Source organism: Patiria miniata, unplaced genomic scaffold, assembly GCF_015706575.1.
Source record: "Patiria miniata isolate m_02_andy unplaced genomic scaffold, ASM1570657v1 HiC_scaffold_17, whole genome shotgun sequence".
Lineage (NCBI taxonomy): Eukaryota > Metazoa > Echinodermata > Asteroidea > Valvatida > Asterinidae > Patiria > Patiria miniata.
The window spans coordinates 5,582,544-5,688,372 of NW_024037055.1; the positions used below are offsets into that span (position 1 = coordinate 5,582,544).

Here is a 105,829-nt window from a genome sequence, read left to right on the forward strand (position 1 = left end):
ACCAGCGGCGTTCCTCCCGCATCGCCCGTGTCATCTGCTCCTCTTGTGCCGTTGGGTCTAGAATCATTAGAGGAAGGAACTGCATCATTTGTCACCATGGTAACTGCATCCTTCACGGTTGCCATGTCTTTCTTGGCATCTTCCAATCTCTTGTATAAATGCTCGGGTCCTCGTTGGCTCAGATGTCTTGCGAGGGTTCCGTACTGAGCGCGTTTCGTGTCCGGGTCTTGACGGTTGACTGTGTCATATTCACCGTACCACATTGCGCTTGTGACTCGCCGAGATTTCGAGTTCTCGTCAGTAGTCGACATTCGATTCACGAATTAAAAAAAAAAAATCTATAAATAGTGTTTGTTTGGTAATTTATTTGTCCTGCAAGCTCATGTGGATGAATTTTTTCATAAAAAATTTCTTGTCATTTGATCAGCGAACTAGATGGTTTTGCCTCGAATATCCAAAGCCATTTGAAGAGATTCCTATTAACCGTTCACAGATCGCATCGTCAGAAAACACCACAAACCAATTTTAACGCCAGTAATTTGCTCTATCGATCGGTAGGCCTGCAAAGAAAACAAAAAGAACAGAAAAGTGAAATGAAAATGTTTAACTACGCACGTCCTCTTTTAAAACAAATGTTACTGTGCACCTTATAATAACATAGTTGTTGGGGGAGAACACACCCCTTTAAAAATGCCAACGAACTCCAAGCGTGCAATGCATCAAAAGGATTCCTTTGTAGCGCAGAATGTTGAAGGCGAAAAACATAAAGAGAAAGACTGTTTCACAAAGAGTTCGATGTGTTTCTTCTCAATGTTCCAGATTCTTAATCAAGGGCGGATCCAGGGGGGCCAACGGGGGCCATGCCCCCCCCCCCCCCTCCAAAAAAAACCCCACGAAACCATTTTTTTTTAAAAGTGGCGTCGCAATAAAGGCAGGCACTGCGTACACCACCATCTTTTTCTCCAAAAGATTTGGTAAAAGTGGTCAAAAATAGCCTCAGATTGCACTACAGAACATCGAGAATAAAGAAAAAAAATCGGACCTTTGAGCGGGCCGAACCACACGCCGTCATTTTTGGGACCCAAATTTGTTTGGCCCCCAAAAAATTGTGTTTTGGATCCGCCCTTGTTCCCAATCCATTCACAACACATTATGAATATAGGTCATTCATGCTCCAATCTCATATCAAAACATGAACTACACTCATGAGTCATGATGCGGGAATATGCTCAATAAAATCTGCACGACTACAAAAAATAAGGAAGCCTTCTTTTTCAACTTACCAGATTCGAAAAACCGGATCCCCCGGCTGCTGCCGAGTAAAACACAGCTACTGCACTGATTGGGTTCGTTATATATGGGTAATTATTCCGTATCAATGACAAGTTTTATTTATAGCCAAGTATAATCACGATGCAATCGAGATGGCCTTAAGTAAACACGCACCACCAATAGCACGGAGCTCCACGATAAGCAAGACAGGCTTAACAGCTAAGCGACAACAATAAACAGAACAGGGTAGCAAAAAGCGATAAGCGCTTTTAGTATAGCAGGAACAGTTTTAACAAACTTACTTTTGATTTTCACCCTAAGTCTTGCTTCCTGAATTACACTGCACAATTTTTAATCTCTCATTAAAACATTTGTGAAGAAAAACAATATTATTTCATCATCGTCGCCCTGAGTCTTAATTTAAATTTCATCTTATACCTGTCTCTTTATTTTTTTTTAGTATTGATTATAACCATAGAGCAAGGAACAGTACCTATCTTGAAATCGTCATTAAAATCACACAGCAACACCAAATACGTTGATAACAGCTGTTAGCAGTAGCCAGCAAACTGTGGCTAAATTTACCTTTCATCAACGTTTCTGCTAAGCAAATTAATTAAATAACCATTTGAAATAAATGCAAGCGACCATTGTACCTTGTACAGAAATTCCTCAGGCACCTAACAACGCAATGGTACTTTTTTTTACCAGCGTGTCAATGCAACCACGTGCCGAAGCAATACTTGCATTGTGCAAACACTTCTAGATATGAATTGGGGAGCTGAACGGGTGCATAGTAAACAAACAAGGGTCATAGGTCACGGAGAGAAAAAGAAGAAACGAAGGATATAGCGCTTTTATTAAACAACATTCATCTCTTGCAATATAATGAACGAACGTAACTTCGCAGTAGTAAGATTCATTGCACACGCAGTGTCTTATTGCGATGTTTTATTTTGACTTGGTATGCATGCCATATTAAAGTGGAATCATTTTCGTGTCTCATTTAACATTCTCAAGAATGCATTCTCAGTGCAAACAAAAACATATATTTTCTGTTCATTTAACTACTCTTATGTTTTGTAAACAGCCTTTCAAATTTTCTGTTTTAAACATGGTCATCTTAAACCGTACAGCGGACACTTTTTTTCCAGGCAGGGAAATAATAAGGGAATAAATGTGTGCTTGGCCGGTTTTATACAATCTGTTTGAGACCGGTTGGAGTCTGGATGCTGATAATTACCCGAGCCGAAAAACGTACCGGATTTTCAAAGGAGTCAAACTTTCATGTGACACTGGAAAAGTGTTTAAGACCGGCCAGCCGGTCTTTATCAACCGTTTAAAACCGGCCACGTGACGGTCTCTCGACCAATAGGAATGGGTAAACTGTCTTAGGTATATATGAATTAACAGATAAAACCTTTTTTTTTTAATTTTTCAAATGCCTTCACTGTCTGTTAATTGAGGCACTGGTTTTGGTGATTTGTAAAAAAATATATCAATAAGTCCAAACTTTAAGATAAATTATTATTTACGTGTGTTCGTCTCGATGGGAATATCTCCTCATCGATTTATTGATTTTATTCCGTCCTTTCTGGCCAATCAGCTGCCATCTTCTGACAGCCTCGATCTCAGGGAAGCTGCCATTTTTGTTTGTCGGACGGGCGTTACCATGGTGACGGATATCGCCATGTTTGTTTCCTTCCTCCTCATGAATGTTATCGGTGTTTGCAGTCAAGTCACTTTCATCGGGGATATTTGCGCAACCATTAGCCCGGTTCATCTTTCTGAGATGTTTCCGGTGAGATTCCTTCCTCCTCTGCTTCCTTCGATCGTCATCATCCGGCTTCCATTTCCGTCTTGCCTCATCTGGAGATTTCCATTTAGATGGAGCACCGTCCTCCTCCATGGGGAATGATTCCTTAGGAATCAGGCGGTCGCTATACTCGATCACCATGTCTGGTTCAGAGGCGTTGCTCCGTCTTTGTCTTGATTCAGGTCCATCTCTAGTCTTAAACGAAGATGCGCTGCCTGGACTTATTTCAGACTCAAAGTATCTCTCAGCCTGAAGACTGACGTCACGTGGCGATTTCGAGATTCTACCGGGATCAGCGAGATTTCTCTCCAAACTGGAACTGCCGTTGAGGGCGGGGTTAGACTCAACAGTGGGAGGATCGTCAGGGGAGTGACGGCTGTCACTGAAATCGAATCGTGGGTGCCGATGGAGAGGAATTTCAATGGTTTCTGGTGATGAGTAAGGTTCTGTTTCCATGGCAGCATGGTCTGACTTCGGTAACTTTCCGGAATGTTCGGGGCTCTTTTGTAATCCATTGCGGGAGGATTTGGTCTCGACAAACGGGCCGCGTCTTGGAATGTTTGAACCGTCCCCTTGGATGTTGTCAGGTTCTAGGTAGTACTCCATGAGAGTCAGCGGCAAAGGAATGTCATCATCATCAGTCGTGGTCTCAGCAACCGTTACCATGTCAACAGGTGATGAGGCAGGACCTCTCAGCATCCCTCTCATGCGTGCATCTCGTCTTGCCTCTGCCTCGGCTCTCACCACCAGTTCCTGCACGCAGAACGTCGGATACTGCGGAGATGGGGTTCTCGCCTTCTTCCTTTTCTTAACGTTCCTTCTCCTATGACGGGTGATTTCCAGCGAGTTCCCCGTCCCCTCGACCGGCGCAGCTTGGCCCTGCTGAGGCCGCAATAACGGTAACCGCTTCGGCACAACTTTGTTGGCCACAGGTACCGACCTACTGGGTTGATTCCTGGGTGACTGGTCCCCCATCACGGGTCGCACCGTGTGCTTCCCAGCCAGGACGAACTCCCGGACTCGATCCGAGGCCTGATCCAAGTACCTCTGCTCCTCAGAGATGAGCCGATATCGGAGATCGTGAACTCTTTCCCGACATCTTAGCTGATTGTTGAAGGCCAGGAGGTACCGGGCGTACCATGAGGGGTACATACCGATCCCTGCTGGTTGAGAAGAAGTAGACATCGTACTTTTCTTCCCCTAACACTGCCGCGGATATTCATATATGCATTGCTGAGCCATGTCACACCGGTATCAATAAATAACACCCGACATTTCTCACATTTCAAGTGTGTTTTGTCGGTTTGTTGACAGTGTTTTGATCAAGATCAGAGCAGTGCCATGTTTCACTTTGTCCTGCCAGGGTCGTGTTACTATGAGTGGATTAAGTGGACGCCATGTGTGGCTGCCATGGCAACATAACTCACGTACAAGCTTTAGTGACACACAAGAGGGTTATGTCATGGGTTAGGACTTTTAGACGTGGTAACCAGTCGTCGAAGTCTACTTTGTTATCTGATGTAGAAGGTTGAAAGAAAAAAACTACTTCACAACGCGGTGAAAAATCGGTACTTAGGCCAAAAAAAAAAGTCTCCGGTTTCTGGTATGGAGCTTGCCCCAAAAGTGGTGCGGCGACGCGGCTTTTTTTTTTTTTTTACCTGTTTTTTTTTTTTTTTTGCTTCAAATGTCGGCTGATGACTGCAAATGGTGCCCGACTAAACTTAGTGCAAATATATGGGAGTCCAGAGAGGCCACATAAAGCTTATTCTCGACCATAACCCCATCTAAAAACACATTAAAATTGTGCAGCAGCAGGATTCCAGTCAAACCAGTGAGTTTGGCGGTTTTGAGACATCATCTTGTATTGAAAAAAAAACTTTTTCATTTTGCCGACGCGCATGGCTACGGCGACGCGCGCGCATACCAGAAACCGGAGACTTTTTTTTTGGGCCTTAGCCTGTTTTTTTTTGAAAAGGGAAGTTGATAAAAGAGTGAATATCTCTGAAATAAAAAAGACCCTAGCTACAGCCAAATATCTTAACATCTTAACATCAGTATCCCTTCTGTGCATCCCAACAAAATTTCTTTTTAGATAAACAAACGGCTGCATCTGGAGACTACACCCTGGCAATAACACGGTAGTAAACGTAATGGGTTTGAAAGATCATCCATGTCCAAAGGTCAATTAACGGCGAACACTGAATCATCTAGCCGCGCCCGGCTAAATTAGTTTTCCAATCAACCTGAACATCTCTCGTCATTATGAGAGAGGCTACTAGGTTTGCAGTGACATTGGAGATAATAGGTATACACCCTCCTGACAGGTGTAATAACTAATTAGGCCGCGGCCGAATTGCCTGGCTATGCTTGAAATTACACACGAGTCTATGGGATGTTCAAGCTGTAGCTAAGTAATTCGGACACGGCCTATGACTGCTGAAGCTTCAATATGACAACACCTGTCTAAATGCTGAATATTGATTGATTGATTGATCAATCGAATAGACTAATCGACAACGAATCGCTTGATCGGCAGGAGAACTAAACAAGGGTCCCCTTAACGGAAGAGTATCTTATTTCCTCTAATTCGTAGCTTTTCCTTACTAACAAGCAGCGTTACCATGGCAACGACTTGATGTTCTTTGGACGACACCAAAAAACCCAGAAACTATATAAATGTGTACGTCTTAGCTAATAAAAGTCACGGACCTGTCACAGTATTTTTTGGGGGGAGGGGGGGGGTTGTTACCCAAGACAGAACAGACTGTTTGATTTATTCGTGGACTCCACAATGATTGTCCGTATGTCAAAGAATTAATTCGTATTGATCAGAATAAATTAGGTTCATCCGCATGCACAGTTAGATACTGCATCAACTATGCGTTTAGCAACATATTAAGGGTCTTATGTCGAGCTTCATAGCAAAAAGAAAAAAAAATGCTTAGACAATTAAAGTGCTCCGCCAAAAATTAGCTGAGAATCATTCGTAATTAATGTAAATTACATGACATCTGGTCTTGTAACCTGTTTCCCTCTCTAGCAACAGTTGTTGTTTTTCTGTGAAACCCAGAGTTTTGGGGTGCAGACCAGTAAATAGGCCCGAAATTGCCTACGCCGGACAAAATCACGATTTGTATGCCATCAATTCTCTGGTATTAGAGCATTTTGTGGGCCAGGTTGGAAGCCGTGAATAGGACTAGACTAATTCCAGTTCGTATTTCTGTGAAATTCGGATGAAATTGGTCCCCAAGATTGCTCAGTCTATTTTGCAATGGAGCGCAGGCATCATTTTCAAAATGGCGATGGGCTACAGGACTTCTTTTAGGGGTGAATATCTTTGGACGGAATTTTCTCCCAAAAGTAATTAATTTAAGCCCCAAACATTGAACAGAAAATGCAAGATGATGAATGATGTGTGTCTCAAACACTTTGGAGAGTTGCAAGTATTTTGTTTCTGTATTTCGGAAGTGGCCTTATTTACCACTCGGGTCCATTGCAGTTTATTTACTGGTCTGCAACCTTAATATAGGCCTACTCAGCATTTCCATGAAATTTGCCAGCATGGAGTTCTCGTTCCATTATGAAATAGTCGGGGAAGCATCATAACATCACGTCATCAAAATCGCTGGAAGCCTGCCAAACAACCAATTAAGCTGGCTTAATGAGAGGCCGCAAAAACTGGCGGGAAAACGAACCCATGTCGCACTCTCCGGATGCATTTATAAATGGTTGCATTCACTTTGCGCAGTTTTTCTGAGATGGAAACCGGTAGGCCTAATTGATGTATAAGAGAAGCAGATGCGAAGATTCAAAGATGAAAACGGCCTAAAAGGATGCCGGGCATGGCGACGTAGACCGACTGAAGCAGAACGTCTCCCTCTATCAAGTCAACGCGAGTATACGAGATTCAATTCCAGCTGCATCAGGTCAGCGATCAACGTGGTCAAAAAAGCACAGCTCTTCAGTTGTTTATAACCAATCACCGGGGCTGACATCACCCCGACTCTAATAATCTCTTCAGGTCGTGTACGGGATTCGGATGTCACGATATCAATTCTGTTTAATATCTCGTTCTTGTGTTTGTCAGAGAGGCAGGTAATGGCTCTGAGGGGAGTGACAGAGGGCTGAGTACGTGGATGTTGAAGGATCGCATCAGCTAGGTAGAACGAAACAGGCCATCACGCAGCACATACAGTGCTCATGTTGCATCCAGACTGCGTAAGTACCAAACATCATGAGTTGTGCTGTTGGATGTAGGCTATATTCGGTCGTTCGTCTTTCAACTCCGTGTATTCTGACAGGTTTAAATTGATGCGATGCATCTGTTAGGAAAAATGAACCAATGTCGTCTTTTATTGTGTATGGTTTAATAGTTGCTAATAGTCACTACACATGCTGAACACATTAGGTAAAGATACGGCCATGTTTTATTCTAAACAATTTACCTATGAATAATAGATACATGTTGTAATCACGATTGTCGCAGAAAATACACCTCAATGCTCCCCATCATAATATACTTCACTTATCGAGATGGCGTTCGTTGTCATTATGACAAAGTGATACCTGTACATGCTGGAGGTGGCCTATAGTGGTTAGGGTTCGCGACTCATGATCAGAGGGTCAGGGGTTCGAATCCAGCTGCTGGGCGTATGTTGTGTCCATGGGCAAAGCACTTCACCCCCACTTGCCTCTCTCCACCCAGGAGTATAAATGGGTACCGGCATTAGAAGGGGAAGTAACCTGCGATGGACCAGCATCCCGTCCAGGGGGAATGGGAATATTCTCAGTCGTTTCATGCTACTGAAACCGGAGATAAACACCGGCCTGATTGGCCAAATTGGCCTTGTGACAGATTTTACTCTGGAGATGGAGTTCGTTGTCATTAAGGCAAAGTAAAACACACGACGCTACAGAATGAACATGAAAGGTATGAATTAATACGAGGGTCGAGAATCCAAATTGATTATGTTTATAGTCATTTCAGTTTGCCCTCGGCGTATATTTTTTACACTTGACGAACACAGGTAGCCTTCGAGTTATTACAAAATTTCAGAGCATGTACTGCTTAGCAAGCATAGGTTACCAGTGAAAACGCCATTCGCGGGTGTATAGTGCTAGTGCTGGTTCTCTGCTGATATTTGTTTACTCACATTGAGATTAGCTAAGCCCACATTACGGCTTCAGGCTGCACCCCTGTATAAACATTCCCATTAGACACCAGTGATAAATCCCCATATTCTCAAACTCTGTTAAAAATACTCAAAACCCTCACGGGTGTTCTGGCTGCACAGAAAACTGATGATCAACATGTCATCTGTCTCATCTTTTCAATTTTCGGTGGGTGACCATTGGTTATTCGAGAAATCCTCACCCTACGAAGACCACCCCTAATTAAATTAAAAACGAACGATGTTTCCAAAAGTGGAATAGCAGCCTTTTGGAAAAGGATCCCACCACAACATGGCTAAATAGCGCCACTTTCGGACCCTATTGCATCCAAAATGCTCAGAAGTGGAAGCCCCAAGTCCAGGCCAGAGATGCAGTGCCATAATGTCTTCAATTCCCCGATTCCATGGCTCTCAGAACTCTCTAATATCGAATAAATTGAGCCTGTGTAACTTTTATTCATGAGCTCGGCGGACGTTTTTTTGGCCAATATAGGGGTTTACCCAATAAGAACCTTTTACATTTGGTCCTGTGTAGTACTAGCCTTTAATTAGTCAAGTCCCACGCGCTTACCCGGACACGTAACGCATCCCGGATGCTGACACGTAAAAAGACTAGCACGAGCGGCGAAGCCGCGAGGGCCTTTACTATCTCGTGGAACTAATCACTTATTCATTTATTCACGCAATATAAATCAAGCAATATAAACCAATCATCTAACGGTGGTTTGCGGTTACCATTTACAGCATATAAGGCGTATATAAGGCGGGTATATAGGCGCGAGGGACTTGACTAAAGGCTAGTGTAGTACGTGCAGTCTAAACGATAAGATTTGCTATGACCTTTAAGCGTACAGCTAGATTACAATCGCAGACTGACACTCAGCGTCAGAAATTAGGCATAGCCGCGGCCTATACGCGGCTGTCCCAAGTCCCTCAAGATATTGGTCACAGCACAGGGAAACTCCTGTTTAAATTTTATCACACTTTGCAAAGCAGACTAGACATTTGAAATAATAATAATAATTTGACGGATCTCATTATGATATAGCATGTTTGCGACGGGACTATGACGTGCGTAAACTAATATCTGCGACATCTATATCACAGAGTGTCATATTTTATGCCGATATAAAGGTAGCCGACCAGTAAATAAACTTCCATAGACCCCAATGGTAAATGCTCCCACTTCAGAAATTTGGGGAAAATACTCACAACTCTCCATGGTGTTTGAGACACACATCAAATTAAAGCTTATTTCATCATCTTTCATATTCTTTTCAATTTTCGGGGGTCAACTGATGACTTTTAGGAGAAATTTCCATCTGAAGATGATCACCCCTGAAAATAGTCCTGAAGCCCATCGCCATTTTGGAAAACGATGCCTACACTCCAGTGCAAAATAGAGCGCTTTTAGGGTCCAAATTACATCCAAATTACACAGAACTGCAAGCTCCCAGTCCTGTGCACGGCTTCCACCCATATTTTTTACAAACCCTCAAGTTCGGGCCCACAGCATGCTCCAATACTGACGATTTTGAGGGCATGCAAATCGTGATTTGGCCGGCGTAGGCAATTTCGGACCCATTTGGTCTGCACCCATAAACACTCTTTAGGCGTGTTTGATACGAGCGTGATTCTGGGTTTCACATCTCAATGGCGAAATCGTCATGCGTAACATTTTCAAATTGCGTTTCGTGAACGTTAGACATCGAGATAACTGATAAACTAAAGCCAAACGTTCACCCGAAACCTGCTTGTACTTGTGGTGCATATACGAGTCGGTTTGATCGACGAGTGGTGATGTGTTGCCATGACAACCTCACGACCCAAGGAAGCTACAGAGATTGCAAGTGATGTGTAGCGCGCAACATCGTTTTGCTCTGATATCGAAATCTCCGGGGATGAATTCTCACATGAGGACATGTATGGATAGGCTACGAGAAGATGTAGATGGTTTCACAATCTTGGTTTCTATGATCAGAGCAAAAATGGGAGATGGGTGGGTTGTCTAAGAATGTACACTGATGAGGACAGAATTTGCCACAGCTGGAAATTCACGATTTACAAAATGGCATGATGGCAAAGTCCATATTCAATCCCAAAAGAAAGGTACAAGAAAAAGGCACTGAAGTGAAATGTCGAGTTCAATGTACAACTTTTGAAGTCACGTTTGCAGGTCTGCGCAAACAAGAGGTGGAAAATTATCCACAAACAAATTAAACAAATTACAAGGGGCTAAAATGGAAAAAAAAAGAAAAAGAAATCCCAATTGCAAAATAAATCTCACGAAATGTGGAAATACAAATACGCGAACGTGCGGCCAACACGAAAGTTTGGCCGATGGTGCCACCTCATTTATGCCTTTAAGTTCGAATTGTGGTAATCGGATTGTGTAACTTTCTAAAAAGCATTTGTATATAGCAACAGAAATTTCAGGTACACAAGCCCAACAGACGTCTTTACTGATATATGACTGCGTCATACGTGCAGTCTGCAGGCGATGTGGATTGTATCGGGGGAAATCTCGGGGGAAATCAATTTTTATCTTTTACCTCCTGTTAGCTTGAAAAGACATGTCGTCTGTTTGAGAGTCGGCATGTATGTTTAGACACTCAAGTGCACTTTACAGCATGCTGGCGATCGGCCACGAATCCCAGTGGGAATAAATTATGCAGAATGATCAGTTTTTAAATCATCAACAATTGACGCACACTTTTCTAATAAGGCGTCATATCTAGAAAATTAAAGGTCCGATTTTGTTGCAACTTGGTATGTATCTAAACCGGGACTATATGTGTTACTGTTGAAATTGAATGATGTCATGACGATGTCACCACATATTACAGTCTTTCCAAACAGCCAAAACAGCTGTGGTTGTTCACGTGACAAACACATTTCTAGGTCTTCATTCAAGTTATTAATAAGAGTGATTAAGACTTCAAATATTTTTGATTTTATTAGAGGATTCGATTAAAAGACCTACAAAGTCAGTCAAAGATTTTCTTTGGATTATAACGATAACTGTCCACAATAAATTGTCGGTCCAGACAAATAGTCTATTGCATTTGACGTCACATTGCGGGCAATAATTTTCTTTGCTCCTATATCAACCATTAATAAACATATTGTGCCTTATTGTCACTGAATTTTAATGACAGAACTGCCCATAATGGGGGCGCACTGATGTGCAAGAGCCCTATAGCCTCAAAATGATACATTTTCCTCGTAGTTTTACTTTATGTTAATTCGCCCTTCCTTTAACTCAGCTACGTTAGAATCCACCCCCTCTGCCTTTCACCGTTGATCGATTAGGCCAACCTTCATTATCCCTGACCAGAAAAAAAAAAAGCCTGCTCGCAAAACCTAACCTGGCAGTGATCAGAAACTACGCAGGCATTACGCATCAGTGTAGGGGCTGAGAGAAACACACAGGCATGCCCAGGCTAGAATATGACGCAATTGTCGCAACTGCTATGTGGAAAACAAATATTATTTCGAACAGAAAGCGTGTGTACAATGTCCACAGAAAGCATCAGTGCCTGTAGCGGATTATTCTGTATCAAAACCACGCTGATGCATATTCTCCGGATATTACGTGTTGATGCAACGGGCTCGCGAGAGGATGCTTGTAACCATGACGACGCGATAACTCCGAGATGGATTTTCATCCTGTGTGACTCTCAGATGCCGTGCATAACATCTTATATAAGAGAGGTCAGTTCTGATTTACCAGAGAGCAGTGAGCACTGGACTCGTTCGGACACAATAATCTTTGAGTCTTTTCATCTGTGATTTACATCTTCGTGCAGAACTTGAGCTCGGCCCTCAAGACTTCATCCCAGTAAATGCATCTTGCTTCCTTGACCATTAGCTTAACGAGATGATGTCTGCAAACAAGACCTCATCCGGAGAGCAACCATAACGATCCCAATAACATCAATGGACTGAGTTTTTTTCCAACACCATCAGTAAATGACAGCAAGCAGTCTTTAAGTGTGGACGGCGTCGCGCTGTCTCAGTTGCTGCAATCTCATTTGTGGTTCTCACTTTTATTGCCGCATCGAGATTATGACGTTGCTTTCCGAGTGCAAAGCATTAGAATTTAAACAATCTCCTCACGATGTTATCTTATTGCATGTTCATGTACTTGGAATCAGCATCCGTCTCGTAACATTCCAATTTGGCCCGACTGTCCGAGTCACTGTTCATAAATATCCTAAACTGAGACATTCGTGTCCAGCTCAGAAGCAAGCATATTCTTGTCGCCCTATTTCGAATTACATTTAGATCTGCATTGTAATCATCTTCCGTGTTTTTTTTTACCCACCTCACAGACCCGATTGCGAATGCTGCCGATTCGGAGACGACTGCACCATCATGGGATGTGGCTCGAGCCGTGTTGAGAGCTCTCGATTCCGTCAGACCTACGGCGAACCTAGCGAGTTCGACACCTGTTCGTCTGTAGTGTCAGCTGTGCGAGACACCAGAGGGGAACCTGACGGTAGGGAGGTTCTCTCTTCACCTGGTGAGATTTGAGCTGTTTGTCTGTCCGTCTCTTTGTCGTCCCTTCTGAGGGATACCAGAGGGGAACCTGGCAGTAGGGAGGTTCTCGTCTCACCTGGTGGGATTTGAGCTGTTTGTCTGTACGTCTCTTTGTCTGCTTTGTCGTCCCTTTTGAGGGATACCAGAGGGAAACCTGACGGTCACAGTACGGGAGTTTTGTCTGTCCGTCTGATTGTTTGTTTGTCTCACCCACGGAGAGACACGATACAAATGAAATTGAACCGTTTTCATTAAGGATAGTAGCCATATTTGTTACCCATCTTTATTTTTTCTATCTCACAACAGCACCCAAGGATGTCCTGAACGATTACAACAACCGCATCTCCAACTTTCCCACCCGGGAGCGGCTCAGCTCTCTACCCCGTCGAAAATCAGCCCCTCGTTCCGCTGTCTCCAAGACCCGGTCCAACCCCATCCGAACCGACTCGGACTTCAACGAGTTGACCGAGCCCGCGGACAACGACGATGGGTCGCTGGGAGGCGTGGACGAGGCGAAGGGAACGCAGATCGCCGAGCCGATCGGAGACTCCGGGGACTTTCTGACGGCTAGCTAGCTAGCCTCTTTTAAATTTCATCTTGATAAAGATATAGATGAAATTTGGTCCAGAAAGTTAATTCAGACCGTGCCACTTTTCATACTAAATCAATGAACCATGTGCCACTGGTTTCCAGACAATTTGCCTTCGACTGATAGTTTCGATCGTACAAAAAGTGAGGCGTCAAAACTTCAACAACCTCTCGAACCCAGACGAACTGAAAATCACAGAAAGTTAACAGCTCACTTTCTTTGCACTGAGGACAAAATGCTACGACTGCCAAAGAGTATGAAAGGTCATAATTCTTCGAGGCTATGTAATTTTCGTAGCGGTGATGGCTGTCGACGTTTCAAGAAGCATATACTATGGTAATCTTCAGCAGAAATCTGCTATACTCTGGAATACGCCATAATCACGGTGAAAAAAAAAACAATAAAAGTAGATAGGTGCCCATGAAAGTAGAAGACTGAACGGCGTGCCTAAAACAACGAAAAGCCTCAAAACCCTCTTCCTTTGCTCACAAGTTACAGCCCCCTTGTTAACTATTTTTATACCCGCTTTTAACATCGGTCGCTTTTACTATAGTGCGTTTCGTGTTTGGCGCCCTCAATATGTCATGCATGGAGCGTATAGTGCTGATGCACCTGATGAAACATTAAAGACTCGTGACATGGCGTCAGTGAACACAATCAATGAATGTTTACAGTCGTGATGAGAGAACTGATGAAACGACCAAAAAAACTGTTCAGAATACGTGCGCTGCGCCGTGTGCATACATGGCGTCTAACTTGAAAAAATTGTGCATTACAGCATCGGCAGAACATATTGCTTTTATATTCAATGTTGTAATACATGTATATTTATACCAATAACATATTGTGTACCTTTTGTCTCGTATTTCGTCGATGTTAACACAATGCACAAAGAGTTTTTTTGTTTAAGTCGATTGATGTGCAATGAAATATTTATCAAATGTCGTGCCTTTGTTCGTGATGGGTCGCAGACGTCTTTCAGTGACAGCATGTCTGTATGTTGACCATAAAGATAATCTCTATTAAAATGAATTATTTTGATAATACATGTACATAATCCCACCTACACACTTCAGCTGGCGGTGCAGTCCAGCTATAAATAAAATAAAAACCTAAGATGGCCTAACAATGCACTAAATTCGCGAAGATTACAATATATTTTTTTTTATCATTTTTTCATTCACCTGAAGTCGATACTCTGATCATCAACATTCATAATTAGTTGCCAAAAATGCAAACATTCCAAGCAAAGCGTACAACTAAACAATCTGTTTAAAATATTTCTGAAAATTGACTGGCTTTAGGCCTGTTGATTTCAAGGACGGATCCAGAACACATTTTTTTTGGGAGACCAAAAAATGTGGTCCCCCAAAAAGTGGGTCCCAAAAAATACGGCAAGGGGTTCGGGGCCCGCTTAAGAGCCCCGATTATTGTTTGGATTTTAGATGTTCTGTGGTGCGATCCGAGGCAATTTCGGACCACTTTAACCAATTTTTTTTTTGAGGAAAAGATGGTGGTGTACGCAGTGCCTGCCTTTATTGCGACGTCACTTGAAAATAAAATAATTGAACCCCCGGATCCGTCCTTGATTCATTTCGTTGAATAAAGTAAAAAAAAAAGTTAAGTATGTCACATCCTGATGCCACTTTTTTCATCGTTTATTATTTCAGCTCGTACAGTTTGTAATACTATAATATTACACGGTGGTATTATTATTATAATTATTCACTGTATATTTCTGCACTTCACTCTCTTAAGGGGAAAAGAAGATTTTCAGAAATGAATTGGGACGCAACACTTTCAAATATCGTTATCTTGACCATGGGCGTCGCGAGGGGGGGGGGGCAAGGGGGGGGCACTTGCCCACCCCCCCCCCCCTGGAAAAGCAACCAAAAAAAAAAAAAAAAAAAGGAAAAAAAAAAAAAAAAAAAGAACAGAAAAAGAGGCGCGAAGACAAAGTGGTGTAAATTTAATGAGTTGGGGGGGGGGGGGGGGGAATGTCCCTGCCCCCCTCTAAAACTGATAAATCGAGAATGTGTTGAGAAATACAAGCCTTTTTTGGCAAAAAAAAATTTTTGCCCCCCTCTAGAAAAAATCCTGGCGACGCCCATGATCTTGACGTACTTCGAACTGACAACCAAAACTGTTGAAATTGGCGTCCATTTATAAGATTACAAACGACTAGTTGAAACCTGTGCACACATGGCATTCAATTTACTCTCTCGACAAAACAAACTCGCCTCCTGCAGCCTTTAAGGCGTTGCCATAGTAACGGTTTACTTAGACAAAAAAGGGTCGGAGTGCAGTCAGGATTGTTTCTGAAGATTAAGGGACTATGCTGCAATCTGGCAGTACGACTGTTGCCACGGTAACACGGGCAAAAGATAATTGAATTTTGTCAAAAAAAGGAATTTGTGACGGGATAATGATCCAGAGAATCTGTAATTGAAGAGATTTTGAGAGAAACAGGCATCGATTTCAAGAGCAAAGAAAGAAAAAGAAGATACAAGGAGGTGTGCAAAATGCAATGTCCAGAATATTAACAGAAAAATTGAGGTCAAAATGGCCTAAATGAAATACCATATGTACAGAATTTATATTGTAATGCCTCCAGCATTATTTATTTAACCTGACCGAAATTCATCAATTTGTCAGTTTGTAACCCATTTTCCACAAAAATCATTTGATAACAGAGAGGAAGTCATACAATATAGTCTTTCTGAATTATTTATGTAATTTGCTGTAATTTTCAGAAATGCATGAATTTGGGGGTTAGTATTTCATAGCAAATATTGTTACACTGACCTGTTTTAAAGTTTTGTGTTAATAGATGCGGGAAAACCAAGAAAGAAAAATGTTGTAGTCTGGTTCCCTGACAAAACAGAACAATTTATAGACATCTGGGAATTGTCAGGTCCGGGAACCAGACTAGCTGGCTTGCACCCGTTCACGGATGTGTAACCGATTGCAAACAAAATGTGGACTGACTAAATTTGGTAAACTGGGGGCAGTATCTGGAAAAAAAGTGCTCTTTTTTTTTCCAATGATGGTCAGGCGACCATCGTTGGAAATTGATACAAAAATTCCACTTTTCTTGAAAATGACAGCACACCAGTTGCCATGATTTCACAGGATGCTTGAGACTATTATTCACTTACAGTCAAGTAAGGTATTTCATAATAATTTGGTAATTTTGTTTTTTTTGACGTTTGTAATTGTTGTAAATGACCTTTAAGGCATGACACAAGTTGGTTACACGGGAGACGACTAAAGAAGGGTCGTGACGACATTTTTCATTTTACGGAATATTTATTTCATGCAGTACCTCTGTGTACATTTTTATATATATACACATGTATTGTTAATCTGTGAGATATCGGATATGCCAGGCGGAAAGTCTTTTGCTCCACAGTAAAAAAAGGAAAATGTTAAAATTCAATTTTGTCCGCTACTTGTCAGTTGAATAAATATTTATATATTTTTTAATCTAAAGAAATAAATCTTATATGTGGAATTATAGTCTATGCTTAGTTGGAGATTGTTAATTTGAGTCCATGAATACAACACTATAAAAAAAGCCCAGGTGTTAGCAATTAAATGGAATATTGAACCCCCCCCCCTCCCCCAACCAATCAAACAAGGATTTAAAGATATCTCATATTGGATAAAGTGGATCAAAGCAAATTAAATTAATATTATTACCCCTGATCAGCAGGCTTATTCATTCTTGAATCCATCTTAACTCCATTTGAGCAAAACGACTATGCTATCCACACCCAGAAACTTATGAAAATGATATCATCTATCATTTTGCCTTCAATATGTTTTTAAGGTTAGCAGAAGCACTAAAAAGAACTCCTGCATCAGATGATGTTTGTTGCTTTGATGAAAGCCTGATACATTTTGTTGATGATGATGAATCAAAATCTTCAAGATGTTTTCAACTGGAGTCAATTTCCCGCATCAATCATTATCCTCCATCTCCACCTCGATGTCAAGACTTGACGACGTATCGTCCTTCATCAGTATCATCACGTCATCCTTGGGAGCAGCAGGCGACGTCAGCTCAGATATGTCCACGCTACCTCCTATAAACCACAGCAAATGAGGTCAAGACAAGTGCGCTAACAACTGGTTCCCTCCTTATTTTGATGGTTGGAATACAGTAAAGAGACTGGGAACCAATGATCATTTCTTGACTGGCTCCCACCTCATATTAAGAATATGTAAAGAGATTGGGAACCAATTATCATTTCTTGACTGGCTCCCACCTCATTTTCATGTCTATGATACAGTACACTGAGTGGGAACCGATGATCATTTCTTGACTGGTTCCCACCTCATATTAAGAATATGTAAAGAGATTGGGGACCAATTATCATTTTTTGACTGGCTCCCACCTCATTTTCATGTCTATGACACAGTACACAGACTGTGAACCGATGATCATTTCTTGACTGGCTCCCACCTCATATTAAAATCAAGAACATGTTAAAGAGATTGGGAACCAATGATTAGTTTTTAAATGGTTCCCACCTTATTTTGCTGGCTAGATTATAGCAAAGAGACTGGGAACCAATGATTAGTTCTTGACCGATTCCAAGCTCAGTTTGCTGACTAGAATATAGTAAAGGGACCGGGAACCTGTGATCATTTATTGACTGGCTCCCATCTCATTTTCATGTCTGTGATACGGTACACAGACTGGGAGCCAATGATCATTTCTTGACTGGTTCCCACTTTATCTGGATGTTTAGAATATAGTAAAGAGATTGGGAACCGATGATCATTTCTTGACTGGTTCCCACCTCATTTCGGTGTTTAGAGTAATCATAGTAAAGACACAGTACTAATGACAAATGTCCAAAAAATTGCCAGCACAAGTTTTAGGTTCAATCAGGTGTTCGTGTGACAAACAAATTTCAACAATTATATAAACAGTGGACTTACCGTCACTTGGAGAGGTTTCTAAGATGAACTGCTCAATCACACGAGCTAGCATGGTCTCTGAAAACACATAGCGTCTACCGAGACCCAACGCCTGCAAAAAAGTCAATCAAAGTCTTCATGAATACTCACAGGACATAACCAATAGTTAAATGGTTAACCAAGTTAACCCTGGTTAAACATATCAAACCCAGTTGACTAAGCCTCATCTTGTGGAAGTAGTCATAGCCATAGCAAAGTCTCCCATCAGTAAATAGACATAGCCAAAAGTTAACTGGTTAACCAAGTTAACCCTGGTTAGACATATCAACCCCAGTTGACTAAACATCGCCCTGTGGAAGTAGTCAATAGCCAGGTCTCCCATCAGTGAGTAGATAGCCAACAGTTAACTGGTTAACCAAGTTAACCCTGGTTATAAATATCAACCCTAGTTGACTAAACCTCACCTTGTGGAAGTAGTCAATAGCCATAGCAAAGTCTCCCATCAGGGAATAGACATAGCCAATAGCTGAATATGACGACGGACTATGTGGGCATAAAACTAACGCCTGCCGATGGAATTCCAAAGCTTCTTCATACTTCCTAATGAAAAAGATGGTCAAAAGGCAGTTTTAAAAATTATCTTTAGATGTAGCTTTTGACGATTAGAGAGATCGAGGGACAAACAGACAGACTCTACTTACTTCAATTTCCTGCTGACGTGGCCCAGATTGTTGAGTAACGGTTCCCATTTCTCCGGTACGTCCTGAGTTCCCATGCTCTGTACGATGGCCAGGGCTTTCACAAAGTACTTCTCTGCTTCATCCCAGCTGGAACAAATCACACGGAACACATTAACTTCAGCGCAGATTTATCTTGCAAACATTAATATCCGAGATTCTTCATCTTTGGAAAAGGGTTGCAAGAATCAATCAATCAACAGGTGTACTCAATCAATTAATCAACAGGTGCAATCCATCAACTAACAGGGACAATCAATTAATCAATCAATCAATTAACAGGTGCAATCAAATCAATCAACAAGACAAGTTAACTTAAAGCAGGACTGTTCTTATTAGGCCCCCCCAAAAAGTCTCTGGTTTCTGGTATGGAGATTGCCCCAAAAGTGGTGTGGCGATGCAGCTTTTTTTTTTTTTTTTTTTTTTTTCTTCTTCTTCAAATGTCGGCTGATGACTGCAAATGGTGCCAGACTAAATTTAGTGCAAAATATATGGGAGTCCAGAGAGGCCACATAAAGCTTATACTCGATCGTAACCCCATCTAAAAACATGTTAAAATTGTGCAGCAGCAGGATTCCAGTCAAACCAGTGAGTTTGGCAGTTTTGAGACATCATCTTACATTGAAAAAAAATTTTTCATTTTGCCGACGCGCATGGCTACAGCGACGCGCGCGCATACTAGAAACTGGATCCTTCTTTTTTTGGCCTTATCATTTGGCCTTATCAGAACTAAAACTATTTAGCGAAAGTTGATAACAAACAGGACAAGTTCTTATCAGAACTAAATATCTACTGAGCAACAGTAGTTATTACCACATGGAGTTGCCGCAAACCGAAACAACAGGTGCAATCAATCAATCAACAGGTGTAATCAATTAATATAACAGGTGTACTCAGTGTACTCACTCTCCATTGTGGAACTCCACCACGCCCATCTCATGCAAGACAAAGGGATCACTAGGAGCTATGGCTAAGGCCTGGTCAAAGAACTTCTCTGCTAGCTTGAAGTTCTTGGTGAGTCCGTACTCCAGACCAACAAAAAGGAGTGGCAAGTGACATCTGACGATCAAACAAAGAAGAGTTAAAAAGTACATAAACACAGGTGACAAATACTAACGAGTGATCATTGTAGTCGAGTCAATCACAGGTCCTGTCACAAGTAAATCACAAATCAGATTAAGTTTAAACACAAATGACAATGGAAGAATGACAACAAAGGAATGCCTAGTAAGCAGGAGGTCATGGGTTCGAGTCCCACCCAAGTGATTTTTTCTCACAATCACTCGGGGGCAACACTGAGTATACAGTGTTTATAAAATACGTCTGTGAAGGGCAAAACCAAATATTGAGCATGTAACTTGACTTGGGACTGGAGGACTTCTGCTGGACTTGTGACAGACTGAACTCCAAAACTGCAAGTGACATAAACACAAAAATACGAAAGCATTACAAAAAGACGATCGATGATGGCACAGTGAGGGCCTGCAAGAGTCATTATGACATCACACAGATGGACAGACAGACAGACAGACTGACCAACCTACCCCTTCATGAGCTGCGAGGCAGTGAAGTACGCAGCCATGGCCTGGTCGTGTTCCCCCTCAGCAGCGAAGGAGTGACCGAAGGCTAGCCAGGCCGGACCATACAACCTGTCCAGCGTCGTTGCTTTGCTGGAAAACAAAAGAGATAATAGAAGTCAATTACTACAAAGCTGAAAACGACTCAAGGTGAAGGTCTATTAAAGTACGGAACAGAGATGGGCACATGGGTCGCTTGCCCCTGTACCTCAAAAGTACACTTGAGGGGTGCCGCAGGAGTACATGCTGTAAATGACCTAATCTGAAAGCATCCATAAGGGACTCATAACTAATGTTGTCCGAAACTGACCCGACCTGATACCGACCTCTGATCAGGTCAGGTTGGCTTTTCCATCATTTCAGTTGGGTCGGGTCGGTTTCGGTTTTGCATTTTCGATTTTCGGGTCGGGTCGGGTCGGTTTAGGTCATCTAGTGAAAAACCCGATATAAACCCCCCCCCCCCAAACTGTTCGGATATTCACGCAGTCCAATATACATGTAATTGCAGTAACTGTGCCTGGTACGACCAACATCAACCCACTGCGCGAATGTGCTTTGCAGTCTATCACGCACAGTCCATAACGATAGGCCCACCAGTAGGCATTACGTTATGAGTCTTTGACGTAGCGTGCGGTATGATTCGTAACTGAGAGAGAACGATTTTCACGCGACGCGAGTAAAGTCAGGCACAAAAAGCGGACACAGTTGGCCAAGCCAGATATTCAGGGTTTTTTTTCGGGTCGGTTCGGTTCGAGTCGGTTTGGGTCAGTTTTTACTTGAAATTTTGTCGGGTCGGGTCGGATTTGGGAAGCTCAGATCGGTTTCGGTTTGGATTTAGTTTATATCAATAATGTTTCGGGTCGGCAATGCACAACATTAGCCATAACAGATTGTGTTCAATGAAGAACCACTTGGTTAAGGACAGCATGATCAACACATATGATTAAAAACTAGGGTATATTTCATACCCTCGTTTTTTCAAATTGGATTGCCTAAGAAACCAAATTGCAAATTGAAATAAAGTTGATTCAACCGAGCTTCAAATTACCTGAAGAAGCGCCTTGCGGAGTCGTTCTTGCCGACTAAGTAGTAGTAACACCCCACCGCAAACCACGATATGGGCTTGCCAGGGTACAAGTCAACCAGTTTATGTGCAAGGTAGAATAAATCTGTCACGGTTAGATGGAAAAACAATTCTGATTATTGCTAAAAATAATATGTAAACAAAGACTTACTATATGTATACAACTACAAAAAACATTTAATGTATCACTGGGCAGGATGCTTCAAATTATGTATATATGGGATACTTTGTTCCAATAACTATCCATGTCGAAGCTTGTGGAATAGATTAATATTGGTATCTTTCCCTTTCTCTGTTCCGCCCATCAATTTGCTCCCTTTTTCCTCCTAGTACTCATTATTCCTTACCTTCCCAAATCCTCCAAAATCCTCTCTGCAGGATTGAGGCGACATATTGCAAAAAATGTATGGCTGATTTTGGATGATGCACTGTGTCAAGGTCTTAGGCCGAACCGTGTGTTGCTCAGCCGTGCATAAATTTAGGCCTAGATTATACATTTGTACTTGAAATCCTCTGCACTGCTCCAGGATGTCACTGGCTCTGCTTCAACATATTGACAGTGATTGCTGGAGGATTTTGCAGGATTCAGGCAGTGGTCACCCCTCCACGGACCACATTCAAGAAATAACGGAAGATTTTGAAGGATTGAGGCTGTATGCAATCTTTACATGGAGGCAGTTGGATTATGCAGGATTGAGGTTGCCTCCTAGCAAAAATATCTAGGGGTTAGGGTTATTATGTAAATCGGTGACCCCTGTTGTCTGTATATTCGTCAGTGTGTCCTTGGTTGTTTGTGTTTCATTTGTACTCGTCTATTGCTTTGTCTGTTTTTCTTTAAATTCTTTGAAATCTTTGTTACGGTTTTCCATTTAAGTATAGGCATACCCCTATAAGCTTCGGCTTTATAAAATCATGCTTCCATCTTAATATAACTACTTTTTTGTTCTCATGATGATTTTACTTTGCTTTTGATGGAAATAAATGTTCTTGAAAGTAAAGGACAATAAATTGAAATGTCTTAGGATTTATCAACAAACCAAACTGATCATTATATATCCCTTACCATTTGATTTTCTTAGTTCCACCAGTGTAGCTATATGTAGCGGCAGACACGTTCCGTGGTAGGGATCTTTGTTCAACACTCTGTAACAAAGAAAGAAACCAAATACTATCGCTTGTGAAAACAACTTGCTCCTGGACTACCTGAAAAATGCAGCCCTTAATCTTTATCTGATTCACAGTATTCCAAAATACTGTAGGCTGGTGTGAATTTACTATCTGTTAGGTGGGGTGCAAGATCTGTAAAGCTCCAACTCAAAAGAGTAAGAGCGGCCTTAGCAAGAAGAACCAAATGACAGGGGGAACAAGAAATAAACATGTAGGGGACACACAAGCAGGCAGGGCTTGTTTGTTTGTTTGTTTGTTTGTTTATTTCTTGGTCCGCTGTCATTTGCCTCTGAAGAAGGCCTAGCTGAGGCTGAAATATCAGGCCACTCTAACTTTTTTATTTGTATATTCCAGGTTAATCCCGTCAGCGAGCAGTTTGCAGCAGTTCCCTTCATTTTCAAGTTCCAACTTTAAGACAAAAAGAAATTGAGGTCTCAAGTGTTGGATACTTTGTTTATATAAACACCCTTTAAAAAAAATATATAATTCATTAACTACAAATTCCATCACAACTGGATTAACCCTAACAGATGTCAACCCATCAAACCCCAATGGCATGTTTTGTTGGAATCTGTCAAGATGGGTACAGTACCCCTAAACTGACAGTCATTTTACATTGGGTTGCCACACCTCCAGAGTCAGAAATATGTGTGTGCAGTTTCCCATATGGTGTTGGAATTTGCCGGGATGGGTATGGTTCCTAGTAAATCATGCTAGGGAGTTAGGGTTACTTGTTTCTATTGACAAAGAGGTTTCAGTGACTCTTTATAGTTCTCGTTCAAATGACGTCATTTCCTACAGACCATCCTCATGCATCGGCATTTTGAGCGTCAACTTGCATAACGCGCATCGAACACATATCCAGCAGCAAGCACGCGTGTTTGGAACATTTTCAACACTGCGCAATGCGTTCTTGATTGCGTAAAATACGCAGTTGCAGTTCTCCTACAGAGATGGCCGTCACTGAGCGAGCCCTATTTGTCTAAGAGGCAAGTTTAAGACTCACTCTGACGTGATCTTGTGACAAGTCCTGAAGTCACAGTTGTAGTAATGTCTCTCGGCTAGACACGTCACGACGTCTGAGTTGTCCTTGAGTGGTTCCAGGCAGGACGGTAAACTTGAGAGCGACGGCTTGTCATACTGAATCGACAAAGCAGAAAAAACAATCCAATACGGGAATGGTTCACTCACGTTAGAGTCAATACATTTACAGGCAAGAAATGTAGCACTGGAGTCAGAAAAATGTAGCCATAAGAATTTGAGTACAAGGGTATGACAATTCTTGTGAGAATGAAGGAGTGCTTAAAAGTTCTTGAGTAAGAGAACTAGTTGCTTATGAGTACAATAGAAAGGTTTACAATACTAGACTAGATCCATAGCAAAATGACATGAATTTGAGTAGTCTTCGGCAAAAAAATTAGTCAAGCATGAAAGTACAAGAAGTACAAGTAAAAAATAATGATAAATGCAAAATAAGGATAGCAAAGATGAAAAAATTCAACCATTAATGTTGGACACAAGTCAGAGGCAAAGGAAAAACAGCAGTAAGAAAATTTAGATTTTGTTTTTAGGAACTCACTTTCTTGAGGATGGTTTCATAAACGCTTTTAACAACCTCCATCTCTGCTAAGCGGCAATTCTTGGTCAACGGAAGAGAGTCTAACAAGGTTCTCTCTGCAAAAACAACGAGCCAATTGGAAATTTATGTAATAAAACTAAACTGACAGAGAGGGCCAAAATAGGCTACCAATTTAGGCTCTATTGAAAAAGTAATGAAGGAGCAAGCTAGGATATAGACAATGTGTAACGGAGTCAGGTTGGCGTAGCGGTACTTTCCTCGCCTTCCACTGCTGTGGCCCAGGTTCGAATCCCGCCTGGGCCAACATGTGGATTGGGTTTTCAGTCCCTACCTGATTCCCCCAGAATATTATTTCTGGGTTCTTCCGCCCACCTCTTAATAATAATAATAATAATTTGGGAGGCTAATCATCCTTACTCGCAGCTGGTATGCTGAATTGCGAAGGACGCGGCTACAACGACCCATATAAGACCACGAAGCACAGCCTGAGATCAAAAGGGTTTGATTTTTCCGGAGGGAGGAAAACCGGAGGGCCCGGAGAAAAACCCACGTGGCACAGGAGAGAACCAACGCACAACTCTACTCACATGCGATCCGCGGCCAGGATTCGAACCGTAGTCACCTTGGTGAGAGGCGAGCGCTTTACGCACAAGCCACCCATGCCACCCTCAAACTGTAATTTCTTCTCATTGTCTTCTCTCTACAGGTTTCTTCAGACTTGCGAGCTACAGGGCACTTTTGAGGTATCCTTGGTTTCATTACCAGAAATGAATAATAATAGTAATAATAATATAAATTACCTTCGTTCGCCGTAAGCATCTGATGTTTGACCAGTAACTCAAACGCTTCAAAGCAGTAAGGATCTTGCTGTAACGCTAGACGATAATTCTCAGCTGCCAGGACCCTGTTCTCCATGGCTTCGTACACCTGGCCTCGCAGTAAACAAATCGAACTCTCCACCTGTAACTCAGATCAATATTGTAATCAATATTAAACCTAACCGCCCTGAATCCTGAATTGGAGGAATTTGCAGGATCGAGGTTACATTACAAAAGTGCGTTGCTGATTTCGGAGTACGCACTGTGTCAAGGTCTTGGGCCGGACCTTGAGTTGTTTATGCTCAGCCGTGCATAAATTTAGTCCTTGATTATACTTGACATCCTCCGCACTGCTCCAGGATGTCACTGCCTCTGCCTCAGCCTATTGACAATCATAGCCGGAGGATTTTGCAGGATTCAGGCAGTGGTCACCCCTCCATGGACCATATTCAAAAAATAACGGAGGAATTTGCAGGATTGAGGCTATATTTTTTTTTTCCATGAGGCCAGTTGGAGGATTTTGCAGGATTGAGGCTACATCCTAGCAAAAAGGCCTAGGGAGTTAGGGTTAAAATTGACAGGTTGTAATTTATCTTCGAAAAGGAAGGTTGAATTGTCAAATTGCATTTATAGAAACCGTTACAATTTTAGAGGCTTTCAGGATGTCGTCTATCCTTTCTTATTTACATGCATGAGGTCCTATCTCCAAGGGTCCATGCGATGTATTTTTCTTAGGTACATATTTTGTGCAACTTTCAACTCCTCTCCGATGTATGAAAACTATTTGACATCCCTTTTTAGGTTAATTATATTGAAAAGTGCAATTCTTTAAACATTAACAAATTTCCATGTTTTTCCGAACAACTGAGGTTGCTGTTGTTGTGATGTTATTTCAGGAAGACACCGTTCAGTTTAGGGGTTTTCTGTTCAAATTCTGAACCCGAAATTTGCTAATTGAAAACTTTTGTGAGAAAGGGTTTCTCAATACTGCCATGTACTTACACAACAACGAAAAGTTGAGAACATTTATGATGGCAAAATATCCAAAATTCTAGCAACTTTTTGCGCTGAAATAAATGCAACATAGAGATTTCTGGCCACAATTACATCACACTTTTGCTCATGAATATGGAGATTCGCATTAGCATAAAAACCAAAAAGGCACAAAAATACCCTCGAAAATGGCAAAATGAAACTTGAAAATAGGGTTGAATGGGACACAAAAAGGTGCATTTCCAAAGATTAGATTAGAAAAAAATTACATTGCATGGGACTAATCGTTCCATAATAAAATCGAGATTTGGCCTCACATTTTGGAGAGGAATGTCTTGGATGTCCACCCCTGGTGAAGTCAAGTCCTCTTCCTTGACTTTGCCGGGCGTCTTGATTGAACTCTCCGAGGCATCTAAGACATTTAAAGCCTCCTCCCATTCCTTGACTGCCGCCTGCGAAGTATAAAACACAATCCAAATAGTCTAACTATAATTTTATAAGATGGAATTTTTTTTTTTTTTGGGCGCCGGGGTGATATAAATCAAATTAGGTTTTGCCGTCGGTGAAGGGCAAAACCTAATTTGATTTATATCACCCCGGCGCAAAAATTCCATCTTATAATAGTTTATGCGGTACCCGCTGCTATGTACATCAGATTCGAACCAGCCAACCGATCCCGTTAGCTCGGTGGTCGAGTGGTAAGACATCTGCACTAGAAAGCAGGAGGTCGTGGGTTCGAGTCCCACCCGAGTGATTTTTTCCAACTTTCACTCGGGAGGAAACACACCGAGTATACAGTGTTTAAAACGTCGGTGAAGGGCAAAACCTAATTTGAACTATAATTTTGTAAAGGCTTTCATTAACCTGGTGCTTCTGGTAAAATTCACTTCAAAATTGAGAATTTCAACTGCAAGTGCATCTTACAAAGGACGATACTCCAGACTGCTCCAAATACCAGATTACAATTGAAAAAAGGATAACATTGCTGTGTCTGTCACTAAACTCTGCCAATTTTGTTAACTACAAAAATAAGATCCCACGCCCCTCCCCCCCCCCCCAAAAAAAATAACTGCTTATTGCAATTTTTGAAAGAGCTAATTTCCATCCAAATTGCAAGGCGTTCTGGCAAAATAAGACGGAACTGGGCACAGGCCATAGAGGAGAAAAATGCAAGAAAACAAATGGTGGGGATTTTTTTTTCTCCAATTTTCAGATTTATTGAAATTTGTAATCTCCGACACCTTTACTACATATTTTAAAAGAAATAGTATTAACATCGGGGAGTAAAAGTGTTTGTAGGGGAAAACAAGGCATCTTTCATTTTCACGACTACAAAACAGTCAAAATGTGAAGGCCTTTTTTCTCAGTGTTTTACATTTTTGACATGTTGATAAATGCAAACTTTAAATGATAAATGCAAACTTTAAATAGCCACGATTTGCCAACGGAATGCCCGATTTGAGTGCAACAAACAGCATTCTAAGGAGAATTTTATTCTCTTTCCCAACAATAACAAACTCTCATTTTGACCTCTGCCCAGTTGTGTCTCATTTTGCCTGAACGCTTCACACTTTTCATTTTAGAACTCTTAAAAACTTACGTGACACTTGGCAGTGAGATACTGGCATGCCTTGTTGGCCTATAAAGAAAAGATAAGAAAAGAAAAGACACATAGACTCACAAATGAATCAAGAAACAACACAAACAACCTCTCATAGCAAATGTCACCAAACGTACTGCTGCAAGTTTTAAAACACAACAAGACTGACAAAGAAAATCAGACAAGTTTGCATGAGAACTTGAGATGTTAAAATACATGAGCCTTAAAGGGAATGTACATCATTGGCTTTTGCTGTAATTTTCAGAAATGAACTATTTGAGGGGATAGTATATTATATCAAATATTATTACACTGACATGTTTGAAGTTTTGCATTCGAAAATGCTGGAAAAACCAAGAAAAACAAAAATGTTCAAGTAGTCTGGTTCCCTGACTCCACTTAAGATAAAATTGATCAATTTATAGATGCCGGAAAATTGTAAGGTAAGGGAACCAGTCGAGCTGGCCTGCGCCCGTTAATGAACATGTAACCAATAGCAAACAAAATTTGGTCTGAAAAAAAAGGTAAATTTGGAGCAGTAGTTGAAAAATAGTTAGGTTTTTCCAACGGTGGTCGGCCGACCACCGTTGGAAATGTATACAAAAATACCATTTTCTTGAAAATGATTTCACACCAGGTGCCATAATTTTACAGGATGCTTTAGACTGTCATTTACCAACATCCTAGTAAGGTATTTCGTAAAAACTTGGTGGTTTTATTTATCGATGTTTGCAAATGTTGTATTTTCCCTTTAAGGGTTTGTATGGTGGACATGATCAATGAATGGGAGGTTTGCGGTAACACCATGTGAATGACATCTCCTAGTGAGTTGTGTGGTTCTTGGTTTAACTCGGCATTTCGAACAGTATGCTCTGTTCATTATCTCCTGATGACAGGCAGAGCATACTGTTCAAAACGCCGAATTAAACCAACTGGTTCTTCGCAGAACCACACAACTCACTAAGCGATATCGGAAAGAGTTCCATACCTGGACATCACTTGTCACCCTGTGCACAAACCCTATGAGACTGGTCTGAAAAATCAGTGTTTTCTCAGTAAATGCTTCAAAATTGTCCCTGCTTAAGGTGACTTTTTAGGACATGTTATCGCTTTCTGATGGCCGATAGGTCACTGCAGGAAAAAAATTAGTGATGGCCAGATATGGAATTCTTATTCTTCCCGAAATATCATTCTCGTGGTGTCACCGCAAACCTCCCATTCATTGAAGTTTAAAATACTTTTCTTTCTTTTTTCTTCAACTTACCTTGTTCAGTTTTTTACTCTGCAATAAATGTGCCGCTCTGTGGTACTGACCGGTGAGGTACAGGGTCTGCGCTAACCAGTAAATGTCCGCAATTTCATCTAATAAAGGAAAAAAAGTCAACATCAGAGCATTGCAGCTTGCAGTACAGCGGATACAGTAATGGCATGAATGGAGAAGAATAGAAACAAAGCAGAAATAGTTTCCATAAAAAAATTAATAACGGTAGTCATTGATCTTTTTACTTGCTGGGTACTGAACTGTTTACAAATTTATTTTTTGAATAAGTGTTTTCTTCCAACAAGTTAAAATGGTCGTGTTAATAAAAAAAAATTACCTACCATCTGATAAAGACACAAGTTTGTCCGCCCAGAAATGTGCACTTTCGTACTGATGCTGTCAGAGAAATATAAACCAATAAAGGTTATAGTTTTAAACATTCGTTTTTCAAAATCAACAAAGTTTCGTGAAGTTTCATTATAAAATGGGATGAAAATGTTGCAACCTGACGCCACTTCTTTCTTCATATATATATATCAATTATCTCAATGACGGTCATTCATTGTAAAAATGATGATAAGACATGAATCCGGGACTGAGAAGCATTTCCAATTTTGTTAGGAAATACTTTTAAAAAAATTGTTGACTCTCCATAGACTTTGTACACAATCACCGAAGTGGCGTCAACATTTTTTTCCTAAAATGGACCATATATTTGTTTTCTAGGCCAAAGAAATACTATCCTTAACTCATTTTTAAAACAACAGATATTCTAGCCCAATGAATCTAGTACAGTACTGTTGATAGGACCTAGTCTTTGAAAAAGTTAAAAATGGCACAGAATAATCAGGCCCCTAAAAAAAGGCCCTATTTCTTTTTCAAATTTTAAGTGTTAATTTATCAAACAAATTGACCAAAAAGAATCCATTATCCAAAACAACTAGACTAGGCCTATTCCTTTTATATACATAAAAGACTTGTTTTGATATTAAGTCTTAAATGCTTTGAAAATTTGTGATATTTTTCTTAAAACCCAGTTTAGATTTTTTTTACTTTCATCAATTAGAAAGAGCGCCCTCTGTGGCTTCAATTATTAAACTGGCGCCATTGATGCCGCATTGATTTATCGCTCAACTTCACTTTGGAGATGGGAACCAGACCAAAACACAATTTTGCCGATAAAAAGAACTCGGCACGAAATTCAACCTAGTATTTCACACCTTTCATATTTACTAAGTAATACTTACACATATCAATATCATAAATGAGTAATAAATATTACTTTGAACTGACCTTATCGATGTACAACCTTACAAGAGACTGTAATTTGCAAACTTCGAGTCCCTCCGAACTCTTTCTGTCATTCATTTTGCTCATTCTAGCCCGCCATTGCTAAATAACCTTTGACATTTTATTCAGCCAATAAAACTGAACGTACTATTCGCGTCTAGAGAACTTTTTAAAACAAGCCCTCTGAATGGCTGCTCTGCGGCGACTATCTGCTCAGTGACATGCGCAATGTTGTCAACAGCAACCATCAACAATTTTGCGGAACTGAGTTTGTGATCGTCTAAGTTTGAACATTTTTTCGACCAGGTAACTCAAATAATGATGAATTAAATTATAAAAATTGGCATTAAGAAACAATTTGAATACCCAACGAAACGAACAGCCCTGACTGTTTGGCTCCAACTTCAAGTGGAATCTGGGAATAGTTGGAATAAAATTGGGATCGTTTTTGTAACTTGATTTTAGTTTTTACCTTTTTTTCCTTCCCTTCTGCCTGCTGAGTGCTGTTCACGTGTCTAGAATTATGGTAATTGTGTAGTTACGGACATAATCCACTTTTTTTTAGTAAGTGGACTAACGAAACAAGTTAGCAAACACTAAACCAAAAAACCAACAGGAGTGTTGTGGCTAAACGGTAGGGGTTTGATTTTTGAGGGAAATTTTGTGGTAAAACGACGACGAAGATGACAAAATGCAATTCATGAAAATAGCGAGCACCCCAAATTGCGCAATTACGCATCTTGAGTGTGCGGAATCGCCTTGATTTGCATGGTTTCAACTGTAAAATGCGTTCGAAATTTGTTTTTCTACTGAAGGATACCTAGGCCTACTCTAGCTTGAGTAACTCCAGCTGACATGCTCCATCTTCATTCACATGAATATGGAACATGTCAGCTGGAGTTACTCAAGCTAGGCCTACTCTTCAAAATTACAAAAAAGGTCATTAAGAAAGAACCTTCCTAAGCCAAGTTACAGAAATCATTTGGAATGATAAAAACACATAAGGACTAAAAGTAACAAAAGAGGGGCCCATAGGCATAACTACTAATTGCTTAGTATAATTATACACGTGTACAATTTCTCCATTTTACAGATTCTGCGGACGCCACCAACACGGGATGACAGATCTCGCAGGTTTAGAACGCCAGGCTCATAACCTAGTGGACTTGGTCATTGATAACTCCATCAAACGAGTCATAACCGATCTTCACAGCGGCGACGAGTCTGATCTGGGTCGGCCAGTGTCGTCCCTGAAGGACTATGACAGTTTACTGTTCCGAGAAATCGAAGAGCACGAAGTACAGAACATTGAATGGATGACCATTGATGAATTTACGGTAGAGAAGGGAGAGGCGAAAATCAACGCATTTGTCAAGGTTGGTAAAATTGTGATTTTGTCTGCGTTTTTGTTCAAATTTGTATCATTCACACACAGCCCTATGTGATTTGTTTTCATTTTGCTGAAAGAACACTTACCTTTTTGTGATCCATGGACAGAACTTTAAAATGGTGGTTGTGTTTAAAATTCCGTAACTTGAAAAGTACATGCGTGATTTGAATGATTCTTTTACAGCAGTCAGGTTGGCATGGCAGTACTTTCCTTGCCTTCCACTGCTGTGAGCTGGGTTGGAATCCCGCCCGGGCCAATAATTTGGATTGGGTTTTCAGTCCCTGCCAGATTCCATGGGTTTTTGCCAGAATATTCTTCTGGGCTTTTCGTCCCACTTCTCAAACTGTAATTTCTTCTCATTGTATCTCTACGGGTTTCTTCAGGCTTTCAAGCTACAGTACCCAGGGTACTTTCGAGGAATCCTTGGTTTTATTACCAGAAAGAAATAAGATAAAATTCTAAAAGAAAGCTTATGCATGTAAATTGGGCTTTCATTTCCTATATTTTGAAAGAGCTGCATGCAGAACTTCGCTGAAACAATGGTCCCGACATTTTTTTTTTTTTTTTTTTTTTACTCACCCTCTAGACTGGAAAGACAGCACCTCAAAATTGTAATAATCGGCGAACTTGTTGAATTGAACAAAGCATTGCTTTGGATAGTTTAAATAACCTTTCATTTTTGTTCTTCCATTAGACGTGGGAATATCAGGCCAGCTGGCTGTACTGTATTGATTTCCTGAGAGAAGAGGACGACAAATACAGCAAGAAGTATCGTTACCAGGTCCGATGGAGCATTCCAACCAGAAGGAAACCCATCCCCAGGGCAACGGCCTGTGTCTACTTCACCATTGAGGTCTCCAAGATCAAACCCGGGGTATGAAAGTCATCAGATTATCTCAACCTATAAAGTCTTTAAGAATCATGTCCATCACTTGGTCAAGCGCAATGGTGATGAAGCAAGCACACGACGTAAACCATATACATTGTACACTGTAAATGTATTCCATTTCAGAGGTAGTCATATTTCTCTCAGATACTAATTATTATTATTATTTGTCATTATTTAAGTCACAACACTTGTTGGGACATTTGAAACAATAGGCTGCTGCAAAAGTAATTAGGATAATTACCTTTTGATCCTTGCCAAATATAAATCTATCTCTGCCGCATTTGTGAACAATTCTGCTGATATTTATGTGTCGGGTTCTCCAAATTGAGAGCCTTCAGAAATATACTTTCCTCGCATCTATTCTTGCAATTTCTCTTTCCATTACTCTGTTTGTCATGTTGTTTTTATGTTTATTCTCATCAGCATCACCCGGTTGAAGTCTACTATGTCTTCGAAACCAACCAGCTCGTCCACAAACCTGGTCTATCTCGCTTCAGAGAGCGTTGGCTTAAAGACATCATTGAGAGCAAGATTATGATGATGGAGGCCGTCCAGTTCTGAGGAGGGGTTGATCTGAAGTCGCTTTCATTTCCTTTTTATAAGAATCAATTCCCCGAAATCCTTTTCAAGTTGGAAGTTTTAGCTGAGGAGTCTCATTGAGATGAAAACAATGCTTCCGGCTTACTGTGTCTAAGATTATAATTACACTGGCATGTCGTTTCTGATGCCAATCCACAAGATAACCTATATTCAGGCTTTTTAACCAATCTTCCCTTCATATATCCAAAGAGATTATTCAAATTTATCCCCAAGCCCATACAAATATTTTCAAGAAATGGGAAGACTAGAGTAAGATGTCCAATTCGTTTTTGATCTATTAGGTAACAATTGTTCCTGTGTTTGTGTCGACTGTGAATAAAACGTGTGGCATGTCAGTCAGTGATATTTTTGTAATGTATTAATAATCCAATAAAGAGGGATATATCTAAACATTGTGGGCGGGACCAAGCATTTTTTTCTCAATACTTCATTAATTTATTTACAGATGGTGAGTTATGTACTCATTATGTTATTTACATGCGTACTGTAAATGCTGTAAAATATCAATTGTTATTTGGTTGAAGATTTCTGTTCATTTCCAACTATCACACCAAATAAAGTCTCTCAAACGTACACAGACAGGTGTTTGTGAAACTAAAGCTTAAATGTACATATTTTTTGTGTATATATTCAGATTAATGTTTTTTTATCAATAAAGTTGTGTACATGTACAGTGTTAACATACAACGGTACTGAGCAATTTTGGTATTCTTGGACGATTTGAGTAACTACTAACAATTAACACAAAAGTAATTGTGCTAGATTTGATACTTTGTGCACTTCTCGGAGCAGTACTGTTTCCCCACTGATTGTTTTATAACTTCTTTCCACTGTCTTGCCGTTTTCTTAACCAGCGGTACATGTACTCCCCTAACCTCCAAGGATGATGCCACTTTCCTACACAAGTGCAATATAAAGTTCGGCCTGTAGTCACCGTACATATTAATGTCCGCTTATAAATACCTTGACATCGAACAAAAACTAGTGTTGACTGTTAAAATCACGGTACGAAATTGTTGAGAGAAAAAAATATTCTCATGTTCAAATGCTACTTGTTCGCATTTATCATTATCAGAAGTCTAACTTCGGCTTCAAGAAAGTGTGAAAACGTTGAAGACTATTTTCCATGAATACTGTACATGCAAACATATTGTGTAATGGCTATTACTATAATGTGATTGTAAATTTTTTCTGCTGCTTGTATACTGCACACAACGTCCTGTTGGATTATCTCGGTACAGTGGTACCCAGCTAGTGGTACCGCTGAAGATCATTCATACTGCGTACCATACCGTCGTTGGATGGTTCCGGATTTTGTTATTGAATACAAAAACTAAGAAACTTTATATTGTACAACCGGTTAATAAAGTTTACTAGAAAGCTCGCTAGAAAAAAATGCCGGCAAACGAAACTTCGAACTCTAGGCTATCAAAGTAAACACAGTTATCGTTCCCACAACTCGAAATATTATGGGCACAATGCTGAACACTCGACCCGCTTCGACCGATAAGGTTTTCCGTCGTTGTTACAATAAAATTGTTTACAAGTTTAAAATTAGTAGCAGTAACTGATATAGGTTGTTTACGAAATTTGTTACAAATCGTTCCTTTTCGCATTGTCACTGCATCTACAACGGAAAGAAAATGTCCTATTAAACAGAAAGAACAAAGAAAGAACACGACTGTACAAAATGCAACCCGTGAAGGCCTACCCTTCTTTCCCATACCAAACACTTCGTTTAAGCTTAATTTTTCCAGCTTATTTAACGGCCAATTCTCTTTCTAATGGTTATAGTCAGCTACATGTACAGGGCTTTAAGGTTATATTTTCACTGAGAAAAACGAAAGACACATTTCAGTCCATTTCAGCATGCATTGATCGACCAGGTTTAACTTCTCGAAAGCGCCTCTCGATACCAAGTCGTTACGGTACTGAATGCTTGGTTGCTCGCGCTTTTTATGGTCATAAAAACTGCATTTTGTAGGCCCTCAATTACCAATATAAATTGCATTGATCAGTGTGCATTGAAAGCTTTTGACTTTTGTACACTCTCAAAAACATTTTCAACCTTTATGCAAGCCAAAAGCTGTGTATTTGCGGCTTCACTCTTCTTCAAAAAAGTTTTACGTCAGTTTTATTCCGAAAGTGAAACTGTACGTAGGCCTATACACGCCACCTGAAAGGTGATTTTTGTTTTTATTAAACAGTGAACCATAAGTCACTTCCTTTATTTTCAGACGATTTCTAAGCGTTGCTCTGGCGACACGCCATGTTTAGTCTTGTGAGTCTCAAACAGCTCGGTCAACTTCTTGAGGTAGAGGGCGTGCATGCTTTCCACCTGGTCACGTGACGGGTTGGGTGTTTTCTCCACCGTGATTGGTTGTCCCACTGAACACAATTCAAACAGAGAAAATAAGGTAAATCAAATTTTGAAGACATAGAAGTAAAGAAAGTTTGGTTTCCTTGGACGTAGGCATATAAGAAAATCAATCGACAGCCGAAACAAGTCTTGAACTGCAGAACTTATTCGGACGAAGGAACAGCTAAAGTCCCTTACCAAGATATGTTACGGCAGCGGTATCATTCGTCGTTTGTGCATTTTTTTCTTTTCGTTTGAAGCAACAAAAGTGCTCAAATCTAAAGAAGGGCGCTTAACAACTAACCTGATGAACTTTTAGCTCAGAAAATGCTGTACATTCCGAGAAAAACAATTATCTAGGATCTCGATTTCAATTCAAAAGTTGTCGAGTCATGTTTTAAATTAATTGCACCCGAAATCAGCGTCCAGGACACGTTCTCATTCAGCCGATTGCAGCTACGCGATGTGGCGCGCTGAACCGACGAATAAAAGCAACCGTGCGCGCGTGTGCGTCGTGTCAACGCTTACGCGCACCCATTCTCAAATTGAAAACGGGAATTTCCAAAAATGCGTCTTCTGACGCATCGTTGGAAATGGCCTTCTTTTATTGTTTTCTTCAAAATGAGAGAAAGAATAATTTCACAGAAAGTTTAGTGCCATTACTGTCTTTAAATCAAGTATGCTTTTCAACAAGAATATCGTCAGTTACTTTTTGGATAGCTGCAAACACCAACGAAACTTGGGTTTATTTCTAAGCTAGCTTTTCATCATTATAACGATCGTTTCCTTACCGACTGTCGTTATGGGCGTTCTGTACGGCAGTATGGAGAAACCTCGTCCGTAGAAGAGCGGCGGACTGAAGCCACAAATCTGCGTCATGAAATTCTGAAAGCGTCTCAACCTCGTCCCCGGAGCATTGGCGATTTGGTCGTAGGCGTTGTTTTCACCAAACGTGTAGGCAGGGACCAAATCGGCGCTGTCAGAACAGAAAATAATTGAATGAAAATAATGTTATTTTCTCACCTCGTGCTATTTTTTTTTTGTGGGGGGGGGGGGGATAGTAGCATCCATCATTCAAAATAACCTTTATTAGTTAACAAGCTGTTTTAGTTTTCAAAACTTTATTTAGAAAAAAAAATGTTCAAATTCGTATTGGTTTAGGGGCCTGTATTATATTTAAAGGTAAGTACACGTACATCATTTTGCAGCTATCCAAAAAGTAACTGACGAAATTATGATTGGAAAGCACACGGTGTGACATCGCGTAGCTGTCGACTGACTGAGAACCTGTCCCGGACGCTGATTTCGGGCGCAACTTTCAAAGCATGACTCGGCAACTTTCGAATTGAAAACGAGATCCTAGAATATTGTCTTCTCCGAATATACAGCATTCACTGAGCTGAAACTTCATCAGGTTAGTTGTTAAGCACCCTTCTTTAGATTTTGAGCACTTTTGTTGCTTCAAACCAAAAAAAAAAAAATTGGCACAAATGACAAATGGTCTACTCTACCTTTAAAGTAAACTAACAATTTATTTTGACAAGATCTAATCTCTGTTTAAGTCACCGATTATAATAACGACTGTTTTATGAATGATTTTTTTTTAAATTTAATTAATTTTAATTTTAATTACCCGTGTACGAGAGCCAACTTGACGAATCCTTTCCTGGCTTGGATGCTGAGACGATGCACTCCCGGATGCGCGTCCAGTGCTTCTTGAGCGCCCCCAACGACCACAACGCCGACGTTCCCCACGCCATTCTGGCTCAGAAGCCACTCAATGCTGTCCTTACGGACACTCGTTGAACCTGAATATTCATAAGTGAAAGAGGAACGTCATAATTAAAATTCAAAATGTTAAGGATCGAGTTGTCTACAGGGTGAGTAACAAAACGAAACCAAAATCACAGGACCCAGATTTGAACGAAGTGTTGCTTGTAGCAAAATCTAGGATATGAAAGCCCAGTCATTAAGCTTTCTTTTAGTATGAGAATCATTCAAATCACTCATGTAACTAAAAAATAATTGTTCTTTCAGCAAAACGAAAACAAATCAAATAGGGATGTGTTTGAATTGTTTTCGTTTTGCTGAAAGAACTCACACTTTTTTGTGATCCGTGGACAGAACTTTAAAACGGTGGTTGTGTTTAAAATTCCGTAACTTGAAAAATACATAAGCGATTTGAATGATTCTTGTACTGAAAGAAAGCTCATTGATTGGGCTTTCATGTCCTAGATTTTGGAAGTGATACAGGAAAAACTTCATTCAAAAATTTATTCCGCCATTTGGGTTTCGTTTTATTTTTTTCTCACCCTGTATTTCACAGTCTGCATGTCTGCATAAACCAAATAGATATATGGTATCAATTTGCAAAATAAATTACCTTTAAATTTTTTAACCCCTTCATCTATTCTTTCCACGGACAACACTACAACATTTGAATTTTGTTTCATTTCCATTTGCGCGGTAAACACGTTTCTCAGGATCAAAAACTGAAGCAAACAAATTGGAGCGACCTGTCAGTTACACAAATCGAGAAAGTTACAGATACGGTTTTATTTTGGCAAAATGTTTCTTAAATGCAACAAAAAGGACAAATCTGTAAGACGTAAGGTGAACACAGAAAGACAAAAATGTTCTACCTGAGAGCATGAAGTAATCCCTGAAGACGGGCATCTTGAACATCTGATGCAACGTCATAAGGAACACCTTCATCCCCGGAAACACGGTGCTCAGGCCAGTCGCATCAGTGGCGAAGTTAAAGAAACCTCCGAAGACAAGGACGCCGTGAGGGTGGCATCCCATGAGGTAGTTCTTGGCTGGATCCAACTCGGCCGTCTTGACCAAGTTGACGGGAAAGTAATCTCGGCCTCGCTTCCAGATCTCCCATCGGCGGACCCACATCCACAACCTCGATCCTCTACAAGGGGTGTTCCAATCGTACGCCAGCCAGGCTATGTAGATCAGAGACACCCAGTAGAAATCGGTGAAGAGGAGGTAGACGATGATAGCGAGGCTGACATGGCCGACGAAGATGAAGGTGGTGACGTAATGGAGGCAGGAGAGCGCCTCCAAGAGGCGTGTCCAGGATTCTAAGAAGTTGACTTGGAAGGTGACGGAGGCGGAGTCGACTCGAGATCGGAGTTTCTTCAACTCCTTGGAATATTCCACCATTAGAGCCGTATCCATGGTAACGGTGGCTTCAACCTCACAGAAAATCAGCTGAATATATCAATATTTCGCTGTAAAAAAAGAAAAATTGGGAGTTTTTGGTTTTAGAAGTGCATTTACGTCAAGATGCATGTGTTACTCTAATCATGATGGAACAATTAAGTACTTGTTTACAAAGGGACCATACACTCCTTCAGTTTCACATGGCACTGCAATGTGACAGGAGATAACAGAGAGAAACTGATATTTGACAAAGCATTGAAATCCACTCAGTGAGCCAATAAAGAAGATAATGTAGGTTTACATTGATTTCACACGCAGTGTTGATAACGTTGATTTCCCAATAGTTGTAGTCCGTTAATTGAAATCAATACAAAAACGCGCCAACAGACTCATGCCGGAACAATATTGAAATGCCTACGAATTTGATACAAAAGTTTAACTTAAACAACTGGGATCTGTCAACAAAATTGGCTAAACATGCATTTTCATAGAGAAAATAATTGAGAAAAAATACAATAAAAATTCGTTGTTTTTATAAATACCAGCATGAAAACACGTTTACTTACCTTAACCTTTACGCGACACCTCGACCTGCAGAAATGCAAGGTTTTTCCTAGTTCTCCTTCTTTATACACAAACTTAAACTCGACATATAACTGTCATCAGCTGCAGTTCTTTGTCACGTTTCACTGCTTTTTACCACAATTATAAGTAGCACGGCATTTTCAGAGTTTTAACAGGTCATTCCAAGCGTGCGTCTGAAGCCGTAGAAATTCGATGTTGAAGAGTTGCACAAAACCAGCTGAATTTGCGAAATTCAACTTGACAAATATAGGAAATAACTGAATCGAAACTCTCCTGTGCAACTTCTATATCAAAACAGATTGCAACACACAGCTACAGCTGTTGAAAATCCGAGCAATAACAAAGATAACATCTCGAAACCAAAGATTGCGCAAACATCGTGTTGACCACAAAATTTTGACATCAACAATGTTAAAGTTCGCGGCTTAGTACCCGACGGCTGTTTTCCATTGTTCAACTCTCGGAAACAATCAACATTTCCAAAGTCCCTGGACCACCGCGCAAGCCCTGCTCATTTGTATACAAACGAAACGACAGGTCGATCGAGATAACGTGTACCAGACGGCTGTTGCGTGTTTTGATGACTGTAATATCACTCGACATTGTAAATTTCCCCTTGTCAGTACTGTTATTGCAAAATTATGGGTGCTGATTGTTCAAAGTACGAGGTATTATTAGCTAGGTTATCAGTTAGACTAAAGAAGTCAAACTCTGACAAACTGAAGTCAACTTCCCTCCTTTCAGGTAGATCGCGAAGCAGTCCCATATTGTACACGATGGAAAAACTTAAGAATATAGGGCAACAATTTATTCATGGATGTAGGTTTTGAATACGAAAAATTATTTAAACTGTTCGTGAAGTTTTGACTTCAACGTAATACATGTAAGCTATTTATTCAATGAACAATCGTGTAAGGACAAACAAACTCTGCTAAGGGCGTTTTTGTTTTTTAATGCGAATGACGTCACCGTGACATCACAACGATTCTCCCTTCTTTTTATTTATTATTGTTTTCTCGAAAGCAATGTTATCCCGATGCTATGCAGTATAGCATTGATTCGTACAAAAGCACAAAAAGCGAATATGGTTATCGGTAAAAAAATATCTAAGAGATCTGCCAACTATGAAACTTAGAAGTTTACCAGATATTTTTTAAGTGTTGTGTTCATCTAATCGTAAGTGTAAAAAAGTAAGAAAAACTTGGTAACAAAATCTTGCTCTTTTACGTATACGTTAGGAACCTATCATTATAAAGTAAATTATACCTGAACTCAAAATTCAATTTTCATCTACGAACTCATCATTATTCTCATTATAAACTAGAGTGATTTAGAAGTCTCTAGATTTTGCATATTTGTGTTGTTTTCATCTTAGGTTTACACAAAGAAAGAAAAATATCAGTTGTCTGGAATAGTAGACCGTTAATTCCACTCTGTAATACTAATGCAATACTAATCTAAATTATATCAGAATTCAAACTTTTATCTAGCAGTTGTATGAAACACTGGAATTTGATTGCACACTTGAAAAAGTTATTGATCTTTGGTTAGGAGCTATCGGGAGCTAGTACTATGGCAAGCAAGATTATTCGTCTGCAGTAAAAGCCTCGAACGTAAAATTTAATTTCAGGAAAAATATTCACTATCTTTGGTAACAGAAGATCATTTTAAAAATTATTTTTGATATGATATTTGGTAAATAATGTTTGTATAAAAATATCACCTTGTTTGCATTTCTGGGCAAATTAAAAAATGTACATACATATGGACAAGATTTTATACAATTTGCAATGATAATTATGCATATCATTAAATACACAATGGTGCACAGGAAACAACATTTACATCAATTGCGTTATTCATTAACCATGATATCATTACAGCACACGTACTAGCAATATATTAATATAATGTCACATATTAGAAAATACTCTCTCTGATACAACAAATATTAAAATTTCCACACTGTGATTTCCATATAATTTTTCATCCACGGGCTTCCAAAATCACATCTAAATCTCTAAGTTTAAGTTCGTCCTGCTACTTTTTGTTTAAAAAACTATGACAATGTATAGATGAAACTTGATTTTAAATCTCAATTTAAAAAATAATTCATCTCTTTACCCATTCTGAACAGGAAATCACATCTCGTTTGGAACGTTAACATTAATAATTTTGTTTAATTACATCATGACTTTTCTTACTCTGGGAGTCCTTAAAATCTTTCAATTTCTTCAAATGATCACCAACTTTTCGTGAGGCTCAACGCCGTACTTGGTTTTGTTTTCTTCAAACAGTTCCTTCAGAGAGTCAATGTACATTTGGTGAACTTTGTCAATCTCTTCTTGTGATGGAGTCGGTGACTTCTCGACCGGAATTGGCTTTCCAACTAAACATAAACAAACAAAACGAAAGAAAAATGCACAGCTTATCGGACTGAAATGGTGTTTAATACGGTGACAAGTAAGCTATGGTAATATGATAAAGGATAAATTCTTTCCATGATCATCTAGGTTTAAAGTTCTATTTTTAACATGGCAAGTTTCCCGCTACCATGGAAACCTTATCTCGTGATTTCTAATCAATGAATCACATCACAAGACAAATTGTAAGTCGATCAAAATCAATCACAAGGCAATCTCAAGGAATCACAAGTCAAATCACATGTCGATCACAAGTCAAATCACATGTCGATCACAAGTAGATCACAAGTCAATCACAAGTCAATCACAATTCCAATCACAAGTCAAATCACAGGTCAAATCACAAGTCAATCACAAGTCAAATCACAAGTTGATCAGATATCAATCACAAGTCAGTATCAAGTCAATCACAAGTGAAATTACACGTCAAATCAAGTCGATTACAAGTCAAATCGCAAGTCAATGACAAGTCAAATCACAATTCGATCGGAAATCAATCACAAGTCAGTATCAAGTCAATCACAAGTCAATCACAAGTCGAATCACAATTCAAATCACAAGTAGATCACAAGTCAATCACAACTCAAATCACAATAAACAATGACACTGGAATGCTCTAGTCATAGTAAATTTTACGACTTGCGATGACTTTGATCCCAACTTTGCTGTAGTCTCTCTTACGGTACTTACCGACAGTGTATATGGGTCTGCGATAAGGCAGGAACCCAACGCTATAATTGAAGATGCCTCGCCCGTGGAACATGGGAGGCGCAAAGCCAATCATCTTGGTCAAGCGAGTCTGCAAGTTCCTGAGAAAGGATCCCTCTGGATTGGCGACTTGCTCAAAGATGTCCGTCTCTCCAAAGGAGTAAACGGGAACCAGACAAGCGCTGAATAAAGAAATAATATCCAAGTGATCTTCCTGAAGTGATCTTTTTAAACATGTTTGGGAATTTCTGAATATTTTTGTGAACTTTCCATTTGGTGATAAATGTAACAAAACATACAAATATTAGGTTGAGCAAAACAATTACAGGAAAAGCAATAAAACCTAAAATGACAAATTTTGACAAGTTGAGCGGAGAAATTGACTGGAGTGGGGCTTGAACTTGTGACCTCCGGATTACCGTTCTGTGCTCTACCAACTGAGCTATCCAGCCAGCCCTATGTTGGCAGTTCCCAAAATCGTCCATGTCTTTGTTCAAGGAGGGCTAGTCAGAAGCCACAAACCCGTATGACCCTAACAGGGTTTGAACCTATGTGAATTCCGGATTATCGTTCCGGTGCTCTACCAACTGAGCTATCCAGCCCTATGTTGGCGGTTCCCCAATTCGTTAAAACTTTGTTCAAGGGGCGCTAGTCAAAAGCCATCAACCCATATATATGCCATGCAACCAGGGATCACGCCCAAAGTCACGATGCAGACCTGGGAAATAGCAAACGGAGATTGCTTGGAGAGAATACGGCTTTTTATTACGAATTTTCAAATGAACCACAAAGGGATAACAATCTTTGAAAAGTTGAACAAAGAAATTGACTGGAGCAAAGCTTGAACCTCGCTATAACAGCTAAAATTAAAATTTAATCAAACTTTGTAAATTTCTCCAGAGTTGAAGTAATTAATAATGTTTATGGGGTCGATTTTAAACTTCTCCTCACCCATGTTGGATAGCCTTTTTGATAAAGCCTTTCCTTTTTGTCAAGTAGATAGCGTAATTATGCGGGTGCGCCTCCAAAGATTCTGTAGCTCCGCCCACAACGATGATAACGGCGTTACCAGGTCCTGACTGACCGAGCAGATAATCTATACTGTCCCTGCTGACATCACAAAGGCCTGGAATTAAAAAAAAAAAACCTAAACAAATGGGCGATTAAAATTATCCTCTTCTTCTTTTCTTTCAGGAGTTCTCACCAATTTCTCATAGTTTAAAATAGAATATACAATTAAATTAACCAACAAGTATCAATTCAATTTAAGCTATTTTTTAACTGATGATCAAGAAATATGACAATATGGTGTAACAATGACATTAACATAAAACAAATTAAAACGACTCAAATTGTTGAAGGAATGTGACCACTTTTGCCCATCTAGAAAAAAAAAACCTTGTATGATGGGTTTTTGCGAAGAACTTAAAAATGCTGCAAGTAAAACTTGCACTATCCCCTGGCATCCATGCAGTTTGTGTACATGTACATACAGGCAGTTAGTACAATTTTCAGTGAGGGCCTTGATTGTCCACCCGGCAGGTACCAGTTCTCAGTTGAATGGGGTGTTTGGGTTGAATGGGGAGTTTGGGTGAGACACCGGACTAGAATATATTAAAGTCATAAGTAATACTGAGCTGAGCTCTCCAGAGACCTCGTAAATATCCATATTGGAAAGGATTTTTTTTTACGTCGGCCTTCTCTCCACAGACCACCTTTCAAGTTGGGTTAAGATCGATGACTGAACTTACAGTGACATGGAACACCCAGACACACAGAAGGAATATACCATCGCAATATCCCCTTGTCTGGCTTGAAAGCCCGGGGGAAAAAAAAAGAAATTCTATAATATGAAACCTTCACCTACCTGACATCATAATGTAGTCCCTCGTCACTGGGAAATTGAACCAACCGCTCAGCGTCAGAAGATACGGCGTAATTCCCGTGTATCTCTCGCTGAAACCAGTCGCCTCGGTGCTGAAATTCACGAATGCCCCGACACCCATAATGCCGTGGGGGTGAAACCCAAGCAGGTAATTCTTCTTAGGATCCAAGTCGGCGGTTTTGACGAGCTGAATCGGGAAGAAGTTCCTCATGTGGACCCAGATTTTCCATCTGCGTAGCCAGCCGCTGCGTCGGCCGCCACGGCTCGGGGTCTTATGATCGTAGATTACCCACAAGATGGCCAACAGGGTGACCCAGTAGTAGGACGTAAAGAGGAACAGATACGCGAAGATAATACACGACGTCAAACCAAGGAAGAGGAAGGTGAACCACCACTGGATGACGGCTAGAGTCTCCAGACGACGATGGAAGGGGATGTTGAGAGGGGCGAACTCCAATGCCATCTTGATTCAAGTCAATCTAGAAAAAAAAATCACCAAAAGTCTGTGAAATAATACCACTGAATAAGCCCCTGTACAGATTACGTCCACCTTTGTTTACATGTGCACTTTCCTATAGAGCCAGTGGGGGCCCACAGTCCACAGAGCAGTGTGTAAACAAAGTGTGACGTCATCAAATCCTCAGAGTAACAGATCATACTGCAGATGTTTCTGCTACATTTCATCGTGCTTTAGTATTCATTTGGATATAGCACGATTTATACAAAACAGGGGTTACTGACTGTAGCTCGGGATACCCATTCCCAATGCTGCAACCTGACGCTGCTTTTTTTCTTCAGGTTCAATGAAGGTCAGTCTTTGCAAAAATGATGATAAGACATGAATCTGGGACTGAGAAACATTTCCAGTTAGGAAATACTTTCTTGACTCTCCATAACTTTGTACACAACTGCTGAAGTAGCGTCAGGTTGCAACATTCTTTCCAGAAATGGTTTTGTCTGCATGTAGTCATTTTTTTTTTCAGTGAACAGTGAATTAGAAATCTGATGTCAATTGTCAATGCTAAAACTCACCGTAAATGTTTAAATTAATTTTCCCAGGTCATAGACTCAATTTCTTTGCTCGTTCTTTGAAAATTTCTGCTGCAAGTGCAACAACACAGCAACAGACAATGGAACTCGGACAATACAGATCCAAGATCTTGTCACCATGGTCAATGGTCGCCACTCTCTAGGAAGTTTACACTTGTTTTTTGCACAAACTTGAAACTTGCCTTTAAAAATATTTCAGATTTCATCATTATCATGATTATGAAAGACAGAAAACTAAGCACACTACTTACACACAAGAAATGCAAAAGGTTCCTTCAAAATTACAACAAAACAACTGAAAAATGTTCATAAGTTTTCTTACCGAAATCACTTGTCTGATTTCCAAATTAAATCGTCTGCACAGCTGGATGGTACATCGTCTCCTCACACCTACTACTCACAATGACACATGAAGAGCCCGACTACATTCTCAACAGCAGACATCATGATCAACGAATTACCAGCACAGTAGTTTTTTTATTATTTTAATCTGTTATCCCAGCAATTATACACGCCCACCCCATAGACTGCTTCGATAATGCTATCACTACCGCAGGTGTCATCAGCAAACGATCTTTGTACCTTAGGTAAACTAGAAAATAAAACTATAGAGATTGCACACAACAACCGTGCGCCCAGGTCAACCCTAGCCCCTAGACGCGACGAAGTACTAGCGCGCACGTGTGGTAGATAGACTGTTCAAATTAAAATGGGGGCGTGGCTAGTGATATCAATAACAGCGTTTGCAAAATTAAAACTTAAATTCTTTTCAACTGGCTAGTGGATTTTTCCCCTTCAAATGGGAAGATTGCGCTGAAGAGTTAAATAAGTAAGGCCAGGGGCCTTATTCCTCCAAATCAATTTATGAACTACCAAATAAGATAAAATGTAATCAATGAAAATATTCAATTATTTTCGTCCGTTTTTGGTTTATTACTAGTTTTCCAACTTGTTTTTTTTACAACAATTATTATTATTATTTCAACCAAGTATTAACATGGATACGTCACAAGGCTCTGTTACATTGTAAAGATTAAATACGACTTTTTAACTTGCAAATCAAAAATGTACAAGTTCTGAGAAAGGTTTGCAATATAAGCAAGAAAATCAGTTTCTACCGTCTGAGAACAACAAAGTTGAGGATTGAAGGGATGAATTATACAAAAACCTTTTTCGATTTTCTTTGGCTTTATTTTCTGCACATAACGCCATGAGAGCATAATAGCACACTCAATTCTGGGGTTTTTTAATGGTTAAGGGGAGGGGGGGGGGGAGTAAAATTCCCTGAAAAAAAGGAACAACAATGATAAATTTCAAAAGTGTCTCTAGACAACCATGGAGCTATGAGACAAGTTAGCTGATTTCTTTTTCAATCGAACTTGTAGTCTGAAACTAAAAGTAGTGTAATCTCAATTTCTCGGATACGACTGAAAAAATAAAGACAAAGTACACCCTGCTCTAAAACTAAAAGCACCGTGGAAACAAGCAAAACACACTGCAAACAAAGCGGCGAAAGACAATGCGAAGTTATTGCAAGAAAATACAACAGGCTCTACAGAAAACTATCGTTCTATACAAGTGATAGAATATTACAGGTCTATCAGAATTCTGTATATTATTTTCTTCATTTACTTTTTAATTTTTTTTTTATAGAAAACTGCATTGAAGGCTTCTTTTTTTTGTTGCTCAAACCCTGCTACATGTTTAAAAAACCAAACAAACAAATGTACAGTAAATGGGCTTTGCAGTGACTAAAATTCTTAAGTTTTCAACTTTTTAAAAAAAAAGTTGAACAAAGAAATTGACTGGAGCGGGGCTTGAACCTGCAACCTCCGGATTGCCGTTCCAACTGAGCTATCCAGCCCTATGTTGGTGGTTCCCCAAATTGTCAGTATCTTTTGCAGCCGGTACGTGCTTTTCACGCTTAAAACGCTTGTAAACGCATTATTGCATTTAAAAAATATTAACATATAAATTGATATCATAATTGCATTATTAAATTTTCTTATTTCAGCCTTCTCGTAAAATTTTCTCCTTTTTTTTAAATTCGTCTAAATTTTGAAAAAAAAAAAAAAAAATTTGAATCAACGATAAGAAATTGATAAATTAATACTTTGCACTTAAAAAAAAACCAAATTGTAATTATTTGCAAATATAATATGATTTAAAGTTATTTTCTTTCATATTTAAAGTTAATTTGTTATAAAATATTATTTGCAGTAGATGGTTCTGTGATGAAAAATAATTGCTACAAAGCTTGGCACAATGATCTTCCAACTAGGCATGCATGGGATTTAGTACATGTACATATACACACAACTTATATTCTTCGTTTTAACTACGCTGCTAATATTTTAGAATATGTATAACAAAAAAAATCTGTATCACTTCTTTAAATCACTCAAATACAAACATTATTTCAGAATATTATTTTTTACTTCACATGATATAAATATCTTAGGATTTCAATGGTTGTGATTTGTAACTATGATTCTGTTATACTAATTAAATGCACAGAGTTTTTCTTTTTATTCATCGGGTTAATTATTTAAATCGTACAGCGTCTCGGTTTCCGTTGGTTTCCGTTTCGTTCCTGGTTCTTGGCTTTAAAGGTTAAAGAGTCAAGCCTACCACAACCGCTGTTTGTCTCCGACTGTTGGTTGGTCTCACTCTCTATATCACGTTCAGCGTTTCCTTCTCCTCGATGCCATATTTGGTCTTGTGCTCATCGAACAGCGCCACCAAGGATGCGACGTATTCCGCATGAATTTTGTCGATCTCTTCTTGGGTCGGGCTCGGGTTCTTCTCAAGGGGAATCGGCTTACCAACTGAAAAAAAGTAAACAAACAAACAAATACACATAGACAATGCAAATAACTCTTTATAAATATAAACATTTGTAATTTAAAGGTTATGTTCAACATTTGCTTTTGCTGTAATTTTCAGAAATGGATGGATTTTGGGGTGGGGTTAGTATGTTATAGCAAATATTGTCACACTGACCTGTTTAGAGTTTTGTGGTCATAGATGCTGGACAAACCATGACAAAAAAACTGTTCTTGTAGTCTTGACCCTACTTCAGATGAAGTGGAGTAATTTATAGACGTTGGGGAATTGTCGGGTAAGGGAACCAGTTTAGCTGGTTCAGTATTTTACATTTTTCTCCACAACGGCTTGTGCCCAGCTACGTCTCATTTTACCAGAATGCCTCTCATTGGCTGAGCTGCTATCTACGTCGCCACGAATACTAACGGCTCCCTCTATTGGCCAGACATGGTTTATCTTAACGACTTTTGTCGCCTCCTTATTAATAATTACCGAAAGGTCAAACGAACACGTCTGTAATCTCAGCCACAGAAGGACCACTGCTTGCTATCACAGCAGTGTAAATGATCCAAAGTCTAAGAGGTCGTTATGTATGTTTGTCTGTCTGCAGGTAGGCAATTTGACGGTGATTAATTTATGGCATGGGATGTTTCTAAACGTCGGCTGCTCTTCAGTTTTGGCTACAGGGGATTTATTAGTGTCGGACTTGGGGAAATTCAGCTCAAAGAGACAAATCTGCTACAAGAACGTCTACATGTGGTAGTGAAGTGCATTTGCGGGTAGTACGGGAACCGGGGAACCCTATTGTGATAAAACACAGGTGCACGGGCACCGGTGAAAGAAACCCCTTACCCAACCCAAAGATTCAATTCCCGGCGGTTGTCTGAAGGGCTTTATAGCTTTACAGTGTAAAGTGCAACTTTTGCGAGCGTCATCTGTCGCACCTTAAATTAAACACATAAACGTGGAATCTGTTTTGGTTTTCCATGCAGACTGGTTTTCATTTTTGAAAATTCCCCACAAATGACATTCAAAACCTTTCTTTTTTTATTGTTTTAAAAGTTACTAAAAGTAATTTGTATGGTTGGTTATGGGTACCCGATCCCATAAGCTGGAACTGTTTCCTGACATCAGCGGTCGGGTACTCAGGTATCCGATGGAAACCCCTAATATGTAGTAACAAGGTCAACAAATACATGATTGGTCTTTCAATGAACAAATGTCACATGCGTGAAGCCAGTTTGTAGGAAATTTCAATGCCCAATCATTTCTCCAATAATAATTTGTATGGGGGTGTGGCCTAGTGGTTAGGGTTCGTGACTCATGATCAGAGGGTCAGGGGTTCAAATCCAGCTGCTGGTCATATGCTTTTGTCCTTGGGCAAGCCACTTCACCCTACTTGCCTCTCTCTACCCAGAAGTGTAAATGGGTACCGGCATTAGCTGGGGAGTAACCTGCGATGGACTAGCATCCCATCCAGGGGGAATAGAAATATTCTCAGTCATTTCATGCTACTGAAATCGGACATAAACGTCGGCCTAATAGGCCACATTTGCTCGTGACAGACTTTACAACTACTACCAATCATTTCTCCAGCCAGCAACAGACAAACAAATAGATGAACAAACAGACAAGACGACTACAGCCTTCCATTCGAACAACCAGACACCCAGCAACTTACCCACGGTGTATATGGGTTTCCTGTAGGGCAACAGTCCCATGGAGTAGTTGAAGATTCCACGGCCGTGGAATATCGGCGGAGCGAACCCAATCGCTTTGGTCAGTCTGGTTTGGAGTTTCCTCAAGAATGAACCCTGTGGGTTGGGAAGCTGCACGTAGACATCAGTTTCCCCAAAGGAGTACACCGGCACCAGACTAGCACTGAAAATGACAAAAACGTGTACAAAATATTTCAAAGCTGCAATAACGAAAAAAAAGAAGTTAGGCTACTTCATTTTGGATGAAAATTTAAAAGTTTGATTATAAACGATGCATATTTTTAACTGAATGTATGAATTTACATCCCAATAATTGAAGCAGGGACAACCTTTCAAATTCTACATGTATGGTAGATATCAAGTTTTTTGGACAAGGAAATTTGCGTTATCAATAAATCAGGAAGCATCTCATAATTTGAACACTATTTGGAACAAAACCCGTTCTACATATTGACACACCTACATTGTAGTGTAAAGTTCCCATTGTTTTCCAGCTTAAATTTGCTGTCGGAAACACGGAAAGAAAAAATGGGAAGTATCAAGTTTGAGACTGTCCCTTAACCCTAACTCCCTATGCCTTTTTGCTAGGATGTAGCCTCAATCCTGCAAAATCCACCAATTGGCCTCATGGAAAAATAGCATATAGCCTCAATCCTGCAAATTCCTCCGTTGTCTCTTGAATATGGTCCATGGAGGGGTGACTACTGCCTGAATCCTACAAAATCCTCTGGCTATGACTGTCAATAGGCTGAGGCAGAGGCAGTGACATCCTGGAGCAGTGCGGAGGATGTCAAGTATAATCAAGGACTAAATTTATGCACGGCTGAGCATAAACAACACAAGGTCCGGCCCAAGACCTTGACACAGTGCGTACTCCGAAATCAGCAACGAACTCCTCTTCCAAGCCGGGAGTCTACCGCATTCCATGCGAATGCGGCAAAGTCTACATCGGCGAAACCGGTCGGAACCTTCCCACTAGGCTCAAGGAACACAGAGCACATGGACGGCGAGGGGATTTTGACAAATCGGCCATTGTCAAACATTCCCACATCAACGACCACAAAGTTGATTGGGATGCGGCCAAACTCATCGCATCGATCCAGTTCTGGCATCCAAGACGTATACGGGAAGCCATCGAGATCCGCAAGCACAACACAGTTCCGCAAGACATCGGGTTTCATCTCAACGACATCTGGCTCCCACTTCTCCAGACTGATGGGTCTCCTATACCCTAGGTCCTCAGCTACTACCTTAGACTGATGGGTCTCCTATACCCTAGGTCCTCCCTCCACTGACACTGCAACCCTACTGTTCCACTTCAGTGGGCACTAAGCTTGCTCAGGGATCCTGTCTACTTGGCATCCTCACAGGATGCAACTTCACACTCCATTGATTTCACCTTTTGCTACTTAAGTATTCACTTTCTTAGAGTTTAGGCACTCTCCTGAAGACGGTCAGAGCATACTGACCGGAACGTCGAGTTTATACCTCTGGTTCTTTTCAGAACCATTCTCTTAGTTGAGAAATTATTCGCACATGGTGTTTCCGCAAACCTTTCATTATTTGGCCATGTAACCTCAATCCTGCAAATTCCTCCAATTTGCAAAAAGGATTTTGGAGGATTCAGGGCGGTTAGGGTTAAACCCTAACCATCCCAACCCTTCAATATCCAACTATTTTGTTTGATTCTGTTGGAGTGAGTATTGCACTAGTAAACCATGGGGTCAGGCATACCACCATAATCAGAGGCCAAGAGTTTGGGTGTTGAGTTTACCATATAGTGTTGGATTTTGCAAGAGTGAAGAAGGTTCCTAGAAAATTCATCAAGGGGATAAGAGTTAAACCTAACCTTCACAAATCCTCTTTGCAAAATGGAGGATTTTGCAGGATTAAGGCTATATGGCAAAACTGTGCGGCTGATTTTGGAGGATGCACGGTGTCAAGGTCTTGGGCCGGACCTTGTGCTGTTTATGCTCAGCCGTGCATAAATTTGGGCCTAGATTATACTTGAAATCCTCCGCACTGCTCCAGGCTGTCACTGGCTCTGCCTCAACATTCTGACAGTGATTGCCGGAGGATTTTGCAGGATTGAGGCAGTGGTCACCCCTCCAAGGACCACATTCAAGAAAAACGGAGGATTTCGGATGACTAAGGCTGTATGCAATTTTCACATGCAGGCAATTGGAGGATTTTGCACTGAGGATTGAGGTTGCATCCTAGCAAAAATGCCTAGGGGGTTAGGATTAAGGCGACCAAAACCTACCCATGTTGAAGAGCTTTTCTGATGAACCCCTTCCGTCTGTTCAAGTAAACCACGTATCTATGAGGTTGGGCCTCCAGCGACTCAGTGGCCCCGCCCACCACGATGACGACAGCGTTGCCGGGGCCAGATTGCCCTAGCAACCAATCAAGACTCTCCCTGCTCACATCGCATCCTCCTAAAAAACAGTTAAATTGGAGCAAAACAAAAAAATTAACATTAACATAAAAAAACTTGAGTTTTGACTTTATTCAAATGTGTCAAATGATCAAAACAATATCAAACTTTTTAGTAACACCCCTCCAAAACTGTCAATTTTGTATAAAAAGATTGAAGAAAAAACAGTTATGGGGAAAGGGAATATTCTCGTCTCTACCAATCCACTCAAAATCTTTCATGACAACATTTTCAAAGATAATTCAATAAATTAAGTTAAATATTATATTAAAAGCAAATTTAAGGCCGATTACTTGGGTCCAAATGGTCGTTATAAAAGTAACAAATTTAAATGCTTCACTACGCACTAAAAAAATGATCACAGATTCTATGAACAGAATATTGAACTGTACAATTAACAAAAAAATAATAATGAATCTCATTACCGCCCATCATAATGTATTCTCTCGCCAAGGGTAACTTGAACCATCCTGTCAGGGTCAGGACGAACGGCTTGATTGCCGGAAACTTCTCAGCGAACCCGTTAGCCTCCGTGCCAAAGTTGACGAAAGCCCCCATGCTCATGATCCCGTGCGGATGAAACCCAAGCAAGTGGTTCTTGCCCGGATCCAAATCGGCCGTTTTGATCAGGTGAATCGGGAAGAAATTCCTCATGTGGACCCAGACCCGCCAGCGTCGGATCCACTCGTAGCGACGTCCGCCTCTACGCGGCGTCTCGCGATCGTAGTAAACCCAGAGATAAGCCAGGAGAACCACAGGGTAGTACTGTGTGAAGAGGAAGAAGATTGACGCCAAGACAACGACGACGCCTAGCAAGAGGAATGTCAGCTCCCACTGTAAGACGGCGAGAGTTTCAAGACGTCGATGGAGGGGGATATGGAGAGGTGCTAGCTCCATTCCCATCACCTTGACATGACTCTCTGACATGTCTGAACTAGTCTCCTCGCTGATGAAAAAAGGGAACAAAAAAGGAACTCTGACGGTTTCTCATTTTAGGTTGGGCACAACTCGAATATATATAGCATGGGGTGGGGAATGCAACTTTAGGTTCATTCTTCATTTGATTTTGAGTATTAAACGTAGCCTAGCAATAAATAAGTTTTTCTAAAAAAAAAAAACCAAGAAAATACAATGACTTGTATCTTAAACTTGCCATGATTGCACAGAGACGAACAAAACAAATTTAACCGAATACTGAAACAATTTTATAGCCCTACATGGACATAACTAAATTTTCCCTGCAGTGATCTATCACATCAGTCATCAGCCATCAGAAAGCGATAACATGTCCTAAACTAAAGTAAAGTCAAATTTAGCACTAGCAGGTTAAATATTGAAGCATTTACTGGGGAAAAAAGTTGAAACCTGACGCCACTTCAGCGGTTGTGTACTACAAATATTAAGTCTATAGTAGGCCTATAGGCCTACGGACTGATGGAGAGTCAAGATTTTTTTGAAGTATTTCCTAACAAAATCGGAAATGTTTCTCAGTCCCAGATTCAGGTCTTATCATTTTTGCAATGACTGACCTTCATTGAGATGATATATAAAGAAAAAAGTGGCGTCAGGTTGCAACATTTCTTTCCATAAGTTGACCTATTTCTAAACTAAATGACAAATTTATTTGACTCTGCTGAGAGTGCTGGGCATGGCTGGGGCGCCTACCTTTTCATCTTTTGCGTTCCTGCCTCGGGCTCAGCCATTCTGTGCACACGCCCATCACACCAACACCTCAAAATATCGACACTTCCTTGGCCAAGACCAAACCAGAATTTTCCCGGCACCTACTTTTTACGGACTGGCTTCTTAATATCAGGAAATTATTGCTCTTACATGCTTTTATTCCAACAAGTTTCATTAAACTTCACACGCAAGTTCATCCTTCATAATCATATTCACATCGATGGATCGACCGTAAGTGCGCCCTCTATTGAACACATTTGACAAAATCCCACCCACTGTATGATGTACGAGCAAGTTAATTAAAAATACGAATTATGAACATATTTTTTAGCTTTAAGAAGAGGCCTAAGTAACACACCCTGTCGCCTTTTCAAACGCGTGTTTAAAAAGACCCCAAAATATTCGGAAAAAAAGGTACTCACAGTTTAAAAGTGGTAAAAAATATTCAAACCAATCTTTCAAACTTGAAGTTTGAAAGGGGAGGGGGGAATGGGCGTGGTTAGAAAAAGTGCGCCAATGTCAATTGGAAAATGCTGCAGAGTTTGAAAAAATTGTCTCAAACTTGGACCTATTTCGAGTTCTGTCCAAGAATTTTGGAAAAATATTAAAATTCGTTCCCATCATCTTTAATGAAATAATGAACGATAAAAATAACAATTTTAATGAAAGTCAACTTTCAATATTTATTTGCAATGAAAGCAGTTCATAAATTGAATTGTGTTATTTTGTAAAAAAACAACCAAAATACCGATCAGTTCAAAATTTAGACTTGGAGGCAACGGACATATCAGTCTGAATTATCAGTTACATGAAACAATGTATTCTTTTTGAAAAAAAACCAAATCATGTACTAAATCTGGATGGAACTTTAAAAAAAAGAAAAAAAAAGAAAGAAGTTTGAATCAAACTACTTTATTTACTGGCACGTCTTGTAAGTATTAAAACAAATCACAAAACCATTCAAAGCCTAATTCTGAGATTAAATAACACTTTTTAAAGAAGATATTAATTTTGTTTTGTTCAAACGTTTTGTTGCTTATGCTTGAAAATGAAAAACCACAAAAGAATGAAAAGGACAAAATTATCTCAAGCTGGACGGGAAAAAACTTCAAGAATTATAGTAGTAAATATTTTCAATAAATTTTAATAATTTCAATACCACAGCACTGGGCAAGAATTGGTCCTTGAGTATTTAACATTGTTTTTTTCAAATTTTCAGTTTTCCTTCAGCCAATGAGAAAGGCACTTATCCATCCTGCAATTTGATTGGCTCATGGGTCACAGTCACAGGGCAGCCATATTTTCTTCAAATGTGACTGGGAAAAAAAATTATTTTGCGTGTTACGGCCAACAATATTATACAATTGCTCTAAATAATGGAAACCGAAAGTTACTTTGCAAACTAGACTAGCACTCATTACATGAATACAAATACAATGTAAATGAATACACCCTGTATTACATAAAAGCTATTTACATAGAACTGAATAAATTAAGTACTTATACATTAAATAATTAACTTATAATTTTTTTAATGGACAATTTTTGATGGCCGAAACAAACTTTGTTATGGAGGGAATATTTGAAAGATTTTATGAATACAATACGAGTCCTGTGTCTGTTTAAACCTCAACAATCAAATTGAAATTCAAATTATTTTTTTTTATGTACAAACGACAGCCTCAAATGTCACAAAAACAAAGAATTATGTGAAAGCACACAAAAAATATTATTAAGTTCTAATGAAGTACTGTCCAGTTTAAATCATCCTAGCATGTGTTTTAGCTCAAAGTAGAAATGTTACAAATTTCAGTATCACAAGGAAGCAATGTTACATTTGCCCAAATATTCATGGAAATAATTTACAAAACTTATATACAAAAAGTGCAGTAGTTTTATGAAATATCTGTCTGAACATTTGGTTTTTTTTTAAAGAGTTCACAGTGGAAGTTTAGTGCAATTGTTATGTGCCTACATGACTTATGTTCCAACAATCATTTGTTGCTGTACTAGCAAAATTTATGGTAAAACTTCAAAGGCCCAAGTTGAGCTCGGGAAAAAAAACTTCCAAGACAAGGCCTGAACATTTTGTCTTTGATTTGGGTCAATGCCACTCTATCATTAGTCTATGGAATATCCCCTTGCACAGCAAGGGTCTATGATACGCGAGCAGATTCGGCGATTAATTACGCACAAGACTGCGTCTTAACCTCGAGTTTCTGACCAGAGTCAGCGGGCGCCTTGTATCAGGTCTTCGGTAACCCGTTGTTGTATTACAAAAACAGGTCATCCAAGGTGACCAATCAATAGCTCAGTCCACATTTCTGATCGAAATGACGTCACACTTCAAAGTCGACTCCGACTGGCTGGCGCCGAGTTTGCATAAAATTTGCATGTTAGGATATATCAGACATTAGACCGTGGCTCTGCACACATGAATGTCTGATCCTCGGACTAGTCTCAGGGGTGAGATTGGGAGAAATTGAAATATCCACGAAATAATCCCTAAAGCATTTGAGGGTCGCCGAGGGCCCAGAGCAACGAAGGGTCCATGGAATATGCTTGTACAACTTTGCCTTAAGGCACCCCTAAAAACAATTTCTTTTGTTCTATATACCTTGATAGGTAAAAACAGGCTTACAGAAAAACTTTGCAATTCCAAAGGGATTCTTTAAAAAGTCCTGAAATCACAAAAACTTACTACAAAAAGTCTTGAAATCGGGATAAATCCTGACAAAATGTCCACAAATCAGGAAAAATCCCGACAAGAAAATCCTGAAATCAGAAAAAATCCTGACAAATCTCACCCCTGTAGTCTATCATAGAAAAACGAATCAAATTAGATTTTTAGGGACACCAAGGCGATGATGAGCAGGGCATGCGTAAACTGCCTGCTAAGTGTGCAATTTTCTGCTAACAGAGACTTTGTTCTTTAGGTAAATAAGCAGCAAGCGCAACAAAGAGCATGCTTAGTACAGAGGACAAAAAATGCTAAGATTACTGAAATGTGTACACATTTGTACAGCTTTTTTCTTATTGTTAAGAAGCACCGTGAGATTAGAAAACCTCGAAAATCTAACTACATTTGCATTGTTTCTTTCACTGACAATGCAGTAAAAAAAAAAAGGCAGAATCAAACTAATCAAAAGCAAAATTCCTCTGAACTTTTCCTGGATAAGTATTTGGAACAGATTAAAAACATATCTCGATTCAGGCCAAAAAAAAAAAGTCTTTGGTTTCTGGTATGGAGCTTGCCCCAAAAGTGGTGCGGCGACGCGGCTTTTATTTTTTTTTTACCTGTTTTTTTTTTTTTTTTTGGCTTCAAATGTCGGCTGATGACTGCAAATGGTGCCCGACTAAACTTAGTGCATATATATGGGAGTCCAGAGAGGCCACTTAAAGCTTATTCTCGATCATAACCCCATCTAAAAACACGTTAAAATTGTGCAGCAGCAGGATTCCAGTCAAACCAGTGAGTTTGGCAGTTTTGAGACATCATCTTGTATTGAAAAAAAACTTTTTAATTTTGCCGACGCGCATGGCTACGGCGACGCACGCGCATACCAGAAACCGGAGACTTTTTTTTTTTGGCCTAATCAACAGCAAAATTCCTCTGAACTTTTCCTGGATAAGTATTTGGCACAGATTCAAAACATATCTCCATTTAGATAACCAAGAACTCACTAGACACTAAATTTGCATTCAGTCTCTGACCATCTGACCGAAATTCAAATAAGTCATGTGACTCACAGCACTCATTTCATTGGCTAACTGTCTCAACTGGGGGACCCATTTAACTCACGGTGCAACAACCATAGAATCACTTTATATATGTAATCTTGTCACGCAAATAAAATAGCAACTTAACACCAAGTTATAAAAGATTTAAGATGAAATAAAGTTGAATACTTGGACATTGTAAATTTTTTGGCCTGGATTCATATAAACTGGCAACGAATAAAGTTTGGACGGAGTAAGCGATATAGTCCTGCTGAAAAAAAAGAAGAATACATTTGAGGTAAGTGGGGCCATTTTTGAAACTCTGGTTTTGCCTCAGACTTTGGCTACATGAGAATAGATCCTAGGTCCCTGCCTTGGGGGACTCTGTCTCAATATGGGTCCCTGTTCTCCTTCAGAAATATCAAATGAACAAGAGAGGGAGCCCTTTTACCACTTTCAAAAGTCCCAGTGGAGGGAAATACGCAGCTTGCGCACACAGCCTTACAAACGTATACTTGTGGGGGGAGGGGGGCTCTCAAAAATTCTCATAGCTGATTGGTCGTGTCAAAGGTCACTGAGATCCAGATCATCATCGTCGTCAAAGTCAGTGACTGAGACCAAGGAACTCTTGGCTGTTCCTGATTCTCCTTGACCTGAATAAAAAAAAAAAATCAGGAAAATATCACAAATTGAAGATTGGGAAAAATGGACAAACAAATGGACAAACAAACAGACAGAGACTGATTCCAAGAGTATGCGGATGATGGACCATGAGGAAAAGAACACACAACCATAGAAAATTGTGACTATTCTTGGGACTGATGAAAAGAGACAGTAACAGAGACTGATGGATGATAAGCCAGGACGAGACATACAATGACAAAAAGACCCTCCCTAGGTTTGACGAAGAGAGACAGACTGACAAACAGACCGAGACAAAGATAAACACACTGAAACAGAGTACAGTGAAATACAAAGCAAATTGATCAGAAAAGTTATTGAAAAAACAAGCATCAAATATGGAGACTAAAGGAAGAGGCACAAGGGAATTGACAATTGAAGAAATAACAAAATAATCAAAGATGCAAATAAATATTTGTTTACCTTTTGACGATCCCCACATGCTGGTGCCATAGGTATTGGACATATCTGTGTCCGACTTTCGACTGCCTGTTGTCGGAGGTCTAGAACCCTGCCTCGGTCTGCATTGTTATAAGGGGGAAAAGGGATTACCATGTCAAAGTGAGTGAAGTTTACAAATACATTGATATTCATTAAGCATTGGACATTTTGATTAAGAAATGAGGCTCCGACCAAAAGTGGTTTTTCAGCTTATTTATGCTCAAAAGCATAATATTTTTATTTTCCATTTTGCAGCTCAATGAGAGTTGGGCCCTGTTTAGATTGCTAATCATGAGCGCAACATTACGCCAAAGATTGGGGAGACGGAATTGACACGAAGGAAATTGAACATTTTTTTTTTGAAAAACACTTGAATATGCTTAAAAAGAAACTTGGCATCGAAAAAAAGAATGAAACATAGTCGTGGTTGTTATGTAACAGCAACTTACGCAGGTACCGGCCCAGAGGGTGCTTTCGTGCGAGGCACGGAGTAGTTGCTTCCATCTAGAGACGAGACGGCAAAGCTATCGTCGTCATCTTCATCGCTTGCATCAGGTAAAGTCTTGGAGGAAAAAACAAAAAGTGAGTGCTGCATGTTTTTTTTTGCATTCTTCTAGGATAAGTGATATCAAGTCTGATCTCTATCCATTAAAAAAAAAAAAAAAATCTACCGGAACCTTTTGAAATATGACGAAAAAAAAAATCTGAATTGGAGAAAACATCTAGAACAAAACAACGAGTATGGATTTTTGAGTGGACATTTTATGTTTTGCTCTCAGCTTACCGGTATCCGTGGCGATGGTGATCGTACATCATCCCGCGAATCAGGTCGGAGGTTACTTGACTGACCTTTGACCCCGAGGTCGACCCCGCCCACTGGTTTGTGGTCTGAGCGACGCGAAGACAGCAACTGCTCAATTTGTTCAGCCTTTTTGGCAATCGCTGGACTCTGAAAAGTGAATGATAAAGAAAAAAGTCGTTTCAACTGCATTTTTGTTTAACCCTCCTATGCAAACATACATTCTGTGCAAAGTTGTCCTTTCAGTCAAAATCAGTCAAGTGACTGTTTTCAACAGTAAAGAGCTCCCAGCCTACACAAACCAGGATTGACTGGATGTGACTGTTTATGATTCAGCTATGCTTGGACTGTAGGTGATTGATAAGCCAGCTGTGCCTGCCAATTGCCTGCTTTTGTCGGTTGTCTGAATTTGACTAGTCACAGTGCTTGCTTGAAACATGATCTGACTGTTGCAGGCAGGGGAAGAGGATTGATTTTTGTGACTGTCTGTGACTCTTCGGACAGCAGGAGCATTACTGAAAAATGGAAAAATGACTCTCATACATCTACTAAAGCTTCTATAATTTTTCTTCAAAAGGTCTGCTAAATATATGGTTCATGACAATGGTTTCCAATTCATCTGAAGTATCAACCTGGTAAAATTAGGAGAAAAATCTAATTAAAACCACAATTTTGTAACAAAATTTAGCATTTCTACAATAGTAATATGCAAGTACAAACAACATTATTGGAAACAGGATCAAATAGTTCCCAAAAATTAATGCATGGACAAAAATTAAAAAGCGATGGGACCTGGAATAAAAACTGATCCAAACATGAGTCTGGCTCTCTCTCATTCTAAGGGTGTGCGTATGCAGCTTTTGTTGGGACCGGGTACACGATTCCCGTAAGGGAAAAACCTGGAAGTAAAGTCATTATTGTGGCAAAGTTAGTGATGTTCACCGATGTTTACATGAAGTCGGTTGAGCAGCCATCAGTCAGTGAATAGCCTACACAGTGTGTACACGCATCACGGCTAACAATGGTGCGTGCGTAAAGCTGGGAGCAAGCATAGCTAGCTCAGCAAGTAATCAATAGAAAAGGGCGCTTGCCTTTCTGAAATGCTGTCAAAATTTACAAAGGCGGTTTCGGGTCATAAAATCGATCAAATGGACTCAGGTACCCGTAATCAGCGGTCGGGTTACGGGGGTACCCGGGTACCCGTCACGGCTGTATCTCATTCCTATTATTCCTGCTGCTGCCGCTAATGTTGGAGTTACTTCTGAAATGTTGTGTCAAAATTTACAAAGGCGGTTTCGGGTCATAAAATCGATAAAATGGACGCAGGTACCCATAATCAGCGGTCGGGTTACGGGGGTACCCGGGTACCCGTCACGGCTGTATCTCATTCCTACGATTCCTGCTGCTGCCACTACTGTTGGAGATACTTTTGTTGTTGCTGTTGTTGCTGCTGCTGTAGGTATTACACCTGCTGCTTCTGCTTTGTCAGTGTTTTTGACAAGTGAATACGTTTATCAAACTAACCTTTGGTCTACCAGCCGGTATGGGCCTCGCCTTCCTTTCTTGCTGCTGTTGCCATTCCTGCTCCTCCTTCTGCTGACGTTGACTTCCTCTTCCGTTCTCCTCACGACTCATCTCTTCCAGCTCGCTGATGTCTTCCGAGTCCCACTCGCTGTCATCGTCCATTCCCTCGGCTGTGCCCCTAGCGCTAGGCTGAGTAGGGAGGGACGAGGCAGGGATGGATACAGGCGGACGTCGATTGATGTCCGCGTCGGGACTGTCTTCATCCAGAGAAAAATCACTATCGTCTTCTTCTTCTTCATCTTCCGAAGTGTCATCATCCTCATCCTCAGCGTCGGAATCAAAATCAGCCTCGCCATTGACATCGAAAGATCTGAATGAACACAAGAAATATACTGCAAGTAAAACTTGCGGGATCCCCCTGGCATCCTAGCAGTTTGTATTCATGTGCATGTACAGGCAGTTATAAGGACAATTTTCAGTGACGGCCTTGATTGTCCACCCGGCAGGTACCAGTTCTCAGTTGAATGGGGAGTTTGGGTTGAATGGAGAGTTTGGGTGAGACACCGGACTAACATATGTTAGAGTCATTAGTAATACTGAGGTGAGCTCTCCAGAGACCTCGTAAATATCCACATTGGAAAGGATTTTTTTGACGTCGGCCTTCTCTCCACAGACCACCTTTAAAGTTTGGTTGAGATTGATGACTGAACTTTCAGTGAACTGGAACACACACACGTGGACAGACACAAGTTTACGTTACATACCAAGTGTGGACATTCCCTTGGTTTCATGTAGTTAAGAAAAACCAGTGAACAAAATCATTTTTCTCAAACTGTGAAAACTCTTTCAACACAATCTTTTTTCTATGATCCCCTTTAGTGTTTCTCTTCATTTTGCCACAGATAAACCTAACCCCCAAATGCCTCTAAACCTGTTTTTCAGAAATGGAAGAACACTGTGTGGACTTGCCCAAGTCCACACAATGGCTCCTCTACCTGGTTTATGTAGACCTCTTTTGTTCGGAAGTCCACACAGTGAATGTAATGCCTACCCACGGACACAACGAAGGAATATGCGATTGCAATATCCCCCTGTTTGGTTTGAAAGCCAGGGGGATAAAAAAAAAAAAAAATGAGAGAAATTACAACAAATCGTGAACTCTCCTCCTTTTAGAAGTGTTGTTGATGAAATCTCACAGGGAAAAACAAATCTATTATTATGAAAACTTCTTAAAAACTTAGAGATATGAAATACTCAATAAATTGTTTGAAAAAGGAAGTTGACTCAGTTAGGAATTTCTGTTGACTCACACTCTAGCAGGCGATCCTGGTGGCTTGCTGCCTGATTTCAGTGAGGATGACTTGGGCAACTCTGAGCTCCTAGGAGCCACGGGTGGAGGCACCTGTCTCGCTGGTTCCTTAATTGATTGCTGGGCGTGGCCGACGCCCGACCGTTTGACCCCAGATGATGAGGTTGATGGTTTGGCGGTCTTTGCTTGGGACTGATGAGGGGTTTTGGAAGCTGGATGTTTGCCTTTAGAGAGCTTAGCAGTTGGTTTAGGCTTGGGCGAAGCTGTGGTAAAGTAATCAAATCGACTACAATCAATCCAAAAGTATTTCATTGATTTTATTTGATTTGTTTCGAATAGTTGAGATCAAGAATTCATCTTCAGCAAAATTAGAAATAAAACAAAAAATGTAAACGTGATATCGAACCAAAAAATGATGACAATTATAGAGGATTTATTTTTACAGGATAAAAAATGACCAAAAGTATATTGGATAAATTGTGCGGTTTTGAAATGTGATGATTTAGAGTGCGCACTTGGTTGTATAGAAACAGACAATTTGATGGCAAAATAATGAAAGATAAGACAGACAACTACCTAAACTCAACTGACCTGGGGCCAATTTCACGGCGCTGCTAAGCACAAAAATTTGCTTAGCACAAAAAAAGTCAGGCTTATAAAAGTAGGTTACTGGCCAAAACCCCATGCGATTTTCAATGCTAAGCAAACAACAGCTGAATACCAATCACAAGCAATATACATCGCGTGGAGTTTTGGCTGGTAACCTGCTTTTATATTAAACCAGCCTTTTTTTGTGCTAAGCAAATTTTTGTGCCGAGCAGCACCGCGAAATTTGCCCCAGGTTACCAGCCAAAACTCCATGTGATTTTTGTGCTAAGCAAACAACAGCTGAATACCAATCACAAGCAATATACATCACATGGACATTTGGCTGGTAACCTGCTTTTTTATTAAACCAGCCTTTTTTTGTGCTAAGCAAATTTTTGTGCTGAGCAGCACCGTGAAATTCGCCCCAGGTTACCAGCCAAAACTCCATGTGATTTTTGTGCTAAGCAAACAACAGCTGAATACCAATCACGAGCAATATACATCACGTGGAGTTTTGGCTGGTAACCTGCTTTTATATTAAACCAGCCTTTTTTTGTGCTAAGCAAATTTTTGTGCTGAGCAGCACCGTGAAATTCGCCCCAGGTTACCAGCCAAAACTCCATGTGATTTTTGTGCTAAGCAAACAACAGCTGAATACCAATCACAAGCAATATACATCACATGGAAATTTGGCTGGTAACCTGCTTTTACAAGCCAGACCTTTTTTGTGCTAAGCAAATTTTTGTGCTTAGCAGCGCCGTGAAATTGGCCCCAGGGCCTAATTTCATGGCTCTGCTTACCACAGAATTCCACACTTGCGATCACCATTCTGTGCTAACCACGATAGCAGAAAAATTCTGCGCTAACCCTGTAGGCACAGAATCCTTAGTTACAAGATGTATGCATGCGCCAGATTCCTTGCTTACCCGTGAAACACGCCTACCGTAAAGCACAGAATTTGTACAGTAAGCAGGGACTTTTCACTGACAGTAAGTACAGCCATGAAATTAGGCCCAGGTGATACTTGAAAACTCAGAGTTTGAACATTAAAACACATTTGCAATAAGATACGCTTGATCTTGGGTTCGAATTTGTCATGAGAGATACATTATTTTCAAAGCTATTGAAAAGCACTACGCATACACACTTATAGTGCTGCAACTGATCCTCAAAGTTCGGTTCTTTAAGTGTGCAGCACTACACACTTATAACACGGAGGGCAAAGCCAGATTTAAAAAAAAAAAAAAAAAAAATCAAACAATGTTAAGATTCCAAGACAAATAGAAGGTTCACTTTTAAGTAGTTGTTATTTCAAGGCAAGTATCATTCTCACTTGACTTGGGACGTTTACTGGCCGCCATCTTCTTGGCGCCTCGTCGTTTCCCAGCCACCATCTTCTCCACGTCTTCCTTCAATCTCTTCCTGATGTCATAGAAGGTAGGATGGGCCCTGGCCAACACCTGTCGTTGCTCCTTGAGTCGTCTCAACTTGTTGTCGAGGGAGTTGGAGGTGATGCCCTTCACACCCTGGAAACAAGGCAGAAAGGATATTCTCTTGTCACCATGGTAACACAGTTCTAGCAACATTTCAGCATTGTAAAAAGAGCCCAACAAAAATTCAAAATTTGTAAATACAGTGTACATATGTTGCCTTTTTTCTGCCGTCGATCCATATATTCTGTGTTGTAAAGAAAGGTACTAGTAATTGTGTGCATTTTTGATCACGTTTGACCCTCACCCAAGGATCACTCCATGCAAGTGACATTAGCATTCATCAAATTCTGTAGAAAAAAAAATATATTTGAGGTATAACAATGACCTCTAGTGACTCTAGTGACCTTTGAAATCCGATGAAGAATTGTGTCTTCCTACCCAAGGGTTACTGCATCCAAGTTTCATCAAAATCCATGAAAGCATGTACAATATGTTGTAAAGGTTACCCCAAAACGGTGAATTATTTCATTATTAACCTCAGTTGACCTCTGACCTATCACCTTTGACTTGAAATATATTCCACATTATCTTTGCTATTCAATGACCCCTGTGTCCTAATTTTATGGAATTCTGGTGAATGTTTAGGAAACGAGAGAAATTTCAAAAATTTAACATTATACGGTCATACGGTGATATGGGCATACGGTCACACTGGCATAAAGAATTTAGGAATGGTTATTGTCTCCCAAAACTTTGATTAGACGACACAATACAAATACAGTAACATAAAAATTTCATTTGCATAAAACGCAGAAAAAATGCCAGACGAAGGAGTATCCACTGACACACTACCAGAAAAAAACCACAGTATACATTGTCAAAGGCATAGAAAAGGGATCAATAAGATTACAAGAGTTTTGCCGTCACCATGAGCTGTGTACAGAAACCGTGAGCTGTGTATAAATATAAGCGAGTGTATGCACTACATAGTTTGATTCTCCTCCCCCCCCCCTTCTACTATAAAGCACTAGAAAACCGTGCCCCTGTATCCAGAGCTGGTGTATTTATCTTAAAACCTGATAAAAAAATTCAAATTAGGTTTTGCCCTTCAGTTTTGCCCTGGAAAAAAATCATCAATTGCAATGGCAGCAAATGTGCTGCCGCCTCCTGTACTTATGAATAACACAGCCCTGCCTACTGATGTTCTTTCTACAGCCTGTCTAAAAAAAATGGTACAATCAGAAAAAAAATTGGTTAAATATGAAATTTCAAAATAAGTCATTCTTACTTGGCATAATATTAAAGAACAAAGACTGGGCTTTCCAATAGTGTTTGTTTGATCTTATTTGCTTTTGTCAATTCAGAGATCTATTTAGTGCGATACACCAAAATCGATTTTGTGCCACTTTTATGCATGGGCAGAGTTGTTTCGAGTACTGTGGCACAAACTCGATTTTTGTGTTCCGCAGTAAACTGGAGTTATCTCTGGATTGACAAAAGCAAATGAGATGAAACAAAAAGTATTGGAAAGCCTGGTCTTTTTTCTTTAATGTGACGCTCAAAACGACTTACTTATGTTGAGATTTAATATTGAAAAAAATTGTTTTCGATTGTACCATTTTTTTGGAGACAGGCTGTATAATCATTTGAAGGAAGGCAAAACCATTTGACTGGTACCAATGTATAGGCCTATTGCATTGTCTGCTGCAGACATTGTACATGTACTTAATGCAGGATAAAAAAGGGCATGGAGGTCACATGCTATGGCTTGGTAGGCACATTCAGAGTGTCTGGGTACACATACAGCTTGTGTAAATAGCAAGTTGCACTTTTCCGAACTCCCTCTGCAGCGTGAGGGGAAAGTGTCCAATAGAATGCAAGCAGGAAAAACCCAGATTTATTTTTAGCTGTTAACATTCAGAAATAGTTGTGTTGGGTTTTTTTTTTATTGAAGGCGCCATTTTGATCACATGCAAGTGAAGCAACCGCACCTAAAATTTGGCTGTTCAGTCATGATGATTTTTGCCACAACAAAGATTATCAGATTTTTTTCTTTTCATTAAAGTGAATTTTCTGAAAATACAAAGTAGACTCTGCCAGGAATAATCTGTATTTTCTAGAGGCTTTAGAGTACATTTGAAGGTAAGAAATTATTTGTGGGTAAAAGTTGTTTCATTTTCGTAAACAAATTGTAGCTCGCACAGTTTGAGAAAACAAGTTTTGTTACAAACCATACCATTTCTGTTGTTGAAAACCCACAATGAAATCACAAGGCAAAGATATAATGAATCCCTATTTTTAATTTTTGAAATGGGCATTGCTTCTATGCAGAAGTTGCGAGCGAACATCACAATTAAACACAAATATTGAATTCGTAAAACCTGCATTGGTTACAGAGTTTGAGCATTTGGGTACAAAAATAGCAATATTTTTCTCATTGTTTTATTGCTGTTAATTCGGTGTTTTTTTGTACATTTATGCCTTAAAAAAATTTCACGGAAAGACTCGCCTGGTGATTATATTTTTATAAATACAATAGTTTGCATTTTTGAAATTGCAAATTAACCATTTTGAATTCATGCCATTATTCATCAATGTTTGTCCCCAGATTAAAATGGCTGCAGCTCTAGAGAAGATTAGTGACCATCTTGAATGTAACATATGCCAAGACAGATATGAACAGCCCAAGATACTGGATTGCCTCCACAGTTTCTGCGAAAAATGTCTGGAGAAATACTACACTAGCAGGTATGGAGGTGAACCAAAGATTCCGTGCCCAGTATGTCGACGAGAGACAGTACTTCCAGAGACACTCATTCAAGGCCTGAAAACAAATTTCCATTTGATGGGAATAGTGGAGGAGGTCTCTTTACAGGAAAAGGTGTCTTGTTCAGAAAACGCCAAGGCCATCTGTGAGATATGTGATGAGAAAAATGAGGCTTTGCATCGTTGTCTGGAATGTGCACAGAATGTCTGCCCAAACTGTCACAAGACACACTTGCGATTTTCTGCTAATTCAAACCACACAGTGGCTACTTTGGAGGACATTCGTCAGGGGAAGGTAACAGTGAAAAAAACATCAGAAGATGCGCCTAAATGCCAGAAACACAAGGGGGAAGTGAGGCGGTTTTACTGTAAGACATGTGAGGAGTTAATCTGCAGGGATTGTACTGTTGTGGACCACTGTAAACCTGACCATTGCTACATTGACTCTGGAGAGGCTTCTTTCAAATACAAAGAGACACTGAAGGATGTGTTTACCAATTTTGAAAAAGGAATCGACGGACTCCAACTACGTTTGTTTGCTTCATCTCGAGCTAAGCAGAAGCTGGCACAGAACATCACAACTACCTTGGAAACAGTACAGAACAGAGCAGCTAAGATGATGGATCATGTAAAATCTCAAGAAAAAAAAATCAGTGATGAACTCAAACAACTTCAAGAGGATCGCAACCGTGTATACGATGAACATGACAAAACAGTGAACATGATGCTAAAAGCAAGGCAACATTCACTGCTGACATCAAAAGAAGTCACCAACACAGCATCAGACGGTGATTTTCTTTCCCTCCATCCTATCATCTGCAAAGAATTGAAATCACTGAAGGGTCAAAATCCTCCCCAGATTGATCCCAAGCTTTCATATCTGAGTTTCACCAAAGGTCAGAAGATTGGTAACATCAATCTGGGCACGCTGGAGGTTCAAGCATGCAAGTGGGAGATGTGCCACGAGTTTAGAAATCAAGTAAGAGGTGCAGGAGATTTCACTGATATAACTGCTACTCAGTCTGGCAAAATGGCTGTGACAGACTTTTCTAACAATCACGTTGTTATCTGCAGCACTGAGGGAAAACACCGGGAAAATATTGGGCTTAATGCACGTAAGTTTCTTTTCATGTTTATATACAAGCACAATCTACAATGTACTTCCATTACCATTACTTTAAGTTTGCACCGCAACTAATGAAAACACATGTTTGTCCGCGTTCACAAGTTGATAGTGCATGTCTATGCACAGGGCCGACAGTGGTCATGTGTGCAAGGTGTATGTACGCACCGTCGATATCAGAATTGTCAATAATCAATATATCGATTATCCCATGTAAAAATTAAAGAAAATGTGGATAAATATAGACAATGAAACTTCTTCAAGCAAAACAAAAAGTCCCAATTTTCCAACAGCTTGGCATTTCCTAATGTTTTTATAATTTCCAGTCACAAGCACAAGTTGCCAACAAGTTTTATTACAATACAGTCGACTCCCGTTATAATGAGGTCCGATGGACTTTAACAATACTGTCGTTATAGCCGGAACCTCGCTAAAACCGGAGCGCAGTTTTCCCCATTCGTTGTGCACAAGGTACGGTACATGTGCGCGCGTGTTTAAATCGTGTTACGCACGTCCGAAGACATGAAAAGATGGTCATTTGTTGGTATGTACATCTGCATGTTATTAATGTATATTAAATATTTAACTAATGGTGATGAATAAATGAAATGAATAAAATACCTTTAAGGGAACATTGTTTAATATTTGAGGACCTGAATCCGGAGGAAAAGGCATCATTGCTGAGAAGAATCGCTGAGAAGAATCAGGCAAATGTCACTCCCACAAATCGTGCCGAGTGAAATTTTGCTTTCATTTTGCATTTGCTGGAATCGGGCAAGAGAGGGCGCCAATACTATTACTTCCGGGTTTTAGTGACTCCTGATCCTTAGATGTAGAACTTTACTTTTTGTTTTTGACTTATTGGAGCAGTTGGGTATTATTGTTTCTGAAGGGATTCTTTGAAATTGTAATTATTTCGGTTAACTATGGCACACATTCGTGTGAAGTGACATTTTGCTTTCATTTTGCATTTGCTGGAATCGGCCAAGAGAGGGCGCTAATATTACTTCCGGGTTTAAGTGTCTCCATGTGTAATTGAACTTTGACTTTTCGCAGCAATTGGTGATTATTGTTTCTCTGGAGGAATTTTTTTAAGTTAATGATAATAAATAAACAAAAGTAATAATTTCGGATTAATATTTGTACAATGTATATGTCAAAGTTTGACGTGATGTTTTCTCGGTTCTTCATGATGGTTGCCAGGGTACTTGAAACGAACATCAGCCTTCTTGCGTCCGGCATCGACGGCCCTGATGATTTCCATCTTGGTCTCGATGGAATGTCCCTTTCGCTTGTTCTTGATTGAAGCCATTGCAGTAAAAATCTTGACAGTTGTCTCGATGGAGTACGATGTGCTATTCTTTCTTTTACGTATTTTTTAATAGCCACAAGCCAACAATAGGGAGCAATTACGCACCCGGTGTTCGGGCGGCAGTACTAAAGGCTATTCCTTACAATGTTAACACTTATCTCCTGAGCGCACCCTATTGTCCGTTTGTAATAATCTAGAAACGTGGTACCGCAGTCGTAAGCAAACTTCAAAGCCTGGTCACGCTAAGGGAAACCGCAGCAGGGGATTAGCAACTAGACCAACGGTCCACTGCGCCGATTATCACAGTCCCATTGAATTTATTTATAAAGATTGGCGAGATGAAATAACGTTGGATTGAAGTCTTTACAAACGTACATTGTTGGGCTCGATACCCGGGACAAAAGGTCTGTCGTTGACAAGCTGCAATGCCCGTAGTTTTGAAAAGATGTCGTTGTAAATGGGTTGAGAACAATGCTTTTCCTCGTATTGGGTCGGCCAAAATCGTCGTAATAGCCGAAGTCTCGTTATGTCCGTGCACGTAATAACCAAATATTTCCCCATAGTAATGTACACAAATTGATCGGGACTGGGAGAATGTGCTCGTTACATTCGGGATATCGTTATGACCGAGCTCGTTATAACGGGAGTCGACTGTATACAGCAAACGTTCAACACAGAGTAAAAACACAAACCGATGATTTATTTTGACGATAATCTGTTCAAGCATTTTCGATACTTTCGATATCATATCACACAGTTGCAGTTTTCGATATTTCAATTTGATTAAAAAATTGCTATCGACGATATTGATACCAAAATAATATCAAATATTTGAGTAATATTGATATTTCGACAGTACTTTGTGGAAATAATGATTGCATAAAACGGTACATGACGTGTTTAGCCTTTTGGAAGAATTTTGTAGGGATCAAGACAAAACAACAGATCATCTGATAATCTTTACTTTTTTCACATAAGGCCAAAAAAAAAAAAAAAAATTCGGTCTCTGGTCAGACCAAAGTTCTGGAATTGATGCGGCCACGCGGCTTTTTTTTTTTTTTTTGCTTTTTTTCTTTTTTTCTTCTAGCTTGGATTGCCAGACAAGGTGGGGTTCTATTTTGCTTTTTTGGAGTCCTCATGTACATTGGTGTCCTCCATAATTTGCCTTGGTGCTTTTGATCATTTGCCTTGGTGCAATTTCCCATTCCTTGGTGCCCTTTGGTAAAAAAAATTTGAGGTGCGGAAATGGAGGGCGCTGTTGGAGCTACCGCGGAACATTTTGGGAAAAAAAAAAGCGATGCGCATGATTAAAATCGACGCGCGCGCTGACCAGAGACCGACTTATTTTTTGGGGGGCCTAAAAAAAATATGTATGTGATTTACTATGGTGGACGCTAGTGCTGGAAAATATAAATTCATAAATATAATAGCTTTTCTTTTTCCCAGGTCCACTTGCGGCTGCATTTGTTCCCAATCAAAATCTCTTGGTAGTCGTAGAACACAACAAGTGTGTCACGCTTTATAACACAGACGAGTGGGCAGGATTCCCGGTTCTTACAGAGCCAAAGGGTGAGGACGACAAGACGCAAGTCGACCCACAGAGTGTGGCAGTCAGGGAAGATGGTACCATCTTAGTGGGTGACGTCAAGCGAATGGTGTGGACTGAGCACAGACCCATTGATGGTGAGATACTACACACCATACCAGTTAAAACCCCACCTACCTACCTGGCTGTTCATGACGACGCAGACAGAGTTATGGTCAGTGGAGGTATCACAAGGAAAGTGGATATTACTGATAGGAAAGGTAATACACTGTCCACAATCAAACCAACCATCCATGGTAAGCCAGTGAGTAGCTGCCGTGGTGTATGCTGTGACAGGTCAGGTATCTACCTTGCAATGAGAAATGAGATTGGCACTGGTCATATTCATCACTATGACCTAGATGGCAGGTTTCTTGATTGCCTGGTTCATCAGGGTCTGAATGACCCACGTGGAATGACATTCACATCCAATGGAAAGCTGGCAGTGGTCGAAGGCAACTCAGTCAAGGTGTACCACAGGGTGTGATGTCATCCAGTGACTGCTGCATAAATCATTTGTCGTTTAAGATATCAACTGATAAAAAAAATGCCCTCTAGATATTTAAGAAATCAAGTTTTGTGAAGCTTTGGCTTTTTAATGAAGACTTAAAGCACAAACAAAATGGATAACTGTGTAACTGTATCGACATGACCAGCCAATAAAGGCTCAATCAACAAAAGTTACCATTATTAAAAATATTTCCTCAGTTGTTTCATCGAGAAGTCAAACGGCTCAATGGCTGTAAGATCATGTGTAGGCTTCAAGGCTGATCACCCAAATTATACACGTACAATACCTGAAAAAAATCCAAGTCATCTGATTGGTGGGTCGTTGATCACATGTCATTGACTTTTTCATCTAAAAACACGGCGCACTCCGCCACAGCGCATACCCGCAAAAATGGAAGTACCATTCCAAGGTAAATGGTATTCCATTGCACGGTCACACTATTGGCTGTGACTAATCAGATGACGAGGATATAGATGTTGTAATATAACAAATAATGAATTTGTCACATTCCTGCAATGGGAGGAATAATTTTATTCAGCGACAAATGGAAATTCAATTGTTTGGCTCGTAATAAAAAATAATAATAAAAACATAAAAATAATAAAACAAAAAGTCTGGTTAGGCCAAAAAAAAAAGTCTCCGGTTTCTGGTATGCACGCGCGTTGCCGTAGCCATGCGCGTCGGCAAAATGAAAAAGTTTTTTTTTCAAAACAAGATGATGTCTCAAAACCGCCAAACTCACTGGTTTGACTGGTATCCTGCTGCTGCACAATTTTAACATGTTTTTAGATGGGGTTATGATCGAGAATAAGCTTTATGTGGCCTCTCTGGACTCCCATGTATTTGCACTAAGTTTAGTCGGGCACCATTTGCAGTCATCAGCCGAAATTTGAAGCCAAAAAAAAAAAAAAAAAAACAGGTAAAAAAAAAAAAAAAAGCCACGTCGCCGCACCACTTTTGGGGCAAGCTCCATACCAGAAACCAGAGACTTTTTTTTTTGGCCTTATAGATGGTGCCTTTGAATGGTCCTCCAGATACTGTGAGCCATATAAATTCTCTGTAATTATTTTTATTAGTAGTAAGAAGTAACCTTACCTCCGGTACTCCTTGCTTCTCAAGATTCTTTCTCAGGTGTGACTCCAAGTCTTGTTTCAGTTTCTCTCTCTCATCATCTTCTGTCGAAGATTGAAAAGAAAAGTCTTGTTTTGATCTCTTGAATGAAAAGGACCACTGTTTAAATGCAAGTGCATGTACTAAGGTTTTACCGCAACTGCTTAAAGTGTGAAATGTGCTCCATTATTTTGAAGATTTTAAGTGCAAACAGAGAGTTATGGCAACAACAAAAAAACAGATTGAAGATTCAGTTGCAAAGGTTTTTTTTTTTCTTCTCAACTAATCTGACTAAGATTTGTTATAACTCTGTATTAAGACAATACAATGTATGTCAAAAATGTAAAAACTAAATGTTTTTGATAAAGTGAAAATACTGAGCAGGCAAGATTTCCATTGCTGGAAGAGCTATCTGAAGAAATTTAGAAAACAAATCTGTTTGAAAATGTATGCTATTTTCAGATTTGAAACAAATTATTTGCTTTGAAAACCTGGTTAAATAAGTGATGTTTATCGCAATGGTAATATGATGATATGAAAGAAGAGGTCAAATGAAGTGTTAAGCATTTGTAGTATTACAACCGAAGAGTCACAGAAAGTCAGGTTGTATGACTGTAAGCTAAGTCTTGAGTGATAGAATTAAAATTGTATAATTTCTAAATTGTTGCTTTACACATAAAAGGGCAAAATCAAAGTCTGACCTTAAAAATATACAAAGTGTCATGTTAACATGAAGAATACATGTATATTCAGAAAAAGAATGGTAGAGTTGCTCATTAAATGAATTGTTAATAAAATTCAATTTAATTCAAATTAACTTCCCTTAAAGTACATAAAGAGAGCCAATTTGGCAAATTTCCAAATTGTGGCATCAATTCAGGCTGTGGATTTAGGATTTAGGAGCCTTGACTAAAACGATTTATGACTAGGTCTGGCCACCTGTTTTTGGAGCCAGAGTACAGTTTTTATTTGACTTAAAGCATTCAGGGCCACAGTGGCGCCAGGGACACAGACAAAGCTGGAGTTGATGCCATGGTTTGAGAAATGGGGCAAGCGTGTAAATACAGCAAATACTTTTTTAGCTACAAGGGTGGATCCAGAACACAATTTTTTCGTGGCCAGCTTAAGGGCCCGGAGTTTTTTGGGATTCTACATGCTCTGTGGTACGATCTGAGGTAATTTCTGATCACTTTAACCAATTTCTTTTTGTGAAAGATGGTGGTGTACGCAGTGGTTGCGTTTTTTGCGACGTTCCTTAAAAAACAAAAACTGGGTTCGTTTTTTTGGAGGAGGGGGGGGGGGGGGGGTATGGCCCCTGTTGGTCCCCCCTTCTGGATCCGCCCTTGCTTAAATGGTGTCTATGAAATGATTAATTGTAAGCCTCTGACTGCTGGGCCCAATTTCATAGAGCTGCTTAAGCAGAAAAATTTGCTTAAGCATCAAAAAACATTGCTTAGTAAACTTAGGTCTATGTAATGTACATTGCTTGTGACTGGCTTTTAGCTGTTGTTTACTTAGCATAACAATCGCATTGACTTTTGGCCGATAACCTGATTTTATTAAGCAAGACGTTTTTGTGCTTAAGCAAAGTTTGTGCTTAAGTAGCTCTATGAAATTGGCCCCAGGATTGTGTAAATGTGTTCTTGCTATCGCAACAGTGGACAAAGTAAAATCAGCACACAGTACAAGGGAAAAATGAAAAAGTGCAAATAAGGACAAATCAGAGGTTAAAATGATTGTGAAAAGCACCTCCATCCCAGTAGACAGACTTCACGCAATTGATGAATCCAGTGAGGTAGCAGTTATGTTAGTAATCTTGAAAATCGCAATGGTTAAAGGGAATATACATCATTTGCTTTTGCTGTATTTTTCAGAAATGGATGGAATTGGGGGGTTGAAAGTATATAGCAAATATAGTTACACTGACTTTTTTGAGGTTTTGGGTTCGAAAATGCTATAAAAACCAAGAAAAACAATCATTTTCCTGTAGTCTAGTTCCCTGACTCCATTTAAGAAGAAACAGAGCAGTTTACATATATTGGGGAATTGTAAGGTCAGGGAACCAGTCTAGCTGGCTTGTACCCGTTCATAGGTGTGTAATCGATTGCAAACAAGTGCGATGGTCAACTGGGGCCAGTATTTGAAAAAAAGCCAGTTTTTTTCCAACGCTGATCAGCCGATCAGCGTTGGAAATTGATACAAAAATACCACTTTTCTTGAAAATGACAGTCCAGCAAGGTATTTCAAAATGATTTGGTGGTTTTATTTTTTCATGTTTGCAAATGTTGTATTTTCCCTTTAAACACTCAAAGTTGTGTAGGGTCACAAAAATAGGACAGGTTTGCATAAAATGATTCAGACTGTAAAAAAAGTTCAGAAGGTTTAAGATCTGTGTGCAAGGAATAGACCATTATCATGTTGCGGCCATCTTGATTTGTTCCCATTCAAATCAACGTAACCAAAGCGGGGCTGGAAGGAAAAAACAGTCTGGTTCCTTTTTGCACAAAAACATTATCATTCAGTACTGTTATTGGATACAGGGAACATGACTGAAATGGTGGCAGCATGATACAGGTCTATAATCTCAAATCATGGAATACAACCTGCAATCTTCAAATTCAAATTGTGTACACAGAATATTATGGAAAGCTTACTGTTTAGCCTTAATAGTGTTTGCTAAGTTGTTTTAGTACTGATAGACTTTCAGCAAAAGTCTAAAACCTTTTTTAGTTAAAGTAACTAAGTAAAGGGGATGGTATAAAAAGTAGTTAGTGTGCAGATATTAGATACGTTGCTTAAATTTGTTGATACTTTGCACCTTTGTATGACTTTGCAGTGATATTTTACATGTTTTCTTAACAAACTATGTTGAACGTGATTTTTATGAACATATGCTTAGACTTTTAGTTGCTGAATGACTAATTTAGTGGTAACTTTTTTTCAGCTTGTGTTAGTGTCAGGTTTATCTATACTTGGTGTGATGGTAAAAGATGTACTTTGGATGTGATGTTTTTGCACTGTCTATATGACAAAAACATGCTTAGTAATGTCCCCCAAAAAAGGAAAAATAATGTGTCCACATTGTATTCGTACATACTGACTCAAGTAATTTTGTCTACATGTATAAACATCAAACGGTGTGCAAAATACATTTCCAGGGAACTAGAAAATGTGAATTAGCTTAACCCCAACTCCCTTGGAATGTTTGCTAGACACTTTCCTGAATCATCCAAATCCTTCACTGTGTATGAAACCAATGGCACACTCTTTGTACCTACCAAGTTTCAAGTGGTTTCAACCCCATGTAATTTTATAGTAGGTGGACTGTACCTTCCTGAATCCTGCAAAATCTATCAAAATCCCTCTCGGTGGATTCAGACAATCAAAGAGGGTTATCGTTACTAATTCTAACCTTATCTTTAATACATGTAGACACAAACAATTAAGCAACCCAAGTCAGTTTTGAAATAAACGAAGAAGACAAAGTTACAGGAAGATCTGTGAAGAAAACGATCATTTGAATTGCTGCTAGGAAGTCAACACAGCAGGTTATTGCACGGCACCTCAGAGGTCAAAGGTCACAGATAATGTACCTAGAGTGTTGTTATCACTTTCATTGTCATCTGTAATAGAAATCTCTCCGTCTGAGTAGTCTTCAGAACTTGAAGCTGCTGTTTATGAAATGGTTAGCAGAAGTGATGTGATATAGGATCGAGCAAAGGACAGGAAAAAAAAACTGTTCGGCTAATTTATTGTCAGATGTGGAGTTATTATAGCCTCTTTCAGCCAATTCTTACACAGTACAAATTTATTTTTGGGTTTTGTCCTAAGAACACAATATTTAGTACAGGTCTCCCTCACGTGACGTCACTTCCTACAGACTGTGCATCAGCATTTTGGGCGTCAAATTTTCATGACGCACATCGGCTGCGCCAGATTTTGACGAAATTTCGAGCAACATGCGGGCATGCATTTTTCACACTTTTATGTTCTAATTGTGAACCCAGAAACTTTGCTCTTTGATAAAAAACCTGAGAAACGTCTGGTTATTGGCTTTATACTGCCACGTACTGACACAGCAATGAATCACCACGGAAAAGAAAATTTCGGACAGCAAAATATCCAAAATACTGCCAACTTTTGGCATAACTGCAACACTAAGTTTTTGCCTGGAGTGACATCACACTTTTGCTCATGAATATGTACATTTGCATTAGCATGAAAACCAAAAAGGCACCAAAATACCCTTAGAAATGGTAAAACGAAAATTGAAAATGATGTTGAATGGGACACAAAGGTGCATTTTCAAGGATTGCATTGCAAAAATCACATAGCATGGGCCCTTCCATGATGGCAGTGGCAGTTGGAAAAGAGAAAAGTCCGAAAGTTGTGATTTTGAGGTTTGTATTAAATGAACAAAGCTGAGCAGTGATGTAATGTTTAGCAGACTTCCTCGTACCTAGCAGATCCTCCTGTGTTGATCTCATAGATATTTCTCCTTCCTCCTCTGCTGATTCTAAGTCTTCATCTGAAGGAGAAACCTTTGGTTACATGTTTGTCTCAAAAACATCTGCCATCTTGAAATATTAGGAACCGTGACCATTCAGCCCTGGTATGAAAAGGGCCCCCCGGTACCTCGTCCGGTCCAGAGCCAGTCCGGTCTTCAGCCCAGTCTCGTCCGGTACATGGTCCTGTCTGACCAGAAGTTTTGAAGTCAGTTTTGAAAACCACAAGCAGGTTTCTTCAGGGATATATTATGTGTGTCAATACTTGCAAACAATAGACCCCAGGATAGAGGAGTTCTTGATTAGCAACCGGACCAGCTTCTGGGCCGGTAGCTGGGACGGTAGGAAAGGACTTCTTGGGAGGGGACGAGCTTAACGGGGGGCCCTTTTCATACCAGGGCTGAATGGTCACGGGCCCTTAATGACACAATAAAAAAAAAAATTTACCTAGAGAAAAAAGGTGGCTTTGTATGGCTGTTATTATATGCAAATAAATTTAAATAAATACAAACATCTAGTATGAGCATGTCAATGGGTCACTCAGTTGAGTAATCCTAAAGAAACTAATTGCCATGGTTACCTGATTCCTCCTCCTCTTCCTCCTCGGAGCTGAGAGACTTTGCCAGGATGGGCGGGGCTTTCTTGGCGGTAGGAGACGGGGGAGGCTTTGCTGGAGATTTCTGTGATGAGACAAATATGAATGAGCAAAATAAGAAAGACTGTTGATGGCAAAGCAATGAGTGACACATGCGCACTGGTTCGTGTGCATGTGGCGCAAAGTACACCTGACAAATTTTAATCTCAATACGCAACAACCTGTAGCATCCTCAAATGAGCCCCAGGAGCCATCGGCAATGAGTTCAAGAATCTCTCCCAGTGGTCTCCCCAAACTCTCTGTTGAGGGGGTACGAGGGCAGATCCAGAACTAAATTTTCTGGGGGGGGGGGGCCAAGAGGGCTCAAGTATTTTTTGTTTCTTTAAGGGGAAGGGGTTTAAGTATACAGGGTGAGTAAAAAAAACCACCAAATGTCAGGACCATTGTTTTAGTTAAGTTCTGCATGTAGAACTTTCAAAATCTAGGATATGAAAGCCCATTCATTAAGCTTTCTTTTAGTATGAGAATAATTTAAATCACTCATGTATCTTTTCAAGTTACGGAATTCGAAACACAACCACCGTTTTAAAGTTCTGTCCATGGATTACAAAAAGGTAAGTGTTCTTCCAGCAAAACGAAAACAAATCACATAGGGATTTGTGTGAATTGTTTAATTTTAAATTTCCTGAAAAAAATTCAATTGGGTGGGGGGGGGGGGGGAGGGAATGGCCGCCATACCCCCACCCCCCCTGTGTCCGCCAATGATGGGGCGTCTGTACCCTGTATCCATAGATTCAGTGGGTTTTTGTTGAGATTTTTACCTCTAAACTCAAATGACTAAGAACTGTGGTTCTGATGGTCACCATGCTCAACGTTTCTGTCCTTCAGTTTCAATGACAAAGTTAGTAAACAGTGAATGTTCATGCGTATCACACAGAAACACAGACAATGCATTCAGGGGGGTGTTCCACTTGCAAAGAAGGCAAACGATGTACAACGTTTGTGACCATTTTTTTCATTTCCGTCGGGAACTCATTTTCAAAAGTTTGCACGGTTTGTGTAAAGCTAAGCTTATCTGAAATGTAATGCGATTTGCAAGGGTTGTAAACACTCTAACATATAACTGTGGAATTTGTGTTATCAACATGAATACTAAGACACATCTGAAAATTTGGAACGTTCCTGTTCTTTGTTTGGGATGCTTCTTTGAGCGAGGTACATGTTCCCAAGAAATCATGACTTGTGGGCTAAGATGGCAAAGTGATGTGGATAAATGTTTTGTGTGCTTGTGTGATCTTAATTTTTTTTTTATCTTCAAGTGGGGATGTCTGTTTGTGCTAGTTAAAACATGAATGAAAAGGTCATGTAATCTACAGTTTGATACAAAACATTGTGAACATGTGCAGGTGAATGGAAATCTCATTAAGAATAATTTCCATAAATCATAAAATTAGTTTTTTCCAGGAGTTTTCCACAAACCATGTACCAAGTAATTTGGCGATACATGAAATTCCGTGACACAAATATCGATACAAATGTCCTATCCAGAATAGATAATAAAACAGGACACCTAGCTAGGGCAAATTGTTCCATGTTATCTTGAGAGCATTGGAAGTTTAGTGTCGATTGTTAAAAATAAACTTCTCCTTGTTAACGTCATCAGTCCACATTGAGCATTCCCAAATCCAGTCTGTTTTTCATGCTCTGCAAGACGCAGGTCTAAACCATTAACTTCAACAATCCTGTATCTATTGAAACCCCACAATTGATTGTTCAAAGTCCCTCAGCACAGCCACTTAAAGCCAGTTGTTCCTGTATAGACCTTTATCATGCTGCCACCAGATCAGTCATGTTCCCTGTATCCAGTAACAGTACTGAATGATAATTTTGAGTGTGCAAAAAGGAACCAGACTATTTTTCATTTTTCCTTCCAGCCTCGCCTTGGTTACGTTGATTTGGATGGGAAAAAAATCAAGATGGCCGCAACATGATAATGGTCTATAGACAAATCTGGGCACATATGATCGCTGTATGCACGAGGCCCCCTTCAATGGCAAAAGCATTGTGCAAGCTATTGTACAAAGCTACTGCCCCGTGACGGATTATCTGAACAATAGCTAGCACAATGCTATTTGCCATTGAAGGGGGCCTTCGTGATAGATTTGACAGTGCGCCAGGATTAGTCTATACTGAAGTGTAGGATTTTGCTAGATTCAGGAAGATGCCTTGGAAGTCAGATTCAATCCAAGCAATGATTAGTGACCAATGATTAGTGACAAATTTGTAATAACAATGGGCAGAAAATCGGATGCTGATCGTGATCAATAGAGGGCGCCAAACCTGAGCATATATCAAATCAAGTCTCTTGACCGGTAGCGCGTGTTGACCAGAACTGACCGGTGTTTGGTTGACCACTGCTGGTTTGACCTCTGGCACAATGGGCGGTGGGGGCTACATACATTACATCAAATATGAAAGATTCATTGCAAAGTTGCCCTGTCGAATATTAAAGATTTGCTCTGGCTGAGCTTCTTGTCATGGGAACTCGTTGGCTAAAATGAATCATTTTTAAAATTTCATTTACTTTAATTTTGTTTAAACTTTATTGGAATAAAGAACATCCCAGGATCATTTTTTTGTTTATCAATGCAGTGGTTTCATTCCTCGCCTTCCACCATTATGGCCCCGGTTCGATTTCTGCCCGGACCACATGTGGATTGGGTTTTCAGTCGCTACCTGATTCCGTGGGTTTTCCTCAGAATATTCTTCTGGGGTTTTCCTCCCACCTCTGAAACTGTAATTTCTTCTCATTGTCTCCTCTCTACAGGTTTTTTCAGGCTCTTGAGCTACAGTGTCTAAGGCACTTTTGAGGAATCTCAAGTTTCATTATCAGAAAGAAATAAAATAAAATAATAAAATGAAGAAGTTTGGCCAACAAAACAGACCGAACTTGAGCCATTAACATTCTTTTATTCTGTTCTTAACTTTTAAAATGTACTTTTTTTTGCTTTCTGAAACAACCTCGGTTGCTTTTTTTCTTTGTTTTAAAGAAAACACTAGAGAACAAAACATACAAAATTAACAATATTCACATGAGATGCAAAATGTCAACTTACTGGTCGAGACTTGAGAGAGTTGATTTCTTTCTCCTTTGCCCTCAATACTTTCTGCTGGTCTTTAGATTCCTGTTTTAGAAACCCGAGACGACAACAGCAGTTAAAGTCATTTCAACCACTTATTGGAACATTTCTTGTATCTTTAGATTTCTCAAGATGCTCAAAGCTTCAGTCAGGTTTCTCAAGACTCTCAAAGCTTCAGTGCTTTTGCATCTTGGAGGAAACCCTACGTTTCAACCACAAAGAGTTACAACTAATAAAAACTAGAGATTTGCGTTTGTTGATTTACAAAACGCAGGGTGATCATCAGAAGACAATTTCATTGGACACTACCCAGTTAAGTTGTGATTTTTTTTTTTCAAGGATCACGGAATTCAGATTTTCCAGTAATACCATTTGTTTTCATTCGGGCGATTCACGATGCAGTGCGCCACCAAGAGTTTGCCATGGTGAGTCCATTTTTCAAGTTTACGGTCGACAAAACATGGCCCATTTGAATGAGTGTCAGTAGACAACTTGAGCTAATTTGTTATAGATTGGGGTATAGCATTCTGCCCCCTACAAAAACACCATATTGATAGAAAGAAAAGAAAAGAGCAAACAAATAAATCAAATTAGGTTTTGCGATTTATATCACCCCGACGCAAAAATTCCATCTTTTATTTTTTTAAATTTTTTTATTATTATTATTCTGGTTTATTAAAAAATTGAAACAGGCAGCCAGAAGGCTGACATTACACAAACAAAAAAAAAAACAAATAAATAGCAAACAAATACTCAAAAATCATAAGCTTACGAAACTACTGACCGGAAAAACTAACGAATTCAAATGTCCTGCACTGCGAATTTGTCGACCATCTCCCACAATGCACTGGGAAAAATGAACTCTCCGTGGCAAACTCAGCGCACTGCATTGTGAATCGCCCGAATTAATTTTTTTTAAATTTCAGTGTACATTTTATGTACACGTACACGTTCCAGTTTGATGACATCATAAGTTAAAACGGGCATTTTGAATACTTATCTGGTTCAGAGAAAATACATGTTTATCACGAAGCAAAAAGAACTTCTGGAAATTGTAATGGATATTATAGTGTGAAATACAGCACCTGTAGTAACTGCTGGATCTGCTTCTCGTATTTCCTGCCGATGTTGCTCCCTCCTTCCCTCTCAATCCTGAGTGCCGCTTGCGTCTGATCCAACTGACTCTTCAGTTCTTGCATCTCATCTTTGTGATCTCTCCTCGTCTGCTTGGATTGGTCCTTGAACATCTTGGCTTGCTCTCGCATGGAAGACTGGGTGGAGGCAAGCTGAGGAGAGACAAGAATTTGACAAGATATAAGAAGTGAGCTCTCAGATCGTCCCCAGTGACTTGCATCGATGATGGGTGAGAAACGTCTCATCTCAAATTCTTAAAGGAAAAGCACAGATGGATGTAACCGTTTCCAGAAGGCATCAGATACTCACTTTATCTTGAAGATCTCGATTCCTTTGATCACTCTCGTCTTTCAGTCTCTTGATCTGTTTCTTGAGATCCGCCATCTCATCTTCGTCCTCCAAGGTTCCCAACATGGACTTCTTACCTAAAACAAAACATTAGAAACCAAAATGGTTAAAAGAAAGTCAATTCGGGCGATTCACAATGCAGTGCGCCACCAAGAGTTTGCCACGGAGAGTCAATTTTTCAAGTTTACGGTCGACAAAACACGGCCCATTTGGATGAGAGTCAGTAGACAACTTGAGCTAATAATGTCAAAGATGGGGCATAGCGTTCTGCCGCCTTACAAAAAAACACCATATTGATAACAAAGAAAGAAAAGGGCAAACAGATCCTCGAATCATACGCTTACGAAACCAACAATTTCAAAACTAACAATTTCAAATGTCCCGCGCTGCGAATTTGTCGACCATTTCCCACAATGCACTGGGAAAAATGAACTCTCCGTGGCAAACTCTTGGTGGCGCACTGCATTGTGAATCGCCCGAATTCAAGGGTGTGTTTGAAAAAAATGTAGAGGTGGGCAGTCCCATACAGGCCGAGCTCTGTGGCTGATATGAAGGAATGGACTTGAGTGTAGTGCATTTTGGGACTAAGAGGGGGTTCAACGAATAGAATAAATACATCAAATCTGCTTGCAGTGGCACCCCAAAGATTAAGATTTGGAAACCGTTTCAGCTGCATGATCTGTTTTGTGCACCCCAACCGCCAGACGGGCCAAGAGATGGATCATGATGAAACTTGTATAAGTTATTAAGAACGGTTATCAGAGTGCAAAATGCTGTTTGACTCACCATACTTGGACTGAAGGTCCTCCAGAGCCAGCTGGGAGGAGGAGTATTTCTCATTCATCTCCTTCAGTTCCTTCATGAACATCTCCTGCATCCGCTCCATCTCACTCTGGCAAAACAATAAGAGGAAGAGGAGTGCATCATCATCACTAAGACATAAACATTGTGATGTATTCTGGGAGACGGTTCAAAAAAGTAAAGTCTTTCAAGAGCCAATGTGGCCCATCAGGCCGGCGTTTATCTCCGGTTTCAGTAGCATGAAAGGACTGAGATTGTTTCTATTCCCCCTGGACTGGATGCTAGTCCATCGCAGGTTACTCCCCAGCTAATGCCGGTGCCCGTTTACACTCCTGTGTCAAGTGGCTTGCCCAAGGACACGACATACGGCAGGTGGCTGGATTCGAACCCTGACCCACTGATCATGAGTCACAAACCCTAACCACTAGGCCAGACTCCCCCACATTCTGGGGTAGGGAGGGGGGTTGGGAAGCAAATGATAACCTGACGCAGCTTCTGTAAGATAAATCTTTGTTTACTCATCTGGACCTTACTCTTTGTGATTCTAGCTGTTCTTGTTTCCAAGAATCCATCTGTTGCCTCTGCAACTCCTCGAGTCTCTTACTGTCTTCCCTGGCAAGACTCTCCTGAAAATAGACAAACGAAAGCCAACTTGAATTCAACAGATGACCAAAGGAAAAGACAGAACAAAATCTAAACCAGAATTTGAAATTACAATGAAGCATCCTTTAGGGCTGTCCCAAATATATCAAATACTTGAATATTCGATCGTCATCCCAACATTCGAATAACTATTTGCCAGTTTGAATATTTAACAAAAACAATAACCTGCGCACATGCAAAGTTGCAAAGCTTTATTGTCAGGTGTCGTTTTTTTGTCGACGGTGACTTTATTGTCGACGGCGGTTCATTGTTCACATCCTTTTAGCAGGTTAAAGTCCTTATACAGCACTTAATACTTACTGCAAAATTCTCCAGCGCCCAATATCTATTGTTGGACGTCAATTTAATAACTGCCACACTCTTTGTGCAACTTTCTACCGGCGCAGCACACATTTGCAGCTGGCAGTTTCCAATATCCGAATATTCGGTCAAACACAGTTTTCATTATTACGAGGACTAAACACATTTTTCTTCGCACACTTTTAGTCAGGGTTCGAAATTAGTGGTAGCCCACTAGCCAAATGGTAGTCAAAACAGCGGCGGGCTAGTCAAACTATTCCTTAAGTAGCCCCCGGTTGGCGAGTCAAAAATTATTGGGATACGGCAAAGATGAAAGGACAGGAAGAAATAAATCATTACATTCAGAAAGCAAACCTCATCAATTTGTGTTTAATTTTATCAACTGTTTTAAAGGGTTAAATAAGATCTGTTTATTTAAAACACTGACAAAATTGCCTCAGAATTGAGCCTGAAAATATGGCATTTTGTATTTGAGATAAGATAAAAAAAAATGAGATAAAAAAAAAAAGGCGGTTTAGTGAAAATGCCCACGGGCTAGTTAAGAGTCTGTTTCAGTAGCCCGGCTGGCTAGTGCACAAAAAAGTTAAGGTCGAACCCTGCTTTTAGTGTTGGTGTTGCTGAGTTCTTCCTGTGTGCACAGACCGTGACTGGCCTTTTGTTGTAAAGGAACGCCTGCAGAACGGGAGGGGCGTTCGCACGCATTCGCACGCGTGCGAACGGGAGGTAGCTCGAACAAAAGAATGCGTTCCTGGCGTGCGCACGCGTGCAAACCGTCAGTGTATTTTTGGCGTTTCGCCTAATCCAAGACTAAATTATTCAACAACGGACAGCCTTAGAATCCTCCATCTGATACATCAGCAACCTCCTCAAGACGTCAGGTCGGATCTTACTCCTACCTTGTGAGCTGTCATCTGTTGATGCATCGTCCTCCGTTCCTCTTCCATCTGACTCTCGGTCAGTCTCAACCGCTCCTTGAATCCCTCGATCTCTCTTTCCAAGCTCTCCCGTTGTCTCTTGGCTTCAGAGTCCGCCGACGGGGGGACGTACTCCGGATGTTTGCGCGTGAGATGAGACTGAAGGTATGCTGCGTGGACGAAGGCTTTAACACAGTATGGGCACTGGAAGAATAAGGTATACAAAAGCTCACTTTTGACAAATCGAATGTTGAGAACCACAGCAACATTTCAACAAATTGTGATGAACCCTAACCTTCCCAAATCCTCCTAAATACTCTTTGCAAAATAGAGGATTTTGCAGGATTGAGGTTAAATGGCAAAAATGCATGGCTGATTTTGGAGGATGATGTGTGTCAAGGTTGTGGGCCGGACCTTGTTTTGTTTATGCTCAGCCGTGCATACATTTCGACCTGGATTCTTCTTGAAATCCTCCACACTGCTCCAGGATGTCACTGGTTCTGCCTCAACATATTGACAGTGATTGCTGGAGGATTTTGCAGGATTGAGGCAGTGGTCACCCCTCCAAGGACCACATTCAAAAAATAATGGAGGATTTTGGAGGATTGAGGCTAAATGCAATGTTTACATGGAGGCAGTTGCAGGATGTTGCAGGATTTAGGTTGCATCCTAGCAAAAATGCCCAGAGAATTAGGGGTTAAATATAAAGTCTCTATCCATCCACTTGCCAAGTTTAGCAATGAAATAACTATGCTTATGAACACATTTTGCCAACCCTTCTTTTACTGGAACACTCCCTTCTTTCTTAAACATCCAACACTTTGTCATAAAAAACCCACACAATTTGTATTCAAATAAAATTGGGAAATCAAGTTCCACCAAAGTAAATGTTTCCTGACTGTCATAATCGTACAAAATCTTGCGTTGGAATTTGTAAGAATAATGGGTTAGGGTTACATAGAAGGGTATAAATGAGACTAGGTTTGCATGGTGAACAGGGACAATGAATGGGAGGTTTGTGGCAACACCACATGAATGATATCTCTTTGTGACTTGTGTGGTTGTGAGAAGAACCAGTTGGTTAACTCGACATTTCAAACAGTGAGCTCTGTTTGTCATCAGGAGACTGCCGGACTCTTGCTGGTATAGTGGTTTAAGACAAGATAAGTTTGCGGTGACACCATGTGAATAAATCTCTTTTGTGAGTATGTGTAGTTCTGAAAGAACCAGAGGGACTCAACGTTTTGAACAGTATGCTCTGTTCGTCATCAGGAGAATGAGGGATTCCAACGATGATGCAATGTTAGTAGTGGTTTAAGTAGTGGATGCTAAGTTCAGTGGACCATGGAGGCGGGAGATTCTGGAACTTAATGCTAAGATGCCCGGTGGGATGCTGAAGTGGACTGTGTGTGTGGAGTTAAACCAACTGGTTCTGCTCAGAACCACACACCTCAAAAGAGGTATCATTTACATGGTGTTACCGCAAACTTTCCGTTCATTAAGGGTGTATGTGTTTACTACCTTGTGATAATTATTGGCTCCAGCCTGGATGAGGTTCTGCTGTTGCTTGAGCATCTTCTTCCGTTTGTGACACTCCTCTTTGATCTTCTTGACCTCCTGTCTGACCTTGCTGACCTCAACCTGCGTTGCATTGTGGGATTCCTCGGACTGCTGCAGCTTCTCCTGAGTCAAGCTGATGCTGTGGGTCAGGTAGTTCTGGGAATGCTGGAATGGGAAAGGAAAGAAGTTGGGGGGGGGGGGGGGGGAACAAGTTGACGCGGGGTTGACGCAAGGTTGAAAACATGCGGCGTTTCACACTTAAACATTTTCAACGCTGCGCTAACCCCGCGTCAACCCTGAGATTGATTTCACCCAGGGTTGAAGTTAACCCTGCTCCAGACCAGAGTTGAGATTTTCAATCCAGGATGAAACTTTCGCCTGGGTTCAAAACAGAAGAAACCGAGCGAAATAAGCTCGGTTTGCACAAAACAAGTGTGAAGTGACACAGGAGCAAACGCGGGGTTGTCGACCCGGGGCGACACTGGGTTTACCCAGGGTTGAGTTCAACCCTGGTTGAGAGGCTCTAGTGTGAAAAGACTACAAATCAACAGCTAAAATATTCTTCAGCAAATTGGTCTGATTCAGAAATGGAATGAGCTGTCCAGACAATGTCCAGAAATATGTAAGTATCACTATCGACCTATGAAGGTCTACAGAAACAGAAAAGAATAAATCTACAATGGTTCTTAAATAATGATGAGTATATGGCAAACAAAGTTTTTGGATTATTTTTGTTTTGCAGTAGTTTATCAAGACTTTAGAGACAAAAGTTTGTTAAAAATAAAGAGTCCTTAACCCTTTTGGATCTTGTGTTGTTTATGCTCTGCCGTGCATAAATTTAGGCCTAGATTATACTTCAAATCCTCCGCACTGGCCCAGGATGTCACTGGTTATGCCTCAACATATTGACAGTGATTGCTGGAGGATTTTGCAGGATTGAGGCAGTGTTCACTCCGCCAGGGAAAACATTATTAAACAACAGAGGATTTTGCAGGATTGAGGCTGTATGCTATTTTTACATGAAGGCAGTTGGAGGATTTTGCAGGATTGAGGTTGCATCCTAGCAAAAATGCCCAGGGAGGTAGGGTTAATGATGAATTGACGATTCCTGATGACTTCTGACCTACCAGTAAATACTCGGCAATGAGTTGGGAGAGCTGGAAGAGTTTGATAAAGTTAGGATCCATCGACCTCATGTCGACCTCGGCCGTGATGTCACAGAAGGTGACAGTCATGATGACGTCTTGTAAGGTCGCAAAGTCAAGTTCTCTCATGACGCGATCTACGTCAACAGAAGCTGTTAGAAAGGGTAAATATGTCATTAACCCTCTTGCTGTCTGAACAGTCACAGACAGTCAAAACAAAAATCCTCTTCCCCTGCCATGCCTATTACACAGGCTCGTCATCAACAGTCAGATCATATTCCAAGCAAACACTGTGACAAGTCAAATTCAGTCAACCGACAACAGTAGGCAAGTGGTAGGCACAGCTGGCTTATCAATCACCTACAGTCAAAGCATAGCTGTATCAAGCAACATAAATCCTGCTTTATGTAGGCTGGGAGCTCTGAACTGTTGAAAACAGTCACTTCATTGATTTTGACTGAAAGGACAACTTGGCACACAATTTATGTTTGCATTGGAGGGATAAGTTGTCAAATGCGAAACTTTTATATCAGTAGATAAGCAAATTATAAAACTTTGGAAGTATGTCTATGATTATCCATTCGTCATTTTTTTCTCTGGTTGTGTTAGCTTGAAGTACTGACTATATTTTAACTAAAGAAAAACAATGGAACAAAAAAAAATATCACCATCAAACTTGATTGTGATCAGTATCATGATTTTCAAATACTTCTAGATGTAGAAATACCTGGTTTGCAAGTGTGATGTCATTTCAACTTAAACCACGCCACTACACATGGAGTAGCATTGAAAATCATTGGAACCATTGAACTTTGCACTACTTCCAGTTTAGAAGTTGTGCAAAATGGTGAGTTCTTGGTTCTTGGTTGGTTCTTCGGAAAGATTTCCATATACGAAGTTCACTAATTTTCCTCTGTATTGACTAACAAGCCCCCAGATAGCAATTTCATGTCATCAAAGTCAATTTGAGCAGTGAGAAAATACAAGCATTTTCTTAGAAAACACTTCGAATTGTTCAGTCCACTCTCATAGGGTTTGTACACAGGGTGTTGAGTGAACTTCTTATATGGAAATCTTTCCGGTTCTTCTCCTAAATACTCCGCGTGGGAGTTTATACAGGAGGCCAGAAACACCGGGGCAAACCCCTTCTCTTAGCGATAAGTGTTTACTGGGTTCTTTTACGTGCATTTATGCAACACACGGGACCTACGACTAGTGCCTTGCTTAAGGGCACAAGTGTTCGCCAGCGGGCTCGAACCCACGTCACTGTTGCCTCTGAAACACCAGAACATGAGCCCGGTGCTCTTAACCGCTAGGCCATGACACTCCATTTTAGCCAGTGGGCGCAAGTAATCAGTAGTGCATGCGCGTGTATGACTCGGTCACTTACGAACCGGATATTGTAAACGGCCAAAGTATTCAGGAAAGTATCATTTTAATCTTGTCTAAAAATAGTTTAATTATTATCTTTTGTAAGAGCATTTTTTTTCTCTCTATTTGTTGGGTTGGTTTTTTGTGACTGTGAATTCTTAACCATGCAATGATTATTTGTTTGCGTTGTTCTCCTCACCCATTTTCCTCCAATCAATCCTCTCTTGTCTCTTTTGGAAGGTGAACCCCGGACCACCGTTCATGGCGGTCGGTGCAGCACGAGGTGTTCCATTGGGTACGTGTCCGTTGGTGTAGACGTAACTTGTGCTGCCTCCTGCCCCACGGGGTGATGGGTAATACGACCCATGCATCACTGAAAAAAGTCAAGCAGCAACATTAGTCATAAAAAAGGGTGACAATTCTAACAAAGTAATGTGTATTATTGGCAACCTATAATTAGTTTAACTAAATTATGAATTTGAAGGTGAAATGAGAGTCCTAGCAAAAACATAAACTATGAAATATTATGAAAAGCTGTAACCTAAGGCTAGCAATATTGTTGTGTATTTGGAAACATTTTTTTTCCAATATTGTCATAAAAAGATGGGAAAGAATGTTGCAACCTGACGCTAATTCAGCGGTTGTGCACAAAGTCTATGGAGAGTCAAGAAAATCTTCTGAGTATTTACTAACATAACAAAACTGGAAATGTTTCTCAGTCCCAGATTCATAATTTCTAATCTTATCATTTTTGCAATGAATGGCCTACTTTGAGATTAGGGCCTATTTATAATATGAAGGGAAAAAAAGGCGTCAGGTTGCAACATTTTTTTCAAAAAGGTGTAAATATAATTACTCCGGATTAAAAATTGAACTAACAAACAATGTTCAATCGAATGAAATTGGGAAAGATTTCCAGGGCCTATACAAAGTTCACTCAACACCCTGTGTACAAACCCTATGAGATTGGACTGAAAAATTCTAAGTGTTTTCTAAGAAAATGCTTGTATTTTCTCACTGCTCAAATTGACTTTGATGACATGAAATTACTATCTGGGGGCTTGTAAGTCAATACAGAGGAAAATTAGTGAACTTCGCATATGGTAATCTTGCCTGAAATGGTACTAAATATTGTGAGGGCGCTCAACACAATTTGTGTGTGGTTTACAATTAAATTCACCATCCACTCACAAAACAAATGCAACGGGCCTAAATAAAACATTTTTACCATTTATATGTAGTTTACATCGAAAAGTTCACTTACTTTGTTAACTCTATAGTGACGACGTCAATTTGCAGTAACCCCACATGTCATATACCGAGTTCAAACGCCGAAATTCATTACAATAACAGTTGAACTTTCCGTTGCCCCGAGTCAACAACACTCAAACCAGACGCCATTTTTGGAATGCCAGAAGTACCCCCTCTGTCGGCCAGTACGTGCCAATTTACCCCCGGTGACCAATAAATCCACAGTTATATTTAGTAACAAATGAGGTAACCACTTAAGATCGCGCGCTGATTGGTCGGATAGGTCCAAGGGATTCCCCTCTGACCCCGGCACATTGCATTGTTGACATCATCTGGGGTAAAACCTGGCAGAAAAACATCAATAAGACCAGCCAGCTGATCGCATATCGCAACGTGCTTTGTTGTTGCTGACTTGTGTACATCATACACGATCGGTCTTTGTTCATTTGGGATCGCCGCATTTGGTTTGGCTACAAGCTCACAATTTGGTAAGATATCTATTTTTCCGAGTGATATTTTTTGCGAATTGTGACTGCGTGTAATTTTGCTTTCGTGGCAAATTTGGTAAGACATTTACGACTATCTAGGCCTATACGACAAATTACGAGTACGAGTTGTGACGTCGTTTTTTTTATCCAAGGATCGGAGGGTTTGAACACAGAGATAGGAATATGGATTGTATTAAATTGTCCAGGAGGTTAATTTGCATACATATTCCAATCGTATTTTTGTCTTTTTGTTTTATGGATATTTTGGTTGTATGTTTGTAATTTGACAAACAAAAATTAAATTATTTCGCTGATGCATAATAAATATTGATTACTTACTGTTAATTAGGTTAATTAATAAATTAATTTTTTGAAGGTTTCATGTTTGAGTTGGCACATCTTACATTATTACGAAGTTTTTATGAAGCCGTGAACTGGACCTGTTTTTTTGTTTTCTTAAGTTGGCACATTGCACACAGCCCCCTTATGTGCACGTTTACAAGAAGGCCTTTACCATATAGGATATTCAATTGCAACACCCAACCCAAGCAACTTCCTGTCGCGCTGAACAAGGAATTAAAAGGATGCGTGGGGTTTGATTCTCCGTCACACCAATCATTTGGAAAATAATGTCCCCCCCCCCAAAAAAAAAAATTAGAGTTTTCTTCCTTTATTGTTTTGAATCAAATCCGACGTTGAAGTGGAGAATATTTAGTCTTTTTCCCCCTGGTTTGTGGCTTTGCAGGATTTTTTTAAAGGGGAAATATAGTCCGAATTGCATTAGGTCTGATTCCCATCTCGTGATTACGAAGTCACAACTACAATCATTGCATGGAACCAGAGGAAGAGTCTTCATGGTAAAAATTTAAGAAAATGACTTGTGTACTGTGCATGTTCAGTGCCATGCTGGCAAAAGCGTTAAACAAATCGGGGTTGGGTTTGTGGTAAAAAATATATACTTGTGCCAAAAATGCCTGCATATTATTCATTAGCATTACTTTGTACATCTCATTTTTCCCCCACCTTTTTTCTTGGAACCGTTTGACGCTTAATTGTGTTTTGCAAATTTCAAAGGTGCTGTTTTAGCTGTTATTTGATTGTATTCATCAAGTAGGCTCTTTAAAGTTGTCTTCTTGCAACTTCAAACATAAACTTGGCAATATTTACTTTCGTTTATGTTAGTTTTGATGAAGTAAAGAAGAAACACCAACAAATGTTTTATTCAATATCAATCAACCAGAAGTAGAAGGTCTCAGTGACTACATTAAGTGTTTATTTGTTGTTTCTATTTTATGTGTGTATTGCAGCCTCTGGCAGTGATAAAACTGTTTCCAAACAAAGCCATGCACGAAAACACTGAAAAGTCACTGATGGTCACGAAATAGAAACACTTAAACCTCAGGAATGTGTCTTACACTGCAAGGAATTTTATGAATATGGGTCTCTTTTGTTTTGAACATTGTTCAGGATTTTTAGATCATAGTAGCGATCGATTGATCAGATATCTTTTGTCAGTTTTCCAGAGAGTTCAAGCTAAGAACCTGCATTAAAAAAAAAAGAAATACGTTTTTAAACAAGTTGTAAAATTATTATTTACAAAATTGAAGGATTGGAATTGCAGCAAATTCATAGTTTACAAATCATTGTCAATACAATATTGAGGCTTGTTCAAACATGTCTGAGCCCCAAACCTCCTGCCCAGACCAGACTCCATATGTAGTGGACAAAAGGATATGGTTTCTGGGCAGGATTATCTATTATACGACGACCTCTCATAATAAAATTGGCGAGTGAAGCCAAGAACTACATAGTATTTGTAGGAGATTTGAGCAATTGCCAGTAGCAAGATTGTGTAATTTAATGCAAGCTGCGCCGTAGTATTAATCTGGCCTTTGTGATTGCATGGTCTCAATCTGGTGTCACTCGATCTATATAAGTCAGTGTGTGTTTTGTTACAGCGTACCAGTCATTGCCAGCCAGCTAGCTAGTCACTTTTAATATGCAGAATAAAGAGATCAGTCAAGCGTATCATCCAGTTGATCATGCATAACATGTAAACACAGGAGCTTGTTACTGAGTGTCAGATGGCACTTTTCTTTTTAAATTGATAGCTTTATACAGTTTACATCCTGTGTGTTTTAAAGGGAATATACAACATTTGCAAACATCGAAAAATAAAACTACCAAGTTTTTACGAAATACCTTACTAGGATGTTGGTAAATGACAGTCTAAAGCATCCTGTAAAATTATGGCACCTGGTGTCAAGTCATTTTCAAGAAAATGGTATTTTTGTATACATTTCCAACGGTGGTCGGCCGACCACCGTTGGGAAAACCTAACTATTTTTCAACTACTGCTCCAACTTTACACTTTTTCAGTCCAAATTTTGTTTGCTATTGGTTACATGTTCATGAACGGGTGCAGGCCAGCTAGACTGGTTCCCTTACCTTACAATTTTCCGGTATCTATAAATTGATCCATTTTATCTTTAGTGGAGTCAAGGAACCAGACTACTTGAACATTTTTTTTTTCTTGGTTTTTCCAGCATTTTCGAACACAAAACTTCAAACATGTCAGTGTAACAATATTTGATCTATTATACTAACCCCTCAAATAGTTCATTTCTGAAAATTACAGCAAAAGCCAATTATGTACATTCCCTTTAAATGGCAATTGTGCTTCAGGGAAGGTTCAGTGTATTATTGGGATAGGGTCAATTTACTACAAAATTTGAGTGTCTAATGTAATAAAGGGTGTATCAGTATGAATACAGACAACGTATGTACAACAGAAAATTAAATGATCGATGCTTTTTGCAAATTGTGAAGGCCAAAGTTGTGACTCAGGACACAAAGTTCACTATGTATATTGTACCATAGTGCCATTTTCTGAGATACAATAGTTTTTTTTTTATTGATCGGAAAGAACAGATGGTAAAATTGTACCATAACATCCAAAGAAGAGCAAAATGGACATTAACACTACTTTGCATCCGTCTTGAAGTTTCTTCCGTAAAAACAGTTGATTGTGGTTTAATTTAAACAAATACAGAGCCATTTGAAATGCCCCATGCAATTTATGAAATCAATACAAATGTAATAAAAGAGCATTTATGATGCAACACTTGATCCTATGCAGTAATAGCCATATACCTGCACTTTAACTAATTTGCATAATTCAAATAGAGTCATTTGCATATTTTATTTACATGATCCCAGGTGCTTCCGAATTCCAGCTGTTGACCTCAAAGCTGCAGAAGTTAGGGGAGGGGGGGGGGTTACCCCATCCCGCTTTCAGAATTATAATTTGTTTAATATTCCCCCAACTTTTTGATACAGTGATATATACTCCCCTCCCCCCCTCCACCCGAACCCCCGCCCCAATTCAGAAACGTGTTTTCATTGCTGTTAATTGACCTTGACCTTTAACCTGAGATGACCTCATCTGATTATGTTACATTGTCTTTGCTGTGTCGTGCACAAATGTAACCGGCCAAGATTATATTCAACTGATTTTGCTTTCATATCATATTCTCTAATTATTTCTATTATGCTACAATCTCAGCTGTTAGTTCCCTGGAACAATTAGTTCAACATATTTCTTTTGGTTTGTTGATAATACGCCCCTGGGTCAAAGAATAACAAATAGTCCAAATCAGTGCCAACTAATAGATTGCCAAGAAAGATAATCATGAAAAAAAACATGACTAACAAAAACAAAAGGACAATTTGAACAATGGAAAGCAAAACTAATCACATACAGCAACTGTTTAATTAGTCTTTGTTTTGTTTCTATATTTGTTTTTCTTTTATTTGTAGGTGAAATAGTTTGACAAGGGCAGATTTTTTTACTGATTGAAAGCAACCAGGCATGGACAAAATGCAGACAGGTAGTATACCACAGTTTTTAAACATATATATAAAAAAAAACCACCCAGATTGGTTGTTGTCAATAGTTGAAAACGTTAAAGGGTACATGAAGTGAATTTTCTCGGGAACGTATCTTTTAGTGCAATTTGCTATTCCTCTTAACCAGTTCGCGCCGGAGGCAGTGTTTACACGCAAAAGTGTTGCGGTATTCGGAACGGATGACAGATAAACACTCAGGGAGTAAGGCCGGAAATATCTGTCAGCGACCCGCTCGCAGCGAGCGAGGCCAGAAATATGAGTGTGCTGCCCGAGGGTGATGGCTTCAATCCGCCTGGCTTGAGGTCGAGTGAAAAATAATCCCGTGCCTCTTCGGTTCTTGTCAAAATAATCCCGGCATGAACTGGTTAAATGTATAAAATATATTTGACATCCCTTTTTGGTTAATTTTATTGCAAAGTGCACTTCTTTAAACGTTCAAAATGCTCCATGCTTTTGATACCGATGAGGGCGCTGTTGCTGTGATGTCATTTCAGGAAGACACTGTGCAGTTTAGGGGTTTTCTGTTCAAAATTTCAAACTCAAAATGTGCTCATTGAGAGTGTAAAGGAGCAGAAAATAAGTTAAGTACAACTTGGCCCTGCCACAAAAACATTTGTGAGAAAAGGTTGCTCATTGGCTTACTGCCATGTAGGCCTACTGACAGAAGGCTCGAATAAACCAATGAAAACGACAGCAAAATATCCAATATTATAGCAACCTTTTGTGCCGAAAGACCTGTAACATGTAGGTTTCCGCCCGGAATGACATCACACTTTTGCTCATGAATATGGAAATTGGAATTGGCATAAAAACCGAAAAGGCACCAATATACCCTCGAAAATGGCAAAACAAATATTGGAAATAGGGTCAAATGGGACACAAAGGTGCATTTTCAAGGATTGCATTAAAAATAATTACATTGCATGGGCTCTTTATTAAAGATGGAATATTAAAACTGTATGAAAGTTTAAAATGAGTAATATCTCCCATAACTTGAGCTCCTTTTTCTAGTCCCCTTACTACTTCACTTGTAAGCTAAATTAATTAACCCTAACCGCCCTGAATCCTCCAAAATCCTTTTTGCAAATTGGAGGAATTTGCAGGATTGATGTTACATGGCCAAAGTGCGTTGCTGATTTCGGAGTACGCGATGTGTGTCAAGGTCTTGGGCCGGACCTTGTGTTGTTTATGCTCAGCCGTGCATAAATTTAGTCCTTGATTATACTTGACATCCTCTGCACTGCTCCAGGATGTCACTGCCTCTGCCTCAGCCTATTGACAGTCATAGCCGGAGGATTTTGCAGGATTCAGGCAGTGGTCACCCCTCCATGGACCATATTCAAGAAACAACAGAGGAATTTGCAGGATTGAGGCTATATGCTATTTTTCCATGAGGCCAATTGGAGGATTTTGCAGGATTGAGGCTACATCCTAGCAAAAAGGCCTAGGGAGTTAGGGTTAAAGAAATGTAGTGTTGTGTTTTGCAAGGTGGCAGGTTCAAATCTTGGCACTACTGTTAACGTTCTTTCTTTTCTTTTCTCAGATGCTAAGAAACGACGGAAGATAGCTGCTGTGTCTTGCCTTGTTCTCCTAGCTCTGTCTGCTGTTGAGCTGACGATAGGAGTCGTAGCGTATCAGATGGTTCATAATATAAACGCTGGCTCCTTCTGGGCTGTGGGAGGTGTAAGTTGTTAGAATTATTAATTGAATTGAACTTTCAGATACGCTCCGTGAAGAGTGAGGTCTGAAATTTAGTGAAACCTGAAAACTTGTGTGTATTTACTTATTCTTTAGAGCCAACAAAATTCTCAGAAATTATGTCATACAAATTGAAAGAATATACTTGGCATAAGTTAAAAACTCGGAAATAGGCTCAAGTTTGATCTCATTTTGAGCCTAATTATTTCTAGCATACATTGTAGAAATTGTAATCGTTGGAAGTCTCACAGGAGAAATTGCAGAATACCCCGCCACTCGGAAATACACCCCTAAAATCACTGGCTACGAGGTTGGAATCACTGCAAAAGAAACAATTCAAGTCCATTGCCAGCTACGCGGATACTGAGCGGGGGTACATTATTTGAGAACGAAGCAACACAAAATGAATGGGAGTTCCTGAAAAAATTCTAAGTCCAAACCAACCGCCCTGTTGGCGGCTACGAGGCTACGGAGTGGGAGTCCCCTTGAATATGCTTGAGAACGAAGCAACACAAAAGGAATGGGAGTTGCTGAAAAAATTCTAAGTCCAAACCAACTACCCTGTTGGCGGCTACGCGGTCACGAAGTGGGAGTGCAATGGAGCATGACGCATAGTACATACAAGTAGCGCTGAGAATGTTTATTGAGGTCAATCAACCGTGACCTCGTAGCCGGCTACGAGGTGGATAGATCGAGTGGCAGGGTATTCTGCAATTGTGCCGTCTCACATCTGGACTTGCTGACTTCGAGCATATGTCTTAGGCCCGTTCGAGACGAACTGCCATGCCGAACTCAATTAATTTGACTTTGTTAAATTTGACACACGATAGCACAGCGTTTAGAACCATCTCAGCGAATTGAGTTTGGCACGACACCATCCTTCAGGGTGACAGGGCTGTTGCGCTATCACCATTCCGAATGACAGTGGCACCGCACTGTTCTAAACGACGTGCCATTGCCGTGCCGAACTCAATTCAATTCGTAGTTGGGGCAAACATTTTAGGTTGCAAGTTTATTGAACTGTTTAGAGTAACTGCAGTGCTGCAGACGAACTATTGCCACACTCACGTAGTAGCATGGCGTCTAGAACGGGCCTTAGACTATTGACTCTTCCTTTATTCTGCCATCCCTACAGCTCCTTCTGGGTTCTATTCTGGCGCTCGTCGGAGTCTACAACAAACAAGAAGGTGGATGTTGGATGAAGACTGGGATCGTGTGTTTGGTTCTTGGCGTCATACTGGCGTTTATCGGTGCAATCATTGATGGAGTTACAGCATCTGCAGTCTCGGTAAGAACCGTAGACTCCTTGAATTGGAAAATATTTCTAGGAGAAAAAGCCATCTTAAAGGGCCAATATAATAAATTTTGTGTAACGCAATCCTTGTAAATGCACCTTTGTGTTCCAGTACCTTGTTTTCAATTTTCATTTTGCCATTTTTAAGGGCATTTTGGTGCCTTTTTTTGATACTATGCTGAGAATGTGCATATCCGTGAGCAAAAGTGTGATGTCATTTCAGGCAGAAACATCAATGTAACAGCTATTTCAGCACCAAAATTTGCCAGGATATTTTGCTGTTGTAAATATTCTTTTCTTTGGTGATTCCCTTGTTCAGTACATGACAGTAGACCAATGAGCAAAGCTTTCTCACAAATGTTTTTAATGAGCAAACTTTGAATGCACAATTTGAACAGAAAATCTTCAATTTGAACAGTGTCTTCCTGAAATGACATAACAGCAACAGCGCCCACCTTCGTCAGGAAAAACGTGGACAATTTTTAAATGTTTAAAGAAGTGCACATTTCAATAAGATTAACCAATAAGGTATGTCAAATAGTTTTCATACATTTCAGAGAAGTAGAAACTTGCACAAAATATGCTCCCAAGTAAAATTTAAAAAAAAGAAATGTTAAGGCCAAAAAAAAAAAAGTTGGTCTCTGGTCAGCGCGCGCGTCGATTTTAATCATGCGCGTCGATCTTTTTTTCCCCCAAAATGTTCCGCGGTAGCTCCAACAGCGCCCTCTATTTCCGCACCTCCTCAATTTGTTTTACCAAAGAGCACCAAGGAATGGGAAATTGCACCAAGGCAAATGACTGAAAGCACCAAGGCAAATTATGGAGGACACCAATGTACATGAGGACACCAAAAAAGCAAAATAGTACCCCACCTTGTCTGTACAATCCAAGCTTGAAGAAAAATTTAAAAAAATATAAAAAAGCCGCATCGCCGCGTCAATTCCGGAACTTTGGTCTGACCAGAGACTGAATATTTATTTTTTTTGGCCAAAAGTTGATTACATAATTTTGTCTTTTATCCTCTAAAAATGTAAAAACTATTTTTGTCTTTGTTCTCTATCTGAGCAGAAGGTGGATTTATTCAAGTGCAATCATTCTGACACGGGATTGGCTAATTGTATGGCCAGTGCTGGGTGTGAAAGGTCAGTGAGCATGCTCAGTACGTGCTACTGTTGCTATGTGACATCACAGAGGGAAGCTAACTGTGCCTTTCAGTCTGTCAGGTAATGAACAGTCGTCACTTCAAGATATTCCCCTAAATTCTTAACTTTTACTGTAGAGGTTCAAATAATACACAAAATAGCTCAGACAAACGCCATATTCTTTTACAAACTTGGCCAAGTTCGGGCAAGGACCATTAGTCGACTAGTGGTTGATTTGTGACGTACTTTACGCCTGCGCACTAATAGCAACGTGCGAACGTCTCTAGTCAAACGCTGGTCAAAATGTCATCGCAAAACTTCTGGATCCTGGCTCTCTGCTAGCGTTATGATTGCGGGCGGCTATTGGTTACCAGCGAAGCAACCAACCCCAGTAGGCTGGTTCCAAATAGTCGACTAGCATAGTCAACCACCGTCGACTAGACAGAGTTCGGGCAAACGTTAGTTAACCATTGGTCAACTATAGTCCTTGTGCGAACTTGGCCCTTGGAAGTTACTTACAATACAAAATTTAATTGAGAACATCCGTTTTTCTTCAAACAAAATCGTGCAAAGGTTGAAAAATGTTTGATGTCTAGTCGTTGATTTCACCCTCAGTATTAAAAAATAAATTTTTAGTCAGTTTTCTTAGCTTTGTCCGGGATGTGTTTGAAGTTTTTCGATCTGTAAACTTAGAAAGCCTAACTGGTTGCATCAGATCACCCAGCTTATACGGCCTCATGGCACTATGCAGATATAAAGACGATAATCCTACCCTGCCAAGTTAGGGATTAAGGGCTCTGCAGGGGATTAGCGTTAATCCCACTCCAGAAGAATTATCAAGAATTTGAATCTGGTCGACTGGTTAAAGATAAGCTGTAAATAGAAATTAAATTTCATCTTGAAGGAAGTTGGAAATTTAGGCATATGTTCACAAGATGCATAGTGTTAATATAGTGACTTTCTTGGGCCAAATGGACTAATAGACAACTCCTGTCTTAAGCCTGGGGGGGTGCCAGATCTTTCTGGGCCCAATTTCATAGAGCTGCTTAAGCAGAAAATTTGCTGAAGCACGAAAAAACATTGCTTAGTAAACTTAGGTTACCGGCCAAAACTCTATGTAATGTACATTGCTTGTGACTGGTATTTAACTGTTGTTTACTTAGTATAACAATCGCATGGAGTTTTGGCCGGTAACCTGATTTTATTAAGCAAGACGTTTTTGTGCTTAAGCAAATTTTGTGCTTAAGCAGCTCTATGAAATTGGCCCCAGATTTTACCAGTTCACCGGATTATGCATCACCGATACGTTTTTTTTTTTCACCGTTGCAGTTTGACCGCAACGTTACCTGCAAACATGCGCCCGATGTGGTCACATGATGCTCAGTCACATGATGACAAAATGGCAGCCGTCAATTTTGAATCATATGCGACTTCCTTCGTGAATCTGATCGGTTAACAATCAATATTTCGCGTCCGGAGCGCTGCCCGCACACCTTTCGGAGCGTCCGGAGCGCTGCCCGCACACCTTTCGGAGCGTCCGGAGCGCTGCCCGCACACCTTTCTGGTGACATCAAATCCGGTGAAATCGGATGCGAAAAATCAAACATGTTTGATTTCATCGGGCCGCCCGGGGTACGGTCGGATCGGTCAGAATTTTAAGCGCACACCTCTGTACGATGGCCCAATGATCAGATGAACCGGTAAAATCGGAAAGGTGTGTGCGAGCTTTACTTAAAGAAAGGATGAAACTACTTGAAAATTGCTCCTTAAAACTTGATGTCTGATTTTGATTTAGATTTTGAATTTTTGTTTTTTATAACAGTCTTTCTGAGATTCCCTCATTTTTCTCCGGAGTGAAATCTTGCTCTGACGTCAGCGGTTACATCAACCTCCTCTGGGCCTCCGTCGCATTCCTGACATTCTCCCTCATCGTTGGTGTGGTCGTCACGGCGATGGTTAGCGGCTACAGAAACCTGGTGAGCAAAATGATGGATAGAACTAAATAAAGGGGATTACTGACTCGTTGCCATAGAAATATACTATTTCTGGTTTTCCTCAAAGAGGTCCGTTTAGAAACAAGATTTACCAAAATTATGCATTATTTTGTAGATATTCGATGCAAAGTGGCTTACCATATAAAAGGAATTTTGCCACCATTACAAAAAATAATTATCAAAGCTTAACTTACCAAAACATCAATTTCTTTATAGAACCACCTTTCTTATAAAGCATACATAGCCTGAAATTGTACAAGTTTCCATCTTCATTCTTAAATATCATAACTTCAGACTTAACTCTTGTCATTGTAGGTTGCTAAGATACCAAGGACGTACATCCAGACAATCCAGCGAAGCCCCATTCCAGCCTATCCTACCTCATCTGCATATCAGCCAGTCGTCTCTCCAACTCCAACCCCAACGCCAATGCCCACGCCACAACACGAGGAGGTCCAGAAGACTAGCCGACCAATCCCTGCACCCAGGAACTCGAGACCGCCTCCCTACGCCCCGCCTGCTCATGTCTAGATAGCCTATGCCCCGCCTACTGACGTACAGACTAATGGGCTTTGGCACGTCAAGACTTAGCTATGCCACACCCCTTGATGTCAAGATTCAGCTAGCCACACCCCTTGATGCCAAGACTCAGCTATGCCGCACCCCTTGATGTCAAGACGTGGCTATGCCGCACCCCTTGATGTCAAGACTCGGCTATGCCACGCCCCTTGATGTAGAGATTCGGCTATGCCACGCCCCTTGATGTCAAGATTTGGCTAGCCTCACTCCTTGATGCCAAGATATGGCTATGCCGCACCCCTTGATGTCAAGATTTGGTTATGTCACGCCCCTTGACATCAAGATTGGCTAATGCCACACCCCTTGACGTCAAGACTTGGCTATGTTGCACCTCTTGATGTCAAGACTCGGCTATGCCACGCCCCATGATGTCAAGACTCGGCTATGCCACGCCCCTTGATGTCAAGACGTGGCTATGCCGGGCCCCTTGATGTCAAGACTCAGCTGTGCCACGCCCCTTGATGTAGAGATTTGGCTATGCCCCGCCCCTTGATGTCAAGATTTGGCTAGCCGCACCCCTTGATGTCAATATTTGGTTATGACACACCCCTTGACGTCAAGCTAGGCTAAAGCTACGCCCCTTGACGTCAAGACTCGGCTATGCCGCACCCCTTGACGTCAAGAGTTGGCTATGCCGCACCCCTTGACGTCAAGAGTTGGTTATGCCACACCCCTTGACATCAAGTTTGGCTAATGCTACGCCCCTTGATGCCAAGACTCAGCTACAGAACCCTCAGTGTTGTTTTTCAGCTTGTTTTGAGCCACACCCATACTTCTCTCTTGCCTCACCCACTTAACTCCAATGCCCCGCCCATTGACGTCAAAACTATCCTATGCCCCGCCCGTTGTTCTTTCAACTCGTCTTGTGCCACACCACGTCTTGTTCTGCAGCCAGTATAGATTAAGCACATAGGGTACTGCACAAGAACAGATTTAAGCATATTCCTAACCCTTTGAGGCATCTAAAAGTTCTGAAATAGAGGTATTTAGCTTGTTAGAAAGAAATTTGTAAACTGTTTTTGTACATACCCAATGTGAGCATTCCACTCTGTAGTGAGGTTTGTTGCGTTGAAAAAAAAATGCTTCAGACAAAACTGTTAGAAAATATTCAGAACGCGCCATACAATGCAAGGGCATTTTTGTATCAAATCACATAAAAAAATTCAAGATTAAAAAATGTTTAAAAAAATGTTTGAATAAAAAAATAATTCAATGTCTTATTCTAAAGCAATTAAGGGTCATATAATTTAAAAGATAATCATTGGTCAGTTGGTTGGAAAGTTATATTGCAGAAGCAGTGATCTGTATTTTTAATGATGATGATCAACACTTCAATTTTTTTGTCAAAAAATTACTTGAATTGTATCAATCTTGAAAGTTTAATTAGGCAGCTTTAACTGAATTTCTGTTTGTTACCAAAGATAGAGTTTCGATTTAGTTTTAATTTTTTTTCTTTTTAAGTGGTGTTAACCAGTTCTCGCCGGGATCATTTTGACATTGACCGGCCCCAGGTGCGGCATTGTTTTTCACGAACCTCGATGTCAGACGGGTTCAGGCCGTCATCTGTGGGTAGCACACCCTGATATTTCTAGCCTCGCTCGCTGCGAGCGAGTCGCTGACAGATATTTCCAACCTCGCTCGTTGCGTGTTTATCCGTCATCCGTTCCGAATACCGCAAAACCTTTGCGTATATCCATGTCATCCAACATGAACTGGTTAACATTGAGATTTTATTATTTTCGACTAAAAATAGCATCGAACAAAGACAAAGCATTAGGGGATGAAGTATTGTATTACTGTGAAGTTACTCTATGTAATAATCGCAACAAAGATTGCAATGTTTCTACGTCAATTGACCTATCGCGGTAGAATCACGTCAACGCAACTTGTGAAATATTGTCCAATTACATGATATACAAATGGTCGCGGAACGCGCAAAATCTGAGACAAACAAAAATTAACGCACACAAATTCCATCAGGTTGTCGAAGGGGCATTGCTAACTCGCAAATGGCAATAGGTCAATTGTCGCATCATTGTTCAATGTACTGAACAATTATACTTGCTCGTCAAAGGATGTTAACAAAAATTATTGTGTATAAAATAATTTAATAACTTATTGGCACATACACATATGCATGTCTTTTTTTTTTAAGTGTGTTTTTGTTATTTTGTGGTTAATTTGGTGAATGAAGACATTTGAAGAGGAAAGTACAAAATTGTTGTTTTAGTATGAAAAAAGAGAGTGAAGATGTCGATGTATGTTGTAAATGAGAAAGACAAAGCCTGAATGTGTCAGCACAAACATCGGAATGGTATTTTATATGATGGATGCATATATACTCAAAACAGTATAAAACCAACACGGATTTGGAAAATGTTGGGAAAGTGAATGATATTGATATGAAGAAAAAAAAAAGAGTGAAGATGTCGATGTATGTTGTAAATGAGAAAGACAAAGCCTGAATGTTTCAGCACAAACATCGGAATGGTATTTTATATGATGGATGCATATATACTCAGAACAGTATAAAACCAACATGGATTGGGAAAATGTTGGGAAAGTGAATGATATTTATATGAAGATTGAAAGATATTTTATACGGGAGCTGAAAATGGAAAGATTTACATTGTATATGAGTTTTTGTTTTTTTAAATGCACTTGTGTATATAGTAGTAGATTATACGTTTTAAAAGCTGGGTAGATTGTGTGTGATAGCAACACAACTTATGCCAAACTTAAGTTAATTAAAATATCAAGCATGTTTAGTGCCACGATTCAGGAAAATTGAAGATAACTACGGCATTATGCAAAGCAGGGTGGTAACACAGTGATATTTAAACAACTCAAAGTCCAATAATGCTACAACTTTCATTCGTAAGACCGTTTTAAAAGTTTCCCATTTTTTTGTTTTAATTTAGAGATGTCAATATCGTCCTTTCTTACAATTGAATGCAAACTTTGATACTTAATTTTTTATTAAGCTAAAGAAGGCCTAGCAGGGTTTTTCTAATTTTATGTTATGTCAGACCGGGAAGTTCCGGTATGTTCTTATGACGGCCAGAAAACCACACTTTTTTGGTTCCACTAAGTCAAACAAACAGTATTTTGCTATAAAAAAACCCTGACGATTTGAACTGTTAACATTTTTGCATGCCAGTATAGAAACACGATTAGTGCGTGTGACAGTTTCCGTCACTGATAACAGACTCTAATACAATTAACCCTTACCCCTTGTGTGATTTACTAGGAACCATCCTCGCTCATGCGAAATCCAACACCATATGGTAAACTCAACACCCAAACTGTTGGCCTCTGATTATGGTGGTATGCCTGACCCCATGTTAAGCTACTAGTGCAGTCCTTACTCCAACAGAATCCAACAAAACATGCAGTTGGATTTTGAAGGGTTGGGGTGGTTAGGGTTTAAGGCACAAAAGTAAGCACATTTTCACCTTTCACCACATTTTCACCTAAAACTGTCAAATAAATCACCCTTGTCTTTAACTTAAGAATAACAGTAAATTAATGTTGTTTTCTGGTATCATTATGTTGTGCAGTATTTACTTTTTAGTGGCTGGTTACTTTTATGTGCAAGTATTAGTTTAATATAATTTGCAACATTTTGTGTGGGTTGAAATCTAAATGAGTGTGTTGCAGCACCTCGTTGAAAAAGTTTTGTGCAACAACCACGTTTGTTTTCCGACAGTTCTTAACTGGTATTACAACAAATTGTCTCAGAAAAGCATTTATTGTTGTCTGCTTTTATACACTTTTGTCAAGTTTTACGTTGAGATGTCTGTGTTTTTTTGTATGTCTATTTGTAAACAAAACTGTTATTGGTTTGAATACAATGTTGCAAACTATTATTTAAGTGCTAGGTCATATTCTTAAAATGTTGATGCAGAAGTTCAACTAAGAACGGCTTGAAACCAAGACTAGTA

The 105,829-nt window shown here is 40.0% G+C and overlaps 9 protein-coding genes across 18 annotated transcripts; 4 read left to right on the forward strand and 5 right to left on the reverse strand.

Moving 5' to 3' along the window:
* The first annotated feature begins 6,759 nt into the window (after positions 1-6,759).
* LOC119723610 lies at positions 6,760-13,846 on the forward strand. Of its 3 annotated transcripts, XM_038194348.1 has the most exons (4): positions 6,760-7,014; positions 7,176-7,306; positions 12,594-12,784; positions 13,108-13,846. In XM_038194348.1, the coding sequence occupies exons 3-4, from the start codon at positions 12,637-12,639 to the stop codon at positions 13,374-13,376; spliced, it is 417 nt and encodes a 138-aa protein (XP_038050276.1). In that variant the 5' UTR covers positions 6,760-7,014; positions 7,176-7,306; positions 12,594-12,636; the 3' UTR covers positions 13,377-13,846. The 3 variants fall into 3 exon arrangements, with proteins under 3 accessions (XP_038050276.1, XP_038050278.1, XP_038050277.1); XM_038194350.1 differs by having other exon boundaries at positions 6,760-7,306; positions 12,594-12,760; XM_038194349.1 differs by lacking the exons at positions 6,760-7,014; positions 7,176-7,306 and adding an exon at positions 12,020-12,100.
* A 2,724-nt stretch (positions 13,847-16,570) lies between these two features.
* On the reverse strand, positions 16,571-30,533 carry LOC119723611 (cell division cycle protein 16 homolog). Its single transcript, XM_038194351.1, has 16 exons — positions 30,429-30,533; positions 29,477-29,531; positions 29,139-29,236; positions 27,875-27,913; positions 26,592-26,726; positions 25,264-25,423; positions 24,464-24,558; positions 23,891-24,024; positions 22,781-22,860; positions 21,682-21,802; positions 20,601-20,726; positions 19,963-20,115; positions 19,021-19,146; positions 18,784-18,919; positions 18,341-18,431; positions 16,571-17,478 (listed from the first exon to the last, which is right to left on the reverse strand). The coding sequence occupies exons 1-16, from the start codon at positions 30,510-30,512 to the stop codon at positions 17,354-17,356; spliced, it is 1,758 nt and encodes a 585-aa protein (XP_038050279.1). The 5' UTR covers positions 30,513-30,533; the 3' UTR covers positions 16,571-17,353.
* Positions 30,534-30,595: 62 nt separating this feature from the next.
* Positions 30,596-34,908, forward strand: LOC119723614 (A-kinase anchor protein 14-like). The gene is made up of 4 exons (XM_038194358.1): positions 30,596-30,731; positions 31,519-31,801; positions 32,510-32,689; positions 33,128-34,908. The coding sequence occupies exons 2-4, from the start codon at positions 31,544-31,546 to the stop codon at positions 33,263-33,265; spliced, it is 576 nt and encodes a 191-aa protein (XP_038050286.1). The 5' UTR covers positions 30,596-30,731; positions 31,519-31,543; the 3' UTR covers positions 33,266-34,908.
* Positions 33,858-39,806, reverse strand: LOC119723612 (2-acylglycerol O-acyltransferase 2-like). Of its 3 annotated transcripts, none has more exons than XM_038194354.1 (5): positions 39,409-39,806; positions 38,306-38,911; positions 37,297-37,471; positions 36,455-36,639; positions 33,858-35,692 (listed from the first exon to the last, which is right to left on the reverse strand). In XM_038194354.1, exons 2-5 carry the CDS (start codon positions 38,850-38,852, stop codon positions 35,538-35,540), a joined length of 1,062 nt encoding a protein of 353 aa, XP_038050282.1. In that variant the 5' UTR covers positions 38,853-38,911; positions 39,409-39,806; the 3' UTR covers positions 33,858-35,537. The 3 variants fall into 3 exon arrangements, with proteins under 3 accessions (XP_038050282.1, XP_038050283.1, XP_038050281.1); XM_038194355.1 differs by having other exon boundaries at positions 38,306-38,885; positions 39,404-39,806; XM_038194353.1 differs by having other exon boundaries at positions 38,306-38,905; positions 39,404-39,805.
* Positions 39,807-40,202: 396 nt separating this feature from the next.
* On the reverse strand, positions 40,203-46,150 carry LOC119723613 (2-acylglycerol O-acyltransferase 2-A-like). 2 transcript variants are annotated; one of them, XM_038194357.1, is made up of 5 exons: positions 45,740-46,150; positions 44,421-44,917; positions 43,505-43,679; positions 42,536-42,735; positions 40,203-41,811 (listed from the first exon to the last, which is right to left on the reverse strand). In XM_038194357.1, exons 2-5 carry the CDS (start codon positions 44,899-44,901, stop codon positions 41,657-41,659), a joined length of 1,011 nt encoding a protein of 336 aa, XP_038050285.1. In that variant the 5' UTR covers positions 44,902-44,917; positions 45,740-46,150; the 3' UTR covers positions 40,203-41,656. The 2 variants fall into 2 exon arrangements, with proteins under 2 accessions (XP_038050285.1, XP_038050284.1); XM_038194356.1 differs by having other exon boundaries at positions 45,811-46,149.
* A 1,416-nt stretch (positions 46,151-47,566) lies between these two features.
* Positions 47,567-54,383, reverse strand: LOC119723615 (2-acylglycerol O-acyltransferase 2-A-like). The gene is made up of 5 exons (XM_038194359.1): positions 54,135-54,383; positions 52,895-53,415; positions 52,296-52,470; positions 49,996-50,195; positions 47,567-48,316 (listed from the first exon to the last, which is right to left on the reverse strand). The coding sequence occupies exons 1-5, from the start codon at positions 54,170-54,172 to the stop codon at positions 48,162-48,164; spliced, it is 1,089 nt and encodes a 362-aa protein (XP_038050287.1). The 5' UTR covers positions 54,173-54,383; the 3' UTR covers positions 47,567-48,161.
* A 3,367-nt stretch (positions 54,384-57,750) lies between these two features.
* Positions 57,751-90,961, reverse strand: LOC119723616 (zinc finger protein DZIP1L-like). Of its 4 annotated transcripts, XM_038194360.1 has the most exons (22): positions 90,795-90,961; positions 89,730-89,903; positions 88,142-88,311; positions 86,976-87,179; positions 85,437-85,658; positions 84,111-84,203; positions 83,563-83,668; positions 82,738-82,853; positions 82,380-82,580; positions 81,271-81,339; positions 80,495-80,605; positions 78,140-78,239; positions 77,514-77,582; positions 76,648-76,725; positions 73,040-73,119; positions 64,548-64,740; positions 62,628-62,889; positions 61,318-61,687; positions 59,779-59,943; positions 59,444-59,556; positions 58,977-59,074; positions 57,751-58,525 (listed from the first exon to the last, which is right to left on the reverse strand). In XM_038194360.1, coding segments are annotated over exons 1-22 (3,084 nt in total). In that variant the 5' UTR covers positions 90,796-90,961; the 3' UTR covers positions 57,751-58,436. The 4 variants fall into 4 exon arrangements, with proteins under 4 accessions (XP_038050288.1, XP_038050290.1, XP_038050289.1 ...); XM_038194362.1 differs by lacking the exon at positions 80,495-80,605 and having other exon boundaries at positions 90,795-90,960; XM_038194361.1 differs by lacking the exon at positions 76,648-76,725 and having other exon boundaries at positions 90,795-90,960.
* Positions 67,236-72,270, forward strand: LOC119723618 (E3 ubiquitin-protein ligase TRIM56-like). Its single transcript, XM_038194364.1, has 2 exons — positions 67,236-68,528; positions 71,295-72,270. The coding sequence occupies exons 1-2, from the start codon at positions 67,262-67,264 to the stop codon at positions 71,918-71,920; spliced, it is 1,893 nt and encodes a 630-aa protein (XP_038050292.1). The 5' UTR covers positions 67,236-67,261; the 3' UTR covers positions 71,921-72,270.
* A 108-nt stretch (positions 90,962-91,069) lies between the features above and the next one.
* LOC119723621 (transmembrane protein 255A-like) lies at positions 91,070-103,039 on the forward strand. 2 transcript variants are annotated; one of them, XR_005270560.1, is made up of 8 exons: positions 91,070-91,269; positions 95,089-95,159; positions 96,722-96,861; positions 98,012-98,164; positions 99,239-99,393; positions 101,135-101,288; positions 101,622-102,294; positions 102,511-102,529. XR_005270560.1 is itself a non-coding variant. In XM_038194366.1 (7 exons), the coding sequence occupies exons 2-7, from the start codon at positions 95,141-95,143 to the stop codon at positions 101,835-101,837; spliced, it is 837 nt and encodes a 278-aa protein (XP_038050294.1). In that variant the 5' UTR covers positions 91,070-91,269; positions 95,089-95,140; the 3' UTR covers positions 101,838-103,039. The 2 variants fall into 2 exon arrangements, 1 of the variants encoding a protein (XP_038050294.1); XM_038194366.1 differs by having other exon boundaries at positions 101,622-103,039.
* The last annotated feature ends 2,790 nt before the right edge of the window (positions 103,040-105,829 follow it).

Coding starts and splice junctions, on each gene's coding strand:
- LOC119723610 (XM_038194348.1), top strand. CDS start 12,637: ATGGGATGTGGCTCGAGCCGTGTTGAGAGCTCTCGATTCCGTCAGACC. Junction 12,785..13,107: donor GGAGGTTCTCTCTTCACCTG/GTGAGATTTGAG, acceptor ATCTCACAACAG/CACCCAAGGATGTCCTGAAC.
- LOC119723611 (XM_038194351.1), bottom strand. CDS start 30,512: ATGAGCAAAATGAATGACAGAAAGAGTTCGGAGGGACTCGAAGTTTGC. Junction 29,532..30,428: donor TAAGGTTGTACATCGATAAG/GTCAGTTCAAAG, acceptor TTTCTCTGACAG/CATCAGTACGAAAGTGCACA. Junction 21,803..22,780: donor GGAACTAAGAAAATCAAATG/GTAAGGGATATA, acceptor TAACCGTGACAG/ATTTATTCTACCTTGCACAT.
- LOC119723614 (XM_038194358.1), top strand. CDS start 31,544: ATGACAGATCTCGCAGGTTTAGAACGCCAGGCTCATAACCTAGTGGAC. Junction 31,802..32,509: donor AAATCAACGCATTTGTCAAG/GTTGGTAAAATT, acceptor TTCTTCCATTAG/ACGTGGGAATATCAGGCCAG. Junction 32,690..33,127: donor TCTCCAAGATCAAACCCGGG/GTATGAAAGTCA, acceptor TATTCTCATCAG/CATCACCCGGTTGAAGTCTA.
- LOC119723612 (XM_038194354.1), bottom strand. CDS start 38,852: ATGGATACGGCTCTAATGGTGGAATATTCCAAGGAGTTGAAGAAACTC. Junction 36,640..37,296: donor AAGTTGGCTCTCGTACACGG/GTAATTAAAATT, acceptor CTGTTCTGACAG/CGCCGATTTGGTCCCTGCCT. Junction 35,693..36,454: donor AACGCCCATAACGACAGTCG/GTAAGGAAACGA, acceptor AATTGTGTTCAG/TGGGACAACCAATCACGGTG.
- LOC119723613 (XM_038194357.1), bottom strand. CDS start 44,901: ATGGCATTGGAGTTCGCCCCTCTCAACATCCCCTTCCATCGTCGTCTG. Junction 43,680..44,420: donor GGACTACATTATGATGTCAG/GTAGGTGAAGGT, acceptor TTTTAATTCCAG/GCCTTTGTGATGTCAGCAGG. Junction 42,736..43,504: donor AAAAAGGCTATCCAACATGG/GTGAGGAGAAGT, acceptor TTCTTTATTCAG/CGCTTGTCTGGTTCCCGTTT.
- LOC119723615 (XM_038194359.1), bottom strand. CDS start 54,172: ATGGCTGAGCCCGAGGCAGGAACGCAAAAGATGAAAAG. Junction 52,471..52,894: donor AGAATACATTATGATGGGCG/GTAATGAGATTC, acceptor ACTGTTTTTTAG/GAGGATGCGATGTGAGCAGG. Junction 50,196..52,295: donor AGAAAAGCTCTTCAACATGG/GTAGGTTTTGGT, acceptor TGTCATTTTCAG/TGCTAGTCTGGTGCCGGTGT.
- LOC119723618 (XM_038194364.1), top strand. CDS start 67,262: ATGGCTGCAGCTCTAGAGAAGATTAGTGACCATCTTGAATGTAACATA. Junction 68,529..71,294: donor AAATATTGGGCTTAATGCAC/GTAAGTTTCTTT, acceptor TCTTTTTCCCAG/GTCCACTTGCGGCTGCATTT.
- LOC119723616 (XM_038194360.1), bottom strand. Junction 78,240..80,494: donor TTGATTTGATATATGCTCAG/GTTTGGCGCCCT, acceptor GTCTCATCACAG/AAATCTCCAGCAAAGCCTCC. Junction 73,120..76,647: donor AAGTGATAACAACACTCTAG/GTACATTATCTG, acceptor AATCTTCGACAG/AAGATGATGAGAGAGAGAAA.
- LOC119723621 (XM_038194366.1), top strand. Junction 96,862..98,011: donor CCTTCTGGGCTGTGGGAGGT/GTAAGTTGTTAG, acceptor CCATCCCTACAG/CTCCTTCTGGGTTCTATTCT. Junction 99,394..101,134: donor TGTGCCTTTCAGTCTGTCAG/GTAATGAACAGT, acceptor TTTTTATAACAG/TCTTTCTGAGATTCCCTCAT.